The 123,777-nt window shown below is 38.1% G+C and overlaps 3 protein-coding genes across 8 annotated transcripts; 2 read left to right on the forward strand and 1 right to left on the reverse strand.

Moving 5' to 3' along the window:
• Positions 1–3,415: 3,415 nt before the first annotated feature.
• PRXL2C (peroxiredoxin like 2C) lies at positions 3,416–42,221 on the forward strand. The gene is given in 10 exon segments (XM_054003041.1): positions 3,416–3,474; positions 7,140–7,403; positions 37,295–37,505; positions 37,507–37,620; positions 37,622–37,876; positions 38,355–38,423; positions 39,963–40,016; positions 40,456–40,561; positions 40,804–40,935; positions 41,546–42,221. Coding segments are annotated over 10 exon segments (1,392 nt in total). The 3' UTR covers positions 41,674–42,221.
• A 2,639-nt stretch (positions 42,222–44,860) lies between these two features.
• CDC14B (cell division cycle 14B) lies at positions 44,861–89,054 on the forward strand. 4 transcript variants are annotated; one of them, XM_054004456.1, is made up of 14 exons: positions 44,861–45,149; positions 52,985–53,078; positions 53,948–54,023; positions 55,928–56,020; positions 66,400–66,476; positions 67,976–68,042; positions 69,419–69,481; positions 70,344–70,431; positions 70,753–70,983; positions 72,746–72,884; positions 73,019–73,172; positions 73,930–74,030; positions 76,498–76,641; positions 85,736–89,054. In XM_054004456.1, the coding sequence occupies exons 1-13, from the start codon at positions 44,990–44,992 to the stop codon at positions 76,607–76,609; spliced, it is 1,455 nt and encodes a 484-aa protein (XP_053860431.1). In that variant the 5' UTR covers positions 44,861–44,989; the 3' UTR covers positions 76,610–76,641; positions 85,736–89,054. The 4 variants fall into 4 exon arrangements, with proteins under 4 accessions (XP_053860431.1, XP_053860432.1, XP_053860433.1 ...); XM_054004457.1 differs by lacking the exon at positions 85,736–89,054 and adding an exon at positions 82,317–82,406; XM_054004455.1 differs by lacking the exon at positions 76,498–76,641 and adding an exon at positions 82,317–82,433 and having other exon boundaries at positions 44,865–45,149.
• An 80-nt stretch (positions 89,055–89,134) lies between these two features.
• Positions 89,135–117,364, reverse strand: HABP4 (hyaluronan binding protein 4). Of its 3 annotated transcripts, XM_054004461.1 has the most exons (9): positions 116,985–117,364; positions 106,653–106,800; positions 105,712–105,870; positions 105,445–105,513; positions 103,590–103,673; positions 96,676–96,844; positions 94,939–95,115; positions 93,833–93,902; positions 89,135–92,950 (listed from the first exon to the last, which is right to left on the reverse strand). In XM_054004461.1, exons 1-8 carry the CDS (start codon positions 117,274–117,276, stop codon positions 93,852–93,854), a joined length of 1,149 nt encoding a protein of 382 aa, XP_053860436.1. In that variant the 5' UTR covers positions 117,277–117,364; the 3' UTR covers positions 89,135–92,950; positions 93,833–93,851. The 3 variants fall into 3 exon arrangements, with proteins under 3 accessions (XP_053860436.1, XP_053860434.1, XP_053860437.1); XM_054004459.1 differs by lacking the exon at positions 89,135–92,950 and having other exon boundaries at positions 93,376–93,902; XM_054004462.1 differs by lacking the exons at positions 89,135–92,950; positions 105,712–105,870 and having other exon boundaries at positions 93,376–93,902.
• Positions 117,365–123,777: the final 6,413 nt, after the last annotated feature.

Consider the following 123,777-nt stretch of genomic DNA (forward strand, 5'->3'; position numbering starts at 1 on the left):
ATTTGGTTTAGCTATTTGGCCAGTTCTTTAAAAAACAGTCCCTTTGTGTTAGATTTCCAATATGACTGTGCCGCAGTGTCCACCAAGAGTCTTCTTGGTGCTTCCCTGCTAGCTCTGACACAGTGGCTGCAGGGGCCACTCTTCCATGCTCAGGAGTGCAGGTGGCTGAGGGCTGTGAGCCCTTTCCTCAGAAGGCACTGTCAGCGATGGTGAGGGAAGCAGGAGGAGACAATCCAGGCTGTATAAATCCAAGGTTTATTGGTAGCTCCTGGGAGCTCCCGGCCTCAGGGGATACAATGCTGGAAAGCCCCTGAAGAGGCCAGAACAGCCCCTTTTCTTAGGGGTTGGAAACAAGGGAGGGGTTTGGCTATCCACCAACGGGAGGATAGAGGGGAGTGGGACATGAAGTAATTGACAAGCAGGACAACATACCGGGGAGCTGAGGAGGGGGGACCCCTGGCCCTTGGCCAATCACTCAACGCCCTTTGTGGAAGCTTCTAGAGAGAGGAGGTGGAGAGTCGAGTAACAAACAAGGTGCCAGGGAGGGGATATGGGGATTGACAAGGAAATCTCTAGGGATTTGGAGGAGTGGGGATGGGATTGATATTTAGGGAAGGGGAGACAACTTGGGATGAAACCATAAACAAGGGAAAAACAGGGACAAACCAAATAACACAATACAACATGACTGTACACTACATGCCCAACATAAATATTAATGCCATTTAATCAGAACTGTGAGTTCACAATGTATGTTGATGATTCAGTCATAAGGAACAGTTCAAAAAATTGAATTAATACTGAAAAGTTCTTGATTCTATTAGATTTAGTACCTAAATCAAAGGAATCATATCTGCAAATTACTGATACAAAAAGCTTCATCTGTATTGTCTCTTCACAAATAGGCAGAAGAAAATTATGGTTTTGAATAGAGTTTGCTATAGCTAATGCTATTTTTCTCCCTCTGATGTGCTATTCCATTTAACAACTGCATCATTATTGTTAAGGGTTTGAGGTTGCAGTACAGGCTATGAATTTAATTAGGCAAGGAAAACACAACATTACTGGGGTGGTCAACAGTGTTATTTCTGAAAAACCTTTTGAAAAATTACCTATGTTTGTCCTGATGTCTTAACATTTTTTTTTTTCCAGCATGATGGTGATTCCACTGCAGCTTCTCTTAGGGAAAATTTTTCTGTAAGATTTTTATTGGTGCCTTTATGTATCCTAGTGAACAAATCTACACAATTGTTCATTTTTACATGTAAAAAGTTTCAAAAAACAATGTTGACTCATTAACTACTGGATATCATTGCAGCAGAGTTTCTATTACAGTTCGGTTAATGATAAAGTCCTAACTAATAAATCCATACTTTTCAGCTTTTGGATAGCACCTGGGTTTACTGATTTTGTTGATATTGTCTCAGTCATTAAATATATATCTGTAATAATAAGACTAACAGTCACTGAAAATAAACCCTACAAGCAATAAGGGCCATCTAATCTAAAATATCAGAAACAGCAGTTATTTTCCACCATCTCAAATGAACACTTAATAACCTGGAACTAAATCCCTTCAGGCTCCGTTTATGATATGTACACACTTCTGCTACAGTGATGAAAAATACTCAATTTTCTCAGAGCTAATGACCCCTCTATTACATGTACTAAAAACTGTAGAATAAGTCTATGAACAAACTAACAGAGTGCATGTTTGAAAATTTATTTGCCTAAATCACAGGCAAATTTCAGTGCTTCCAACCTATAAAAAGCCCCTTTGAAGCCATTTCAAACTTCTGTACCATATGTTTGGTGAAGACAATTTCTGTACATGCTTTGTTTATTTTAATTTTGGTTACCTTTGGCCACCATAGTTAATGGGGAGCAATACCTAGAAGTATGTAATACTTCATTATGTTCAGACAAAATACCATTGTCCCATGGGATGTTTTATTGCTTTAATTGGTGGATGCAGTTTAAAGTATCCCTTTATCTCAAAACCAAAATGGTTTTATTTTTATTACCTTTGAAGAACATCTCAAAGTAGGTTCAGACATATCTTACAGCTTTACTGCAGAGATTTTGACAGCACTCTGTTCATGTATCACTACAAAGATTAAGGATGCAGAAAATAAGTATACCTTGAACTACTTTAGCCGCTATATTTATAGTTTAACTTGAGCGCTGCTTTTACATACTCTGCAATCACCAGAGAACACAGCCAGTCCTGACAATAAGACTAACATTTCTTCCAGCAAGCTAGTTTAAAAAAATGCAATACTGACTAGCCCAAATACTGCTAGATTTGATCTATCATTTTCAACAAAAGCCAGTAAATTCGAGCAGCTACACTGCCTAGTTCCACCTGTGCTATCTTTTCTTTAAGGTATTTTCTTTTTTGGAATCACTAGCACTTCACTTTTAAAGGCTATAATCCAAGTGCAAATTCTTCTGGCTGACAGTCCTCAACTAGCCTTAAGAAAATCTGGTATTTCTGCTGGCAAGTAGGCAACAAGAGTGCACAGGTAGGCTGCAGGCCTTATGAACAGAGGACTTTGGGGTTTTTTACGTTGTCAAGAAACAAAATCAAAATTTGAATTGGGAAAAATATGGCCTTCTAGCATAAATTCTAGTCAACTCCATTGAATTCTAGACAGGCTTCAGGAGCTTTGTTCTGATCTGGCATATAATTTCTACCTGTCCCTGTTCTCCAAGCTGTATCTCCTAGGCTGCAGAGCAATTCCTGACTTGCACATGTATATATATATAGCCTAACAAGAAAATTCTACTTGGACAACTTGATTCAGAAAATTATTTTCTAATCACTGGAAACAAATAGAAATAAAAGTAATCAATAACGCTTTTTGATGCTCCAGATTACTCCAGAGTAACATGTTGATTAAAATGTAAACCAAATTAAACACATGTGAATTTTGCCTGCAGGAAACATACTTACTCCAGTGGCAGCCTTAAATCAGTTATAAATGAAACAATGAGAGCCTTCCACATAGGGGACTGGAATATCAGATACAAGGTTTTGCAGCTTTGCCTTGTTTTTCCCCGGTCCCAGGCAGCTCTGGAGAGCCCGGCACAGGCGCTGCTTCTCGGCGGGACCAGGGCGCTGCGAGTCCCGGGCACTGCTGCATTCAGCGCACCGGGGTGGGGCTGGTCGCTGCTGCTGCCGTGCGCGAGGGTCGAGGCAAAGAGGTGAAGGAATTATGCACTCGGTCCATGTGGTCGGCTGGAGAGCTTTTATTGTTGCATAGAGCTGCGACGGAGAAACGCGAATCGCTCCCAGTGCCATGTGGACAAAATGGTGCTGGGAGCGGGGGGGCGCAGGATTTTATAGGGGGCAGAAGCCCCCCTCGCCCAATGGGGACAGGCTACAGGGGAGTGACATGGACTGGGGTAACCAATGGGGATGAGACAGGGGCGGACACAGGGCTCCAGGGCGAATGGGGTTGCAGGAGCAGGGTAACAGACACCGAACTCTCCGGAGTTCACAGGGGGGTGGTTACAGGACTGGCATGGTGATGCTCCAATGGTAAGAGACCCGGAGCGGACCACCACGGGGCGGGGGGGGGGGGGGGGGGGGGGGAAACATGGGGGGTGCACAGGGGTACACAGAACCGGCTAACTAACATATATCAGAACCCCTAATCTGAACCCAAACCCAGGATGCAACAAGGTTTTTGTTTTCAAAGAGAAGTATGTGCAGACATACTATCTTAAATGCTTCAGCAATTCTAATCTCAGTTTTAGGAAAATGTCTGTTTCTAACACCCCATGTCAACACGGTGAGCATACTCTATCTCTTGGTCTCTTAATATTTGGTTCTGAAAAATTTCACCTGGCTGCTTCCCTACTATAGAAGGAATATGTCAGAGAGCAACACCATGCTAGGGAATGTAAAACACTGATTCAGCACATCCCCAGCAACCTCAGGCACACAGGTTCTAGGAAGATCTAAACACACAATAAAGCTGCTTATAGAGCAAAATATTTTAAAATATTCTTCTGGTTTGTTTTTCATTTATTTATGGGGAGTATTTGTGCAGGGTATAAGGGTCTGTCAGAGGAGTAAGGACAACGAAGGGACATTTAAGTTCCTGGCAGTGGCAGGCTGAGCTTCTGCTCCCTCAGTCTGGAAACTGGTTCTGCATTTTTCTACAGGACCTGTTTTACACCTCTATTCTGTATCACTGAGGACGGCTGGGGAGTAGGGCAGGGTGTGCTCCATCATCTTCTCCAAATGATAAGGAGGCTATGTGAGATGGAAGACCACCCAGACAGCTGCCCTCACAGACCATCCTCTGCTAGCAGGGCTGATACAAAGTGGCCTCCTGGCCCCACTTTTCATAGCCTCCCCAAGCTACTTGAAGCTGCCGTTCTGTTATTGAGAAGAGCAGCAGCAGCAGCCCACTAGTTCTGTGACTGGCAACATGGGAAAGTGCCCTGAGGACAGGAATTTAGAGGCTCTTCGATTTTCTCTTCTCTGTCACCCTGAAATGGCATTTGACTGAAGCTGCTTGAGAACTGCTGGCTGCTCTCATGTCAGTTCCAAATTCAACCATCTGCAGCAGCATGACAGTCACAGGACAAACCGTGGTCAGTGCACATGAGTCAATGTTTCTCTTCAGTGCTCCCTAGCAGCTCCATGACAAGAGAAGGAATATCTACGAAATAGAAGATGGAAGCTGAAGTTAAGGCAAGATCTTTCAGTACTAATTTTAAGTAAAATACTAAAAATTTTAACCACAAACATGACACTAATGCAATCCTCTGATACCAGAGAACTCCAGCCAAATGTTTCCTCTGTGAGACTTCTGCTGGATTAGGGAAACGTGGCCTACCCAGGACAAGCGCACTTGGCTGAACACAGTGAAACATCACATGAGTCAAACTGGGAGTGGAATTGCGGCAGAGGTATGTGCTGACCTTCACATTCCAATTGGCTAATGCCACTCCTCACCAGGGGCAATCCACTGCAACCACACAAAGCAATTTCCCCGCACTCGTAAATTCACACACAAAACATACAGCTCTCTAATTCCAGCTTTATGCTGCCAAGTGTGAACATGCAACCACGGCATGTTGCCTCCATGTTTCTTTCATTCAATGAGTCATGTGACCTGAGGATGAGCAGACACCTTGAAGCTAACCTTTTCTGCCTGTAATTCTGGCAAGGCTTTGAAGGTCGACTGGGAAGACCTTTATTTCCATGGATTCAAAACTGAGTCTTGCTCTGGCTACCTCTAGCAGCAAAGGAAATCCAGAAAATTCATAATGAATCTCCACTGATTAAGTTCTCCAACGAATCAGCAAGAAGCCTTGACTTTTAAAAATTCTCTGTTCTTTGTCAGATTCTCAGAGTCCAGCACCAATGACCTCCAAGTCATACTATAAGACATAAATATCTCTGTCAGCTAGAAGAGCAAAGATGCCACACAAGTGAGTAAAATAATAATTCATTGTCTGTGCAGTTACTGAGAATGTGTGAAAAGAGAAAGAGGAACAGTCATTCTCAGTAGCTTCATGTTTCCTCTAGATAAAATTTGGAAGGTAGTTTGCAATCCAATTTAAAAGGAACTGAGATTTCAATAAAATTTGCATCAAGGGAATAAGAAAAAGCAGAAAGCTATTCAGACAAAGCTAAAAGAGAAACTGTGAAGGAGGGTACTGACAACATTTAACATTTATTTGTCTCCAAAGAGAAGAAGCATCATTAAAAGGTTCAGCTCTGCAATTCTCACAGGGTAAAAGAGTTAAACACAAGATAGTTCAATTCCCAAAATTCAAGAACTTGTTGCCTTGTTAGTTAGTGATAGGCTAATAAGCACAGGTAATCAATCATGCTTTAATTGGCATCTTGCCCCAACTGCCAGCAAATAGAGTGACATTATTTTACCTACTCCCTGAAGAAAGAATTTGTTATATCATAATACAGAATTCCCAGAGCATGCATAGTATTGCTTTCTTGAGGAAATCTAAAAGAGATCCTAAAGTTTCATGTTAAATTGTATTTGTGAAAACTCAGTATCTGAAAAAACATCAAACTTTTCCTTCTATAGCACAATTATTTGTATACTTTGGATCTTCAATACAGCTAAATGCAAGATATGCTTTCTGTTAAAAATTAGCTTTGTTTAGATGTCATAAAAAATATAAATACATGTGAATAAAGTAAAATTCTGAGCAATAGTTAATGAAAATATTATCTGTATATTCAGTATATTAAAATAATATACCAAATATCAATATTAAAGTCAGCATATGATAAGCAAAAATATGTTAGCAATTATGCATATAGATTTAGTCCACTTAAGATTTCACACATTTCTTCATAGCCATATTAAAAGCTAAATATACATGGGTTTTGATACAAAAGGAAAGCAAAAGGAAAGCAAAGAGTCAGAATTCCTGCAAAAATATGATTTTTTTTTTCTAAGAAGTTAAAAATAAATGCTCTGTGGTTAAAAACTGGTTTATTGATGCAACATAAGGTAGACATTTCAATTTTTGTGTTTTCTAGGGTTCTAGCTGGATTTTTTAAACCTTCCTGATGCTGAAAGATGCTTGTTTGTTCATAAAAATTATCTGCTTTATACTACATTTTAACATGGTTGTTTTTTCTCCAGATGAAACAAGAACAAGTGAACTAAAACAGAGGGAAGAGTATCACAGCTCTCGAAATCCAATCTGTCCTACCTTATATTGCTAATTTGGGGTGGAGAAAATTATGTGGTTCAATTTACAATTAGGATTCCTCCTTAATGATGCCCTTCCTCCACAGCTCTTACATAGGACATACACTGTTGCATCCTGGGTTAGTTCAGTTAGGGGTTTTTATGAATGTTAGTTAGTTGGTTCTATGTGCCCCCATTTCCCTTCACAATGGTTCGCTCTGGGTCATTTACCATTGGAGCATCCCCATGTCAGTCTTGTAGCCATCCCCTGTTCGTTCCTGAAACTTCCGTGTCAGTTACCCCATCCCTGTATTCCTATTCATCCCAAAACCCTGTACCCACCCCTGTTATGTTCCCGTTGGCTGCCATGGTCCACGTCACTCCCCTGTTGTCTGTCCCCATTGGGCGAGGGGTATTCCGCCCCTGTCTGCCTGCCCCCTATTTAACCCCAAGCTTCCTTTGTCTTGTTGCCGTCTTGTCCACGCGGGTGCTGGGAGTGGACGCTGCTCTCCACCGTGGCGGACATGCGGGAATAAAGGTTCTCGAGCCACACAGGACAAGGTGTGCCTCCTTCGCCCCTTTGTCTCCTCTCAGCGTCGGTTACAGAACGCAGCAGCCCGCGGAGGCTCAACCCCAGAGCTCCACAAACACGCGGCAACCCCGGTATCCCGGACAAAACGCAGAACCTAGCCAGGCTCCCGAGCCATCCAGACTGGGGTGAGAAGAACGCAACACCGCAATACACCTTTTACAGAAACCTAAGAATAAAGAGTATTGCACAGTCCAGCTCTAGTATTGTTGCCACTTGTTTTAACAGATTGATCAGAACAAATACAGACAGCAGAAAAAGGCAGTGAGGTTTTCTGACCAAATATGATTTGAAGGGCATGGTAAAGGAGCAGCTGACAAAAAAGGGAAGTCTTTCTACACTGCAGTTAATGTTCAGAAAAGTTCTTTAGTATGTGCTTATAAACAGTTCTTCACAGTAAGACAATTCATAGTTATGTATTTGGTTTGCATACTTATGTTCCCACATCCCATCAAAACAAAAAATATTCATTGAATATAGAATAAAGCTTTCTGTGTTCCAGGTAAATTTTCAGTGAAGGCAAGTCCTGTGCCATTTACTGCAAACATGAAACTAACTCTACACAATGATGAAACTTTTAAATTAATACTACATCTTGTTTTGTCTTTCCAGATTTCAGCAAGTTTAGCTAAAAAAAACCCCACTTTTACTCATGAGGAATTTTGGTTGCGACCTCCATTAACCATGCCAAACTCCCTCAGGAAATTGAGTTAGATGTTTGTTACTACATTACAAGTTAACTAAAATTGTATTTTATCTTCAAATTGACAGATTTGGGGGAGAATGAAGCATGAGCTGTTGCCCAGAATGACTGGCAAAATGTCTAAAATAGTACCCATTAATTAAGAAATCACCAAGACATTATCTTTCCTTTACCAAAGTTTTGCTGTGCAAGATTGACTGTCCTAAATAAAAATAAAGATCCATGTGAAACACATATAGTACCAGCAGCACAACAAGCTTTCAGTCATAACACTATTGCTGCTTGGCAGATTAAGTTTTCTGGAATGAGATGCCCCAGTCTTTTGAACTCTAAGTAACTCTATTCGGCACACTGAGTCACCAAATTTACCTCATGTAAAGTGAAGAACATGCATTTGTTTTCTTGGCTAAACTAGATTTAGAGTGCATTCAGAACCAGTAATGGGTTTTCCCAAAGCTCTGATATTCCCTGTATCGCAAGAGATGACAATGGATGGAAGATAAGTGCTACAAAGTAAAATCTCAGCTTCTATCAATTTAATGGAGCTTTGCCTTTGTATTCAGTATTGCCAGGATTTCTCCCCAGCTTTATTTGGCAGCCAGAGAATGGCAGGGAATTGGAGTCAGCTCAGCTTTAGGGGCAACCACATCATTGTGCTCAGAATATTTGACCATTATTGTGCATTTAGGTAAATCCAGACTCATAATTACTTCTTGTACTTCCCTCTAAGCCAATCTCTTTCAATTCTATTCAATCATTACTTTGTGGAATCAAACTCCAGAGTATCACAGGCAGTAGAGCTGTCTCCATGCCAGGCATTCCAGACATCCTGGGCGAGCACCTGTAGTAGTTTTGGGAGATAACTGGAGAATACAAAATAAAATTGTCACATTTCACAGAATTTTGTAAACAAACAATTTCAGAAATTCCTCTCTCTTCTCCCTCTAGTATTTCCCTAGTTTACACCCTTAAATACATAATTTATAAACGGAGAAAATTTTTGTATGACATCTAAAAAAAAATAATTACAAATCGATTTTTCATTATTTTCACACACTCCTTGGCTTTTGCAAGAGTTCAGACTCAAACAGCATAATATTCACAGAAATTGTTGGCCTGCCACCTATTGGAAATAGATTACAAATGAAAAAGACCTTGGTTAACTGCATAAAATAATTATTTATTATCCAAATGTTGTTTTAACTAGATCAAGTTAAGAGGCTTTTAAATGCTTATAAATCATGTTCCTTTCATAATTATGGTTAAATTTAGATCAGCTTATAACGAAAAAAAAAAAAAAAATCCTCTCTAAGGAGCAAAACCCTAGAAAATGGCAAAGATTTATAGCCCTGGACCATAAAACAGCAAATATCAGAGCAGATTTGCATGAATAAAACCTGCCTAAAACCTGAGTCATTTTACTAAGCTGTATATCCATGGCTGCTGTAAATAGTTTCATGTCAGATTCTGGTTTTCACTCTGCAGAGATGTATGTAATCTTTAGGCTCACACAGTTCAGCTGTTTTTTAGACTCTGAATATAAATTATTAATTTTCCCTATGGAAAACTGTCACCTTGAAATAAAATAGCTCTGACCTCTCAAGGAAAATTTACAAATCAGTCTGGGACAGTACAAACAGTTTTAATAAAATTATCTTCAGCTGTCATTTCTGTTCAGAAGACATCCAGGCAATGGCATAAGTGACTTCTCTGTCTCCCATGAACAGATAAATTTATGGATTTATCCTCACTACTTTCTGTGTAATATCTTTAGCTTCTCTATTAAGTATGCTGATTTACACTTAAAATTAAAAGAAACTACTCAAATACAGAAAGCAACTGAAAAATTTAGCCCAGCTTTGAACCTTGAACTTGGTCCTTGAGCTGTCTGCCCTCACACCTCCCTTATCACCCACCAAGCAGCAGACTAGGAGGACCATTGCCTGAAGAGCTTCACTACTGAAATCCTAACACATCTGTTTCATTTCCTCATCTTTACCACTGCAGCTTCCTCCTCTGTGGGTTTATGAACTCTCACACTAAAAGAAGCAAAGTGTTGCCCAGCTCTTTTCTGTCCAAACATCCCAGCCTTAATCTCAGAGCCACACTATTCCCCTTACAAGTTCTTCTGTTAATTAGCACTGACCCCTGACCAGCTCATGACAGCTTCTGTAGCAGCTCTTTTCATGGTTATGATTAAGAGAGTTACATAAACACAGAGTGGTAGCTTTTGTAGATTGCTCCAGGAAAAAAAAAACACAGAAAAAACGGCAGTTAATTATACATGTTAGCATAGAGAAGAAAAAGAAATAAAAGAGTGACATGGCACAAAAACAAAGTAAAGCAAAAGGCACTGGGTATGGGCTATTTCATATACTCAATCCTCAGAATTATTCCAGCAGCCAGAATTTCAGTTTGCTTAGTTGTCCATGGTGGCATAAAATTTTCAACTCAAATTTTGGATTTAGTAGTATTTCATAATGTGTTTACAAAAACGGCATATGGAAATTAATTACTAAAACACAAGCGCTTTACTCCTAGTTGCAATGAAGGCTAAAGAGACCTTTTTCCATTTATGCTGCTTATAAATCAGTATGTATATATACTGACAGTATATAAATTGACAGGATCACTTTCAAAAATCAGTTCCTAATCTAGATCACCTTCATTTCTAGCAGATGTCTGATACATAATTTCATTCTTTACAACCACTTCTTCTTTTCCTGGTAGCTTACATCGTTCTATGAGTGAACATGTTTTTATTCCTTGGTTTTATCTCTTCCTTCAGATCCCACAGAGTATGCTCCAGGCTTCTCTGTGGTTTATAAAAGACTTTTTCTCCTATAGCTTTCTCTTGAAACTTCAATCATTCTCTGCTTTCTCTTGAGACATGCCCTCACATGTAGCTTCCCTCCTTTAACAATCTTATTTTATTCTTCTGGGGACATATTTACAACAAAAGTTTAGGGGCATCAGAAGTAACATTTCTTTGGTGCAACAGCTGTAGACCCACGTCTGATGATAATGACATGTCTCCTATGCCCACTGTAGGATCTGCACTTACATTGCTTATTAAGAAGAAGGAAATGTGAAGAGAATAAAAACACCACAAAACTCTCAGTGAATTCACCAGGCCGGCTTCAGGTTTTGTGTGATATTTCTGACTCAAATGACTATGCCATAAGTATTTTAGGTGAGAACTAGTAAGGGTAAGCACAGTAGCAATTGTCTGGTGCTAACAAAAGGCTTGGAAGTCTTCTCTGTGACCAGATTTTTGTGAGTACAGATCCTAGGCTCCTCCTAGTCTTCTATTTTTCTTCCAATGGAATTCTTTCCTTGCAAATCTAGCCATAGGTGTAGATGAACCTGGGTTTGTTCCCCACTTTGTGTCTTTCAGACTGGCAGTGAAGACCTAGCCACGAGGTCACATTATTCTAAATATGTATATACTTAAAGCCCAATTTCAGTAGATTTCTAAAATATTTGGTGAAGGAAGGGAAAAGAGTCTGCTGATTTTCTTTCTGCTGAACTGTGTGAAATGTAAGTTAAGTGAAGCTAATCTCTGTGTTGTTTAGATACTAGGACTGACACAAATGGGGAAAAAAAATGGAATATTTTAAATTTTATCCACAGTCTGGAAGAAATTGCAATGTCTACATGATCTTCAATTGCAGATAGCATATTCCAACTACCTTTGACAAATTGCTCAGAAGATTTTCTGAATATGTTTTGGAGTAGTATGAAAACAGGAGTTCAGCTGTGCCTACCAGCTAAAAGCAGCAAAGGTAGATTTAGGAGCTGTTGGCTAGGTTATACAAGCATTCTGTACAGGTGACATGGCAACTGTAGATAGAAATTAAAATAATAGATGTATTTTTCATAAGCAATTAACATAGCTGAATGAAAACCAAAAAAAAAAAAAAATGCAAACATCTTCACTCTCACCAGCCACAAAAAAAAAAAACAAAATCAAACAAACAAACAAAAAAGAAACAAAATGAAAACAAACCAAAGAGCCTCAAACCACAAAAAACAAACACACACATCCACACACAAAAAAAAAAAAAAAAAAAAAACCACACAAAAAAACTTAAGCTAAAAAACCTACTATAAGGCCTAAAGGCTTCATTTATTTGAGGATACCAATGTTCATTCAATTTAACCCGAACAGGCATACTAAATTAATGAAGGGATTTATAATTTCCACACTATGGATCTCTCCCTTGTGATATAAATATCTGTAAAAAGCTCCCATGAGGTACGGCAAAAGATGCCTTTAACCTTTGCATACATAATTTCAGATCAGCTCAGCATCATTTTTCTGAGAACGAAACCATATGTCACCTGATGGCTCAGGGGACACACTGGCATATGGAGCCCTTCATGCTTTAACTGCCGGCTTGAATCCAGCCCAGGTCCGTAACAACCAGTGCTGTATCTGGAGGCTGTTGGGTAATCTATTTGAAATGAGTTGACCATCTCAGAACAGACCCTACAGCAAAGTTGTCCATCAGAACGTGACCACTGCAGATGGCTCAAACTTGCCCTTCTGTCAGTGCTATCAGCAAGTCAGCCAAAGATTAAATGAGCGTTGTACATATATGAGCTTTCACTTGGCAGAAGTCAGTCTCCCAAGCTAGGAAATTGAGAGTGGACATGCAGGGCACTGCCTTGGAGAAGGACCTTTCCTCAGCCAGCCATCTTCAGCTCCTTTGAGTTAGTGTTGCAACACCCACTCCAAGCTCTTCCTCCATCCAGATTTAACCCATTAGGTAGATCAGCTTTTACCACCTGCATTAATGTCCCACACTTGATGGTAGGTCCTTGATTAATGATCACTCTGCTGTCTTAAGTGAGGATTCAGATCTGTGAGAAATCTTTAGAAAAAGGAGAATGCAGAATTAAATAGTGTCATGATGATGAGAGGTTAAAACATGGAATAATTTTATGAAATAAAATCATTTTTATGAGGAAAAATACCATATGGCAACAAACAGCTTTCTTTGAAATGCATCCAATACTATAAAATAATTAAATAATAATATAAACACATGCATTGCAGTAGAGAATACTGAAGGACTCAGAAACAGAAATTTTAAAGCCTTCTGGGAAAATATTACCAGGGAGCATGTTCATAATTTTTAACAGAAGGGATTTTTATCAATATGAAGTGTGCGTTTTCCCTTTGCAGTATTGAAAATATTGTACGTCTATATTATTGGTTCTTAGTTAGGCTTCCAAAACTATCATTTTAGTTTTATTTCCTACTGGAAAATCTATGAAGACAGACATTTTAATGCATAGCATGACAATGATGTACAGCTTGGAAATTAAGCCAGGCAAATTAACTGGTAATGCAGTTCTTTATACACTCTGTGGGAGCTGTATCACAAATGGGGCTGTAGGTGTTTACAAATAAAACAGAAACTGGGAGGTGATTTTAAGAACAGATCTGATCAGATTCTGATTATTACCAGCCAGATTCTATTCCACATATTGCCAGGCAACAAAAGAGTTTACATGAAAGCATTAGCGTTAACAAGTACTTAGTTCATTGATATAACAGCTCATGTATACCTATTTACATTGGGTTTTTTTCTTTTTCCTGGTACAAGATCTGTTGGTGTTTTTTACCATTGCAGCTTTGTTAAATAAATATGCATATGACAGAAAGCAGCATACACAATTTACACATTTGTCTTTTTTTTCTGCTTTTGCAAATTATATTATTATTTCAGAAAAGGCACCTATTATGTCAAAGCATTATCCAGCTAGCTGAGAATTCATACCCAGCTACAGAATAGAAGTTGATCTGACAAACACCAGCTGTTGATACAAATTCTAGGCATGTTTTCTTCCAAAGTATTTGATTTCAGATTACTTATACAACTATAGCATGTTTGTGTAATATGTATAACATTTACTTTTTCCTTTTCAAATGTTAACTTTCGTCTTGTATTTCCATTAAATATGGAGTTCAGATTTTTAAAGGCTTTTGCAAATGGAGTACAAACTATAGTTTCTTCTACTTCTATTTGCATTATTCTGATAACAAGGTGTTCTCCTCTCAGTTACAGAAAATGTAAAGGGCAGTTTAAAGCATATGTGCATGGATTAATCTAAGATTTACTAAAAGAAGGTTAATAACAGGATGTCCATTTATTATTATCCCACAAAATGGAATTTAAACAAAACAGAACTTTTTATTGGGTTGAGTACAATAAGAGTACACATTTTTCCACAGGTACAGTGGTGAAATGGTGATGAAACGTGAAAAACAGACATTTGTCTCAGTAGGCTAAAGAGCCTATATGAACATTAGAAACAGAAGATGTGTGATGTAATCAGTTTTGGCATGAAGGACTGGGATTTTCCAGCGACGTGAAGCAAAATGTAATCAATATAGAGGTTGACACTTGTGTTGGAGAGCTGGTTGTTTCTCTTTTGTACCTTCTGTTGTACCTCTTCTGTATTTGACTCTTTCTTCTTTCATACTTTAAAATTTTTAAAAATCTCAGCATTTAGGCAAATGGTAGATAAAATGCACATATCTATCTTTAATTAAATAATTCACAGATTAGAAAAAGAATAGCATATCATCCCTTCCTCAAAGATGGGATGGTTAAGTATTCAGGTTGAGTCTTCATTAATGTCCAGGCTCAAGCACAATTTGTGCTTGAGGTATCTTTTCTCTGACAGTAATCTTGCTATATCATGATATAACACACCTGTCCCTTTTCCTAAACCTTTAGCAGGAGCACTGTTTTTTTATTTCCCTTGGACTAGAAAAATTCAACCATTTAACTCACATTTTAAATCTTTCTCACATGAGACCCACACACAGGCAGTAAAGAGTGGTGGAAGAGAACCTGGGAAGATATCCTGGGTAAAGATCAGACAGATGAATGAGCCTGGTGACATACCTAACTGCTTGGCTGGGGACACTAAATACCTTGCTAGGAAGGTCCCTGTGGGACAGCAAGCTCGAGTGAGCAGAGTGCCCTGACAGTAATGGGGCCAGCAGAGTCCTGGACTGTGTCAGCCAGAGGTAACTCAACAGCTTGAGCGCTGCCATTATTCCTCCTGGCGCTTGTTAAGCCACAACTGGAATACTTCATCCTGTTTTTCAGCTTAAGAAGAGCACTGAAGAATTGGGGAGGGCCCAACAAAGATCCACTAAGATGATTAGAGGACTGATAAATATGATATACAAAAAAATGCTGAAGAAATGTTATGTGCTCAGCCTAAAAGAGGGAGAGCTCAGCAAAGACTTTATGACAGTATTCCAGTAGCTAAAAGGCAGGTGCAAAGATGAAATTACTCTCTGCACAGGAATGCACAGGTGCCAGAAGGCACAAGATACATAAGTTGCTTCAGGGGAAATTCCATCTGGATATAGCAAAAACAATACTTCATATAAGGACACAGTCCTGGGCAACCTGTTTGAGCAAGGGGGCTGGGCCAGATGACCTCCAGAAGTCCTATCTTGCCTCAACCATTCTTTCATTCTTTCATTCTTTCATTCACTTGCTGGAGGCACTGAAGACTCCTCTTTACACAGCCCTACATAATCTAATCCAGGGTCTCATTTTCAATAGAAAATCGGACAAGGTGATTTCCAAGGGTTCCTTTCAATGTAAACTTTTCTGTAATATGGAATACAACATATCAATTTTCTTATATTTTTAATTTCCTTGCAACCAGACTAGAACAAAACTATTATCAAAAAAAAAGTTATCTGAAGCAGAAATTTCAGAGACAAAAAGCATAATAAACCAGTGGGTTTGGGGATATTCAGGCTTATTACTCCTGCTCAGTTCAGCATAGACCTGTGTCTATACAGCTTCTACCGTGCCTCACTATAGTCCAGAGGCTTCTTTTTCTGCTACAGGCCAGACATCAAACCACATAGCAGATTGCTGCCATCACAGAGATTGTGGCCGAAGTCTGGTCAGAATAGAAATAAGAAAATCAGTTATGTTCAAACTGTAAGCTTGCATTGAAAAATTTAGCAATATCAGTATATTTCAAAATTACTTTAAGTGCTTCCAAAAGTAAAAAAAAATAGTATCTACCTATTTAGGCTTTCAGAGCTGTAAGAACTACATATTTTTTTAAATAGGCACCCATTTCATTTTTGAAATGCAGTTTTTATACTGATTGCTAGAAAGGGGAAAATCTATTGTGAGAGTGCCGAGTAAAGAGTAAAGAGTGAGCATACTCATTGCTTTCTGGGAGTTTGAAAAGGATGCTAGGATACATGCCTATTAATTTGTTTAGAATGCAATATCTGTTTAGATTGCAACCCTTGAGCAAAAACAATCACAAAGAAAATTGGCTACATTTTTGAAAATTATTACAGACTCTACCTTTTTAAAAAGCTTTAATCAGTGAACAGCATTTCTCCCCTTCAACTCAAGACTTTTTCCATTAAGAAACACCCTTTTCTAGTATAAAGTTACCTATTTCCAGTACTTCCATTACCTCACCTATTAGTGTGGTACTTGGTTCTCCTCTTTGACTGACCCTGAACTCAGTGTTTCATCCTTTTCCACATAGCTATATGATTTCCTCCTGTGAGTACTAATACCACATACGGTATTTCTCTTAGATTTCAAGTTTCCAGTCTGAACAATAATCAAAAGAAATCACAGTTCTGACATGATTTAGCATAAAGAGCTCAAAACTAGTTACGGTGCAACACAGACAGTTTATTTTCTCTCTCCTCTCTGCTATTACATCCAGATATCCAGTCTCATTTATTTTGTTGCTTCCATAATTTTGTTATTCATCACACTTTCTGGTAAGTTTTCCAGACTAAAGATAAACCCATATTAAACATTATTTGCTGTGAATACTAACAGCTTGAAATACACCATTGATGTATACAGCTTGTTCCATCATTCTAAGTATGCCATAGATCAAGCTATCTACCTGTGATGGTGAGTATATTAAATCACTTGAAGTTCCATTTGCATGATCATCTTTCCAAACACTCTTGCTGTGGTGCTGACTCAAGCACTTTGAAAGGCACACTCGAAATTACTGTTTAAAAAAAAAGCAAACATTGTTTCACTGAGTATGCAGGAAATTAAATGTGTTAGGACTTATCCATTTCAAATTAGATTCAGCATATAACTGTCTAACATGAGTGCACCTAGCTATAGTTTACATTTGTCTCTCCAAGTAAGCTTTTTAATCAGAAGTAATTTAGTGTTAAGTGTATTGAAAAGCCTTTCATTAGCCATCGATGGGACTTGATTTATTCATATGCTGTGCAACATATGTTGCTGATGCAGTCATCTACCACATCTCCAATTTTAAATAAGACTTTCATTTCTGGGTCTATATTTATGCAAAGGAGAGGTGATCAGTGCTTGGATCATCTTCATGGCCCTCCTCTGGACCCACACCAACAGGTCCATGTCCTCCCTGTGCTGGGACCCCAGAGCTGGATGCAGGGTTCCAGGTGGGCTCTCACCAGAGCAGAGCAGAGGGGCAGAATCCCCTCCCTCCCCTGCTGCCCACCCTGCTTTGGCTGCAGCCCAGGAAACAATTGGCTTTCTGGGCTGCAGGCTCACAATGATGGTTCATGCAGAGTTTCTCATCAACCAACAGCCCCAGCTCTTTCTCCCAGGGCTCTCACAACCCTTGTCCTTGTTGAACTTCATGAGATTTGCACAGACCCATCTTTCAAAGCCGTGAAGATCCCTCAGGATGGCATCCCTTCCCTCCAGCATCAGGAGACTGTACTGCACAGCTTAGTGTCTTCAGCAAAATTGCTCAAGCTGCACTCAATCCCACTGCCCACATCACTGATAAAGATGGTAAACAGGTGTTATACACAGACATTTCTTATAGTTCCAGGTTCTACTGCTTGTCAACTGTGCACTTTTTAAAAAAACCCCACTTAGATCCCTTGTATTTCAGTTACCCACCCACAGACTGAAAAAAACCCCAAACAAAATACTACAAACAAACAATCAACTACAAAGAAATTAACAAAAAAAAAAAATCAACCCAAGCTCATTTTACCTAGTTAGGTTTAAGTCCTTCAGAACTAGTTTCTCAGACAGTAGAGCTGAAACCATACTATTGGGTTTCAACTGAAGTATGTAAGAATATTTTTTTAACTTCACTGAAGTCAAAATTTCAATTTCTGTTTATAGAGCAAGAATCAAGAAGTGTCACTTTAGGTTAGCATGACCCAAAGAATGTCAGGAAATGAGAATCATATTGCCAGTCTCGTAGCAATATGCAAATCACTTGTGCCACCAGTCAGATAGAAGCATGGATAAATAGGCATTTTACTCTGGTGGCTCAGATAACTCCACAAGACCATGTGTTGCCTCACACATTTATGTTAACAAAAGATGTATTTTTGAAATGTTTTTAAGAAAGTGTTAAGTGTTTTCAGCAAATTGAAAATTAAGATGTTTCAATATACGACAAAATTCCTAGGTATTTTCTAAAGACAGACTATAATGAGGCAGGCCAGCAATGTTGTGTGAAGAGTTTCTTACTTAAGTAATTAAAAGAAATTCAACAACATGCCAGAATGAATTTTTTAAAGATACATGCTTAGAACTCACAGGCTAAGTTACACAGAAGCAAATATTTTGGCTTTCCTCAGTGTCCTGGTTTAGCAATATGCATTTCTACATAGCTGCCTTTATTACAGGAAAACTGCTGACCACATACAGTAAGATCTGTTCAAATACTCTAGTGGTGAAAATTAGTAGGCTTTTGTCAATTTAGGAGACTAGGAGGGTAAAAGGAGAGATAAGCAGCCCACCAGCATTTAAAGTGCATTTCCATATATCCTGAGGAACCTAATACAGGTAAACATCCATCTCCCAAAATAGCTGCACCATTGCTAAAATCATATTTCATGTGTGGCCTCATTTCTTTAGTACTGACCTTGTGTCTCCCTCAAAAGTTAAAACTGAGGAACAGAAATTGAATTTCTGTTTTTACCACCACCACTATGAAGGACGAAAACTTGCTTTTACATACCCTGCTATGTGCCCATATCTCTGTCTGTTTCTGCCAGTCTCTTTCCCTTTAGCAATATTTGAACTTTATGTTCAATTTCAGCCAAATAAGACAAAGGAGTCTCCAAGGAAGTTTCTTGGAAATAGGCAGGCAAGGAAAAGAGAGAGGCCACATTAGTGACCCAAAGATGGAGAGGCTAAGGCATGCATTCTGACATTATTAATCACCTGAGATACCCCCAGAAAAAGAAACTTGGTGTTCCCCAGCAGTCTCTGAATATTCCAACTGCCAGCCAAGATTAGATTGGAGCTCATACCTATTAGACCCCATAAGGCACAGTCATCCACTGGGAACCAGGTCTTAATAGCATTGTAGATTCTGGAGGAATGGTTTTTCTCTCCCTCTCTCTCTCACAGTCCTGCTCCCTCTTCTTTCATTGTCTCAAAAATGAGCTTCATTTTTTGTGTGTCTGTGATTAACTGTTAAAAGTCTGCTAAAACATCCTCCATGGTTATCACCCCAATTCCACTTTGCTTCTGTGATGAAATGCAGCCTCTGAGCCTTTCTGTTCCCCATGCATTACTGCACCCAGCCCCTGGGACCAACAGCCTCTGCTTATCCATTACTTCATGCAAAGAAGGAAGGTTCTAGAGCTCAGCAGTAATAAAGGAGCAAGGATTACCTTCTGTGCAGGCTGAAAGGGAGTTTTCCCTGTCTTTCACCAGTAGGAAAGTATTCTCTGCCCGCCTCGTTTGACAAGAGAACTTCCTCCCTGCTCACCTGTCTACCCCACAAAGACATTCCTAATCTGTAAGGGACTGACTGGCCATTTACAATTTATGTGTATGAGTGAGGATGCTCTCAAAAGCAATCTTCAACTAAGTTGAGCAGAAAAAGTGATACAAAGATGGGAATAATTAATTTGCAATGATTTCATCTCTAAAATTTGAATTATGGATGGACATAATTACTTGTATTTTCTATATAGAGTCATCTATCTCAATAAAATAATACTGTCTGATCAAAGATAAATGTTGTTATATGGAATGTCCCAGGGAAAGAAAACATATATTTTACAAAGCAATTCTACTTTTGCACATTAATCCAGCAACATTAAAACAATGCACAATGATTTTAATTTAAGCAAAATAATCAAAACTATTTCATTAAATCGAGGTTCTGTCATATGGAACTTTTAAATATTTTATTCCACCAGCAAAATCTGCTGATGCATGTGGAAGATCTCTGTATCTAAAGCAGATGGAAACAGATTCTGGATACACATTGCCATCTTGTGGAGCCCTCCCTGACAGGGCATGCTGCAGAAACCTGAAGGTTTGCTTTACTCGAGAACCACTCTGTTTGGAGCTGGTATGGATGTTTAACATAAAAGAGTTTTCTAAGATGCATAAGCAGCAGATATTCTTATATGCAGACTGTGTTGCCAGATAGAATGGTGCAGTTCAGGCCTGCTGAATCTCTGTTGGGAAGTAAGACAAAAAACCTTTCACTCCTAAAGCATTGCTTCAAATCAGAAGCACAACAAATAAATACACTTGTCTCTTCCATTTTACAAGAAGTATATAACTGCTAAAGTGATCTGTTTCACATTTAAGACCACACTCAACAAGAAAAGGGACCGAACATTTATTGTGTTCAGAGTGGTGTATCCTTTAGGGCAGGTTTGAAGAACAGTGGGACAATGGGGAAAAATCTAAAGCACTCCTACTTAAGAACTAGCAATTTGTAGACACAGACATACAATTTTGTCCGCTCAATGAGTTTCCAAACATAACATTTCTTTAAAAAAAAAATGAGATATTTAGCAACAAGCTCAGATGACTCAGGGAGTTCTTTGTGGAGTGATCAATCAATATCAAATAAAGCAATCCACAGAAATATGAGTCATATCGCCATAAAACAGAGGAAATAAAAAATCTAGCCCTTGTGGCTCTTACTCCTTTGGTGGCCTTTTATTTGCTTGGTCTCTGTTTGTTCTCATCATTAAGAGTAATTTACAGCTATTGCACTTCAATTTTAGTTTCTTTGGGTTTCTTTCTATAGAGTCAACTCAGAGATGAAGAAATTTTTTTGTCCTCCTGATACAGTATTAAACAACCTCCAAACTGCAAACTTCCAATTTCTTCTCTCCTGAGTCAACTAGTGTTAGCTCTAAAGCCTTTTAATTGTGAAGTAACAAAGCCCAGTATACCCTCTAGCAATATTACTATTAGATTTATCAATTGGGACAGCCAGTAGACTACAGCTGTGCCAAAGACAGGAACGTGCGAGAGATTGCATGTTCTTCTGCACTTTGTTTTTGATGAAGGCTATCCTCACAGAGGTTTCATAATACTTAAATCAACAATTTGTTGAAAAGCTGATGAAAGCTGAACCCCAAAAACACTGACAATGATGGACAACCACTCCATGGTCAACATGACTAAGACGTAAGATAGGATGAAAATCATCCCCACATGGAAATAAGACAAATGGATTTCTAGGCAGATAACATGGTTTGGCTGAGCCGAAAGATGTGGCTGCAGTATGAAAAGAAAGTAGCAAAGATAAATCCACTGCACCTCAAAAGATAGCTTTGGGGCGACTCAGTAATACTTTCAAGATTAGGCAAAGATGAAGACACCCACTTTTAATCAGTGCAACGCAGAGTATGCCCTGCTTAACCTAGATATTAAACAGATTAATTGGTGGTTGTTGTCTTTTTTGTAGACTACCACCAGTGAAAAGGATAAAAACAGTCATTCTTTGCTGCAAGGTGATATCATCAGAGGTGTCAGGAAGGGATGTTACAGGTGTGTACAGCAGTTTACTGGTAAAAACAACAATATCAGTATCACTGTTCACTAAGCAGAAGGAACACAGATTTGGACTGACATGAAGTTGTACTTGAGCAATGGCTGTGAAGAAGATTTTGCAGGCTACATTTAATACCACCTACAATCAATAAGTTCTTAGTGAGTGTTTATTCAGTTGTTTTCATATAAGTAGAAAGGAGAGGAACCATAGACATGCTGGAAGAACATGCTAGTTGTTACGTGTACTTGATATAACAAGCATATCTAAATTTCAGCAAACTTCTTGGCAAAACTACACCCACTGACTGCAGTTTTGTACAGATCAACTACGTCTTGCATTATATACTTCTATGAATTTAGTGCTTTACACTCCAATTTTTATTGCAGTGTTTTTCCTCAATTTTTCCCCCAAGGAGGAAATCATATAATTGTTTCTTCCTTATATACCTTTAAAATAATTGTTACTACCAAGCAGGATGGGCTCAATGAAGTTAGGAAAAAATGTTCAGAATTCCACTCACAGACTGACTTAGCAGATAGGATCAATCAACAACCTACATTGTGAACTGAGCAATTTTGTTACCAGCATCATTGAAAAAAGAAATATACTGTCACATAATGTCAGTGATTCAGAATGAAGTGTTATAAATGTCAATTCTTACAAACTGTGGTGGCAAATATTAGAAAAATATCTTAGGTTATTTTCCCAGTCACTGTATAAAGGTGATTCATTATATTCCCCTAATTCCAAAAGTTGTAACTAAAAAGAATACGTCTTTGGCACATTCACAGTGCACCTCTTGCAACCACCATACATTATACTCATAAATGAACTAGTTAACAATGACAGCTGGCATTAAAGATTTCTCCCTAATTACAGCTAGTTCAGAAATGCTCTGATTCTAAATACTATGGATCATGAAGTAGAGAATCTTACCTCATATATGCTTTACTAGCATAATTTCTGCTGACAGTAGACATACAGGAACAAACAAAAATCATTTATCCCAGTAATATTCTTGTGCATCTCAGTTTCCTTTGAATATAGCTCAGTATAAAGTTAACCCTGAAACATCCATAGCTACAAGAAACAATCATATTGTTGCTGTGCAACATAGACTAAGCAAATTAGAAAAAATCAAGCAGAACCACATAACTCAGGGTAAATAAAAACCAAAATCAGTTTATCAAACTACCTGTCACACATCTGTATGCAGTGGTATGTCCTGTCACCTGAGAACTCAGCAAGGATATACAGCAGAATATGCACAGTAAGAGGTGATCTTGTAGTTTCTAAGACAAAGTACATTGATACACAACCATACAAAACCTTTACCTAGAACCCAGCATTACAGTCAAAAAAATCTGAGTATCTAAGGCTTCGACCTGGAGGAAAAGAAAAGCTCCTGAATGGAGTAGGTGCTCGTAGAAGATAGAGACCAGGAGGCTCTGCCAAAAGATTCTTTTTGAAAGCAGAAGAGGCTGGCATCCTTTTTTTTTTTTTTCTGTTTTAATTTTTTTTTCCTCCTAAGAAGAATATCAGATAAGTCTTTAAAAACAGCAAATTGAATTGATACTGTAGGCCTGTAATAACATTAAGCAGAGACCATCAACTGATCACAGCAGCCAAAAACAAGCAGTGTGCCTCTTATCTGCCTGCCACAACAGTACTGTAAAAAGATTATCTCTGTTTTTAAAAAATTATAATTTATCCAGATTTTTAACATTATAACCAATGGCAGATTTGGCCCAGCTTGTTCAATGGCCACCACGGCTCACAATACACATGCAACAATGCTCAGATGTGCAGTGAAGTCGAAAAACATGTTCTGAATTTTTACGTGTGTACAATGAATATTAAACAATCCCCTGAAGTTCACACTGCCACTGCCCAGAATCACCATCACAATCCCTATTAAACACTGCACTTTGTGGAATGTTAATGACTATTTAAACTAATTCAGAGTGGATGTGTAAAGAATGAGGGCAGTGACAGGGATACAGCATATTATAAGTGCAAATTGTACTGTAGCATTATATATTCATTTTCCTTCTTCTTTACCTCATGAAGGCTCTTTCTTTCCAAATTTGAAAGAAAGGCTATTTTTGATAGCCTTGGGGGACAGAAAATGAGGTTTTCACATAAAATGATTAAGATATATCCATAGGCTAATTTTGATTTAGGAAAAAAGGAAAAGCTGCCATGAATACCATGTCAAAAGCTGGAGAGATCGATTGAATCATAAAGGAAAGGGACAGGAAGCTTCATTAAAAGTGTGTAATATGGAAATTCCATGTAAGCCACAATGTTTTGTAACCTCATATTTGCATTCTAAATATGTTTGCATCAGATTTCAACGAATTACAGCACCAAAGTATCAGGAAGCTTTAGCTAGGCAATAGGAAGCAAAGTGATGTAAATATCCAATTGTTTACATAACTAGAAAGACTGCATTCATTACATGCAGTCTGCATTAGCATATATCACTTTTTCCTTCCATATCTTGAAAAATACCCCAGCTAATACATCAATTAGAAGTAGAGTCTGAGGAATCTTTTTTTTCTGGAGTACACTACAGCTTTATTAACTCAAAAGTACATTATGGTCCTTTTTAGTTTTTTGAGGTTTTTTTTTTTCCTGAGAGGGTTTCTTGTGGTTTGAAAGAACCAGCATTCAGACAGTCTTCATTTTAGGCTGTGGCAAACTCGAGTTAATAGGATCTACTCCATACTGGCTTTGTGCCTCTATTCTCTCAGCGGGTGCCTTCCCCAAATCACCACTCCAGTAAACCCCAGTCTAAAATTCACTCATAATTGGGCAAATATATTTCTGATAAATGCTTCCTTGAAAAGGCAGTCACAACCTAAATTTCTTTTTTTGTTGCAGCAGGCACTTGCACAAAACTGAACTGTGAATTCTTTACCAAGTGTATTGGCACAAAAACATGCACACCTGGCAACTACTGAGTATACAGAAGAACCTACTTGGTATCAGAGTAAGTTCTGCTCTGTCTGAAGAAGAAGCAAGGGCTTCTAAGAAGGTGTTGTACTTTTCCAACGTAAACATGAACACAAAATATTAAATCTAGAGACACAGCTAGATTTTAGATACTCTAAAACAGTCACACTCTGGTATTAGATATGGGTCTATGTTTTAATTTGAGATACATTATATATAGCACACTGTATTTCTAGAGAGGAAGTTCTTGGCTAGAAATGTGTCCACATTTCTATATTACATTCTCATCTTGACTTATCAGACCCATTCATTACTTTCTTTTTCATCCTTACATGCTCAAAGCAGCACAGTGGCAGGTAAACTGGCTGCAACAAGAACTGTGCTTTTTCCAGCACAGAGATTCTAAAACTGTTGTTGCTTTGCTTTTACAAAATGTTCATGAAGTGGGAGGGATGGAGAGGACTGATCAGTACCTTGCTGAATGCATATGCAGAGGTTAGAAACAAAATATTGGGGAAGGGAGGGAAGGGAGAGCCAACTAATCTAAATCCTTTTTAAAAAGCAGGTAGCTCTCCTTGATGTTTACTCAGTTTATAACATCTCCTTCCCAATTAAAATAATGGGGATTTTCGTTAATTTTTGAGCAGATGCATAACCTGCTTTTTTTACTACCATGTACAAATAATTTTAAAGCCAGACAGCTTATTTTAAAGACTCATTCTTTCAAGCTGCAATTCTGGGAAAAATTTCTGAGCACAGAAAAAAAAAAAAAAAAAACAAAAACAGGAAAGGCTTGTGTTGCCTGCACACAGCTCCTGCCAAAGGTATTCCAGCAGGATTTTATTTTACCAGCAGGACTTCATTATACAAGCATTTTAGCAAAAAAACCTATGCAGCTAAAGGGCAAGATAAAGACTGTAGGAGCATGGGGGGGAGAGGCCAAGAAAACCTAAAGATTGAAAAACAAGAAAGAAAGAAAAGTAAGAATAAAGAAGCAGGAGGGCCAGTCTTTTACTGAAGGCACATAACAAAAATAAGATTACACAACGCCAGCCACATTCACTCTGACTGAAATTTCAACACCTGAGTTGTGCTGGGCTGCGCTTTCCTGACACCATGTGGCTCGTCTGTAGAGGTGCATTCTGTTGGTCACCTGAATAGCCCTCAAAAAGGCTGTTCAAAGGAAGGTTGTATTTAAAGGTGTTTTTAAACCCAATGGTCCTCAGCCCACTCTCAGCTGTATTACATGTCCTAGGATGGTCACAAGAGAGCCATATTATGCTACCTAAACTTTATTTTCATTTCACTCTAGCCCTTTATATTTCAAATTAATTTTCTTTCATTTATACTCAAAATTGTTTTCAATTCAGAAGTCAGATTAAGCATTTTAAAAGATCCTAAGAGGAACCATATGCACATTCTGTGAAATAAAACACCTACAATTTTAAAAACTAATTCACAGCAACAAAAATAGCCCCAACACAAGTTAAACTCAAGCCTGACATGTAACAGACTTGACCCCTCCCATACTGCTATTAGAGAAACAAACCAGAAAACAAAACATATCAGCCAAGAAGAACTGCAAAACAAATTGCCAGCATGATCATCATTTTGTTGAGACAATTTATGCCCCAAATTTAATGATTATTGAGACCCAGATGTCTTTAGACTCTCTCAACTGTAAAAAAATCTGCTTTTATTAACTGTGATCAGCATTCAGGAAAAAAAAAATCCATTTTCCTTTTAAATGTTTATGTCTAATTAACAATTAAAATGAGTACAATTATGTTTATTTCTGCTTCATGTAATGCAGCCATCACCACAGCTCCTATGCATTTTCAAATCTTTAGGTCATTCAATGAATGCTTCACAATGAACCCTGAACTCCTTGCATCTCTAGCAAACATTTAAACCAAGCATGTTCCAATTCTCATTTTCTTGCTGATTTCTTTAATTTTTAACCTTTCTATTACTATAATTCTGTCATCAGTAACATACATACAAAAAAGATTTTCCTAACAGGCAAGAATTGCAAGTTGCAGTTTAAATTTATTTTTATTTCATCCATTAGCTTACTTCACAGTCAGGTCACTTCATTGAAGAACCCTTCTCATCTGCCAGAGCTTTTTAACTACAGCATTTACATCTTTTGCATCAAGATGTTAAAAAAAAAAAAAAAAAAAAAAAAAAAAAAAAAAAAAAAAAAATCTCTTGAATGGACAGAAGTCAAATAAGAGACTATGTAGAATCATGGAAAACATAGCAACTTCTTGTAGTGTATTTGCCTATGAAAAGGAAATTAACTGCAGCATTTACACCAGATAAAGCCAGCACCTTTCACCAGTTTTAGATATAAATCATTACAGCAGCTTTACTCCACTAATGATCAGCATTTCCTCTGTCTTCATATTAACCCACTGCTTTGCAAGACTCATCTTTGGTAACTGAAGGCTCTTTCTTTCTTCAAAGAAAGTCAATGTCGTGAACATACCATTATCATATATAATTTCTGAATAAAATCACTTCCAATTCCATTTTTTTAAATATTTGTCCTCTGTTTTCAACTATTATGTCCAGTGGACACTCTTAACATCCTCAAGGAGGAACCATTTTCAATTAGACATTTCTACTAACAAACAAGAAAGGAAACTGATTTCTATTACAGTATTAAGTATCTCATAGATATCAAGTAACAAGATGCAACTACAGAATAAATAAAACAAAATGCAATTTACTATTTAGGTAGAACCTGAACCACCCTGGGATGTCTTTGGAATCCCCTCAGTAAAAGTTTGTCCTGCAGGGGCACAGCATGCTATGCCAAGAGACTGCACCCAGCTGGTTTTGGGCATAAAAGTGGGGGTTTCTGTACCCAGGGGCTGCAAGGGTGCCCTGCAGGAAGGAATTCAACAGTTGTGGTGTGTAGTCACAGTTGTTTCCAACTGCAACCACTGTGCACCCCATGTCATACACCAAAATTTCAACCAACCACATGGTGCCTCTGTACAGACATGTTTATAAAATGTGACAGCTGCCAGTAAAGGATGAACAGAGAAGACATATGATGGGGATGTTGCTGATGGCATGGATGGAGAGGTGCTCTTCAGAGGTTCTCCATATGCAGAGGAGCTGCTCTGAAGGGACTGCAACCCACAGTAAGGATGCCCTGAAGGGACTGTGGTCCACTAGTGACTCACACTACAGTAGGGACACCCCTGAAGAGCTACAGGCCACAGATGATCACTACCAGTAGCAAGACATTTCCAAAGGGACTATAACTCATGGAGAACATATACCAGGGCAGAAACTTCCCAAAGAGATGGCCACCCATGCATAACCCACACTGGGGCAGAGGAAAACAAGAAGAAAAGATGGGCAGAAAGAAAACACTAGGTGTAAAACCCCAGCTCCAGCTCCCCAGATCGTGACTGTTTGCTTATGAATGGTTCCTGAATAGAATCCCACCAGCTCAAGATAATCTTAGAAGAGATCATGTGAGAGGTACATGAAAGGTAGATCCCCCACCAGCTCTTTCTGCACACTCAGAACCGAGATAATAGGTTTGTTTCAGGCCTAGAATTAAGAGTTTCACAAATATTTGTTTCCTCCAAGTGCTACTGTATACTCCCATCTTCGGAAAGACTATTCAATCTGAAAGATTATAATGTGTAAGTCACATGAAATATATGTTGTATGATTTCTTCTTTTTAAGGTAACAGGTAACTGTCAAATAGCACCTGTTTCTAAGTTAGATAGCAGGCATTAACACTAATGACTTCATAGGTAGTATCCTTACCTCTATGATGTAGTATTAAATAATAAGCCAGCATGGTGTCAGCCTGAATTATTGGCTTCACTGTCTTTTAGAAGCAGTATTAAACCTATATCTGAAGTATTTATGGTTCTCAGAGAACTCCTCTGCACTGTGAACAAGGTTTTCCCTGGAGTTCTGACTAAATCACATTTTTGCAATTGCATTCTGTCAAACTAAATTTTCCACTGCATTTTTGTTTAAATATTCTACACTCCTTTGCCTCTTGTCTTCAATTGCTGTGATGCAGTTGTGCACACTTTTAGAACACCACATGTCAAGAAGTGCTTGACAAGGTCATGCCACAGCTTCAATGAGAAAAGAGCTTTTATTTCACTCAGAACCGAGACGAGTGGTACAACTACATTTCCCCCTAGAAGTATAAGTCATGCACTGTTAATTTGAAGTGAGACAGGCTAGACATTGCAGCATTTACAGAAAGCATTAAGAAGTTGTAGCCAGGGTTGCCAGTTTTAAGTAAAGGTTGCTTTTGATGCAGAATTTTTTCTTTCATTCTGCAAAGGTCACACTGATGATTCTTTCTAAGTAGAATTTGCATTTTTACCTTCATGGTCATTATTTTCAAGCTTCTGTTTGTTACAGAAGCAGAACCAGCCACTTTCTAGTGAAAGCTTGTGATTCCAGGTTGATATGTTGCTGAAATAGTCAAGAGAACTAGTAACAGAGAATTCTGCACCCACCCATGACACACTCTTTTCCCATCCTCTCCATCTTCTACAAGCCTTCCAGTGCAAGTACTGTGGCATGCTATGCTTAAAAGCAAACCACTGTTCTGAATCCCCAAGTGTCTCAAAAATGTGCAGAAGCAGAGAGTGCATCCAGGAAAAACGAATTTTCATACCTACCACAGATAGCTCTTCCACTTTATGTGTGACACTTCTAAGATCTTGAGGAAGGTGTAAAATCTTTCTTGGATTACATAAATTATGTAAATTTGTGTGGAAAACTGTAGACATACTGTATCATCCTCTTTGTGTAAACACTGGTCTATTCACCATTCAGCAAGCCACCTGTTGATTCCCTGCTCTTCATGCAAGAAAGCAGAATTCTTAGTTAAATTTCAAAGTAGATGAAAATTTTTTTATCTAAGTGACGTCAGAGATATCAACAAAGATACTTCAAGACATTTTATCACCTGGAATTCCCAAACAAAGATACAAGCATGTCTCACTGAACACTTCTCACAGCTTGTCCACAATATCAGTTACAGGTATTCTGAACACCCTCATGTTTTACATATCTTTTCCTAAAGAATCATTCCTTATTCTGATTTAGTCTCATTATTTGAAAGTTATTTCAGATAAACAGAGTTCAAATAAGCATAACCACAAGTGGAGTTATTCAGCAATAGCTACAGAAATTAAATTTACATCTACTTTAGTCAGAATTAACTTTCAAGTGTGAATAATCTCCTTATTACATTGTCAGAAGCAGAGGCTGAATTACAATGACCTGTTTAGAATACAGCTACACAGATATACAAGAAAAAATAAATAAAAAGTATGATTTTCAATAGTACTTTATCAAAGCTTTTATGCAAAAGTCATTGCCACAAGACACAGGCAGAGGACAGGCCACAGAAGCAGCATTCCAAAGCAGATACACACACATATGAAAAATGTACAAGGGAGAAAAAGAATACTTACACATATATTTTCAAGTGGACCATACCTCCTGAAGTCATTTTTAGAGTAAAATAAATATGTCCATAGACTAAGACAATCAAAATTTATTTTACAAATTTGTTTAAATAAATAAATACATATAAACAATCCCTGCCTAGACTCGCCTCCTTTAGCAATTAGCAATCCACTAAGCTGTAGAAAATAATAAAGTCTTCAATTCTGATTCATTCTTTGTTGTCGTACAGGCTTTTCATTTAAGAAAAGCAACACAGCAATTACTACTCAGAAAGGGACACACAAATTATATTAGCAAGAAGAGATTCCTGCTGGTACAGCAATTCCAGACGCAGTTGTGTTGATCCCATTTGGACTATAAGCCAGATATTTTCTCTCTTATGATATTTTCAAACAACAACTAGTACTTCTTTAAAGGATTTCCCTTTGTAGAATTAATGATACCAGCACCACAGAAACACATGTGTTTTGCAGATTGATTGTTATGACACCTAGATAATATATTTGTATGATCAAACTGATACTGAAATCACTAGGGTTCTATTTCAAGACATTGGAAACCATGGCAGGGCCACAGATTGAATGCTGCAGTGCCTAATGAGAATTTTTAAACAGGGGCTGTTGATCATTCTCTGGAGAGAACATGAGTCAATTCAGTTTGAAAAAAAAAACCTGACTCATGTTCTATGCAGAAATGGCAGTAGCTGCATTTAACAAATGATTGATGCATAAACATCAGCATCAAGAAAATGAAGTTAACATTGTTGCAAACATTTTATAGAGGAACAATGAGGAAAAATAAAAGAAGTAGAGCTTAGAGGGAATTTTCATTCCTTTCCCATTATTTTCTTCTTTTTTTTTTTAACAGATTTTGGTTTTGTGCGCTTTATTCTTCAGCTTTCACATGTGAAATCTTAGGCTGCAGACAGAAGGACATTGCACATTCTAACACATGAAAGATGATGGTGTAATGAAACAACAGTACATAAATTTGAATTCATTTGAATGGCCTTTAACCAATATGCAAAGAAAGGTAACACTTGTTTTACATTTACAGACATTTCAGTTAAAGAATTTGTGGTTTAGCTGGTATGTTAATATATGTTAATTTATGGTTATCTCCAACTAAAGTGTATTCCGTGTATCTATATTCACCTTTTTATTCTGATCTTCACTTTAACTGCCTGCTTTGTGCATAAACATATTACTACATTAGAAATACATTTAAAAGATAATTGAAAATAGCAAATGAAAAATAGGGAAAGAATAAATAGCTTCATTAAGAAAGAGAAGTCTGGAGCAGATTGACATCTTTGTTGAAGTAACATAACTACAGTGCAAACAACAGAAGGAAAACAGCTTTCTTGTTTAAACACTGAAGATACAGAAGGGGCCATATTTTTGAGCCTTAAGCCAATGATCATCTCTCAAAGCACCAAGTGCAGCATCCACGCCAGCATCCACATGAACTCCAGACCGAAAAGGCTTTCAGGGCTAGGCTATCCACCTCAGCTCCGGCATGAATTTTACTGGCTGCAGTAGAAGCTTTCATTGTTAACAAACCAAACACATTATTTCCACTGGAGAGGATTTTAAAAGCCCTCCTAGGAGAGCCAGCTGGAAAACTGTAATGTCTACAGCTTCTGATGAAGGGTTCACATGGGCATTAGACACTTTATCTTTGGACTCCTTTTCTTATTTAAATAATTTCTTAAGAAAGTACCCACTAAATGAAAACGTGTGGCTTACTTCATCAGAGTTTGGCACATACATCATCTCAGTTAGTCAATATTAAGAGAGGCAACACTTTTTAGACATTTTGAAAGGCAGAAGAGTGGACATGGATCATGGACTTGTAGTCCTTAGGATACAGTCAGGCAAGCTTGTGAAAAAATGTAACTCTTTATGAGAACTGGTCTGGGCTTCTAATTGATCTCTCTAGCAAAGAGGCTCAAGAGATATGTGTGATGCTAAAGTGATGCTACTCTTAATTATATACCAATAAATAAATGAGATCTGTTTCAAGTGTGTGCTATAATTAGCACAAGCTATTAGCCTCCAGCAAAAATATTATACCATCCACTGGTCTCAAGAAGGAAATTCCTAACTGTAGCTAAATATCAATGTTGTCATAAATAAAAGAGCCATTTGAACTGAATCTACTGCTAAGTATACATCCATCTCTCTGTGAACATAGAAAATAGAAATAGTAGCTGGGAACTACAACCTTCTCACACACTTTTCCATATGAGCAAAAAATGAAGCAGGGGGGGTGGGGGGGGGGAAAGGGGAGAAGTTAAAAAAGGAACAGTATCTGAAGTTTTCAATAAGTTTTTGTTTACCTTGCAAGATACCAGTCTTAAGTAAGGCTTCATTTTCCCTGAACACTCCATGAAATCACCTCTGCTTTTTTTCACATTCTTTAGTTTTTAATCCTCTCATCTGGCTTACACTAATGATAATTCACTTATTTTCTAGGACCCTTATTGCTAACAAGATACAAGACAATTCTGTTTGGCCTGTCTGGATTGTAGCATATCTTTTATTTGCTTTTTGACCATGTCTCATCTATTTAAGCAGTATTTTGCTATCTCTTAGTTATTTTAAAAAATATTCAAATCAGTGGCACTTAGAGTAAATAAACAACATCACACATAATTTACTGTGCTTGACACATAGATGGTCATCTCTGTTTCTCATTTGCAGCACAGAGAGTAGGTAGCTGCAAAGCAGAAATAGAACCAATTCAGAGAGTTCTTAGGAAATGCATTAAAAGTTCTCTTTGTACCTTGAGGCTATATTAAATAAAATGTGCATGTTTCACTTAATACTGTTATTTTATTGTGTAGTAAAGTTTGTACTACTGCTCTCTCTGTAGGGTCTGCTTTACAAAACTAAATATATCAGATTTAACAGGAAAAATATTTTCTCTATATATATCATTATAATCCCTGAACTATCTGAGTAGATTTTAAATTACATTTCTATTATCTGTGTTCTGAAATAACAGTTAGTCAATATGAAAAACACATTGATACTCTGATACTGCAGCAAGATTTACAAAGCCCTTTAGTCTGGTAAATAATCTGGAACTTTTAAAGGGAGCCAAAAAGCAAAACTTACGCAAGCTTTGAAACGGTAATAACTCCCCCTTCTGGGAAAAAAAACAAACAGCCAATCTCCCCTCAATATACAAAAACAGAGTAGCACAAACCAAACCAAACAAAAATCCACATACACAAAACCAACAAACATAAAAAACAACCACAGAACACAAAACAGGAAGCAAAAAACTAATGAGAATTAACACTGGGATGAGAACACACAGCAGGTAGTGAAAATGGAGATGAACCCACCTCTTGCAAAATTACTTTCAGTGTGCAAATTACTGTCCTTGCTGGACAGTAAATGGAATAAAAAAATTTTAAATGCCTCTCAATTGCCCCATCTCTGAGTCAGGAAAAGGGTATTGTCCTTGCTGATCAGAAGAATCACTCCATTATGCTATTCAAGCATACCCCCAGGATATTGTGATACATAGGGAACAATGAAAGGCAGACATAAAGGAAGAAGCCTCTTATCATAGAATCACAAAATAGTTTGAGTTGGAAGGGACTTTAAAGATCATCCAGTTTGGCCCTCTGCCGTGGGTAGGGAACCTTCCTCTGCACAAGGCTGTTCCAAGCTCCATTCAGCCTGACTTTGAACACTATCAGGGACAGGGAGTCTGCAACTTCTCTGGGATACTTCTCTCACGATCCTTATAGAGATGAATCGATCTTATCTACAAGACAGTACATATTTTTACTCCTTTGTAATTAAAACAACAGTTTAAAAACAACTGATTCTTAGCTGGTGTTTAGCATGATGTTTTTCCCTGGAATTGTAAACACTAATTTATTTTTACTGATAAGTAATAACCTTGTTATCTCTAGCTAAATATTAGATTAACAAGAACAAATATCTTTGTGTTAAATAAACAGTACATCGTGTAGTAAATTGATAATAACATGTTGCTTTACAAATAAACACTAAATGCGCTTTAGGCAGTGCATTTATGGTATTGATACAGGCCACATCTCTCTTGTCAAATATTTTGTGCAGCTGCAGTATACAAAAGAATTAAGGTTGAATAATTACAGCTGGTATTTTGTGTCACTCATCAATACAGAACAAACAAATTAACCACCATCTTCACGTAATTATTATTTTCCCTCTTGAAATGGTAGGAATTTGAATTTCTTATCCACAGTACAAAGTAACCCAACTCTTGATAAATTAAATATTAGCTAAGTTTCTCTCTACAATTGTAAATTGCACTTCAATGAAGAGAGAGACTTGCATCCTGAATCAAAATTAATAATGTAAATGCACTGATTGATTCTCCTTAGGACAATGAAAAATATATCACTGACAAATGTGTTTTTTTAAGTTATCCACATTTCTATATTTGTGAGAAAAGAGGGGAAGGGAAAGAAAAGGAAATTTCCCTATTCACAGCACACATTGAGGAATTATACGGTTTTAGCAGACTGCACACTTAGGCAGTTAGGACTGCCCAGCAGATATGGATTCTTTCTTCCCATCTGAGTAAAACTTTCCTTTGTTAAGCATGTACTAATGAAAGGTTTTAAGCTTCAGCTTTCAAAATGCAACTGCTAATTTTGAGTGTTTCCTCTTTCAGAGAACATGTTAGAGTACAACTGCCTTCGCTTCTGTTCTTTCTCTATAAAAGTGGGGTGATGACAGCAATTTGTATTTGTATTCTCACAACACTTAAGATTCTCTACCAAAAGTTAGAAACATGCTGCTTGAGGGGCTTTAGAGAATGCTTTGGCAAATACCCTCAGAAGAAAGTTGCTGTTCCTCACTTGTATGCTGTTGAAACCAGTTGTTAAGGATGTGCTTCTTCAGCTAGTTTAAGGAGGCCAAATTACATAAAGCAAAGTCTGCAGGCAGTTTTCATTGGCCTAGTAGGAATGATTACCACCTCTCCCAGACAGGCAGAGTGCCTCTCTTGGGCTCCTGTCACAATCCGCTTATTGCAGGGTGTTGTGATGGTTCTTTTCACCAATCCCAAAAGTGCAAAACAAAGGCAAACAACAAGGGACTATCAGTTAATCACAACAGATGCACCTTTATTAGGGGCCAAAACAGTAAATGCGATAGTGGGGATCAGAAAGGAGATAAAAGGATAGAGAGAGAGAGAGAGAGAGAGCAGGGGAATGGGAATAGCTACCAACACAGGCGAGATCCTCAGTGGTCCGGACGATGGGGATCCGTCTGTCGTGTCGGGGAAGTCTTTGAAGTTCTGGTCGACTTGGGGGTCCAGTTATAGTCCACAGAGGAAAGAGGGGGGAACAAGTGTAACAATGAAAGTCCATTGTAATCGCCATGAGGGAACAGGTGAGTCCATAGAAACCACCAAAGCAAGACGAATACAATCAAAAATAAGTCCAATAAAATTACTGAAGGGAAACAGGTCATGTCATTAGTGGTCAGACCACCAATTTCCCCTCCTCCCTATAGTAGGGGTCTCAGTCTCAGTCCTTGGGAGGAGGGTTCTCATTCTTTGTTTGTCACAGTGGTAATGAGGCAGATGAGGGGTCTTCAATGTAGGACCACGGGAGTCACCCCAAAAGTTCATTCTGCTTAAGAACGGAGATTAGAAGCAGGCCGCGCATCAGGCTGTCCCGTGCTGGGTCCATGTCAGGTCTTTGCCAACTCCTTGCCAAGTTCTTGCCAGGCCTTGCTCGTTACAGCTAGCATGACAGTTCAGTGGTTCCACCTGCACTGTGTCCTGTTCTAAGCCGGAGCTGCAGTGGGGGAAGGGATTCTTTCTCGTGGCAATCGGAAGGCAGAATGGAGAACGAGGGGCTTCAGACGGCCTCTTACAGCTCCTCAGGAGATTTAATTTCAAATCAGGAAAGAACAAGCTCTCTGAGTGCACAAGGTCAGCTATGTGCAGACTGACCTGGGGTAGTGTCCTCTGAGCTTGTCACACCACAATGCCCAATTTTCTTCATCAGCAGTCTCATCCCGATGTGTGCTCCCTCTCAGAGGCTGTGGCAGGAGATCCCCTACAGTGATATGACTGCCTCTTCTCATTTCCAGCTCCAGTGGCAAAGGCCCTGGTTTAAGCTCTATTGATGATCAAGTCCTGAGCTGTGCCCCGGAGTCCTGCCCACCGCATCCCAGTTTTACTGCAGGTATAACACAAGATTATGGCCTATCCACTTCAGCTTCAAGATGAAGACCAAAGCTTGTCAAAAATTGTCAGTTCTCTGCCTTGCTATGTCCTGCAGTAGTCAAGGGTAGGCAGCACATTCCCATCAGTACTGGTGAGGGAGCTGCAGGGCTGCTGCACACAGCACACAGTTTGGTTTAGGAACTGCCAGAGGAAGAAATGTGTTGGACAGCATACTGATAACTGAACAAGGAAACCTGACAAAAACAACTGCCCATATTCTATCAGAATCATAGAATCACTTAGGTTGGAAAATACCTTTAAAATCATTGGGTCCAACTGCACTGAGGAGAATTATAAATTTCACGATTTTCTGAAGTTCTTTACTAATTTTAATTCATCACCTTTTAAATCAAAGTCCTTGTGAGGACATATTGAAATGCAAGACTTAACCTGTTCTGTGTGCTCAGTCCTGGTAATATAAAAGCAGTGGCTTAACCCAAAGAACAGGGCATGTAAGTTTGAATCACATTAACATGTAGACCCTGGGAGTGTCTGCCAAGAGAAACTTTGGAAATAATATAATCAGAGAGTTTCACACAGCAGAATAAATTCTGGAGATCTCCTCAGTCCTGTTCTCTCTTGGTATTTCTTTTTCCTCTGTCCGCTAAGAAAATACCCTCACTCTCATCAGCTTTCAGCTGACACAACAATCTAAAAGACTACAATACTCTTCAACGACCTAGTGTTATTCTTATTATAAGAACTGTTCACTCATTTCTTCGTGCACGCGAGCATCTTCTGCTATTCAGCTGTCAAGACACTGTGAAGCTCTGCTTTTGCATGAACAGGGACACCGGGTTTGGTGTGGTTTTTGTCTGATACAGCAGCTCGACAGCTCCTCAAGAACAGTTTTCTATCTCGCTTACGGCCCTCTGCAGGGCTGCGGCCTCCCGCAAAAAGCACGCCGACCTCGAGGGCCGTACCACCCCGTCACTGCTCCTACTTGCACACCATTCCCGGGAAACTCCGGGTGACTCTGTGTTTCCCGGGCACAAACTGCACCCCGGCTCTGGCTGACGGACGCGCAGCGGTTTCGGCCGCAGGTTGCCCGCTCTCTCCATCCGAAACCCCCGGCTCCTCCCGGGCCACGGCGCGGCTTCCCGAGGTCGCTCCCACGGCAGGGAACGAACCGCTCCGCTCCATCCCGGCCCCGTCGCTTCCTCGCCGTCGCACAACGCCCCGCGCCTTTCCGCTCCAGCTCCGCCTTTCCTTTCCGCGCTCCCATGGCCGGGCCACCGGCGCCCCCGGTCACGCAGCAGGTCGGGCGGGCGCGGGGCTGCGGCCGGCGGCCGGAGCAGGAGCAGCTGCGGGAGGCTGCCCGCTGCCTGGTGCTGGACGCGGACGGGAGGAGCGTCCCCTTCCAGGCCCTGTACGCGGAGCAGAAAGCGATCGTGCTGTTCGTGCGGGTGAGGAGGGGCCGTCGCGAGGCCCAACCCGGCGCCCGGCGGGGCTGTGGGAAGGCGGGGGTGCGGGGGCTTAGCACGGGCTGGGCTGGAGCGGAGGGGAAGAAACACGGAGGAGAGCAGTGCTGCTCCTGAGACCCCCTGCTCTTTGGTAAAGTGAAACACGATTTACCGGAAAGGAAATACTTCTTCAGCCGGGTGTTTAGGCAAACAAGTATCGTGTTCCTTGATTTCACAGCTGTCGAGCCAGCTATCACATTCCTAAAATACGTAGAGATAAAAATATTTACAAGGCTTAAGGCCCAGTGTCCTTGTTCAGGCTTGAGTTAAAGCAGGATTTTGGCTAATCCAAATTTGGTGCCTGGAATTTTTACCATTCCTTGTTCCTGATCATCTCCAAAGTGGTGTGTGCCCAGAGTCTGCTGCTTCATATCTCTGCAGTTGTATTTGTTTCTGACACATTCAATTGGGTACATTGCAGAACTTTTTGTGTTACACCTGTAAGGAGTATGTAGAAGATCTGGCAAAAGTCCCTAAGGCATTTTTGCAAGTAAGTACTCTGCTCTTAATGTGTTTGTGGCTGCAATCAAGCAGATCTGTTATGTCCAGCTACACGCTTATGTAAGGCTTCGAGGAATTAAAAAAAAAAAAAAAAAAAAGGCTCAGAAGAAACGCTTTCATTGTTTGCTACAATAGCAACAATGAATCTGCCTAGGAGACACAGGAAAGGATTTATGGCACTCTGTTGCAACAGCATTATTTCTTGCTGCCCTATTAGCTTGGTGCTCTTTTTACTGCTGTGCTCAGAACAGTTAGACAACATCTGACAGGCATTTCTTTCAGTATTAGTAGTGCCCTGGACAGCTGTCTTCTGACTGGTAACTACTGCCCTTTCCATTATGCTAGTAGGGCTGACTTGAGTGCACGGAACAAGATCAGAAAATTGATCTGGATTAAAAATAGTATCTTTTTCTATGGTGATTTGTAAGCTGCATTAGTAGTGTGTCATGCTCTCCAGGGCAGCTGCACAAACAGGAATGACAGTGACAGAAAAGAGAAGTAGAGTGGGCAGGGGTTGCTATCAACATGGTGTTTTTTGGGTAGTAGGAGACGCCAGAGAAGACAATGATCTGATAAATATGGAAGGTCAATCTGTCTCTTCTAGACTGCTGATTGAAATTCTGCCATACTTTATTCCCAACAGCAGCATAGCCAATGACAGAGACTCAGGTCATTGCTGATGGCAAGTCCACCTAAGTCCATCTGAGATGGACTAGGAATTTGAGGACAAAAAGGGGCAATTTCTTTGTCAGCTTCCCTTTTCAGGACAGATATTTCTAAACTGTTTGATCAGTGTTACTCAAAGACATTTTCTTAATTTGGCTCCTCAAATAAATGTATCTAGAGAGTCAAAAATTTTCACACTTTTCTTAGTGTAAGTATTCTGGTTTTAGGAGGGCTTCTTTTCATAACAAGCAAAATTATTTTATGTGCGAAATTATTCTCTATGGGAAAGGTGAATACATAATAAAACAGCCTTATATTTTTGAACTGTTTTTAGTGATATCTAAATGAACTTCAGTTTTGGGCTTTGTTTTACAGACTCAGGCCTAAGGCTGCACCTGCCGAAAACACAAGTGCATATAAATGCAAATTATATCTATCAATGGCTCCATATATGTAAATCCCAAATGTTTGGGCACCATCATGTGCTTGGGCACCATCATGTGCTTCTTCTTTAGATGTAGGTGCAACTGAGTGGAAATTTTGACTTTCCAAAATCATAGCATGTTTCAGTTAATTGAAAAGACAATCCTACCAATGCTACAGGAAACTCAAAGTTTACACAACTGAAATTTAAAAGTTATTTTTAAAAATAATTTTTCACTTAAAGAATTAATGTAGCTGCTAACTGCAGGTGATACACAAAAGTACAGTCTCCAAACGTGGAAGTTATGTTAACGTCAAATAATTTTAAGTCAGTGCACAGTGATCACTAACTTGGGACACCAGAATCTGTTAATGTTTTGAAGTTATGTAGGAACACCCAGTTCCTCTTTACAGTTTCAATACCCATGTTCTGTTCTAGGAATCAAATGTGAGGCTTATAGTTATTGGACAGTCATCATATCATCACATCAAGGTAAATAAAGTAGCCATTAAATACAGTGTATCCTCTGTTACGTCTTAATGGTCTGTATTGAGGGATTTGGTTTGCATGAAAAGGTGGTCTTTTGCAACAGCAATAAAAAAGGATAGTATTCATGAAGCAATCTAATAGTAATACATGACTAAAGCAAATAATTAAAACTTGCAGTTTAAAAACCACCAGGGGTTGCTAAGGAAACATCTTTTCTTGATTTCGTTGGAAGCTTTGTTTTAATAGAACTTCGAGGATAAAAAATTTCCACTTTAACGTAATTAACAAATATACAATTTTCAAATAAGAGGGAGGAGCATGGAGCTGGCAGGTTGTCAGTATTTTTGCTGTTGTCAGTAGACCCTAACTAGTTACTGCCTTAACCTTACAAATACTACTTTATTCTTCTGTGTCTGTCTGTGTCTATGCCTATATTTTACAGCCCTTTTGCAGTTTAACTGGGTATACACATGAAATGTATGTAGATCCACTAAGGGAAATTTATAAAATACTTGGGATGAAAAGAGGTGAAGGTAATAAAGCATCAGGTAAGAAAAATTTTCTTACCTTATTTAGACTTTCACAAACAAAACAAAAATGCTCTGATAAAATAGTATGATCGCAATGTAAAGAGAAAGTGAGTTGCCCACCAGACTGTCTCTCATAGGCTATATTTTGTGAAAATACTGGTAATCAGGAATCTCTAAAGTATTCATAGTAGCTGTTAATTGTTGTTGTTCTTATATTCTTTCATATTTCTAGATAACAAGTGTTTTGTGGTTTTGTTTAGTTCGGAGCCCTCATGTGAAATCAAACACTCTTCTGGGAAGTATTAGGAGTATATGGAGAGCAATGACTGGCCCAGCTTTTGATTTTCAAGGAGACCCTGCTCAGCAGGGAGGAGCATTGATTCTAGGCCCAGGTGAGCTGCTTTGTTTTGTGTGAAAGTTACCACTGTCTCCTTCAGCTGTTTGCTGCCATTTCGCGTGCTGTCCCTGTGGGTCCCAAGGAGACAGTCTGGTGTTGAACTATGCGATTTCTGTCACATGAAGTAATCTGCAGAGTGTCATTGTGTAGTCCCATCTCCCACAGAGGTGGCATAAACCTGATCACAGTCCTGCAGAAATTGGTTGGATTGCCAATGGAACAACTGCCTCAAAGTTTGGAGGGTTTTCTTGATATCGTGGTATTTACCTACATTCTGCTTTTACATTTGATTTGAGGCATTTAATGTGGTTTTATTAGAGGAGTAGAGCATGAAGGGGGAATTGCAACATGACAGTATTCACATTATTAGGAAACATCATGCTGCAGCAGATTTAAACTAGTTAAATGCCTCAATGTTCCTTGCTTCTTTAATATAATTTAAAAATATTTTGTCATTGTTTAAAATACAGAATATTGTGCAGTCTACAGAACTAGTACACATTTGTACGATAACTGGTAGGTAGTCAGAATGCTGCTTCAATTCACTTACATCTTTGAATAAGTAAATATGGTATTCAATAATTTACATGTTATTTTCATTCCAGGCAACGAAGTTCATTTTTTGCATCTTGATAAAAACAGGCTGGATCATGTTCCCATTAATACAGTGTTGCAGCTGGCAGGAGTTAAAACAGTGAATTTCTCAAACAAACCTCAGATTATTGACATATGACACTGATGTAATATATACTTTTTTAAAAATTTGTGCTCTACAAGAACAGTTCTCCAGTGAATTACAACAAGCATTGGTTCTGTTGCTTCTTTGTAGGACATCTGAAACCTTATGTAGAAAATCAGAGCATAGAATAAACTACCTGAACACTAGAGATGGATACAGAATTGCTATTTCCATTGAGTACAAGATAATAAAAACTAAAACACAACTGAGACTGATTGCAAAAAATCCTGGAGCTTGTTATTGTCTCACCAGACAAACTTGCTAATGTTTTTTTAAACATCATTGTTAAAGGTGTACTAAAATAAGAAATCAGATTTTGCTCAGAAAGAACTTGGGATTCTTGCCTTCAGCAGATCAACACTGGCTTTCAATCCAAGACTTTTCAGCACTGTTTTAAAGCTTCCAGCACTGTATGACAATTTTATATTGAAATACACCTTGAAAAGTCACAATTTTGAACAGCTGGACTTCATTTGCATCTGGCAGTGGCAGAAGCTATGAAACACATTTCACAAATTCAAATAAATATTTTAAATACATCATCATGCATTGTCTGCAGTTCTTTTGTGCGATACAAAATCATGAGTCTGTAAGACCAGAGAGAGGTGTGTCTTAAATTTGTATCTGATCAGATTATTGGTTTTGGGGTAAGCCAAATTATTTTTGTTCCTATGAAGATTTGCAGCAGAATGTTCTTCCTTTGTGTGTATGTATTTTCTCTCAGAGCAGGAGGTCTCAGAATAAATTGTTCTTAGTTATTTCTGTCTTAGACAACTGAAGTAAGCATAACAGCATTCTTTCTGGATTGCAGTTCTGGCATATTTCATATTATTCATTTATCTACAGATGTTTATGTTCAACATCTATTGGTTTCATTAAAGTAGACATGCCCTCTTTGATGTAGGATACACCTCTTTTTTAGCAATTTGGAAAAAAAAAATTGTCCAAGATTTATGGAGGAGCGTATCCTTCTCTGTAGTATTTGACCTTCACTGTAAAACGCTACCATACATACATGTCTCAGCTGCAGATTTTCTCCCCTTTTAGGCTTTAACGCAATTGTGAAATGGCATTTTGTGAAGATGTTTGTTCCTGTATCCATTAAGGTCACTGGCAGGCCCAGAGCAAGGTCTGGAAAGCTTTACATCATTAAAAGCATGTGAAATTAAGTGCACTGTTCCTTGATGAAAAATAAAAGGCTTGCTTAAGAAACATAACAATACTGAATAATGTAATTCTATTAAAGATACTATGCCTTAGCAACTTACTCATTACACCCCCATTTTGATATTATATGTTTACAAGAAGGATTTTATTAATGGAAAAATACAGTTGTCAGTTCCCTGCTTTGACTAAACAGCACTCGGCACAGGGATAAAGGTAGTCACGTGCAGACTCTGAATCCCTGTGATTTCAGGGCTGGCCAGAGGCTTCCTCAAACTCGGCATAACAGACTGGGACAGGCAGCTCAGTCTCACAGCAGAGTGAAGTCTGCTTTTCATGAACCACTGTTCCTACAGTCTCAAATAAGGAGCTGCCTCCTCCCTCCAGCACTCCCCCAGCTCAACATTATTTTTCAGCATGCCAGGAACTCTGGAATGCATCTGCCTCTCTGCCTTATGTTACTTAAATAACAGCCAAAAGCAGGCTGGAAAACTGGTCATATGTTTGTAAAACAAAGACAATAAACAAAGAAAAATTCTTTTCAAAGACAATGAATGATGAATATTCAGTTTATTTGTGGTGCTTCCACTCTGCTTCATTCACCTGATAATCACAGCTAAGGACACTGATTCTCGTTTCACTTTTATTTTGCAATTGTTCTTGGTGCTTTTGATTTTTAAGGAAATGTTCTAGTTGCCTTCCTGATTCTTTTGCTTTTAGCAGAATTAAAACAATATACAATGGTTATAGTTCTCTTGGTCCTAATAAGCACATTAAAAAAATAACTACAGCTAAAAGAGCTATGGACTATTAAAAGATATTGGAATTAATTAAAGTATAGTTTTACAGCTCTTTAGGTTGAAGTCATCCACCTTCACTATTTTAATACTATTTTAATATGGAACCATACCACAACCTCTGTGTTATCTCAGCAAAATCACTTCTTCAGAAAGACTCACAAACTGCAGACAAACAAAAGGAGAGAGGAAGAGAGAGGAGGATTCAGCAGAAGAGCTCAGGTGTCCTAATCAGACCATTGGCCCTGCCTTTTGCATCTGGCCACAGCGAGACAATGACTCCCACATTCATAATGAATTGGAACAACTATGGCCACAGTCATGCTTGGGAGAATTTGTTTTTGAAGCGTCAGAAGAATTTTAGGTCTCTGGTGTTATTTAGAAAGGATATTTTTTAAAAAGGCATGCAGTGAAAAGTGGCAACGAGTATGTTTCCAACAGGTTTTCCTCCACAAATATGCACGTTCAGCAGATGGAAGAATACTTCCTCAAGGGCTTTCACCATGGCCATTAGACGAAGGTGGGAAGGGAGTGGTTCTTAGAAGCTGTTTTACCTACTAGCTTGGTTTAGTGCTAGGGCTATTTAAAATAACTGTGTGTTTTAAAGTATCACTGTGTCTAAGAGGCAGATTCACACACAGTTATTTAAACTTTTCGGGTAAGTCCATTTAACGTTCAGACCAGAAGCCTGCATGCACTGGCCTGTTTCAAGTTGGCCTTACGAAGTACCAAGGCCTTGGGCTCCTCTTTTGGTACGTGTCAGGAGGGGCACCTGGAGGGCTGCGAGGCCCCCGGAGAAGGCGGGGCGAGCGCGGGGTGCCCGGGGCGAGCGCGGAGTGCCCGGGGCGAGCGCGGAGTGCCCGGGGCGAGCGTGGAGTGCCCGGGGCGAGCGCGGAGTGCCCGGGGCGGCGGCGGCGCCCCCGCGGCCCGGGCCGCGCGCCCCATCCCGGGGGCAGCCGGCGCCACGTCAGCAGCGCGGGCCGGGCGCGCGCCCGAGCAGGCGGCGCCCCGGGGGCGGGGGGGGGGGGGGGGGGGAGGGGGGGTCGCGTGCCCCGGCCCACCTGTTACCGCGGCCGCCGTGACGTCACGCCCCCCCTCCCCCGCGCCCCCACCCCCCCGCCGCTCCGCGCCGGTGACGCCACACCGCGCGCCCCAATCAGGGGCGGCCGTTGGGGGCGCGGCGGGCGCTCCGCCGGGCGGCGGGGCGAAGGTGCGGCGGGACGGGGCGGTGTCCGCGGGGACGCGTCAGCCGCCGCCGCCGCCCTCGCCGCCGCGGGGTCCCTCCCCTCCCTCCGGCCGTCCGGTCCCCGCGGGATGAGGGGATCGTAGCGCCCGCGGCCGCCTCCGCCATGAAGCGGAAGAGCTGGGCCGAGGCGCGGCGCCGCACAGCCCCGCCGCCGCCCGCGCTGAAGAGGACGCGGGGCGCGGCGCCGCGGGCGGCGGGGGGCGAGGCGGAGCGGCGGCGGCAGCCGCCCCCCGCCGGTCTGGAGACCTGCCTGAGAATCGCGGGTGAGGGGGGTGTGCCGGGGGCGCGGGGGGCGGGGGTGTCCCGGTTTCCCGCCGTCCCGACGCGGTGTCCCGTCCCGCTGGCGGTGGGCGCCGCGCCGGCTCCGGGTGGGCAGGAAAACTTCTGTCGGCGCGATTCCCGGCGGGACCCCGGGGCGCTCGGCAGCCGCCGCTGTCCGGGCGGTGGGCCGGTCAGTCCCCGAGCCCGGAGCTCTGGCGTGTCGCTCAGCCAAGTATAGTAGAAAACCGCGCCGCTCGTCCAGCGGGATAACTCATCCTGCCGGTGTCCCGGTAGTCCGAGCCGTACCCAGCACCGATTGCCTCTTGCTGCCTCTTGCTGGCATTTTCTGCCTGCCAGAGAGAGTGAACGGAAAACAACGTTGAACTCGTTTCTATCCGTTCAACACGTTGTGGGGTGGAAGAAAAGTAGCATATTTCTCCATGTATTGGGGGCATGTGTATGTACACACACACACGCGCAAATATATCTATATCTAATCTATCTGTATCTGTATATCTAGATAGATGTACAGCTAGATATAGATATTTGACTCTCCTGATGCCATAATATCGTGCTTGCTGGCTAATGAGTAAAATAATGGGCAAACGTCGCACCTCCGCTTGACATGCAAGTGCCAACAGCTTAGGCATGGCAGGATTGCTTAGTGTCGTCCCTCCTTTTCGTGACTCCAGGCTCCGAGCCGCGCTTTGTTTTGGCACATGAGTCTGCCTCTTTTAAGAAGTCTGTGGGATCACAGCCAGAAAATTCTGTGTTTAGGTTTCAGCTCCCCAGCTAAAAGATGGCGTTGAGTTTAGTTTGCCTAAAGGCAAAAACAACAACAAAAATTACTTTTTAAGTCATACGTCATAATCTCAGAATTTTAGTGTATTTACAACTTTTCATAAAAAGCAAGAAATATACCTCCCAGCGCATCTCTGTGAAGAGCATGGAAAATATCTGTGGACAGAGCAACCAAAAATATAAAAAGCAAACATGCAGAAAAGGCACCAATGTACCTTTTATATCTGTATCAAAAGCATGGTTCCTTATATTAACTAGTGTGTCTCCTACATAACAGTATGTTTAGAAAACGGTAAGATTTTGTTTTGAAAATTTGGCATACAAACGTGGAAAGAATGTAAACTCCCAAAGCTTTCCAGATTCTTCTTTTTAAAAAGCTTTAATACTGTCAGGGAGTAAAATCCTAAATATTCCAGCCAAAAATTCAGCATTTTAGGCCTAATCTACACTGTGAAACATAATGGTGTACTTATCTACAGAACTCTAAGGCTCCAATTACTCCATATGTGTTTTGTTTCTATAGCAGCAACTGTTCATATAGGACATTATGATAATATGATTTTAAGGTCATTTGTGGAAACCCCTCATGTAACAGATAATGACTTTTACTATCAAAGTGATTTTACTACCAGTATTACCACGCAGCCCTGTCCAGCTCACATCGCCAGCAAACAGATCTGTCTAACCATTCTCACGAAGCAGTTGCTTTGACCTGGTAACATGTGCCATTTAAATTCAATAAAGCACCTAGTCTTTGACCTGTGTTTTTGCAGTGGGATTTCACCATGTGCAGCAGTACCTAGTGTAGTAAATTTTATTAAAGTGCACTTTAATTAACTTTACTTTGATTAAAGTAAATTTGATTATTATATTTAACAATATTTCATTTTGTCTTTATCTTGCTGTGCACGGTGACTGCTGTTTATCATCCAGTTTTTAGTTCTGATTCAAATCGAATTCTAATGTTTAGTTTGCTGCTACGTCATACTTGTTTTTTTAAAGAGAAATCTTAAAAGAATAAGCTAACAGGCTTACCTTTTTGTTCAGCTGTTTGAAAGTTATGTCAAGGTTTGAAATGTCAGCTCTGCCTTCTCATAATGCAGTTTTCAGAAATTAATTAATAGTTGGGTACTGGAGACAAAGCATAGGGTCTTATTCCAAAAAATGGATGTACTGGTAAATATGCGAACCACTGTAAAGACTGAGAGGTCTGTGTTAGCTTATCTGCTTACAGAAACAGTGCCAAACTTATTAAGAACATTGCAGGCTACTCTTATTTTCATCTTTGCAAAAGACAGAAGCAGAACATAAACCAAAATTGCCGTAAAGATTTTGTTGTGTAATGTTACATTCATAAAAAGCAAAGTTTCAAATCCATTCCAGGAATTTTATATCCACAATACTTATAGTAATCATTGTATTTCTTTATCTTGTAATTAATTGTATGCATCAGCCATATGTCAAAATAACTATTAATTAGAACTGTCTGAATATTCTTGGTTACTAATAAGACTAGTTCAGGAAAGCTGTCCATTTAAAAAGTTGTTCATTTTGGTCTGTTAAGCTGCATGGTAAGCTTTATCATTTTCTCTTTGTCAACTAGTGCATGAGGCTTGCTGGTATGAATCCAATTTGCTGGAATTGAATGCATTTCGTCTGTTTATTAGAAGCATATTCCCATATCCTTCTGATCTCTGAGAGAAGTAATTTATATGATCTAAATAAAATGTAGCAATGCTCTGTGAGATGCTTGGAAGCTGTTAATTTCCTTTCCTTGGCTGCTTTTCTTTCTCATTGCTCTTATTTTATAAAAAACATTTTAAAGGGGAGGTGGAATTATAATGCATAAACTTCAGGCAAAAGATGTGGGTTTCTCTCACACCTATTTTGTGTGGTTAATTAATTCTAAAATGAAATAACTACAATAACTATACATGGAATTAAATTTTAAGTGATATAATGTCATGGGTAATTTCTTGACATTTGTTCTTCCTGCTGAATGTATATCCAGTTTGTTTACAGAATTGAACTAACATCTTAAAGGATTCTCTAAGCTACAGTATACTTACCTATTTTCGTTTTCTTCATTGAGCATAATTTTGCTTATATTGTCTGTTGGAGTTGATAATTAAATATTTATTTTAATGTATTAATTGATATGTGGGTTGTTTTTTAGGTTTTGTATTGCAGTTTGTTGTTTTTTTCAAACCATTAAGTTGTCTTTTTGCAGGAATGCTGGTTTGTCATTATAAACTTTGTGTACCCAATAGAAAACTACTTTTCTAGAATGCTAAGGACACTTCTAATAAGTATCATTAAGCTTCCAATATTTTTACTCTCAACATTTTCAATTACTTTTTATTATGCAGCTGTCTCAGTTAAAAAACTGTGTTTACTCTTTTATCAATATGACCTCACTTACTTGTGAGTCTTCTCCAAAGTTAAGATTTTAAATACATGTTTCAGGCTTTTAGTATCTAATCCAGCACTGAAAGTGCATGAACATATGCAGTCTCATGTATCAGTCAAGAGCAGCAGAGTGGAAGCACTCTATGTAAGTGAAGTAACAATGTTGATCAGTCATGACATGGCACTGAAAAGAAGGCTTTCATAGTTTTTTGTTTAAAAACAAAGTTCCTGTATCTTTTTAGTGTACTTTTATTTTCCTTTTCAGAGTCCAGGCTGTTGTTCCAATTGGCAACTCTATAATTAGCTGAATTTGAAATATCATAGTGATGATGACTGAATGATTTTTTTATAAGGATAGGGAGATTAAAAAGAAAATCTTCAACAAATATGTTGAAGTTTTTAAGTTAAATACAACAAAAATCCATATACCAACTCTGAATTCAGAAATACACTCCTCTTAAAATAGTAAAAACTCTTTGGCTACATTCCTGGTGATTCAAAACAGACTAACACTGGGTTTTGTTGTACTGTCAATCACTGAGTTTCTCATCTAGGGCATCTATTTAACAATAGAACTGTAGAGTTTCTGTTTGTGTTAAATAATGTTTGCTGATTATATTCAAACTTGTCCTGCCACTAATGCCTATTTAATATTTAGTTGTCACTTAAAGTCATAGAATCACTTAGGTTGGAAGAAGCCTCTAAGATCATCAAGTCCAACTGTAATTCTTGAATTAATGAAATTTCTTTCCTGAAGGCCTGTACAGCACAACCTGAGAAGCATCAGGCTGGTTGAGAGTAAAGGAAGGAGATTATTTTTTCATCTCTAAATTCACATTAATGTGATTTTGAAGTGGTAGCTCTCAATTTTCTACGCATCTATTTCCACAGAACACTGTGGCTCTGATAAACAAGCAGAGTGCTTTTCCTTCTGTAACACTCTGCAATCAGCTTGGATAGTCATGCTTGTGCTAGCTTTAGTCTCACTAGCTGAGGTACCAGCAGTAACACAGCTGTGGTAAGCTATGCCTCAGTTAGGGGTACGTAGGCTAATTTTGGTTGTACATTGGGTACTTACTCAAATGCCTGCAGTGACATCCATGCTTATGTATTTTAACTGTTCTGTTATATAAGACTGACAAAATTAAGTGTATTTTAAGTGTCTCTAAAATGCTGCAGCCATATCTCCTAATTGCAGAGCAGACACAATGTGTAAGGCAGTGAGCCCTACTCTGTCGTTCTTCTGAGAGATGATTAGAAAGGTCTGCTCTAGTTTGATAGTTTTCGGATGATTTTTTTATCAGAAATTTGCAGGAATTAGGAAGTGCTCAAGTGCACTATATGTAAATGAAATACTAAAGAGCTAAAATTAGCAAAGGCAACATGAAGATAATTAAAGAGAAGCCTTGCTCCTGGCTGTCCAAACCTTTGTGGAATCCTGGTGAAATCAAATCATCAGTGCTTGAGTGTATTTTATGTATAAACTCTCAATCCTGCAATCAGATCCTTAATGAAGGAATTCTTCTTTCTCTTAATTTCTGTTTTAAAAAAACAACACACTAATCCTTGATTAAATAGAACTTGGAATGTGTTTGGGAAAAAAACAGGTACAAACAGACATGGTGAGTAATACAGCATTTGTCAGATGCTGGACTGGTAAATCAGTAGAAGGGTAAATACACTTACAGGAAATTTCTTCATTCTAAAATCTCCCCATAGGAAACATGTTAAAAAGATGGAGCCTGCTGTTTACATAATAGGGAGTAATTGTTAGCAGTGCACAGGAATGGACAGCTTGTCAGGATATTGGCATTTGACACACACTGCTCTTATTGTGAGGTACTTCTGTAAGCTCATTAAACTCAAGTTTCTTTCAGGTGTTTTAAGAATAGCAACAATGAACACAGTTCAGAGATACCAGAGCAGAACCATTGCCAATAGCAATTCTGAAGGCCATATACACACTGCTTGCTCAAGATAGGAATTTTTATTTTTGCTGGACATTTTTGCAAGTTGCAGAAGCATTTCAGTAACAGTATGAGCACTGAGGATGCAAGTGATTCTTTATTCCAAGTCATGTTTTGGAGCAAAATGCTAAATTATTTTAGGTCTTTGACCTATGCAAATTGTATTTATTTTCGTTTTTGCCCTCCTTTTGTATTTGAAGATTTTGGATTGCTCTTTGCAAAGTACTTTTATATTTTCAAAAGTGTTGTAAAGTTTCTCTGAAGAAGCTGAAGTGCAAAAAGGTAGCATTTGAGTACCCAAGGAACTCAGTTTGAGTACTACTGCCATTCTTTGCAGACTTTGATGTGGTTATTGTTTGTGTACAATGAAGAGGGAGAGCTCAGTCTAGTTAATAATTAGACTGGCACTTAAAGACAGATGCCATGGAGGGAAAAATTTTGACTGCATATTTCTGCTCTTAACCCTCAGCAGGCTGGTTCAGTGAGCTAACTCAGAAGATTTTTCCTTCTAAGGAACCTGGTGTCAGCTAGCCATTAAATCAGTTTAGAAGTGGTGTGAAATTGTAGCTTGGGGCTGCAACGACATGTGTTTAATGTAGTAATGCCAGTTTAAATACAATACCTAGATATCACGTCCTCTCAGTTCTCCTTCCTGCTTCCTCCCTTGCTCTCGGTTCTCCTGCACACATTAGTTCTCATTCTCAGAGCAGAGGGATGTAAGTCAGCAAAGCAGCTTTTGACCTTCTTTTTTGCTTTTCCTTTTTTCCTGTCCTTTTTCTTTTTTTTTTTCTTGCCTTCTTTTTCCTTTTTTTTTTTCTTTCTTCTCCCCTTTTTTTTCCCTTTTTTTTTCCTGTTTTCTTTTTTTTTCTTCGTTTTTTTAGTATTGCCCAGGGATACCTGTTACAGTTTCTAATTCATTCAAATCCACCTTGATAGAGCTCAGTGATTAACACGGTGGTGGGGAACTACCCCCAAAAGTCCACACGCAGGACTGCCTCTCTATGAAGCAGTTTTCGCCATAGCATATTTTGCACCCAGCTGAAGTATCAGTGCATCTGCTTCTGCACACTTTGTGGGCCAGTTTAGTCACTTCTTAAAAATGCACACATTACTTTAAATTTTATCCTTTGTCTTGTTTTCAGGGAATGATTTGGTAAGTGCTGGGAAGTACAGAAGCAGGTAAGGCACTTCACATTTAGTACTTGAAGGTGCTCTGGTTACAGAATGAGACTATTAGAAATTAAATAAGCAAGTTGAGTGCCTTGCTTCTGCTAAAGAGTAAGGAGGTAGATGCCTAACTTGCTTAGGAAGTACTGTACATCCCACTATTGCTCTTGGCCTGTACATGTTTAAGCCAAACCACTCACATCAGGCTGCTGTTCTACTGAAAAAAGCATTAAGAAAATGTACTCTTTTTGTTGGACTTTTCTGCTTTCACCCTTGAGATACTAGTGTATGTAGGTGAGCACTGAGCATGTGACTGTTGAAATATAGATATGGTAACTCCTTTCAGGGCATATCTGGATATGTATTTTCAAGATACAGACGATGATTTCTAAGTGGTGGTCATGGATGATGATGTTTTGAAGCTTGAAGTGATTTCCCACCCCCCCCCCCCCCCGCTGTCTAAAACCTGACATTCAGTTTTTCCTCACTGCAGATCATGTTTTGAAATAATACGTACACGTGATCTGTTTTGATACTTACTTAATGTCTGTTCTAGGGAATTATTTTGCAAAGAAAAAAAAAAGCTTTCCTTTTAGGTCTGAATTTTAATTCAAATATTTGATGATATTTTCTCAGCAGGAGGAAGACGAGTATTGCAGTGGTGCTGCAAGCCTCAATTTTTATTGACCAATTACCCCAAGCACAGCAATTTATAGCAGGAGCACAGTCAGTGTTTAAAGTTCACTGGGGCTTCAGCTTCCCTGACCATAAAAGTAATTTATATCTATGTGAATACCACTGGTATTTTTTTCCCCTCAGCTTAACGAAGGAAACCAGGACAAGTACAAGATACCTCCTGCCTGCAGGCACACAGGCTTTGAATGGGCAGCTGGGGTGGGGATGAGAATTCAGTTGGAGATGTCCAGGTGGGGCTTGGCTGGTGCTCCCATGGGCAGTATGGGCTGCCTGGTTGGATACCTCCCAAGTCTGTTACCTGCAGGCTTTAGTTGCATGGCACTGCTGTCAAAATCATGGCTTTACAGAAAGGAGTGCCTGTGTTTGGTGTGAGTGTGCTTCATAATTTAGTTTAATGTAGGGAGAGAGAGGTGCGGAGGGATTTGTGCTTTAGTTTGCAGGGATGGTGTGCGTGCATTAGTACTTGGAGTGCAACCGAACCTGCCAAAGGAGTTGTCTGCTGTGTGTGTGGGTGTAAGTCAGGCTCCTGCTATTTTGCAAAGTCATCAAACAAGGAACACTTTGGGAAAGAACACTAAAGAGCTGTGGATTATGGGAATGCTGCTGAGCAAAAAGCCTCAATCTTTGTGTGCCTTGTTTGTTTAACACTGGAGAAATAATAATACCTAATTTAATACTTAAAAGAAAATTTTCTTCATTCTAAACCATTTAATGTTGTCCCATTGACAAGTAATACTTCAGAGTTTCAGCAGAAAATCATGATTTTTATAAAAACTTCCAATTTTCTTGCATTTCAGATCGCCTTTATTTTGCAATTCTCTACCAAAAACCAAAGAGTGGAGCTGCAAATACCCATTATTTCTGCATAGATGATGAACTTGTGTATGAGAAGTAAGTACCAAGTTAGCTTTTTCTTTCCTTGTTTTGCAGAAATAAATTAATCAGAACAACAGCAGTGAGGAAGTAGTCTCATTGGAGAATTAATTACATGAGTTTGGTCTTCTAAGACTTACATGCCATGATGATTTATAGGCTTTTGAAGGATTTTCTGCTTTCCCATCAGGATTTCTTAAAAACATTTTCAAAGCAGAAGCTTTCATTGTACCAATTCTTGTTAGAAGACACAGAAACGTGATACAGCCATATGAATTTAGAAGTGCACATTGTACTGCCAGACTAAAAGGTTCCTCATGTATTAAGTGGAATGTCTGAACTTCCTAGAATCAGAGAAGAGAATGGCAAAGTCAATTCAAGCCTTTATGAGCTGACAATGGATATATTATTTCCCCTGTAGTGAGCAGTGTCTGTCTTTTACATGATGTGGAATGTTGCTAATTCTTCAAATAGTTTTGATCAAGAGCATGCTTGTTGTTTTTTAATACACTAATAAATCTTTATTCTCTGTGTTCCCTTTTCTCTAGCACGAGTTGCTTTCTTTTAAAGTAAAGCTTATGAATTCCTCTTAAAATAGAATTTAAAAACTTTAGTCACAGAGCAGTACAGTAGTGAGAAATAGTTCTTAAAGTCTGGGGTATTGGTTTAGAGTGATGCTGTGTGGAAAACAAAAGAATTTTAGTCATGTTTAAGATGACAAAACATTTCCTGCAACAAAACAGTATGTATTTATGTAAGAAAGCATGCTTGTTTTTAGAATGAGGTATGTATATCACATGTATATTATTACTCCTGGCTTTGCGCATCTTGTTAAAAAAAAAGGTATTTACAGGGTCATGTACAATTTTTCTCCTTTCTTCTAACAGTTTCTATGCAGACTTTGGACCTCTCAATCTGGCAATGGTCTACAGATACTGCAGCAAGCTAAATAGGAAATTAAAGGTAATGCTTGGGTTTTTGATTCAAAAGCCAATATTACTGGCCTTTTAAAAAACAAAAACAAGTGGGCCAACATTTCTTTTGTTGTTATTGTTCAGGTGCTTTCCTGTTTTCCTAATCCAGCTGAATTCTGAATATGAATGCTATATTGTAGTGAGGTGAATTTAGGGAGGAGGAGGATCAGGGTGGAAAACTCACTCACTCACAGGAGATGTACAACTGTGTCAATAACTAGCATTAAGCTTCTAGAAGATGAGTTGCTGAATGAATACAGCCTCTTATATAGGAAAAGTTTTTTTCCTGGAATTGTGTCGTATTGGCAATGTGCCAATATTGCGTGAGCTCAAAGATGTAGTGCTAGGTTTTATTTGAAATTATTTTTGTTTGATTTGGTCTTCTCTTCTGATGCTGACATTCTTCAGTAATGAGCAACATTGGATCTTTAGTAGCATTGATAGCATTGGCCTGAAGGAGGCTGCTCTGCTTGTACTGCAGATTTTTTCTCTTACAGGAGCTGAGTGATTTTTGGGATTGGACTCTTGATAAAGCATAGTGTGTTTAAAATTGATTTCTTAGATTAATTAACACAACTTACTACAAGTTAGTTGACATTTTGTAGATGTTGGAGTATAAAACCTGTTTGGCAGATAAAAAAAAGCTTATTTCTGTTAATGTCAGTCATGGTTTGCCTCTTAAAATCTACTTAGATTTTTAAACTGACACTGAACTGTGAAAAGTGGGAAATATACAGCACATTATAGAATAAGAGGGTTGTTTTTTTTTTGTTCCTTGATGTCTGTCACAGATAATAGTTCACAGAATTCAGACTTGCTTTATTATTCTTTAGGTTGTAGAAGCAATTGACACCTATGGGTGTGATGTTGCTGCTTGGTTCTTACTGGAGCACTTGCAGAATTGTCTCTGGCTAAGCCTGAGATAAACCTGTTTAGTGGTCCAGGCTGGGAGGTGGTAAACTCCCACTCGGGTAACTGTGTTGGTCAGTGTTGAGATTCTCTGATTTCTGTATATTGGATGCTCTGAAGCAACACAAGTCTGTGTTACAATTTCTTTCCATGTCTTGTGTCTGATATGTTAGGATTTCTGAGAACATATTTCTGCTACTAATCTGGGGTTTTTTTTGTCTTGAATGCATTGAATCTGTTATCTTGAACAAGTAACATTGCTATTTAAATGAATAAAATGACATCTTATGATAGCTTAGCAGTTGATCAAATTGCGCAGTTTCAAGCACATCAGAATTTATTTCAAAGGCCAATTAGGGGATAATTGCCACCACACGTGTGTGTCCTTTCTATTGAAAATGCCATTCCACTCACATTCTATGATAAATGGAGAAACTGTATGCCAAGCCAAGATGACACTTACAAAAATTAGTTATGATAAAGTTTAGAAATAATTTCAAAATATTTTAATCTAAGCATGGTTCTGATCCTTGGAAACAAATACTAGTGGATTTATCCACATTTGAGTTTGAAAAATGAATGAAAAGGTGTAAACTCTGTTTTTAAAATTTTTGCAACTTTAATATACCTGTGATGCTTTTGAGAATGCCACTTTCTAGTCTTATAAATGGCTGTTACATAAGGCTTGAAGTAAAAAATGCTAACTAAAAATACAAATGCATTTAAGAAGAAAAAGAAAGTATTTCAATAATTTCTATCTAAAACTATTTGGGCTGGATACTGGGAAAAATACTGGGAAAATCTAGGTAGGGATGCAATACATTTTTCCAAAGCTTCTGAGGGGCTACTCCACAGTATTTTTGGTTTTCCTACTACAGCTGGATGAAAGGAGGTAAACAAACTCTTGCATTCCTCTAGTTTTATAAAAGAAGGTATAAAAGGTCTAAAATGCAAAATCATAATCTCGTTCATTTCTTGATACAGTCATTTTCATTGATAAGGAAGAAAATAATTCATTATACTGGCTTTGATCAGAAAAAACAAGCAAATGCTGCATTCCTCATAGGCTCCTACGCAGTAAGTATTTAAATTTTTACATCAGCTGCTGACTGTGTTCATTTTTTATACTCAGTTTTTAGAACAGCAAGAGAAAAACAATTCTTTTCTTTTGAATAGTTATCCTACTAATGTAATTATAGTAATGAACCACATAATAAGGGAGTTTCTAAGGTCCAGAAGGTATGTGAGTGAAGTTGTATGATTTCAGGTTTTTTACTTCCTACTGCCATTTCTGTTCTTAAGAAATAAGAACATCACTGAAAAAATCAGTATTAATATTTTCATTTGGAAAAAAATCGTTGCTTCTTGAAGTTTTGTCTTTCCCCAACCACACAACCTCTTGTTTGTAATAGAAACATAGTATCTTGCATGAAGTATAATGTATCATTTGCCAGTGCGTGTTTGAATAAACCTTTCCTTCCCCAGCAGCTTCATCTCTATCACAACGTGATCTCTTCAATTAATATGGGAAAAGCAGTGAGAATGTGTGATGGGTTTAGAGCCTGTTTAAAACCTGGGAAGATACAGTGTGGCTGGAAAGGTACTAAGCCAAGTCTGTGGCTGCAGAGGGGAAAAGGACTGCAATCGCAACTGTATTTGGTACACAAAAATGTAGTCAAGAAATAAAATGCTGAATACTTCAGGATAAAAGCTCTGATGCATCATATTCAGGTTCTGTTTTGACTTGTAACACGCCTTGGTTGTAACCATTTCTCTTGTTTACTGAGTAATAAAATGAAATAAGAAGCTATGCACTTTTTGATGTTGGAGATTTGAGAGATTGAAGTTCATGTAGACTTAGGATATTCCTATTTATTGGCTGCAAAGGCTACACAGTACTGTCTATGATGCAGGCAGTCTCCTTGCTGCCTCTCTGTGTCATGCAGGATGTCCATTTTCTGTTCCTTGGGGTTTCTCTGTTGTCTATTTTCTATAGCACTTCTTACAAATTGAGAACTAAATTTCAAAACATGTCTCTCTTGGTATTTGAATGAGGAATATTGTTGTAGTCCTATGCAATCTTAAACCACATGGAGACTGGAAATATGAGTAACTAAGCTTGCTTGCCATTAAGGGATTATGTTGACAAAACAGCTGCAGCTTTTAGGAAAACTACTTCTTCCTAATTACTTGATCATAATTGAGGTCCAGAGAGTGAGAGGGGCCTAGCTTCAGTTATCAGCCGTTATTTGGAAAAAAGTGGGCTTTGTTTTTTCCTACACTCTTCTAAATATGTGTAGTAGTAGCATTGTGTGGCACAGCAGCTGACATTCTGAGCAGAAGATTAACTAATGGCAAAACAATCTAATAGGAAAATACTGTGGTTGACTGTGCAAAAGTATAGGGAAAACCTGAAATAAATCTTATTTTTGATCATGTGGTAGCCCTACCATGTTGCAATAATAACATGCAAGTGAAGATGAGTGCTTCAACAGTCTTGAATAAAGCTATAAGATTAATATGTATGGCTTATGACAATCCAAAGCACAGTAATTAGAAATGGAGGCTGTTGTACAGATGAGTAGACAGTTTTTGCTTTAGAGAGCTGCAGTGAAGGAAGTAGGAGTTGCAGAGTAAAGAAAGGATGCTTACAGGGATCCGTGACACGAGATCATCACTGCCTAGCCAAAGCATGTGGTAGGGTTAGTTGCAGACACATGGCATATGACAAAAAAAAATATGGCAAAACCACCATAGTTCTCAGAGTTTGGAGAAGTGCTTAATTACTGTATTGTACACACTGAATATTTTGGCAGTTTCCCTGAAAGGCCTAGGGGAAAGTGAAGCACAGTACGAGTATCAGTCATCTCCTTGCATGTAGGCATGTCTATCTTGGAAATTTGCAAGTGTAAGACAGTGAGCTAGCTCTAGCTAGATGCTGATATTCTTTCCAGTGCAATACATTTTGGCTTTGGTACTGCTTTTTCTTTACAGTTGGGTAGAGTTTCTTCCCAGTTTCATGTAGGAGGGATTCCACTGAAGAAAGATCACAGAAGAGAAACTATGCCCCTGAGGCATTTTTTTTTTCCTGTGGCATGCTTTGATGGTCTTTCATGAAGAGGCAAGCTTAATTACAGAGCGCATTGCTCAAGTGTTCACACATATTTGTCCCATATTTCTGTTTTCTGCAGGGAGAATTGGATTGTTTTCTGTGGAGCAAGCAATGATACAGGATCTGTTCAGAATACCTGATAAACATGTTTATAAGCATATTTCCTGACTGAAAGGAAATATTGATGACTTCTTTATTTAAAACATATGTAGTTACCTACCTTACCTTCTTTAGTTTCAGAATGCTTTGCCTTTTGTTGAAGAAAGATCCATCCAGATACTAGTCAAATATTTTAAGGAGTTTTTCTATAGTTTTAGTTAATCAGACTCTGTCAGGTTAGTAATACTCTTTGTTACTTGAGGCGATTGTCATAATTTATTTTCTGATCTTACAGTGTAAGTTGAAGTTTGATACTATATTTTGTTTTCTCTGGATTGAATGTGTTTTCTTACTTGATTCTATTTTTTTAGCTTCATGATAGGTTCCCATTTCAACAGTTTACCTTAGGGTTGAGGAGCTCTGTGGGTAAGCAATGCCTTACCTTGGGGGTGTTCTGGTATGTTCAAGGAAGAGCAAAGAATAGAAAGGGAATGTGGCTTTTGCAGATTTAGTCACAAAAACAGTGCTTGTCTACTTGGGTTGAAAGTTGTTTGATAACTTAAGCACAGTTTTGGGGTGCAAGTTGCTTTGTAGGTGCAGGTGCTACAAGTTACTTACTTGGAGTAACAAGGAGTAACAGCAAGGTGTTCAAGAATAGCAAGGTACATTGAGTCTGTGTAATTTCTGGTTTTGTTATCTTCTGATTTTTAAAAACACAGTTACATTTAAGCTACAAAACTGTAATGAACTTCATATGACTAGTTCTCCTCTGGGACTTCTATGTCCTCATAAATGTTCAACTTCTGAGTATGTCTTTTCAAAGGCTTGTTGACCTTAAATTTGTATTCTTAAACAGAATATTATAACTTCTGCTTAAAGGAATTGCGATATATTAGCATGATTTATCATTTGTCATCTTTTGTTTAAATGTATATGTGTGTGTATATATCATGTGGGTATATGCTCTGACTACTAAGGCAATTATGGAAGTCTTCATTAACTGTGGTGTGGTAAGGGAAGCTGTTAGTGTTCTTGTTTTCGAGCAAAGTCTGTTCTTAGTCTTTTCTTCACAGTTGATGTGTTTTAATGTTTCCCCCATTCCCGTTCATCTAACTTGTCTTTCTTTCCTCTTCAGTGGAGATAGTTTATGATCTCTCCAGACTACATACTTCTTTCTCCCCCCTCCTGCATCTCCTGCTTCCTTCCAGGTGTACTTTGATGTGACAGCACAGCCTTACTCAAGCTCTTCAGTATAACATGGCCTTAAGAGTGAAGAACTAAGTTTACAAATACATTGTTGTATATGTAGTTTTAGAATAAAATACTAATTTTTTAGAGTAAATCTCAATTTAGACCTTAATCCCTTTATTGTTCATCTTTCATCTATTTTAATTCTGTATTTATTTTTTTCTACATTTTTTGCAGACATAATGGGAATAATATTCTATGCACATTAACAAAAATTTGGCACATTCAGCCACACAAAGGGTAGCCAGAATTCAGTGTGTTTGGGTTGAACGTTTATACTTTATTTGGGTGAAGGGGGAAAAGGGAAAGAAGTGGGGCGGGGGGGAAGCTTTGTTCTTCACCTTTTAAAGAAAAATATTTTCCTTGAAAGCTATCTGCACTGTTCAGGCCTTACCACACTACCAAAGCAGCAGTGGTCTTCTGAGTTGATATCTACAGTGGCTTCTCTTGATTTTCACCAGGACTTGGCTGTGGGTGAGGAAAGTCTGCTTCTTCCATCATTGCTCCTTCTATGTTACGAAAGAAAATGTACCCTCTGTGCCCTGTCCACCCAATTCCCAAGCTCCCCCCTCTCCCCTTGGCTACATTAACTTAGTAACAGTGTTTTTTTTCTCAGGCCTGGCACTAATTATGTACTTGGAGGGTGACCCTTCCAGGGTACCGCCCCATGAACTGCTGTAATTCAGGTCACCTTCTCCAGGACTCATCTCTGTACTTTGTCTATTTTCTCATCTTCTTTCTTCAGGGTAAGCAGCGTTTCCTTCATCCATTCTAATCCATAGTATTGGTTTTTTGCCTTTTCAATTTGTTAGTATCCTTCCTAGTTGTGGGCCTAATGCTGGGTAGAAGCTGGAGGTTGAAGAATCAATTCGCACCCACTGGTGTGATGTTGAACTGCTCTGTTCTTATTGTGACACTTGCAGAATTATCTCTGGCTAAGCCTAAGATAAACCTATTGAGTGATCCAGGCTGGATGGTGGTGAATGGGTAACTGTGGCAGCGCTCAAATTTAGAGTGGGTAAACCATGTTTACCCTCAGCTGTGTTTTGGTGAGAGGTGCTTGATGAGCAAGTGGCAGAGACAAGATGGACAAAGTACTGACCTTTCATTTAAGAAGACGTTACCTGAAGTCTTGGCTGTCTCTGAGTTTGTGTCCTCTAAAATGCTACCTTCTCTGAGCTGTATTTGGGAAATCATTATTAATCTTCACAGCGGCAACTTTTCCTGCTGTTGCTACTAGGTTCTATTCCAGCATGTTCCTACAAAACTGCTTGTCTCTATGGGAGAAGAAGGGTTGTTCTTTTGGAGGTCCCTCACTCTATAGCCTTAGGTTGCTTTCTTACCTGGCATAAAATAGTGATGCTCCCAGTCCAGGGTTTTTTATACTTTCGTTCTGCTGTTTAAAAGGTAATTGGAGGTTTCTTGCTTTTGTTTATGATGGACAAAGAGAGTTGCCAGAGACAGGCAGTTATTCGCTCTCTGTCGCTTTTATCCACTTAATGACTGTGTTTCTGCCAGTGATGAAATGGTTGGCCACATGCATTTCTTCACTGCAACACAAATCCATACAGGAAGTTTTTTGTTCTAATAGACTTCTCTTAATTTTGCAACATCAAACATTTTCTCCTAAGGAAATTGCTAGAAATTTAATCTACTAACTGAGTATATAAAACCTCAATATCCAACTGAGGTTTTAATGAAATAAAATATTTAACACTTTAAAGTTATAACAACTGTATGAGCTTGTGTTTGAGTCTGGTCACACACAGCAATTACTTTCATTTGTTCAGAATGGGTGGGGTTAATTATTTGCTGGTTTTGAGCAGTTTACACGCTGTCTTGGATGAGTGACATTTTTGGAACATAGTTGTATCACATAGAATTTGCTTGTTAGTAGTTTAAAATTAATTATCTCATTATTTTCTGGCTTCTAAGTGAGCATAGTTGGTAAAATGTACCATTTAGTTAGCAGCCTTAAGCAGATTTTTCAGTTGAGGGTGAACAGGTGGATAAACATGATTGTATTGAGCAGATAAAAGATATGAATTTAAAGTGCTGTTTACAGACTTGAGTTGATATAGTTTCTAACAGTAAAGCTTATTTCAATAGCCTATTTAATTATCCTGAAAAAGCAACAAGTTATATCATAGATTATTATTACTAAACATGTTTTGTCTTATATGCAGCATTACTACTTTACTTGGCAGTGCCATGTATTGAAAGTTAAGATGCCTTTTTTAACCAGAGACTCATTTCCTTTTTCACCAGGGGTACTTTGCATCCTATTGTGAATATCATTGCAATGATTATAACTCCAATCTAGGAAATGGTTGCTTGAAAAATAAGGCTGGATTGAAAACACTAATAAATCAGATGAAAACATAGCTTGCTAAAAGCTTTCATTCTCTGGTTGATTTTAAATGCTCGTAAATAAAGACTGGGTCACCTAATCCTGCAAACTCTTGTATTTCGTTGAGTGAACTTGAAAACAGCTGTTTGACTGCACATCACTGTTGGCAGGAGGACTGCTTGAATGCACCTTTCCCAGTGTTCAGTGCTTGGATGGTTCTTGACCATTCACAGAGGTGCCTGTAGTTCCTTAATTAGAAACAGATGTCCTAAATGAAACGGATGATTAGAGCTTTGATTAGTGGTTCAACTGCTAATAGCATATTCATGGCTATATGTTGAAGTTCAGTAGGATATTTTTTGTGTGCATAAAAAAAGCAAATTTCTAAATTTTCTGTATACAAATGATTGCAGATTGTGATAAAATGATGTGCTTGAGTTGAAAGATACCAATTCCTTATAGTAACAATTTTCCTAAAAGGAACTTAGGTAGAAGATTTCTAAAATATCTTAAAAGTTTTTTTGTTTGTATTTGTATGTGTGTATAGATATGTATGTATACTCCTATCTGCACTTGAATATGACTGTAGGAAAATTCTAAAAGCTGAACTGGTAGATGCATGCTGCATTGACCAAGTTTTTTTGAAAGAAGGCCTTTTTTTAATAATTCCCTAACTGCAGGAAAGGATCCTCTTGGGAAATAATTTTAAAATTCTAATAGTCTTTTCTTCATTTGTGTATACACAGAAGGATAAAAATTATCCCAGAGAGTGAATGCTTCTGTTAACTAACAGCTAATATCACTGCTTTAAATTTATTTTAATATTTTTATCTTTTTATTAGTCATTTTTGTTGGTTGCTTTATTGGCACTAACCTAAGAAAACAACTTTATTTGTGAAAGTTTTCATCCTCTTAGAAAGCACAGCAGAAACATAAATTGTAATCAGCATCTGGACAAATGAGTTTCAGCTGTTGTATATTTTGATTTCTAGAGTTTGTCTTCTCTCATTTCCTCTCCTTCCCCCAGTACATAACTCATTAATTTGCAAATATATCTTTGTTTTGTTATTCATCAGATCAGCATTTCCATTCTCTTCTTTTCTAAAACTTCAGTTCTGCTTGAAAGTCCTTCTCTCTTTCAACACTTCTGTCTGCTACAGGTATTTGACCACTACTACTTTCTCTTTCCCGTTTATTTGCTTTCTTTAGTCCTTTGTTTACTCATCATTCCAATGAAATTGTTCATCTTTAAGGCTTCCCTAGCCTCCTCCAGGTCAGTAATAGTATTATATTTAGTTTTATGTAGATACAGATGTGTCAGAAATATTTTTTGAATTGAATCTTTCCTTAAACGCTAACTACTGCATTTTGGTTCACTTCATGGAGCCGTGTAGGAGCAATCCCAACTGACAATGGGCATTCAGTCCACAGGACCAGACTAAACCCAGCTGTTAAGCTTAAAAGCTGCTGGAAGTATATAGTAAAGATGTCAGATCTTCAATGCTGGCTCTCTGTCTACTGATGGAATTCTTTTGGTGCATTTCCTAATGTAGATTTTTGGCCTCTTCTGCCTTGACACCTGTTGCTTCTCTGAGCTTTGCTGCTTCAGTCTTACCTGTTACCATACAAGGAATTGGTTCACCCCAACCTAAAAGCAGGCCCCACCCATGATCAGCCTTCATCCAGCCTTGGTTGCATCCAGTATTTCTAGCTGTGTACTCCCTTAAGCTGTGAAAGAAATTGATCATGTCTCTACTTTGACTATCACAGCTTCTTGTGTTGTATTACTGACAAGATACTTTCCTTGTGAAGTAATTATCTGTTTATGGTCTTTCCCATTATGTGTGAGTGTCATTCTTCCCTTTCGAAGCAGTCTATACCATTGCACTCACCCAGCTATTCTCATACTAACCTAATTTTTTTTTCAAGCACTTCTCACTGAGTACACCATATGACCATTTCATCAGCTGCTGTCTCTGCAGCTGTTCACTTGTTGTGTCTTTTGTGTGTGGTAGTGTGACAGCTGAGTGTAGCAGGATTTCTCTTTGTTTCAGAATAAGTTTTCTTCTTCAGTAAATATGCTATATTTTGCTTCAGTTGGATAATACAAGTTGTATTTTTGCTTTGCAAAATCAGATTGCGTTTTTTAAATGTCCTTGTATGGAGGAAGTGTTCTTATGTAGCTGTGTTAAGAAAAGTCCATACACATATGTGTGTTTGTTAGAAAGGTGTTTCTAGCAGTTTCACTGGTTATGTAATTTCAGAAGCAGGATCTGTGCTTGAGAACTAACATAATGGAACTAACTAACTTATTTTAATACACCACATACTGAAATGGGAAAAAATTCTCTCTTGCAGCTATTAGACTTGTAAACGAATGCTTCTTCATTCAGTCTTGTTTCCTTTAATAAGCTGGTAGCTCAGAAAGGCTAAGGATTTCTCTCATACCTCAGCTGAGCTTTTATATGTGCTTACAAAATCACATAGTATTAGTTGCATTTCTATTTGCCTGTGGTACAATTAGTACTCTCTATATTACACAGTGTGATAGCACTTAAGTCCAGCTGGACATTAGGAGGAATTTCTTCACATGAAGGGTGAAGAATTGATTAAACATTGTAATGGGCTGCCCAGGTGGACAAGATGTTTAAGGAAAGACTGAACATAGCACACAGTGCCATGTCTAGTTGACATGGTCATGCTTGGGCAAAGGTTGGACTAGAATGATCTCAGAGATCTTTTCCAGCCTAATTGATTCTGTAATCCTGTTTTTTCCAGGTGACTCATTTCTGGCTACAAACTGTGTCTAATTACTATCTGTTTTTTAATTCCATTTCTTGTCTCAGGTTTGTAAGTTTTTCAGGGACAGGGCTCTCTTCCTGATAAACAAGAAGTGCTTGATGTGTATGGTTGCTAGCAATATGTGTTCACTGTCTTGCAAGATGCAAATCAGGACTGTAGCAAAACACACAATTCGAAATTTCTTGGAAGATAACCTTTATGTCCAAATCAGGCAATGAATGCCTGCAGAATATAAAGTGAATTTTGCCATCAGAGGCTAAGGTATTCAATGATATTTGGGGAGGCTTTTGAAGTATCTTTTCTATTTGGAGTGTATAGTTGCAAATATAAATGCAGAAGTCGCTTATCTCTCCCCAGTGAAAGCAAGCACACACACACAAAACATGCAGTTTTCATTACTTACTTATGTCTCAAGAAAGATTTATTTTTCTGTTTTCTTCTGCCAATTTCAAGGGAAGAATGCTCTGAAAATACTTAACACACTAATTGAATCAGGAAAATCAGAAGGGTCACCTGTTGGTCATGTCTGTTTTAGCTGTCTGTTCAGGTTGTGTTTCAAGCTGGGTTTGTTTGTTGGTTTTTTTTTTAGCAACATCTGTTCTAACTCTTGTTTTCTGTGTATGTGTGTGTGAAGAGAGGATGTTTAAGATATGTTAAGCCATTTGTTTAAACTGGCTTTGCGGCAGCATCAAAGAAATTTGAAAGGCAATGCCAACTTTTTAAAGAAAAAATGTCCAAAGCAACAGAAAGTAAATACACCATGCCTTGATTTTTGGAAGATGTTTAATTAATACTCATGAGGATTTTTATTTTCGAATATCTCTAAGGGAAAATGTCATTAGTATAAAAGAAATAAATAATTTTACTGAACATTAATGAAAAAAACCACAATTTTCTGTAGAGTGTTAAAACAATTTCAAAGAAAAAGTATTAACTTGAAATTACTGAATATTGACCTGTTAATGACATCTTGTTATTAACACTTGCTACCTCCTGGCCATGCTGGGGATAGTGTTTAATGGTATTTGAAGAAGAGATATGCAAAAAATAGCAGTTTTAGGTATTCTTTAAGGAGACCTTAGTGTTAAAGGCTATCCAAGAGGGATCAGACATATTGTGATGGAAGACCATATGGATATTTCTCGTAAGTTGGTCTTTTGTGAATTCTTTTCTGAATGTTTTTCACAGTAGAAAGTTCAATTCATTCTGTTCTTAGTATTTTGCTTCTGAAGCCACAGATTTCCTTTTTTTTTTTTCCTCTGTAATTTTTGTTTTCTCTTAGTTTATGGCATCTGGATTTAGTTACTGGATATTGCCCCAGCAGTGCAAAAGAGGAAATACAGAATTTGGATTAATGCAGATATTCTGATGTAGGAAGATCAAAACATACATGAATAACTGTTTTAGTCTTGTCTGCTGTGTGTACCAACAGTTTGTGTACCAGATGATTCATAGCTTTACTGATATCTCTGCAGATTTTAATGTTTTAATTTACATCTTAATAGCTTAATTAAAAAAATCTACAAACTGGTCAAGCAGAGTTGTAGAAGAAATATAAGAATCCAGATGAACAGGAGCCTTTTCACTGTAGCCTATAGCTGAACAACTCCTGCACAAATCTATAAATATTGTTTTAAAATATATATTTCTTTAGATTGACAAGATTTTTTTGTTATGTTAGTTTTATTGTTGCACACTTGCAAAAATTTATTCTTAATGCCACTCTTTTCCAGCACTTTTGCACTCTGTGATTAATTATGCTTTCTGTAGTAAACAAATTACTTGACATTATTGAAGTCTGTCTTAAAATAATCCTTCTCCTTTTCTGTCTTTTTCCAAAAATAGATAATATACCTGAAAGAATCCCCAGAAGATGTGTACAGGCTTATATTGTCAGGAAGTGTTTCATATCTTCCTTTCAGGTAAATAACAAGTTGATTGAACTTCCTGTAGCTTGATATTTTATAGAAGAATGTAACATTTTTCAGTACTAATTTCTGCTGTGTTGGTTTTCTGGGGTTTTATTCTAATTTGTTTTGTTTTGTGTTTTGGGGTGGGTTTTTGTTTGTTTGGGGTTTTTTATTTGGTTTTTGTGGATTGTTTTTGATTGGTTGTTTTGTTTTGTTTTGTTTTGTTTTGTTGGGGTTTTTTTTGGTGTTGAAGTTTTTACTTGGGACACACTCACTGTCCTAACTTTAGGTACTCAGTGAATCCGAGGTGTTACCAGCTGGTACTGAAGTGTCTCAGCAGAAGGTGAAGGAGCCCCACTGTATCCACTCATTGAGCTTTTTTATCTACATTGCTTCTCACTTGGCAGTCTGATTTTTTGCCAGTAGCTTATAGTTAAACATATCAAAATATCTGTCATTCACCACAGAGGGCTTGCAATACTTAATAGCATTCTTTATGCACAAGACAGTATTTGCAGATTGCTGCACATATTTGACAAGTGGGAAGTTGTCATCAGCACGTTCCAGGAAGCTTCTGCATTGCCTGTGCCCTGCTGTGCTATCCCTCTAACACATATCAGAGTGGTTGCAGTCCTGTGAGGACCATGGCCTAAGAAAGTGAGGCTGCTTCTATCTGACTGTAAAAGGCTTTATCCATTTGTTCCTTCTCATCAGGTGGTCTAAGAGATACGTGCTACTACAATGTCACCTTTATGTGTCCTTTCTTTTACTTGAGTAGCGTTCTATTATTTCTGTCTCCTCCTAATTCTGCCCCTTTTCACACTGATTCATAAGGAAGGAAAGGATAGAAAAAAATACTCGAGACAGCTATCCAGGCTCTTCAAAAGTTCTTCTTCCTCTCAGCTGAAATTTGCATATGAAGTATTTTCTTCTTATTAGAACCCTTATTAGCTGATAAGGGTTGTGTGGTCTCAAGGTGTTGTGCCAAGACATAATGTTCTCTGGTGTAGATTCAGTTTTATTTATTTCCTTCACTATAGTATTCCTGTAGAATTCTTAATCTGTGGTGCTTATGAAATTTGATGATGGTCATGTACTAAGAACATGCAATTACTGGATCAACAGAATTAAAAAACTTGTAGTTGAAAGAAGCTGTTTTGAACTAGTTTCTCCTCTTGTATAAGCATGAACTATCTATGCTTCTTAAGGAAAATATTTTATTATATTTACTAAAATGTTTATCCTAACAGTCCATGTCAGAAATGGAACATTTCAGCTTTACAAAAACTGTAGCTGGAATGATCTTACTGTTGCATCTGTTAATATAACTTATGTTGTTATTCTTGTAAGATTCAATATATGGGAAATGAAGTAATCATTTGACATAATTATTTCAACTTAATAATCATTACCTTGAAGTAATTTTTAAAAGGTGTTTTAGAGAAGTATCTTCAGTTGCATTCACTTGGATTAAAATGCAATAATTATGTTTTGGTCATCGTATCTTATAGGGATGCTTCCTTTGGTACTTGCAGTTTTCATTTGACATTACTGGACTGTTTTCATGCAATAAACAAGGTCAGTAAACTAATATTTTTCACATTTCAAAAAAGTAGCTAACAGTTGCCCATCAGAAGAAGAAGGCTTAGGAAACTAGGATCCAACTAGAGCTGTGAAGTAGCAGATCTGCTGATTGTTGCCTAGTTTACTATGCATTATGCATTGTCACAAAAGTAGATGCAGCATTCATAGAAGTCTACCCATACTTTATATAATCAACAACTGAAGATACTGTAGAGGGAATTCTGAGTTTTACTTGTGTAATCTATCAGGACAGTAACTCACCTCTAATCCTAAGAGCTATGTGTTAAGTTTATTATATGCCCCCTGGTCTTATGTATTAGGCTGAACAGAGCCTTTGAAAGGGTTTTGAATGGGTTTGCTATACACTTCTGGCATTTGCAGCACATGTTAATGATTTCAGATTTTGCTTTAGTAATAGGAATAGAACAAATGTTAGGAGGAAGGTGCTTCTTTTTTAAACTATAAAATTATAAAATCTGGGTTTTATAGCAATATAGCAGTGAATTAATGCAGCATTAAATGATAGGGGAATAAAACACATTCTTTTTAGTCTGTATGAGTAGTGAAATGGAATTCTGCAGCTCTCCACCTTACTATTTTCTTTTGTATTATGGGTATCTCTACCAAATAGTGATGTTTTTGCTGGTTAAGTCATCTTCTTGAAGACTGGTGATTTTTCAGTATTTTGGGTATTTTGAAATTGGTTATTTGTATGCAAAAACTGGTGCATTGCTGTTATTGCTGGTGAACAACAAGGAAAGTTACAAAAGATTAGGTAGTAAAAGAGAAAATTAGAATGTAGTATTTTTAATATCTGGAGATATGGGATTTATCTGTGTTTGTCTTCCTGTTTTAACAAGTGGATAAACTATTAGTTACCCAAATTATTACATTTTTATACAGTGTTAAGTATTATGGTTGTGGCTAATTGTGGGACATCATGGACTCACTCAAATGCAAACAATTTGAAATCAGTGAAGATACTAGCAAATAGAATTTATGCACAAAAAATATCTCCAGTCCTTGAATGCAGTCTTTAGAATTTACTCATAGATTCAATAGATATTTTTTGTTGGTTATTTTTCTTTTTTATTTTGTACAGCTAGCAATAATGAAAAGACTAAATGCTTCAGTAATATGGGCTTTTTATAGTGATTCGGTGAAAACAAAAACCATTGATTTCCTCATCTAACTTCACTTATATTGAAATTTACAAACCTGGTTTGAAGCAAGACTGAGTTTATCAGTATTCTTAAATTTTGTGAATAAAGAGGAGAGTGTGTATTAACGAACTTTGTGTAACCAAAAAGAGTAATAAACTGTCCTCACTGAAGAGGCGTCTTTGTTAAGAGCTGTGTTCTGAATTTTAGGCTTTGCAGTATGGTTTCCTGGATTTTAGTACATTTGATGTAGATGAATATGAGCATTATGAAGTAAGTGTTCAGTATCAATCTTTTGATTTGTTTGCTGTTACTAATGCTAAAGCAATTGCTTATAATTTCTGCTATTCTTTTGTAGTATTAAGTTCCATTTCTGTTTTGTCTTTTTAAGTTATCATAGTTAAATAAAGGTTCATGGTCAGAGAGAGAATATGAAAATTCAGATTTAAGCATAATTATGCTCAAACATGGGGAAAAGCAGAAACCAAAATGGAAATAAATGGGAGTCTCCATTATTAGTAAAACCCTGGATATTTTTGAGCAGTCTTGATGAAAAACTAAAGGGCGTACAAGCCCAAGTCTAACTGAATGCTAGAGAACAATCAAAGTATGTATTTGAGAACACACGACAAAAATGTAATAACACTTTTTGAGGTAAAGAAGGAAACAAGGCTGGGAAACTCCAAGTTTATAAAATTCACTTTGGGTCATAGGAAATTATTGTCACAATGAAGGACTACAACTCTTGACTATATGCAGTCTCAGAAATGCAAAGCTGCCAGATATCTGTAAAGAGAAAATTAAATGCTCCTAGAGCTTAAAAAATCATTATTTTATTTGTGAACAGAGGTAAGACCAATTTAGAATCCTATAAAAAATAAAAATTTGAAAGTTGCTGTTCATCTGAAGGGCATCGGTTGCATTGTTCTAAAACTGATTTAGAAAGAGGGACACAGGGGAGAAACATGAGGTTGAGAGCATCTGTCATCCTCATGATGAAAAAGAAAGCAGCCAACTAACATACCTTCCTTTGACAAAAATTACACATAAATTCTATCTAGCATGTATTTTGAAACATTAAGGAAAAGCCTGAAAATACAGGGACAATGATAAACCAAGCATTTTCTCTTGACAGAGAGCAGAAAATGGAGATTTTAACTGGATAATACCAAACAAATTCATTGCCTTCAGTGGACCTCATTCAAGAAGTAAAATTGAAAATGGTATGCTTAAAAAAGGAGGTGGGGAACACAAGCCCACTGCTTTCTTAGTTGATTGTTATCAGTAAGAACAAGCTTTAAGAATTGTTCCTCAAACAGTGTGTTTTTTCCTTGGCTCTTTTCCTTTTATAAGAACTCTGGCAGTAAAATTTTAATGCTTGGTTTAATTGTATCTGACCTAGGTGATTGTATTAAAATTCCGTTTTCAGTTAGTCTATTTTTATCTTGTCTCTATTTTGGAAGTGTTTTCATATCTTTTTTTTAGTCTTTTTTATTTCTTCAGTTTAAGCCTTACTCTTTTTTTAATCTTCTGTTCTCAAATAGGCTATCCCCACCATGCGCCAGAGGCTTATTTCCCATACTTCAAGCAAAACAAGGTCACCACTATAATACGCCTCAACAAAAAACTGTATGATGCCAAACGATTTACAGATGCTGGATTTGAGCATTTTGATCTCTTCTTTGCTGATGGAAGCACACCTAGTGATACTATAGTTAAAACATTTCTAAATATTTGTGAAAATGCGGAAGGTGTAATAGCTGTTCATTGCAAAGGTATGATGCAAAAACCAGTTTATAATACTAGTTATATTTATAATTACAGCTCCTGAGGTATTCTGCAGTATAATTTTACTATATCTAGTTATTAACATCACTGCCAAACTGCAACTGTTCCATTCAAATTATTTCTATGGTTCTGTTCAGCACTTTATCTTCGAATTTTTTTAAGTACCAGAAAAATCTTCCAGGCTATTCCCAAAATGAGACTGGGGAAAGTGAGATATCTGATATTAATAGCTCTTTCTGCTAGAAAGTGTTAGTACTTTCAAAGGATGCTTTGGGTAGGCATTTGAAGTCCTGTCAAGTTCTCTCTGAAAATGGATGTTTAAATATACCAAGTCAAAAACTTTTGGAAACAGTGCAGCATACTGGGGAGACTCCTCAAAATATATGAGTGTTCTTCTATAACCACCAAAATCTTCATCCCTCAGAAACTCTTTATAGTAGTTTGGGCATGCTCTGAATATCCATTCCTCCAGAGTCAGACTGTGAAGATTTTAAGAGCCTGGCCAATGCAGCTAGTATAGTTATTCAGTTTTCGGTGGTTCTAAAGGCAATATGTTTCCCTTCCCACACCATCTTTAGTAGTCTATCAGACATTTCTTCTCCACAACTTTGCATCACTAGTGTATCTGATAGTGCTGTGATTGAAGAAGGGTCTTTTCTTAACCTGTTTGCTTTGGACCTGCAAAGACTGCAGTTTTGTTCCTGTATCTGACATCCATTTGCTGCATTTAACAGAATTATACTGAAAAGTGAAAGAATTGTTGAAACCAGCATCTTGACTTTGGGAAAACAAGTCCATACTCTTATTCTTCACTGAGGTGATAAATTCAGGCATATCACTTAATTGGTTATGCCAAAATATTGAGTATCAGTGATACAAGTGCTTTGCTTTCATTCAAATTAAGGTGTTCTTTGACTGATGGTGTCTAGCCTGCGCTTACTCTTGAGGAAGTGCTGTAGCCTGTTCCTAAAGCTGTCATGGAAGTCATGGAAAGCTAAAGTTCCTAAAGCAAGTCATGGAAGCTGCTGTGTGGTTGTCTTGGGTGTTGTGTTATACAGAAGATTTTACAGTGGTGTTGATCAGTCAATTGTTAAATGAGAGAAGTTGGTATGTGATTTGCAAGTGCAGCAAGTGATTGGGGAGAGATGCCACTTAGCTGGAGCAGTCCTCTCTTGCTTCTCATGTTTCCCAAGGTAAATAGAACTGTTTTGAGGGCCATTTTAAATAAGGTTTCTCACTCTGGAGTACTTCTTGCCTGTGCTAGCTAGTGCCCAGACTTGCTTATTTGCAAAATTTGTCTTTTTCTTGGGAGTTAAAGAGATTAATTAGAGGAGGGGCTGGGAGAACATCTGATTTCAGTGCAATGTATGATTAGTTTGCAAGAAGGTGCTGGGAGAATTTGGAAAAGAAAAAAAAATGCCAACTGTTTTTCCCATGCTTAAAAACATTCTAATAACTTCATACATATTCATAGATCAGTAAATAAAGGTAGCTAAACTTACAGATACTGGTAAAGTTGCTGGCTTTTTTTGAGTTACCTCACTCAAAAAAATATGGACAGTGTGTTAGAAACCTTGTATATGATGAAAAAGATCCAAGAGTAAGTTTCTCTTACCACATTTGATAAGTAGAGGTTTGTTTTGATAAATTAGGCAGATAACTACTTTTCCAAGTAACAGTGTCTATAGTTACAACAGATTCCAGATGAAGATGGATATATAAAAGAAGCCATTATTTTATATTACACAGCTGGTCTTGGACGAACTGGCACACTTATTGCCTGTTACATCATGAAGCATTATCGGATGACAGCTGCTGAATCTATTGCCTGGATCAGAATAAATAGACCTGGTTCTGTGATTGGACCACAACAGCATTTCCTGATGGAGTAAGTAGATTGAGTGTAAATTATTGCCAAAAATAAATCTAGATGTCTTTTTCTTCTTCTTCTTCTATTGTACACTTAACAATCTTCAGTGTTAATTTGTTGTGTTTTGGGCCTTTTTTTCCATGTTATGATAGCAAACAGGCAGAACTTTGGACAGAAGGGGATATTTTCCGTGCAAAGTTGAAACGAAACCATAAAATTGCTGTAACAAGAATTCTGTCAGGAGTAGATGATATTTCAATTAATAACACAAGAAACAGGAGAACCATCCAAAAGGACATTGAACTGGTAACCATCCAAATATTGTGCTCTTGTAAAAGTTGGAACTGTTGAGAATCCCTCAGGTTTTGAAAAAACCTGTGGGTGCACTAAAGCATTGTTAATCAAATTTTTTTTCTGTTGACCCTTTTTGTATAAAAGGATATGGTGGGAGGAAACTAGAGATGGCAATTAAGAAAAATGGAGTTTAGAACACAGGTGAAGTAGGAGCATTATGCTTTAGTATTTTGTAATTAGGTCAATAGTAGACAAAACGTATTCACATTCTGCAATCAAAAACAGTGATTTCATTTTGGATTGTCTGTTACTTCACTGTGTGTATTTAAAGGAAGGGGATGAAAGGGTGGGTTTTTTTACTCATTTTAGTTTCTAAGTAATTGCAACATCTGTAATACCTTTTGATGGTGCTTTTTGAAAAAGACAGCACTGCTGTTTTAAAAAGGCAAGTGAAGGAGGGAAATGCTGTATTTAGTGAAGATCATACTGTACCTAAGCAAAGATGTTATAATATATTGCTTCCAATGCTTTAAAATGAGACAATATTCCGATGCATGTAAGTCATGACACCACTGAATTGTTTACAGCTTCTAAAGCAGCAAACAGGAAACTGGAAGGAACAAAACTATATTTATGCAAGTGAATTTCCTTTGACTTTATCCTGTTGAGATAATTCTAATTTTAAGCTTTAAGATAAAGTTAATTCTTAAAAATCAAAATGTCTATATTTAAACTTGATTTATCCCTTTCCCCCCCTCCACTTATCTAGTACAGTGATGATGATGAAACAAACTGTTTAACACAAGGGGATAAGCTTCGTGCTCTGAAAAGCAAAAGGCAAGCAAAAGCTCCAACTGCATCTCCACTAGCGTAAGTCAGTTTCTGAATATTTAAAATGCCAGAAGCACTTTTTATCCTCTTCTTTATGCATACTTCCCATTGCCCACAAATGTTTGTTATCAATGCTGCTTTTACTTCCTTAAAACAAACATGAGATTCACCATTTCTCTGAAGGCTTTGTGAATGCTTAGGAGGCAGGACAGTTTGGTTAACGAACTGCATGACTGAATTCCTAGGTTTCTGCATAGTTTTTTGATGTTAGATTGTGCACGATACAAGCTCCCATAGCACTTCTGAATGCTTTACTTTTAGTTTAATCACCAACATTCCCTTATCTGCCTTGTGGTAGTATAAAAAGGAAAGAATAAGACTCTGTGCAGTTTTGTTTGATTGGCTCAAATAAGATAGGCGCTGGTATTTTGAAGTAAAGTTAGTAAAGTCAGAGTTGAAAGAAGGGTTTTTAGTTTCCTTTCATTTTCTCTTCCTTGGAAGAGAACTTTCCCTAAATCCTGTGGGCTTTGTGATAAGGTCTGGTGGATCTGGAAGGCAGAGTAGCTACTGTTTCAGTAAACAAATTCAAAGTGCATTTCTGTCAGTGAAGCTGGTACCCTCTTTATTTTAGGAAAGTCCTGAAACACCACCTGTAACAGTAAGTTTGTATCTGCTGTAGCTTGTAGCAACTGTAGTTACAAAATCTATCTGCCTGCCTTTAAATAAACTGCGAGATAATGCAACACTTGGAAAACTTTGCAGGATCGTATTTGATTGCTAGGAAAGCAATGGTGACCCCTAGCTGTCAGACTTTTGCAAATCACACATGATCAAAGTCACAGGCCACAGTCAACATGACTTTTGTTGTGTTGTCCTTCTGTAGAGCATGAGGCTGCTACCTTGCTGGCATTTTTATCTTCTTTTTCTTCTTTTTCAAGATCACCGCTGTCATGAGACTTTTAGAAAAAGTGAGAAGTATGTAGTAAAAATGTGCTGAAGGTAAAGGAATACATCTCTGGAAAACCTTCACACATTGCTATGTCTGATTTCTGCTTTTGTTTTAAATTACTGTCTTCTGTTCATGCTTATCATTTATACAGGCAGCCAGCATACAAAAGAACAAAGACAGCATACTCAGAACAAAGACTGTGCCCAGCTTACTTTTAAAAAATGCCAAAACACATCACCTCAGTTACCTCAAATAACACAGTAAAAAACAACTACCTTGCAGATTAGTTTCCAAGGCACAGAAGTGCCTTAGTTGTCAGGTACTTAATTGCCACACACTTACTGTATGTTCCATATGATGAATGTAGACTGTGTGATAACGTATTCAGAGCCATTGTCCTATCTTAATACAAGATTTATCTACTATTAAAGTATTATTTGACTCATGAAACATTCTGCAATGTCTGCTATAATTAGCTTGTACTTGTGTAGAATTAAAATAATTGACCTGGAGCTTATAGCTCATTTTTTACATTGTGCATTGTCGCTCAAGGAGCTTCAAATTACCTCTTTCTGTTCCCCCGAGTTATTTTTATGGTTTGCAACTTGTATTGAAATAATTCAGTGAAAAATGAATGTGTAAACTCATGCATTCTTTTGTGTTACTATTGTTTTATTGCAAGGAATATTTATCTGCCTTACATGAGTCAGAAGTTTTTTCTATGCAAGAGGTGACTGTCTCTTTCCTTTTTAATTTAGTCTGTTAAAATAATTATTCTTGCTGTGAAATTGATTACTTTTATCTAAGCAAACAAACAGAAGCTTCTAAATCTTCCAAGTAGTTTTATTTCAGAGGAAAAAAGAAGGGGAGTGGGGGGGCAGAGTAAGAGCACCAGAAGCTTGGACAGTTAGTCTTTGAAAACTAGAGGCATTAATTACTTTTACTTTTCACAAGGGATTTATATAGAGTGTTTATTGAATTTGGCTGTATAAATTCTTTATGCATTTATGCATTGATGACTGGACATTTTATGTATGTTCTAATAAGCAAAATTCTGCACCTGTGGCAAAGGATTGTGAATTGGCTTTTGTTTCTTACACAGAAAGGTAATAGTAACACACCCCATCACCTGGTTGTTTATATAAGTTGTTTGTTTCTGCAAACTTACCTGTCTGTGATGTAATGTTATAGTATCAGAAAGTGTGATTGTGAAGTAGGATGTGTGAATACAGGCTGATCCATCTTCATAAGAGATGGCAGCAAGTGATCAGAGATGTATTGCTCCTGCACACACTTCTTTCCAAGAGTGATACAGACTGTTTGAAATAGATGACTTTGGTGATGATTTCAGAAGATTTGCTTTGATTCCAGCAGCACATGGGTACTACACTGGCAGTTTATGGCTGTATGGATTGTTAGTCATAGAAAGTAAGAAATGCTTGACAAAGTTTATAGAGCAGTATCCTTTTGAAGAACTTGAAACAAGCTAAAATGCACCAATAGCTTTTGCTTTTGATTTTTTTTTCATCTCTACCTCCCCCTCCAATCCCTTTTTAGATGGCTCCTAGCTATGCTGGTGTCTACACTGTGTAGCATTGTCATCTGGTGGATTGTATGTGGCTCCCTTCTGCCCAGCCTGCTTTTCTGTCTAGATGGTTTAAGAACATAGTAACCATCAGGACCCTGAGAGAGAGCCACTGTGTAAGTGTCCCATTCCATTTCTCTACAGCTCACACTTTCTGTCTAGTATGTCTCATAAATGCATGTTTTCATGTCATGTTTCTTACTGGCTTTGTTGCAAGAGTGAATTTCACTGCTCTAGCTTTGTTATATTCTTGTGTATATTATTTGGAATAATTGAGTGATTTTTATGGCTGGCTTACAATATACAAAGGCAAAGAGCTCTTATAATTAGAGTAATTTTTAGTTTTGAAGTGTTTCCTCTCTGCAGATAATCAAAACTACATAAGCAAAATTATCTGTAAGAAATAAAAAAGTACTGCTTTAAAATATGATCCTATCCTTTGCATATTGCAGATGCAGATGTTTGCTTCAGTTTTACTTCAAAGTTCATGAACTTGCAAAGTAGGCTAGTTTCCCGACACATGATTTTATTCCCATGAAATGCCAAGAATTAGAATTTGAAATTAATTAGAATTAGAATTAGAAATGTCAGTAGGTCTTTGTTTCTACAGAGAGATCGAGTCTTATATGCCATGTCATAAAACATTACTTTTTTTACCTTTTTGACATAAAAGAAGATGGGGCAGGTTGCAGTGTTAGGTCCAGGCTCACTTGTTTACCCAGACAGTCTGGTTTCATCATCTTTTGCTCACAATTATATTTTCTAGAGCTTTAGGAGACTACTTACATTCCTTTATTCTGTTACTTGGATTCAGCAGCTGAGAAAACATTAATAGCATATCAGTTCCTTGAGTATAGTTTTCACTCTTTCTTCACTCCACTTTCATCAGAGTAGCTGCAGTGATTTCTGTGCCTTGCTTCTACTTAAAAGGTGCAATGTTTTCATCAAATGACAACTTATATCTTTTGGTCAAATAAAATTCCAACAGTACACAGAACTGCCAGGAAATACAAATGCAAAAATGTTTCTGAGCCTCCCTGGAGCTCCTCTGTCATCATCACCCTCAAAGTAGAATGGTTACTTTGGGTGAATGCTTGAAATCTTGGTGCTCTCAGATTAAAAAAATGGTCAGAAAGTATTTCACTAATTAAGAATAGGCATTCTCTCCTGACAAGCATGAAGGTTGAGATTTTTCTGTCATCTGTACCTTTGGCCTTGCAACTTTTTGTCTGCACTTTTTAAAAAGCATGAAACTCTTTCTTTCATCTAAGTGACTGAATAACTATAGAATGAGAACTGGAAGACTTTGGACAAGTTAGTTATTCAGTTAGCCTTCACTGAGGTCATCTTAATCTGTTCTTTTTGAGAAAGAAATTATAAAGAAATAAAGATCACATGAGTTTAATTTTTTCCCTAACTTTGTCAAATTACTTACTTGAGAGGCATTATTCCAAATAACATGAGAGGCGTGTTTTCAAAGTATTACAGTGAATGGAGCACTCTTTCTTTTCTCAGTGGTCTCTGGAAGTCAGACCTCAGATTTCTGAACACATACTAAAAAGCTAAACTTAAAAGAGAGATTAAAGAGGTGAAACAATCTTGTGTTTTGTTTTGCTGTACTGTGCTATAAGATCAATTTCAGTCAACTATCATCCTTTCTTTCTCTTACTGTGTCTGTGTTCTGTCTAAAAACTAGAAACACTTTTTCCTTGCTAGATGAAAAAAAACTGATGTTGGTAGATGTGATGCAAGCAATTTCATTATTCCTATTTGCTGTGAATTTCCAATTACTGGTGCTGCTGCTTGATTTTCAAGATTAACAATGATACAATGTTGGTTTAAGTATAGGGAGAGAAAACACTTAGACTTTTCTTAAAAGCTTGCCTTTCTCTCCATTCTGCAGCTAATATCTCATGTTTTAAGTGATCAAATTGTCAGTAAAGATCATGGATCAATCTGGGCTAGCCTGGCAGTTGTGTTGGCTGGAGCTCTGTGTGCTGAAGAATTATCGGTCAGTTGTTGCCTGTCGATGACTTGGAAGAGTAGTAGAGGTCTCAGGTCTGTTTTCTTAAAAATCATGAGGTGATGAAGGAGAAAGCAGTATTGCACTTGACAGCTCTTGTAAGACAGGTTGCCCAGATTGGTTGGCAAGACTAAATTGCCTTTTGCAGACAGAGAAGGCATGCACCTGTGTAACCTCTCTTTTCTTCATCCCTGCTTAGGATACTGCAATCACGTATTTTAAAAAAGCTTGTTTTGTGGATTGATTTCTGTCCAGTGTGTATTACACTGCTTGCAATTCAAGTTTTTTGGATTTTGTCTTGGGTTGTGGAGCTTGGGTTTCTGTGTCCTGGTGTTTGTGCGTATGTTCCACCCTTGCACTGAGTGAGATGGTGAATAAAAGTTGTGAGTTATTTACCCAAGCACTGTTCCATTTAAACAGGTCTTTATTTGTTTAAAGACCAAGGTATTAGCTTGACTAAGAAAGCAGTGTATAAACTAGTCTGCTATTTGTGGTGTGTATTTATGATCAGAACTACCAAGTGATGTTTCTATTAAAGATGAATTGGAGATGAAAAATTTTTATGATGTAAATGTTTAATAGTGTGGCTATTACAATATCCTATAGCCTGCAGAGTTTGGGGGGTTTTTTGGTTGTTTTTCTTTTTTTGTTGTTGTTTTGGTTTTGTTTGTTTGTTTTTGTGGGGTTTTGGTGGTGGTTGGTTGGTTTTTTTCATTTTTTATCATATCCCATTGAGTTAGAAAACCTTTGTGTACATGAGATGGGTTTGCTGGTGTTTCTGGAAGTTGTATGACATACTATTTTATATGAACAGCTACAAAGCAGTAAGGTAGATGTGCTGAGATCTTACACTTCTCTAATGTAGTTTGGGGTATTTTTTCATGCTTACATTTTGGCATGATTTCCTCTACCATGGTTTCATCTCACATTATAAAACCTATCTATGGAACCTGCTATTAAGTGAAGCTGTTAGTCTAATTGTGCTAAACCAAAATTCCATACATTAGTTTCTTCTCTCACCTTTAACATATATGCAGTAGCATTCTAATAAAAGCTGTGATAGCACTGTTGCTGCTCCTGAGCTGACAGCTGTGAGGCTCAAAGACAGCTCTGGGTGTTTATTTGCAACCACATGTCAGACAGTGGTGTAAATGGAACCTTGTCTCTTTTCCTTGAGCTGCTATCAACCTTGGAAGTCTAGACTTCTAGTCTGATTTAAAAATGTCTGTGTGATAATTTAGCAAATGTTTTGTTCACAGCGATTTCAATTATTCTTTACTGTAGAGTAGCCCAGTGAAGTTGTATATATCTGAGATGTAAAAATGACATCAACTGAAGAGCAGTTGATGTTAAAGTTTCTATCCTGCTCACAGGTGGCTCTGAGCTGATCCCATAAGGCATCTTGTTCTCTCCCTTTGGCAAATGCAGCAAACTTACAAGGATGTTTTTGTGGTTGTTTTGGTTTTGTAGTGGCTATTTTTATTATAAGTCACATTTCCATTTAGAACTTCTTTTATTTACTTTCTTTGTTTTGAACAGATAAGATGAAATTCTCTGGGAAGTAAGGGCTACCTTACGATATGTTGAAAAGATGAATATTTAAATGATTGTGCAAAATGCTATCTTGAGAATTCATAGTGCTTCACAGAATCACAGAATGGATAAATGTTGAAATAGACCACAGTGGGTCATCTGGTCCAACCTCCCTGCTCATGCAGTCATCCCAGAGCACATGGCACAGGATTGTGTCCAAATGGTTCTTGAATCTCCAGTGAGGGAGACTTGACAACCTCTCTGGACAATCTGTTCCAGTGCTCAGTCACCTGCACAGTAAAGAAGTTTGGGTGTTAGGTTCAGAAGTTCTTGACATTCAGGTGGAACTTCCTGTACACCAGTTTGTGCACAATGTCTTGTATTGCTCAGCACCACCAAGCAGAGCCTGGCTCTTGACATCCTCCCTTCAGATACTGACAGACATTGATGAAGTCCCCTCTGTCATCTCTTCTGGAGGCTGAACAAACCTGGCTCCCTCAGCCTTTCCTCATAAGAGAGATATCCAGTCCCTTAATCATCTTCATATCCTTCCACTGGACTCGCTCCAGGACCTCAATGTCTGTCTTGTCCTGAGGAGCCCAGAACTGGACACAGCACTCCAGATGTGCCTCACCTGGGATGAGTAAAGGGGCAGGATCACCTCTTCTGATCTGCTGGCAGTGCTCTTCCTGTTGGCCCCCAGAACACTAGTGGCCTCCTTGGCCACAAGGGCACACTGCTGGCTCATATTTCAGTTCATGTTAGATACTTATATGGGTTTAAGCCATGTACATCGACCAGTTTTCTGAACTTCTGGTGTCTAGAAGAAATGGGTGTTTATGAGAGAAAGATTACAAAAATTATATTCCAGTAACTTTTGCTTTCTTTTATATGTACATTGCATGCATTTTATGCAGAGAGACACCAAATACATGTATTTAAGGAGAAAACATGATTTTTCCATATTTCTGACTGCATGAGCACTAGTAAACCAGTATGTGCCATTATTTGTTCATGTTTATATTTCAGTGACTGAATGTTATGAGGTTAAGCAGATATTGTGCTTTTCTGTTCATTCCTAGAAGTTTCTATCAGCACAGAAGAATGGTATAATGCAAGTCTCATTTCACCACTGCTGTAATTTTTAGTGCTTGGATGAAAGTGTGGCAGACTGAATTTGTTCATTTTGTATGACAACTGCAGCACTGAAAAAAGAATTTCAATATTAGAACTTGTTAAAACTGTTTTACAATCACAGTAGAAACTATAACATAAGCTTTCAGATTTCAGGGCATGCAAGGAAAACATTTTCATTAAAAGAATTTGTTCTGTCTAAAGAAGGATGATATGAGGTTGAAGGTATCTGGGGGTGGTTTTTTTCTGCCTCCTTCAGAAAAAAGCCTCTGAAGCAATTCCTTCAACTTTGAATGTCCTGTGTTTACAGTAGAATTTGCATTGAAACTTTGTATCTTACCTGAGCAACTGGCTGTTTTGTTTGAACATTTGCAAATCAAGTAATAATATTTTGCAAGGCTGAATATTAAGAGAGATTTTTTTTTCAAGCAGAAGTTTAAAATACTTGAAATTTGTGGTTATGTAGACATTTGTTTGCTAATCAAGAAGTAAAGTAGAGTAAAAATAATGTTGCTGATCAGTTTTACTGCATAAAGAATATATTTTAGATGAAATTGTGTTATCTCAAATACATGTTCTAATTCTGAAACCCATATAAAACAATGAAAACATTGGAGGTTTTTTCCATTTCTGTTTTTGGTGAGTATGTTACATGAATATAGAAATGTATATTTTCTCTCCTTAGATTCCTGTTCACTTTTGCTCCAAAAGTTAGCATTCAGTATTCATATATCGGAATCTGTGAAAGTAGTTTCTTCAGAGTATTAACCAACCAGGCAGTAACTTGCACTATTTAATGAAGGTTTTGATTTCCAGTCTAATGTAATCTGCTCATACAACTGGACTCAGTGAAGCCACTGAAAATTAGAGTCTTATAATAGCAGGAGAATAAAGAGTAATAGCTAAGTTACTCTTAGGTCAGAATCTCTAAAATGGTGCATACTGTCACAGCTAGAACCTTGCACATTGGAAGGTGGATGGAATAGAAAACAGCTGGAAAGCTGATACTTGTTAGCTCTATTGCAACTGTAACACCCTCTTTTCAGTGTTTTTAGGAACTTTCCAATTATATAATGTTTCTTTTTTTCCTACTCTTTACAGAGTAAATCTGCAGTCCAGTGTTCAGAAAAATAAAACCTCTGAACCTAGCATTTCTGACAGTACAGACATTACTAAAAGAACTACCAGGTCTGCTGCAAGAAAAAACAGATTTAAAAGGTGAGAGTTACCCTCTTTACAGATCCTGTAATCCATTTTCTGCACAAATACTTTGAGCTGTTGTATCCACTGCTGGTAGGAGCTTTGCCATAGTCCAGCTCCTTCTCCTAGCAATGGAAAGTGAGAAACAATTACATGGACTGTGTCATGTACTGAACATCTGGAACATCTTATATCTTAAGTAATTTATTTATGTTGCTCAGTCCTCTAAGTTCAAGAATTTTAAATAGTAATTCTTAATGTGAGTGAGAATTACTGAAGACAAGGGATTTAGGTAACATGAAAACCCCTTTGCCTGAAGTAAGAGATGAAAAAATTCCTCACAGCATTAAGTCAAATACTAGTCAGTGCATGAAGTCAAAACTAGGAAGAATTCAATAGACAACCGAAATGCAGTGGTTGTGGAAAGGTGAAGTGTATAAAATGCATGTGTATACTGGTATGAGTTTTTTTTTTTTACTGAGAACATGTCTGATAATCTGAACTAAACCTGTTTGGTAAAGCTTAATGAAATTCTAAATTCTAGTGGATTTATGGAAGACTGAAAGTGCCTTTTGGCACAGAAGCATATGGCCAGACTACGGCTATTTATCTTTGTATATGCCTGTAATCACACCCCTCTGTGGCAACTCTCCAGGTCATTATAAAAGATGAGCCTGCGAGCATAGTTTAAAACAATATCCAAACAATTTCCATTGCTTACAATCTACTGGAATTTTTCTTAAACTCTTAGTGAAAAATGGGTCTGTCAGGTGCTGAAGAGATTTTGACTGGAAAGAGTAAAAGATGGCACATAACTACCTCCTATGTTATGTGGCTTGATTCATAAATATCTCTGAAAATTTAAGTTGTTTTGTAGCTTTTTCCTCACAGAGTTTTTCTTTCTCTTTCTTCATCCTGTTACCTTCAAGGTAATGAAGTTATGAAAAATTTGCTCTGTTAGTCAGTGAAAATAGTAGAGTACAGTAAATTCTATTCAGAGACATTTTATTTGTGACTGTATTTTGATTTATTGAAAAACATATTAAAAAATAAGACCTTTTTCATGAAACAGGTATTTTACTAAAAATCAGGGGTATTTTTCCAGGTTTTCCTTTTGGTTGGTTGGGTTTTTTCTCCATTTTGCCTAATTTTTACCATGTCAGTTTTGGTCCAAATAGAATTGATGGGATTCTGCGTGCTGTTTTTATTCTTCATGCCTCTCCCAGTTTTAACCTAACCTGCTTGCAACATTTTGTATCTGCATTCGTGCATGGGTGTAATCTGAAGAGAGATTTTCAGTTCCTGAAAAGCACTCTCCAAGCTGACCTTTGTATTGTGTGAGATGTGAATACCTATCCTTAGGAGAAAACAGCATCCCTAAAATAGAGTTCACAGAAGATTTCACTGATTTCATAAGAAGTCCTTCAGGTGTATTGCCAGATGTATGACTCTGAAGACCAAGCGCCGGGTTGATCTCAAACTTCATAAATTACTTCTTTCATATTTTAATGGACTTTCTAAAAATTCTACCCCAAATACTTCACCATATGCTGTTTCTTTTCTTCTAACTTTGGAGGTCTGAGAAGTTCAGTTACTTTCATATTTCCATCCAATAATCAAATTTGTCCTTGTTCTGTCAAAGTTATGGAGTTCTTAATTATTTTATAATCTGAGAGGGCTAATTGGGTGCTGGTCCCTCTGAAGGGTGTTTTGGTATGACCATATTATTTAATGGATTTAGAATGCAATACCTTGTTGGTCTTGTAGGTATCCTTTTATTTTCCTGTAGCAATTGAAAAAGTATCAGTCTTTTTTTAAGCAGGCCTTTTCATTTAAGTTTTAATCTCTTGAAGTATAAGCAGTTTGCATTACTTCATAGTACTCAGATTCATTGAACTTAATCCAGATCAAGTGGATTGCAGGGTAGAGAATAATTATTTCTACAATATTGATATCCTGTCCTAACAAGCATCTGTTTTTCAAGACTTCGTTTATTTCACTGAACTTCACTGACATTACTGTATATCCTTATTCTTTCACTTTCTTTCTGATCCATTCCAGTGGAAATATCTTGCACCATTTTTACATCAATCTCATTTACTGCTTTATGTCACTAGTCAATTCTTTTTGTATGTGAATCACACTTGTGACCCATCCTAATGCAGTATAATCTGCAGAGCTAGGGAATTCATTTGTCATTTCATCCTTCAGACTGTTGGAGACACTACCATGGATTGTCTCCAGAATGATTTTTCAGCAAAAAAAAATTTCAGCCATTTACAGATAAAACATTATTCTGGCTTTTTAAAGAGAACGTAGGGAATTTCAATCCTATCTATAACACTCACTGCTTTTCCTTTGTGGAACATCTTTTTATGTCAGTTGCCTTCTATGAAAGAAAGTACTGATGGACATAACATATAGCTTGTGATTGAAATAATACTGGTTTTGAACTGCAGGAAATCACATTTCTAGCCCATAATCTAGTATTTCTCTGTGGATCTCCTTATTTCTCCAGTTAAGACATCTTCCTTGTAAATTTGCCAGTTACTGAGAAGTTCACGTCTGTATTTTAACAGGTGTATACCTCACACCCAAACCAAGTCATAAGACACAAGTTAAATGGTCTTTTCCATGTTACCACACAGAACAGAATTAAAATTAAATTTATAGTATGTAGTTGATTAGAAATTAAATCCTAAGTGGTAAAGGCATTTTGATGCATAAAGGTGCTTAAGTGAATGCAGGTAAAGTTATTACAAAAAATTATAATGGGGAGTGTCGGGAAAAAGGTATGAAAACTGTATAGAAGAATATCACAAAAGCTAACAAAGAGGAATACATTTTAAAAATCTCATATGCCTTTGTTTTGCCTGGTATTACAAAGCAGTCTTCTGTACCCTTGTTCAAATACTAAAAACTACCTGCAGCATTTCAGAACTTTTCTATATGTAATCTAAACCTAGCTTTAAAAAAATATAAATGTTTCTGTCCTGCTCTTCCTACTTTTCCTGCAGTTACTTCGGAGGGAGAAAAAGAAAAGGAATGCTTCATACAAATGCACTTAATTAAATTATGGTATTTTGAATCCTCTTTTACATTTCTGTATGGAACAGAATTTTCTTCGTATTGTCTGTGATCAGACCAGTCTGTGCATTCTTAACAATCAGTATTGCTGTATTACTAAATACAGTGACTTTTACTTTTTGTTTCTTTCTTTGAAATACCATTTGCTCATTTTACCTTGCCAGAAATGCTTGCTTGAAATACATACTGAGTAATCTTTAACTTTTTCCCTCAAATATGTTTTATTTTAACAGCGAACTCATCACAAAGACTAGAACAGTATTGCGTTGAATTTCGAATAAGCCACCAGTGTTGAAGAGGATATTCAGGAGTGAAGGGGATATAGAGGGGACTTGATGCAATTCAAGGAAGATCACTTCGGCTCTATTTTTCAGTGAAAAATGAAATAGAAGAATCACTTTTTTACTTGTAGAATAAAATGAACTGTCAACATGTTTGGTAGACTTTTTTCTACCATGGTAACACTTTCTCAAAACCTACAAAATCTACATACATTCAGACTCAGGTGTAAATATTTAAGCTCTCTATTATAAAGAGGGCTTGCTAGTATATATGATGCATGTGTACGAACTGTGATGGCAATCACTTAGCTGCTGACCACCAGATGGCGGGAGCTTTTAAGTATATAAATCTGTGTTGTGTATTCAGACTGGGCTGAAGTCTTCACTTGAGTCTGAGAATCAACCACAAAAGCTTTTTTTTTTCTAATAGTATTGGTACTCTCCTGTGTTGACTGGCTGTTCTTTCTTACTTTGTATGAAGTTTTTTATGAAGCTGCAGTATTGAGTACACATTGTAACTATTGTCCACCAAAGAGTGCTTTATTGTCAAAGGTCATGTTATTTAGGAAAAACTAATTGTGAGTGATTAACTTGTTTTTAGTAGTGACAGTTTTTTAGTTTTCCACAACCAATTGCTCTTTGAACTAGTTACAACTGTTTTAAATCTGGTATGATTTTAAAGGGGAGGAAAAACTCTACCATTTAAAGCAGTGCTGTCATATTGAAATGTCATTACTGTTTCATCACTGGAACATTACTGTTTCTTTTCCTATCAAGTCCTTTAGGTGAAACTTTAAATTACCATATATGAAAGGTAAGAATCTCCCCCCTAGATTTCATTGGTACACTTGATAACACGTGGACAGTGCCTTGGGCACACTTAATGAGTGCAGCATACAAAAAAAAAAGGGAAAATAAGGTTGCCATACGATTGAGGTAGTGGAATTCAGGGGCAGGTAAAAATTCTGACACCTAACACAGAAATTTACCTCTAGTAAAAAGCAGTGTAATTTTTAGAGGAATCTGCTTGAGACTGAAATTTTCATTCCCTACAGGACTACTGTGGTTTTTTTCCTACTACTTTTCACATTATGACCTGTCAACATTGATGTACCCTTGTCCACCAGCTAGCTGATGGTTATAGCTGCATATCCCTCAGATGAGGGTTGTTACCACATAGCCTTAAATATGAATCAGTTATCTGTTGATTTAATAACTCTTACAGTACGAAGTGGAAGAAATTGAGAAATCTGCAATGTTAGTAATGGAATAACTGAAGTTTTTAAAGATGCAGATTACCTCTGTGAGAGAGGGAAATTTCAATGAATGTAAATGTTCAGTGACTAGTTTCAATCTACATCCCTTTGAATGGAAACTAAGCCTTCTGTTAGGTTTGCGATTTTTGAATCCAGTATGAATAAAGTATGAAACTACACAATGGTTTGAAAACATTTTCTAGCAGAAGAATCATGAATTGGAGAGGAAACGGGATGTGAAATGTAAGTAAGCTTACAGATAACATCCATGTGCTTAGATAGTCAAAATCTGCAAATATGAATACAAATTAAAAAGAAAAGGTTTAATGCAAAATAAAGGACCACTGAAGTCTCAGACTGAAAATATTTTGTTTTCTTCTTAAACTTCCCTTTTTGCCCCCTTCTAGATAAAAAGCATCTGAAAGAGAGGGACTGATCTCATCCTGATGAGGCAATTAAAATTTCTTGGGCTTTGAATGGGGTTGCTTTGTTTGTTTTGGCAGAGGTTATTTGGTTTTTCTGGAGTTGTTTCAGTATAGGGGGTTTTGGGTTTGCTTTGTTTGGTTAGGGATTTTTAGTGGATGTTGTGTGGTTTGGGTTGGTTTTTTTGTTGGGTGGATTTTTTAGTAAGCCATTTGTGCAGAAGCTTATCTACAGGTAACCACAATAGTAGGTCTGTTGTGCAAATATGAATCCATGCTTATTTTTGAACAAAATTCTCATCTTGGAAGGCAAAAGGGATGCAAATAGTGAAGTGAGAATCAGAATAAAAATTTAATAATATTTACTGTGTTTGGCTTTGCCCTTCTCTCAGCTGAGCCACTTCTTTTAGGACAATTTTTTTAACCTAAAAGTAATTGGTCTCTTTCTCACCCCTTCCAAATTCCAAATCGGAATTTGCCTCATTTAAAGTAACCAGCAGAGTAATTAGCACTTCTAGCTTCATCAGAAGTAAATTTGCATAATACAAGTGCACAAAGAATAGCAGCTCTAGCTAAACCAAAACTACGTGTTTAGCATTAATGTGTTTCAGTATACCCCATCCACCACCCATTATCTTAGTGAAAAACACATAAATGTCAAAGGGATTTTACATCATAACTTTCCAAACAGCCTTATATGGAAAATTAACTCATTACCTCATTGTGCCACATCTAATTGTACTGCTTAGTTTGTTACAAATTTTTATTATTTTGTCTAACATTTTTAATATACCATACCAAAGGTGTCTTAAGTACAAGAATGAAAAGTGGGCATGGGTGAGGAAGTTCTTGGTTTCTATTTTTTTTCTGAATTGTGAAGTATTATGTGCCAAATGGAATGTGTTATGGCAGCTGCATCACCTTTGTGTATCTGTACAACAGAGCAGCTGAATGAGATTGCTTCTGCTGTCACCAGTTAGGAGAGTCTTCTTAGAAATTCTTTCCTCTTTCAAATATCTGACAGATGGATTCTTCCTCCATCTCTTAACTAAAAAGATACTACATGCCCAAAAGGTGTAAGATCTTGGGTAAAATTGCTGGTTTCTGTTACAGCATCAAAAAAACTCAGACACTAACCTAGACCTTGTCTTTTTGCCCCAGTATGACAATAGAGGAAGCACTGCTGATTTAAAACAGTAAGAGATTGTAGAAAAAAAAACAAAATATAAATGTGACATTTGCCAGCTTGTTGCACTGCATTTTTTATATTAATTGTTTGCAGACTGTCATACGTAAACTCACAGGCTATCAAGGTCTAAAATTTCTTGACTAATCACTACTGTTCATCCTGCTTATTTTTAAACTGTATATTTCTAATCATATTTTTTTAACTTAGATTGACAGAACGAAAGTTTATTTTGCTGAAGGTATTTTTAAGATAAAGCTTCATATTATCTTGTAATATTAATTAGTTCAATATGCATTTGTCTGTCATTTGAAAATACTGCAGATTGCATTTGATTTTATACAAAATACTGAATAGTGAGAAGTGTAAACATGAACTGTGTAAAATTAAAAATAATGAGAAGGTTTTTTTTTTTCTGTTTTATTTCCAGTATGATCACAAAGCCATCATATCTGTACCAGACTGACTCATATGTGCACTGAAAAAACACAACACACTCAGCTGCCTGAAAATCTTTAATTAAAGCATAGATTCTTAAAACAGACATTTTTTAAATTTCAAAAATAGAGACTTTCTGGCTCTACATTTCCAGGAACTCACATTGGAAAACCGTACCTGCACTTGAATTGCTGGGATACAGTTACACAGTGAAAAAAGCACAATTGGGATTTTAGTTATTTCTCCTTCCTCTATGATTATATAGTATTAATTTTTAGAAACAGGCATTATCGTAAATACTATATACTTTGATACTTACCATGACAGTGAAGACTTCCCAAAAGAATTAGATTTTTAGGAACACTGATTTTTGTACAAGCATGGGTGATGGCCTAGCTTAGTCTTTTTAAAAAAATATCCAACAGCAAAAAATGGTGACCAACTGAAATACTTCTACCTATCATACCTATTTTAAAGTGAACTACTATTTAATGTTGATTTTTTTGAGTTCTCTCTCTTCCTCCCTCTGATCAGACCTTTCTAGCCTCTGGTCTTCTTTCACTCTTGTGGCAGCTTCATTGGGTTTTACTTTTCCCACACTAGCTTCTAAAGTTCCAAGTCTTTGCTAGAGCTAGCAGAAACTCTGAAAAGAAGCACTCAATCCAAAATCAACAGAAATACAACCAAGCAACTAACAAGTATAGAATTCCTGGATCAGAGTATGTCAGCTTATTATTCTCTTCTGGCATGAGAAAGAAGTAACAGCAAGGTGCAAAATTTTTATGTTTTTGCAGAACTATCCCGCTTATTCAACTCCAGTACACAAAATTCAGTATTTTTAATTCAAAGAGTCACTACTGTACAAATCTCGAGGAACTACTATTGCTAAAAGTAAGCAACAGTTTACTGAGTCCTGCTAACTAGCTGGAAAACATTGTAGAGACAACAGAATACAGATTATGAGTAGTCACACTAGTAACTAGTTTAGTTACCTAAACAGGGAGAGCAGAAACTTTATTCAATTTATTTAGGACTGGTTAATCTCCAATGTAACAGTCATTAAATATACAGTATCTGAGGCTGTGCTGAAGATACAGCTATCTGCAACAATTGTATCACAAATTCAAAAAGGCATTTGTTGAGAAATTAAAAAAAAAAAGAAATAAAAATCTGCTGAAGATAGACTTTAACTTGAAATACATTTTAAGTAACACAGCCAAAGTGTAACAGTTGTTGCTTCCTCCAAAGACTGAAGGCTGTTCCCCTCCAAGCACAAACTGTTCAGTACTTGCTCAGCATATACTACTCAAAGAGAAAAAGCTCTGATTTCATGCCCAATATTCAGTGATTAAAATGTATTTTTTATGCAAAGAATCATTTTTCACATTCAATTACTGATCCACTGATAAAGAGTCAGCTGCATGTGTATGTATATATATATATATATATATGTATGTATGTGTGTGTATATATGCACATATATTCAGTTTTTCTTATGAACATAGGTACATGTGCCTGTGACAGCTCTGGAAAAAAAAGGAAAAATGATGTTAAAGATTAATAATCTTAATGGCATAAGTGTACTAGAGGTACAGATTTTGTGTTTAGGCCCAATGCACACTTTTACCCCAAGGCCTGTTTTCATACAAAAAAGTGTAACCAGATGAAAGCTCATTTCTTATGGGCTCAAATGCCCAATATTCTTATCCATCAACTCAGGGTTTTTACTTCTGAGTCTCTTAATTCATTCTTTGGTATTCTTACCTTAAGCACAGACATTTCTCTCCTCTTTCTTCTAAAGGCACTTTCATATTAATATATGCTTGCCAATCCTAAACTGTAGTACTGCATATGATTCAATTGAGCAACATCATATCAACGCTATCATATGTAAGTGACAGTCGTTAAGAGAGGTGAATTCCTTTCTTTGCAAACTTACTGCAACTTAACATGAATCTAAAACTTAACCTGAAATGCAGTAGTTCTTCCTAGGCCACTCACTACATTAATCCAAAGAGTAGCTGGTAGTAGTGCATTAAGGAATAACATGACTAAGACCTGCAACACATTTTAGTATCTTCTTAATATACATGCCATGTTCTACTAGTGTTTGTGTATATATTTACACCTGCTGCCAACTGCTTTACATGAAGGAGTAAAGCTACACCAGGAGTGACAGCAGCAAATCTGTGCTTAACAGATACAGCTACTTTGGTACCTTAAATATGACAGATGACTGAGATTTACAGTTCTGTTATCACACAGCTAGGCAAAGAAATTGCAACACTGTCATCACTTACAATTTATTTATTTTCTATACTTGGATATACCATCAACTGGAGAAACTCTTAAGCTATATTCAAGTCTGACAGACTGAAAAATAAAATTGTCACACATAGATGCTCTAAGAAACTTCTGGTTGAAGCAGTAATCAATTACACTAAATCTCATTCTCACAAAGTTTTGGATTGGATGGGTTGTATTTTTTAGTTTTGGTTGGTTGGTTTGTTCTGTTTTTAAACAGTCTTGTAACTATCCCTTTTAACTAGGAGTTTACAATCTGCTGACCAAAAGTGGACATTTTCACAAGTCCTTTAAAGCATTCCTCGAAGAACCTATTTGTCATTCTGTTTTGAAAGGCAGATCAAAGTTAGAGGAATAAACAGTAACTTTGCAACAGCAGGAAGGAGATTGAAAAATAAAATAATTCTCTCAGCCTTCTCAGAGAAGAGTCAGAACTAAACTGAATGCATCACAGCAGATTGAGCCCAGTAGCACAGCACAGCAAATATTTAAATTTTTAGTAGAAAAAGGGAGGTTTACTTTTAAGTATATGAACACTTTCCTTACCAAAAACAGGTCAGTAGAAGAGAAGGCTATGTTCAAAACATGACAGGAAATAGAAGGAAGCCCTGCAAAGAAGCTCTCCACATCTCAATGCATATACTCACCCCAGCAAGTAAAAATATAAATAAAAATTCAGACACATTCTTCCCTGTCCAATGGGAAAATAGGAACAAGAAGGGAAGAACAAGCAAAATATTCCAAGAAACCCACAGACCAGATCACTTGTATTCCACATTGATTAAATTGCCATTTTTGGCAGAAACAAACAACACCTGTAAAAAGGGCTGCATCAGGTAAATCTTAAACTGCAGTGATTTCAAGTAATAACTTGTTACTACAAAGTGAAGGAGCTGTGCATTATTTCATCCAGTTCAATTACTCAAATAGCAGCAGCATGGGTTCCTCTAACACCAACACTTTGGTTTTGCACATATTTCCTACTGCAAGTCAGAGCATCTCTATGCCACTACAATGAGCTTCTTGCAGAGTAAAAAATCTCATGTTATGGCACATTGTCATATAAGTAATTTAACAATGCAAAAAAAAAATCCTTTGGGCTGAACTACTCTGCAGACCATCTGTTTGGAGCACAGAGAAAAGAGTCTTTGTAGGATGACTACATCCTACTTAAGTAAAGCCTTATCAGTGAGAAAAGTCTTTTAAAATTGTGAGTATTCCTTAGAGCTTACTCCAAAGAAAATCTTTTTTTCTTCTAAGTTTCATCCACTATTTACTCTCAAAGGAGACTGCTTAGAAGTGAGGCACAGAACTGGAAAATGTGAAAGGTTTATAGTCATCTGCTTTCCCAGTAAATTTAAAGAACATGTTCAAGTTGAGCAGGCATTTGAAGACTCCTGTGAGGCTGACAGCTACTTCCAAAATGTCCAGTGTGCTTGTCATCTCATTTCTTTCTGTCATCCCCTCTGGCACCATTTTCTTGGTTTTCTCATATCCCCCAGAATGGCTCTCTGTGTCCCCTTGGACAGGGAACAGAAAATCTGGCTCAAGTATGTTAAAGCTGCAACGGAAGAACATTGCACCTCATCCCCACCATGACAAATTTTTAGTAAGGCATTTAATATTTTCATTTGTAGTTACTCCTGCTAAAATTAAAAACTTCCTTAAAAATTTAGTTCTGTCTTTAGGTTAAAATTCTTATTTTACTTAATCTTCAAAGTAATTGCAGTCTATATCTTGTTACTTAAGTAGGACTTAAGGTTAGGTGTCAATTCAAAGCACCTATGCTGCCTTGATTTTAAAGATCACTTCCATTTGGAGAGATGTTCACTTTTTTTGGTGGGTACAGATTACTGTTTAGGGTCTGGGTTTCCCCCCACACTTTTTTTCCCCAGACTACATTCAAATGACTTCTACCACTCTGACTTCTTAAAATAATACCTACCTACCACTCTGACTTCTTAAAATAATACCTCAAACCCAAACCAATGTGCACTTTCCTTTATTTGTGAAACTCTAAAGAACTGCAAATTGCAACTGTCTGAAATATACACTTCACCCAAAGGAATCTACTTTCAAATGTACAGTGAAATTGAGTTCCAATTGTGGATTGTGTTGTACAGTTTACATTTCACCATGGTGTCATGGAGAACTTGATATAATCTCCATATATACATTTTTAAACACTCTTCCCTTTAACTTCACTTGAAGCCTAGTAGGGAAGTAATGTAAGCTTTCCCGTAAGTTTCATAAATGAGGCAGACATTGGAGCCTGTGACAGGATCCCAGTCCACCCATATTTCCAGAACCCAACTCTATTAGCAGACAGCTGCAATAATTCCACACCAAATATCCAAACAACTTCCCAGAAAGAAACTGGCCTCCTTAACCCACACCAGTATAGAACTGGTCTCTTCATAGTTAGAAAGCAACTTTGAGATACCACTGTTCACGATGGGTCTTCAAGCTAAAGCCGGAAAATCCTCAGGATCATCAGGATTTGGAGCAACAAGCTGCACATAGAAAGGAAGAAGTCTTATAAAAAGAATGCCATTTCCAAAGTGTCTGACAGCTATGTATACATATTTTATCCTCAAAAGGGTTCACTCTTCTACTCAAATGCTACTACTACTAAATGCTACTTCTACTCAAGTTGTATCCATCATTATCACAAGGCTTTCATCTCAGACCTTGTGACTACTAAAATTTCTTTTCAGTGTGAATGTTTTTATAATGCTCCCTGGAGAGGACCAGAAGGTCACAAGTTCTGCAGCACCAAATGAAGAAAAAATAAAGCAGTCTCAAGCAGAATACGGCATATTTTAGAAGCAGCATTACTATATTTTTACATTCTACAGCTACTGAATATATTGGGTTGTCATTTTAATCTCTCTGATTTGTTACCATAAAGAACCTTTTTCTTCAAGATGAAATAAATGCATCAACACGTCCATATTATTCTGAAAGTTCCTGGTCTTAAAGCATTTTAGTCACAGTAAAGTTTCTGTTAGTATGAAGAATAATGATACCAAATTCCAGGTCACAAATGCTTTTTTCTTCCAAAGGAAAAGGTAAGTGGAAGTTTTTTATAATGGTTATATACTGAACACATGAATCATTCTGTAAGATCACAGATTTACTGATCTCACTGTTGGTAAACAAAGTATTACTGTAACACAGAATATCTTCAAAGAGATACAAGCCTTTAGTTATTTTAATTACTTTGCAATTTATATCAAAACTAATTGCATCCTTTCCTCTAGTTACCATTAGAGCATCTAGTAATCAGACCTTCTGAAATGTATGTGTTAAGAGTTGTGAGCCTGAATCAGTATTTAATTTCAAGTAACATAATATGGGCCAGGAACTCAATATGCAGGACAACATAGTATAAGACTTAAGGAATTAAAAACAAGTCTGTCAGTACCAAAATCAAAATTCCACACAGAAAGGGGCAGGACACACACAAACACCATCAACAACAGGAAAACCCCAAACAAACAAAAAACCCCAAATGAACAATAACACCACCACTATAAAATCCATTACCACTACTTCTGGTTGAGATGCTGTCTCTTCAGGTCTTCTGCCACGACCACCTCGTGCTCCTCTTGATCCACGGCCAGGGCGAGGAAGACTCCCAAAATTAATATCCAGCTGAGAAGTTATATCATTCACTGGTTTTCGAAAGACATGAGAATTATCTTCAAAGTCTTCTTTTTGCAACTAAAGAGAAGATCTGGTTAAAGCCTACAGTTTTTCATGTATGAGCTTCTCCCCTCCCAGATACACATTCACACTTTGTATTATAGACTAAGCAACAAATGAACCAAGATAGCATCTGGAGTAGAAGACAGGCCTTAACTTGCACAGGATTTTAACACAGATGAGGTAATTCCAGCTTCCAGGATGTCTGGGATAGTTCTTTGTTGGCTCAGAGATTCCTGATAACAAAAGCTACCAACTCCATAATACTGAAGAGGTTTGCCAGAAATATAAATCTAGGAAGTTTTCAAAGAGACTAGAGCATCAGACCTAAGCTACTTACTCCTAAGTTATGTCCAAGTAATGGATAAAAGGCCATACCAAAGCTACTTACCAAGGCTACTAGATGAATATGATGTATTCATCTACATGCCTGCAGGTATGAGATTACTGTGATTTTAACTGTGTGTTCCTAATAACGAGTGCATGTCAGACTATTGCCCAGCATAACTTTAAGGGGGACTGTAGCAGTGATAAAGTGTATGTTAACTCATCCCTTACAATGATTAATCATTTATTCAGTGTCTAATTCAGGGATTTCACTTGCCTATGTTACACAGTTCCTTCTGTTCTGTGTTCGCTTTAACAAGGTCTCTTGGTACCACCAGAACAGAAACTTTATAGGCAAAAGGAACAGAAATTTGTATGTACTTTTCACACACCTGTATGCTTTCTTCAGAGTTTATGGAAGGTACTCTTCCCACACCTACCACTACCTCTCAGAAAAGAAAGAGGGGATAATGACAACTCTGACCTAAAAAGTCTCACTAAAAAGAAGGCAGACTCAATGATCTAAAGTGATTAAGCAAGTTTTGATGTTAATATTATAACTACAAAAAGGTACATGTTCATAAATGCATGTAGACTTCAAGGATCAAAATTCCATCGTGCTAGACTGTATGCACATACTTCTGTGACCCCCAAAATCTGAAATCTAAGTAAGCTAGAATCTGAAAGAAGCTTACCCTCTCTCCTCAGAACTAGCAGTTCTCCATGGAATTTCAATCTAAATAATATTATGGAATAAAATTTAGAGGAAATTGAGAGGGGGTGCATACTACCGCACTACAAGCTCTGCAGGGTTCGTTCTAAGAAGCAAGACCCCCAAAAAAAAACCCCACACCCTAAAAATCCAAAATTCATATTTCCAAGTGCACAATGTATACTGGCAAGTAAGCTAAACAGGACTCGAACTGAGGAAAACAAGTGTATAGTAAACCAAGTTTCATAAACCAAGTTTTTCTAGCAGCATGACTAGACATCTATACAGGTAGCAGCAGCTGAGCCATAAGGTAGAACAATATTACATGTTTGCACAGAAAATAGGGGCAATGATGTGAGACAAAAAAATTGAATACAATTTAAAGCCTGTTTTGGGGCACATGTCATTGCAGTGATAAAGCTTAGATACTGTTTTTTTGCCTATTCAGATTATACTAAAGCTAGTAGAAAAAAAATAGAGACAGTTTCCTAACCCTGGCCATAAAGGAGGGTTTACAGAATTCCTGACGCAATGCTTACATCATCACTGTATTTTGACTTGTGAATCACCACTGCTTTGGAAGGAACAGTGGATTCTGGTTTTCGAATGTTGAATTCAGGCTTTGGTCGATTCCGTTGCTGAAGATTTTTCCACTCATCTAATGTCATTTCTTGAACCACTTCTTCCATTGGGTCTCCTTCAGCAGCTCTAGAAGTTTAGTTTTAGAGTAAAAAACACCAGCTTGCAACATTCCAGGATAAACAAGAACACTTATCTCCAAAGTAAGGATACTAAACAAAACATTTAGAATGTCTCTCACCAAATTATTTTCAATTCCACTTACTCCCCACAGTAATTTCATGAGATAGTTTTACATTAATGTAACTTAGAGTATATATTTATGTACTCTTTGAAATTAGTCATATGAACAAATGCTGTCTGCAGCTTCCTGTATTAGTACTCATCCAGTCTCATCCTGAATTCAAGCACTTAGATTCCAGACAAAATCATTCAGCCTTTTGATCTGGCATATTCTTAACCCTACAGTTTAACAGTGGATCTACCTCTAGCAAATATAGTCACAGTAAAAAAAAAAAAAAAAAAAAAAAAAAAAAAAAAAAAAAAAAAAAAAAAACCACCACACAGAGCAGTTTTAAAACACCCCAACTGCATGGTTTCATTGCTTTGTACTGTACAATGACAATATGAGATGAATTCATGCTTCAGTGTAGCTTTCAGTAATCAAAAATGATCACCATACGATGATCACACCGTGGGATCTTATAGGTAATTATTAACATTTCCTTTGTTAATTTCACAAGATGCTTCCTTTAATTTTTTTTTGTCACATGTAGTGACAAGTAGACAGTATTTATCACTTGGCAAAACCAGATCAATCCTAGTCAAATTATAACTTATCACTAAGTACAATAATGATATGTTCTAGAAAAACATATGGAATACATCAGAGGCTGCCTTGCATATTTTTGAACTGTAAAGACAGAAGGTTTTATGTCTGTAAGACACACAGAGATAAGACAAGATACATAAGCAAAAAAAACCTTCTCTTCCACTGATCATGCTTGAGTACTCTTCTGCCACTTTTCTGCTACTGATCACGAAAGGCTTCCCAGGACAGCAGCTTTTACAATACTACAGGTGTACATCTAATGATACCTACAGAAAGCTATTACCTACTAACCAGCATCACATCCAGGGAGCAAAACTTCCTACATCACCGTAACTGTCTGCTACATAAACAAGTCAAATACCATGACTTGTATAGGAAAGCCCTCACTGATTACTCCAAGACGTTTGAGAAACCGTTTCTCCTTACATAGAAAACTGTCATGTTTTACAATAGCAGTTGGACTTGATTAAGTATTTCCCTAACAATGACTTTTCTGGAAAGCCCCTTCATTAGAACCTGTCTCATGGGAGAAGATGGATTTGGTTTTCCTCATTCAATCACAGTTCCACAGTCCTACCAAATAATTATGATTTCCCCAGTGTAAATATACACTTTATTAGGTGCAAGTTGGAAAGACGCAGAGTCAAATGACAATCAGTGACTGTGTGTATTTTGTTTTTAAAGTTGTACAAGCAACCCATTGGAATACACACATTTTTTGGGACTGTACATTACAGAACTAGCCAATATGGGAACAGGCCTGGTCCTCCTTCTTACCTGATTCTGTAGCAAAGCATTCATTTCTTGCCAGTCAAAATTAGACAGCATTTTTCTAACCACCCAGCATATGAATGGGAGAAGCAGAACTGAACACTAAAACAGCCCTTAATTTTAGTTCTAGGATTAACACAGTTCTAAATTCACTTCACAGTAGAGTAACAAATACAGAAGTCCTGCACTACATGCCTGCCCCTCTGACATGCCTTTATGCCCTGTTGTTTTGAAATTTCCAGCTTTATCAACCAGAAATTCAAGGTTAAAAGACTGGTAAGCAGTCTGTAGTTCCCTGCTTATTATTATCTGAAACTGTATTAGAAGGACTATTAGGGAAAAAAATAGTTTACTGAGTTACATGAAAAGGATACTGGTGAAAGAAGCAGCTACTTCTGGAAAAACTCCAACAGATACTGTTGCATCTGTAAAAGCACTAAGAACATATAGCACCAAAAATATTTCAATTTGTTGTCCTCAAGAGTAAGAAGCCAAGTAAATTTTGATCAATTATCTGAACCTTCAGTTTTGGGAATAAGTTAGAAAAAAAAAAGATTAGTAGTAAACACTCAGAGGAATTAAAGAGAAACATAACTAATAGAAGTGTCTCTATTAAACTGATTTAATTTTTTCCTAAGCCACTATCTCAGTAAATTGCATATCTGAACTTTAGGAAGTCTTTTTTCCTCCTCTCCCATGAACTTATCACCACATTACAGAGATAATGTTTCAGTCCTTGGCAAGAGATGCAGAACTGATAGGAAGAAGTACTTGAGAACTAGCTAACAATATTTCAATTTGCAAAAGAAAACCAAGAATGTGAATGGGAGTTTAACAGTGTAAAATAATGCTTACTGCATTTTCTGTGGCACAAAGATTGCACAAAAGAAGGGCAATAGTGCAAGTATTCAAGAATACTGAATGGCTTCTAATTCAGTGGTAGGAGATCCTAAAGCAACCCAGTGACTTGTAAACAAGCAACCAAAACAACCGTCACCAGAAAGTCCCAAGAACAACTAGAAATATGTACACTCGGGCAAAAGTATCAGCCACCCAAACACAGAAAGAACCACTAACAAGACAGAAGCTCTGAAGGAGGAACCTCAACTCCCTGGATTGTGCAGGAGCACTGCACTCAAGTATCTGTTCCTTCTTCAACAACATAGTATGTATGATAAGGACCCACATGAACAGTTTTGTTTGGATCAGATATTACTGCTGGTAGGGTGGAACAAGATCTCTACTGAATAATGTCTCCTACATGGGAACAGGCGAGAAGTCCACAACAGCACTGTAAGACTAAAGTCTAGAACATGTACAATGGGAAGCCTTTAAATATGTGCAAAGGAAATATACATAATGCTAAAAGAATTTTGCATATCCATGACATTAAGACAAGACATCCAAGAGAAAAAAACCTAACATAGCAGCTTCTATTTTTTCTAAGTATTAGAAAGACCATCAGGGGACATTGAAATCTCCATTAGCAGAGTACATTAAAATCAGACAGGTATCAGAAGCAACAATTAAAATTGGTCATGCCTTGGGCCCAAAAGACCCCTTTCAGGTCTAAATTGCTATGATCATAAGATAACATGAGGACATTTGACCACACAGCAACTTGATCTCACAAAAAGCAAACAGAGCTATTGCTTTGAAAAGTACACATACATCAAAAACATCCACTTGCCAGTTCCAAAGGAAATACTTGCAGATTTACACTGTAAATATTTGGTTTTTTCAACTGCAAAGTACGGTTTTGGTTTTTACTCCAAGGGATGGTTTTAATTGCTAGGTTATTAGCAGTACAAATTTGTTTTAGGATGTCAAGAATCCCAAGGGGAAACACCTATGAGTGAAGCACAGCAACTAAAACCTGCATATCACATTTTTGGACAGAAACTTAATTGCAGCAAGGTATTTTGGGCACCAAGCCAGCATGGAAGTGCATTCTGTGCATTACTTTCTACCTTCTAACATTATACATTTTTAGTAATTGCTTGGTGTGCGTTTTCATTAATCAAATTAATAAGCTCCTTGGCACACAGCAGTCATGCTTACAAAACAATGCCAGACAACTAAGCACAACCTCTGGACATGAACAAACTGAATACACAATGCAAGTCCTACCAAATCACTAAATGAGAGCCTTCAGTAATGGTTCCTACTTCTTCAGTGTCTCCAGTGGATGACAATAACCCTTTAACTATGCCTTCATTACAGTGCATACAGTAAAACAAAATACCTTTTCTTTTTAGAAGAAGGAAGGCAAATGGAAAGGAATGGCATTTAGCTCAGCTATTCAGCTATTATTTTAATATTAAAAATAATGACACGTCTCAGATCAGTTTTTGTATTATTCAGCCGCACAAAGCAAATGTTTAGCCAGCTTTTATCAAGAAGTCAATGACAAGAAGCTTTCCCACAAGAGCATTATCACCATCTATAGAAAAATTTAAAGTTAAATAAGGTAAGACCAAACAACAATTGTACAAACTTACTATGGAAGAAAAACACTGAATCAAATACTTATGAAGCTCTGGCCTGATCTATGAATAGCTTTATGCCACCAGTAACAACAACAAAAAATAAACAACAACAAAATAAATAAACAAATGAGCTAAAACAACTTGAAGATAAATTGTTAAAGCTTCCTATTACATAACCAATATGATACATAGCTCCACCAAAAAGGAAAACTATCATGTGAGAAAAAATGTAAGAAAACCCCACAAGATTAAATACAAGATCTGAAAATACCTTTAGGAACAGGAATTTATTAGCCCATGTGTTGTACTGAATAAAACAAAAAAACCTAATTTGAATTAGTCAACACAAGTGTGTTACATTGTTTGAAATATGAAGAAAAGTTCAACCAAAAGCAGTTGTGTGGAAATATACTTCTCCACTACCTATGGAGGGTTGAGGTTAGGTTTTGCTTTTGCAGCAAAAAAAAGCCCTATATGAGCATGCAGTTTGGGATGATATAACAGGAGATAAACATTGTTGATACACTCAAGAAGATTTGAGGATATGGGAAAAAACACCTTGACTTATACAAGCATTAAAGAAACTCTTATCCTGCCATACTCTGCAAATAAAAGCTCAGGAATGGCAAAACAGAGTTCTAAAGACAAGACCACATAAGTCCCAGAAGCCCACAGAACCTCTTTTCCAGAGTTGCACAGAAATTAGCCAGTACCACATCAGAAAGCTACACACCATCTTCATGCAGACAGGTTATTCCCAACTTCCAAGGATACCTTTTTTTACTTGTAATTTTAAATGGAAACACTTAAGACTAGAAAGAGAATGAGAGATGAAACAAACCCAACTCTTCCATCTCTTTCTCAATGCAAGCACACAACTGCAATAAAGCAGTAAAAAAGAAATGGTTTCCTTGCAGGCACTGCATTGTAGTATCAAAATGAGAATGACCCTAGCAGCAGTCCAAGCAAACACACAATCCTGTATAATACTGAGGCTGTTGCAAAAGCAGAAAGTAACCTAATTTGTGTTATCTGGATAGCAGGGACAACCTAAGCATGTAAGACCTTTAAATACATCCTGAAGCCTGAACACCATATCCTACCAGCTTTTGCTTTTAAACATTAAAACAACAACAATTCCATCTTGTTAAGGTGTATGCCATACAACCATGCCTAATGACCTAGGCACTATTCACACAAGGTCTCCCGTTTTAAAATACATAGGGCCACCAAGCTGACATCCCTGCAAAAGGTAAGTGCAGGGACATTTATGTAACTTATGTTTTGTATACAGATTTGTAAGCCTTCAGGACAGTATTTATTGCCCTAAAAGGAGTACACAGTGCAGAATTTTGTACTTGTAGGTTACCTGCTTTTTTGAATAATTTGAGTTTCAGTGGACTATGCCTAAATTAATTTCTTTAAAAAAAAAAATACAAACGGGAGTAAAATCTCCAGGAAGGCTCCCAGTCTGGCTGAATACCTAGTCATCTCTAAGATGAAAGAGTTAAAGATAACTGGCAAATTCTGCCAGAGGCCTTTTCCACTGTATACACTTCTCATGCCTTAAGCTCTACAGTGAACATATATAGGGACATATCTACAAAGAGCTTAAATTGAAGTATAAACAAGTACAGGCATGAAACAAGCAAAGGTACCAGCAACTGACAAAACCAAAATTTTTAAAAAGCTGAGTCACTGTTTTCATATTTAGCTAATACAGTGCATTTTTGCCAGTGTACCTACACTACCCATCTAATTTAAGTTAGCCCAGAAACATTTTTTCAGTCATAAGTCATTCAAAGACAGATTTCCCCATGTGTATACACCTCTAGCTATATATTAAAACTTAAAACTTTAAAATTAAAAGAATTGAAGTTATATCAACTGAACTTCTTACATGGTTAAACAACCTGAACATATAAAACAGGTTTTGTAGTCTAGTTAGCTTTATAATTAATAAATGAACCCATATCACTAACATCTGGAGCTGCTCTATGAAGTAAACAAGGCTTCACAGCAACAGAAGAGGTTGACATACTGCACTGACCATCTTTCACTAATTAGGAGATATGCACAACATGCTATTTAAATATTCTTGAAATCTCTTACTTAGACAAGACTGTCCAGTTATTTTTCTTAAGCCAGTGTTCATTTATTTGTTGTGACACTGATTAGAATGAAAGCCAGAAGACAACAGGCACATTTCTCTCTCAGTTTCTCTACTCTAAGTCTCACTGCATTTTCAGAAAATTTTTCCAAGTTCTAACATGGCCTCTTCACAAATAGATGATATCTGCATGATATTACTGATTGGTGAATACAAACTTAGAATAGCTCAGAATAGCTCAGAACTTAAAATGCTTAGAATAGCATTTTAAATGTGTTTGTACAATTGCATGGGCACCTCGAATACCCAGAGAACATCAAAAAGCATGGTAGTTGTCAGAGAACATAAAAAAGCATGGTAGTTGCTACAAATTAGACAACTTAAAAAGGTAAAACGTAATATGTAGCTCCCCCTTAAATTATCACCAAATCCTACAAAGTTAAGCATCTGTGCAATTAAATGCAATCTCCAACTGTATAAATCAAGCTTTAGTCAGAATTAGGGACATATTTTCCATACTCACAAATACAAAACAAAGCTTTTCTATTTTTAAATACATACACTAGCAAAACTTCACCGTTCACATTTCAAGTGTGCCTCTCAATACAAGTACATCAGTAAGAGTTAATTGTTTCCTTTGCATTTAGAAAGAAAATATTTGTCTGACTGTACTTGCTCAGAGGTTCTCCTTCAGATGTCCCTGGCTGTTCAAGAGTTCCCATGGTCTCCTCCACAGATGCAGACTGTTCGTTCCCACTAAAATAGTAAGCAAACCAAACAAAACACAGACAAATACCAAAAGAAAACCACAGTCTTCATGAGTCACACTGGAAAAAAACCAAATCAATACATTACTTCTTTTACCAGAATTCCTTGGTAAGGAGGGAAAAAAAAAAAAAAAAGGAGAAAAAGGAGAAAAGTCTTTGATCATAAGCAGAATGATATACTAAGCAACTAGTTGAGCAACTAACATAATGAGCATATTTTGGGAATATTGGGAAAAAACCTATTTCATTTTTAAAAAATAAAAGCATGTATGAAGATGAAATAATTTAATCATGAATACTAACCATGATTAGTATTAGTTGTCAGTATACCACTGACATTTGGGGTTGCCTTTTTGCTTCTTTTAAAGAATTAAAGTTTGTATTTTCTGTAACAAGGACTTTAATTCACTGTCAAATGACAGCAGGAACTTATTTTCATTCCAGTGGTAGGCATACATATTTAAAATTAACACTTTTTAGATTCAATGTATTATTAGCACAATTAGGACACAGGTATGCTTTTAGAATGGTTCAGAGAGCTTTAATTTTATGTCACTTCTACCACATCACAGGAAAACATTGGTCTAAGTTCTGGTGCTATTGAACTGAAAAAAAAAACCAAAAAAAACCAAACCTTAACTAGGAAGAAAATCCGTAAGGGCCAATAAATACCTTGTAAGTTTATGAAGCCTTCCCCAATATCCTACAGAAGATAGTTTTCTGCTAGCTAGTTTTGTACTATCAGTTCAGAACAGTGTTAACCTAGCTTATCCTTTGAAAAGCCAGGGTACCTAACAAACCTACTCTTAATATGAAATTCTGTAGGAGGGAGAGAATTTAATACAATCTTTCAGAAAAATTTGGAATATCAAGACTCAAAAATTATTACACATCAAGGTTATATTTTTCAAACTTTTAGCATGATTGTCTGAATCCATTAAGTTTTAAAATTAGATTTTTAAATAAAATTTTATTTTTAAAACAATTTTGTCAATGGATGTGTATGTAGCCAAATTTATTTGCTGCAAATTCAAGGCACTGCTTTTTCTCCATCCGTTATCAGCCTTCAATTAAAGAGTTCTAGATGTATATGAGAACAAAAGCTACTGGAAAGAGCAATGTATTGCTAGATAGAAAGAATTGACAAATGCCAACATAATCAGTGAAGTTTTACAAATCTGAACAGAAATCAGTACCACTAAGAGATATACAGAACTGGAATGGAAAAGTCATGTTTTTTTTTCTACCTCAAAGTGGCCATTAATCACATTACGCTACTGATTTTTCTAGCACTTTAAAATGTACTTCCATAGTACAGCCAACACAATATTACCTTCAGAACCACACTGAAATATACTACAGTTTTGCAATTTAGAAATTATCCATAAAACTCCAGAAAAGAGTAAGCCCAGTAACAGAGTTTTAATCTTAGAATAGCATTTTGGAGCAATTCCATTAAATACCAAAGTCCCATTTACTTGACTATTGAGAAAAGTAATAACTTATTTCCACTAAAAGACAACTCAGCTCCAGTCAAAAGATTCTGACTGTCTTAAGTGAACGAACATCATCATGCCTTTGCTTCAATTTAATCTTACCATCATGAAGGAGTCAAGTTAAAAAATGTAAAATTACATTAATTACAATAATAGAAAGTGATGCTTATAAAGTTCAAAATGCACATGAAACTGATGAAAATTATGATCTAACATAGGCCACAGAAAATTATCATCTATGATGGGCACAAGTATATGACATACCTCAGATCAATCATTGTTCTGCAGTTGCGAGCTCCATGACCATCCTTTATGTCATCTGCTTTCACAACTCTAGAGAGGAAAACAATTCCATGAGTTTAAGAGGATTTTTCCTTTTTTTTTTTTTATGACCTCAAACTAAAACCAGTATTGATGTTTTGCCAGCCAACCTGAATATGGAAGGGAACAGAATACTAAAAGACAGTACTGAAGTGCTGACACAATTATTTACTTGTATACCAAGTAAGAAACAGCACACAGAACACTTACGTTTTATCATTCCCACTCTGTCTTTCAGGTTTTCGTCTTCTTTGGTCAAACCCATCAAAACTTCCATTTAATCCACCACCTCTTCCTCTACCTCTCATTCTGCCTCTTCCCCCACCACGGCCTCTTATTGGTCTTTCATAGTCTAATCTTTCCACTGGTCTAAGAAGAAGGTAATTAGTCAGACTTTTGTTTTTATAGAACAGTTAACAAGAAGAAAAAAATTCATATTGTCATGTTTGTGCAGCTATGGGACACACCAGTATATAACAGTTACAGCACACAATTTATAGAGTGTATCTTTATACAGCACACGCTACAGCTTGTTTTGGTTTTGTTATTGAAAATGGACATAAACTGAACTCTGGAGGAATTATTACAGCACACAGAAACAGAAAGAACAGCAGTCATTAACACTGAAAACATTACAGAAACTAAAGAAAACATAAAACTGTCAAACCTTCATAACTTCATCATGCAATATCTCCATCATCTAAACCCATATTTATATGCAACTGCTAAAAATTTCAGACAACTTGTTAAATATCAATTATTGTGGTATAAAATAAGAACAGCCATATTCTGAAGCATTAAGGGTTTAGGTGGAATCTTCTAGTATTCAGGAAGAAAGCAAAAATAATATGCATTCACTGTCCAAGCAGTAAGTTCCAGTTTGCAACCTCCTACATGTTCTGCAAAGCTTGATATGTGAGCTCAGAAAATAACATTATAAATACGCTGCTGACTAGGGGGTACAGATCTTTACATTTTTCAGTTTTGCCTTTTATTTCTAACATTCAACAAAAATGTACCAATTCAACCCCCAAGGAAGCTGAAACTACAACTCTGACAGGCATGAAGTAAGTAGTCCTGCAAAAAACCTGCACACTAACAATGCACAGATCATCCATGAGGAACCTTAGTTCTCTCTGCAGGGTACATACCGTTCCACTGAGAATTCCACTTGTCTTTGTGCTCCATAGGGACGGTATTCCCTGAAAGATGGTCTCCATTCAGTTTTGTCCTGTTTCCCCTCTGTGCCTCTGTTACTGAACCCTTGTTCTTCTCCCTGCCTGGGTACTCGCTTTGGGCCTACACAAACATACGCAGGGATTACTGACAGCTCAACAGTAACACAATTGCAGTTACCAAACTACTGACTGAGTTGGCTACATGTCCAAACCTGAGTCCACCAAAACATTAGAAGTCCTTACAGCTAATGTTGCCAGACACTGTTGCTCACAAGTCCCAGAAAAGAAGAACAAAAACTTTCTCTCATGTTTTCATGAGTGTAGTACAGGATCATGAAAGTGTAGTACAGGATGAGCTGGAGAAGCTTCAATGGAAAAGACTAATTGAAAGATAGCAGCAGAAGCAATGAAGGTGAGGGAAAGAGAAAGACCCCTAACAGATAGGTGTTGATTGTGAAACAACACACCTCCTGCCAGATGAGCTCAGTTTAGAAGTGTAAACCTCCAGGTCCTCTAAGCTCATGGTCACAGTGTCAAACAACCAGCACAGGGTCACTTCCTCACACTGCTGTTCTCTGGAGGAAAGCACCATTCAACAACACTAAAAGTCACTGAGTTCAGCTGGCAGAGACCCAAACAGTAAGTAGAAAGACTTCAACCCCACTAATTCTAGAACACAAACATATTCCAAGATAAAATATACTTAAGCTTTTTAGAGTTTTTTCAGCCATTGTTGGGGTTGAGGAGGATTGGGTTGGGCAGAATGAAAGAAATTATGAATTATAATAGAAAAAATTGCAGTTTTACACTCAACCTGTATACATCTAGCAGAAGTTTAAGGTTCTTTATGTCATTTTCCCAAATTCTGTTCTCTATCTGGGACCAAGTCCTCCAGAAGCAAGCAAGCAAGCCATTTAGTCTGCTAGCCTCTATATTTAAACCAACACCTTTTTCAGCCAACAGTGTAAGTCAATCAAACAAGGAACAGGAAAACTGGTCTCAAACAAAACTGAGCTACTGTTTCCACAAGAAGTACTGTGCTACTGTAGAATACCAAGCAGATTACTGAACTCAGGTTAGTGGACAAGTGACAGTCCTGGCTACCTCTGTTGCTAGAATATAGAGAGAAAAAAGGCTATTTTATGTCACAATATTAATATGCAAATTAATTCATAGCCCCAAAGAAATGCCCATATAAGATTATTTTTGATCAAAGCTTAGGTGGTGAGGATGAAGTCTAATACCACTTGTAAAGAGAAAGTTTCAAAGAACTGTCCACTTGGTGAATATGGTAAATAAAGCTTTTTGTTATGCAGTAAGAAGAGTCATATTTGTACAGAGAAGATAGTTTTATATGTGGTGCAGAAGGAACTCCAGCTTTGCTTTTCTTTACACTACAAACCACTTGACATAATACCTTCCACTAATTCTCTCTTCTCAGGTTTGGAGTTACTCGACCCTTAGAAGACTGAGTATTATCTGCATTACCCAAATTACGATGTAGTCTCTGGATAAACGACAACTTTTGATATCAGTTTCTGAGTAAGCTTTTCAAATCAGGACAGTTTAACACAAAGCAAAATTATAGAAGATACAGAACTGTACATGCTGTTGGGAAACATCTGCTCTACACACATCTCAACTACACTACCAACTATGTAAATGTTAATTCTAAATTGGAATCCTGCTGTGGAAAAAAATTACTACTAATTTCTGGCCTCATTTTAGTTATTTTGTTTGGATCTGAATGCAGAACAATGCATAGAAGACTATAGTGTTATTTATTTTTGATCCTTTCTCACTGGCTATCATAACCATCAGTTATTCTAAAAAGATTTCTTTGGCAAGAATGCAGTAGTCAGACACACCCATCCCTACATACTTAGTATTAACCTCAATTTCACCTTGAGATTCAAAGAGCTCCTTCAAACTAGCAAAATAATGGCAAAAAAGAAGACACAGAAGTCATTTTAAAAAGATAGTGTCTCATTTTATTACCCAGTACTGCTTAGAAGTACTTCAAAACAAGTCTTCTTGCCAGACATGTCAGCACATTACATGTCAGCAGAACCGAGAGTACTGGATGGAGCTGTCTGCTCTATTCGAGTACCAAGCTATTTCACTTTGATTCTAACAGGTGGCTTCATTTACTGCAGACGGATTTTAAACACTAGAAAGACTATTTTATACAGGTAGTAAGTGCCACAAAAACATCTTTAATTAGTTTGACAGACATGAAGCAGTGGATTAAGGCAGTATGCAACACCTGTATCTCTCTAGTAGGACAAGTCACCCTTAGGGCAGAAGTTCATGTGACCTGCTTGTGAATCAGTTCAAAAAGACAGCTCAACTTTCAGCTCTGCATGTAAATGCAAACCAAACTGGAGCTTGGCAGGAGTGACAGCATAAGCTCTACAATTTTAATCCTCTGCTACGTGTGTGTCCTAGCACAGATGTGTATGCCCTCAGTTTAATTCACAGAGTTCAAGGGCCACCTACTCTTTGGGGGACAATAAAACAAGGTAACAAAATCAAGAGAAAGCATAAGCCACCTTGTATATCACTTACATAATAACTTAAAGAACTGGGGTACACTTTGAATGCTTGCTTAATAACTACCTCTCCAAATACACCTCAGTTTTATCTGCTTGCTTGTCTACATAATCTGGTATGCAAGCTTTCTTCAAAACCGCACAATAAAAAAGCTCTGGAGTTCTGTGGATCATCTGCTTGAGGCCTTGCAAACACAATTCTGAAAACTGAAGATCACTCTTTCCTAGTTACCTAGTTTAGTCTCTCTTTAAAGCGGTTTTTCTGTGTCTTAAAATTACATCTGTAATCTGTATTCACCTGAATGTGTCCCACTATTCTCCACTTCACCACAGCTTTCCTGGATTGTTACTGCATCAGCCCAGTCTGTTGGTTAAGCTGCCTATCACTTTACTTTCCAAACTGAGGAATCAGAACAGAGATCTGTGTTTCAACAGACCTAGCTTTCTTTTTCCCTAGAAGAAGCAGCTGAGCTATTATTAGAGGGAAAATTACCAGGTACTAGAACTAGACAGTGCTAAAGAAAAAAAGCTCAGTTTTACAAGATATTGTTAAAACTCTAAATCATACTTAGAGCAAACATAGTTAAGTAGTTTTCACTTTCCCCACAATAATACTTCATTATTAGTATTAGTTTTGCTAACACTGCAGCACTTAGATAAGAAGACTTTCTAGAGAAGTGGTTTTAATAAGTACATACACAGAACTTGCTACTGGAAAAGCATAACTTATATTTTCATAACCGGCACTGCTTGGTTTTCCAGACACTGGATATCTATATATTAACATATGGATATAAAACAATGCAGCAAAATCTAGCTGCCTTTCCAGTGTTGCTATCTAGCTCTCAGCAACCTTTTCCATCCACATAATCCATCCTCAAACAAGTGAGACTTTTGCTTGGAAAGAGGTATCTCTCTAGGTTTTGTGGCTCTTCACTGGCTTGTAGTGAGAGAGTGTGCTCTCACCTTTTTTAAATTTTGCATTTTAAATGTTTTTTTGTAGAAAGCCTTGACTTCAGACAAACACCACAAGGAGCCCAGCTTGCAACTGCTATCAGTGACTATAAGCTAAAGTAGAAACCTTGCTGTTTCTCCCACTTCCTAATGTAAGGATGTGACAGTGGTAGCTGGCATGCAATTCACAAGCTGAGAGAGGTAACTGCTTACAAAGAGCAAATGGAAAAAGAGTGTTTGTGGAAGGGTCACACTGACAGAAGACTTCCCAGCATAAAAAGAGACCTCTAACAGACCTGAGATACAGAGATATATTTGTTTCCTGAATGGATTGATCTAATCATTATGGGAAGGAGTGAAATCACCAAAAACATACAAAAGGAGCTAAAAATACCAGAATTTTTGAAAGCCACAATCACAAAGCTATGGAGCTGTGGAGTAATCAGCATTAATGTAGAAATGATGCTTGGGCTTAAACCATAAATAAAACCAAAATAAACAAAGAAAAACCACAAAACAAAACTGACCAAACAAACAAGAAAAACCAACAACCACCACCCCCCACAAAAAAAAAAAAAAAAAAAAGGAGGAAACCCCTTCCAGCTTTGAAAGACTATCCTTCTTCCCAGTATACTTCAAAAGGACAAAGTAGACCCAAAATAGGTCCAAGGCTATGTTAGCGATACCTTGACCAAACAAAGCAACAAAGAAAACATTTGTGAGGAATTTTTTAGCCACAGTAGGGTATTGAAGACCCCAAGAACTAGGGCAGGACTAGGGCAGTTAAGTAAACCACTGAAAGAAGTTATCCAGGCAGAGAAAGTGGAATTGGAGTCTAGAGAAAGGATATTCCAAGCTGTAAAAGGAATATTAGTTATAGGTCACTTGTCTGTGTAACAAAGTAAAACTGATTCTTAAACAATATGATAGACAAACATTGTCCCAAATTTAAAATCATTAATTTAATTACTACTACATTAAAAGGATGCCATGTTTTGAATTCAGCAACTTTACTATTTGTTCCTTCCAACAGTGAGCTGCATCATGATTGCTATGAGGTGTTTCACTCCATACACCTATGGACAGATCTGTAAAATCAGCCTCTAGAGACCTTAGATCTTACACTGCTGACCAATGGATCTCCACCCACTATAAATGGAAAACAACACAGAGGCTATGCATTGGTGAGAAACTTTGAGGCGCTCGAAACTGAACCTCTACAACCCTTGCTGATGACCCAAGAGGCCAGATTAATTGCATTAGCAAAAGCAGCCTTGTGGTGACATGACCACCAAGTGCCACTATTTATACTGAGTCTAAATAAGCTTTTGGAGTGTCATGCAATGGGTATGCTATGGAAAAAATGAGAGTCCCTTGCTTCAGCAGAAAATAATATTTCTGCAAATAGTATTCCTGTAGTACGCTCTTGAGCTCATACAAAAGACTCCCAACAAAATGAAAAAAAAAAAAAACCAAAAACTCAAACTTGTAGTCAGATAGGTTTATTTTGGCCTGAAGCTTATGAGCCATATTCTTTGGGATATTATACAATGTTGGGAAATAGCCCTTGCAAACATCTAAGGTTGTCATCAACAGGATTAGTGTTTGGCAAACAATTACAGCTAGGATCAGCCTCTTGGAGATCAGTAGTTGACCCAGTATGTTAAATAAATGCAAAAAAGCTTTGAGAGAAAAAAGAAGTAAACTCAATGGTATTACTGAAGTATTAATTAAGGTATTTTCACAGAAATCCAAATTAGAACCTAAATTGAAATAGTCACTATTTCCACTCTACTATGTACTTTGCTGTTAAAGCTTTGGGATATTATGCCTGTTACTTGTAATAACACCATATGTGACATTATTGATAGCAGTTAAATGCTTTGAAAGACTTAATGAGTTCTGACAATAGTGGGAAAGCTTAATAAAAACAAAGGGAGGACTACTGTGTCCTTCCTTTATACTGAGTTTAGTTACCCGAATTCTTTTATCTAAATAGTTTTGCTTAGCACAAGCAAAATGCTGAAGTTTTAGGCCACAAGCTGCGAATTTTCACCTTGAAATGCTGAAGGAGTCTTGTACTACTGTTTAGCTACAATGAAAGGAGGCTCTGAGACTAGTGCAAACTAAAAGATTAGAAGTTATGGCTACCATCAGAAGCTGCAACCCATCCAGATAAAGATAGCTACAGAGAAAGAATGCAATATGAACAAGAAGACTCCAAAACAAAAATCACCATCAGAGTAAGACGTGCATGCAAGGTGCGTGAAGTGTGCAAGGAACAGGTGCATAGGTTTTAAGGGTAAAAAATCCCAGGTATTTCTTTGTTCTAAGTCCCTCTGGTGAGACACCTAGCTTGAGCTGTACCTGTTGCAGTACCACAAATTTATTAAGGTTTTTTTTTTCCCCAGAAACTGGATGTCAGCTGTGGGAAGCCTAGGGTGAATAAACTTCTTTAACAACTTATACACAGGCAACTAATCATCCTTTACAACAAAAACTTCATAACTGGAAATAGTAAAGGGCAATTTACCCTCACTCAAACACTTATTTTGCTGTATTTTAGAGAGTAGAAGAATTAAGACTCCAAAACCAATTTCACTTTCTCCCCTTTAAATGTGTGTGATCCTAATACCAAACTTCAAACAATAGCTTCAGCTATTGCAAGCAACACACCAAAGAGACACATGGAGTTAGACTCTATCCTGTGCCATTTTGTTCTCATTTGTACAGTACATGCTGAATTAAAGAATTGCCTACCACACCTTTCCTCTAGACAATCCTTATGGCACTGTAGTTGAAAGAATGCTATCAGGATAAAATATTAAAAAATAAGAAAATTACAGTCAGTCTAAGATAAAACTCCATAGAAACTTCCATGCTATTTTAAAACCACAGCTAAAAACACAAAAGCACACTATTTAGGAACTGTATATGAAGGTTATATCATCATACGTACATGAAAGAAAAAAAACCTTTTAGAAGTATTAGCAACAAAGGTTTAGAGATTTCAAAAGAACAGAGGGTATTACTGCATGATCAACAAATTTCATTTTCCTGGACTAGTAATGCAAGCACTGCAACTGGGCCTTTTTGAATAAAGAGCTGGCAAATGCAGTTTGGTCACTGTGGTAAGAATGAACTAAGTTAACATCAAGTGGTGTAATTACAAAAGCTGCAATACCAAAAATCAGCCTTTACCCAAATCCTTAGCTAATACAGTCTAAAAATCACAAAACAACAGTGAGCAGAAGAGAAAAAATACACCTTGAAGGTCAAAAGTTTACGTTCTGGTAATAGGAATAGGAGTCCCATGAAATAGGAGTCCATTTTCTCCATAACAAACAAAGCATAAAGAGCTGTCTCCTTACCGTTGTGCCATTTCATAATAAATAGTTTGGATTCTAAAGGTCAAAGTACTGCATTATCTGGCAAAGTCCTCTCAGGAGGTTTGCTTCAAATTGAAAATATGTCCAGAAATTTAGTAAAACTTGCTTTGAAAAACTCAGTGAAGATTAAAAAAAAAAAAAAACCTTTGGACTTTGTGACTGAACTTTCCACTCAAACATTAAAACACAATACTACAAAAAAAACCTGACTACTGTAAAACTTCTTATATAGAAAGATAGAAGACTAGATGTGCTTTGAATCTTTCTAAAGACCCTTTTTACAGATTAAATATGCTTAAGAAATAATACTAGAATAAAACAAAAATAATGAAACTTAAACCTTTTTGTAGTCCAAACAAGCAAGTACTCTAGCAATTAGATAAAACAGTCTGGAGGAGTCCAAAGTAGGGTTATGAAGATGATCAGGCTGCAGAATATCCAAAAGAAGGCTGTGAAGATTATTAAAAGGTTGGTGAGTCTGCCTTATGAGAAAAGACTGAAGGGGCTATGTCTCTTCTTCCCTGGACAAGGCGTCACATAAACCACATCACAGTACCCAGGTATTTGAAAGGTTGCAATGATGAAGGCTCTCGTCACAAGGAGCCACATGAAAGTGAGTGGCTACAGTAGGGACAAGTTGCACAAGAAGAGATTTCATCTTTGTTAAGAATTCCTTTCTGGTGCTACCTTACGTTGAAACAACCTTCTCAGGGTTAAGCCCCCATCAAAGAAGGCTTTCAAAATGCAATTGGACAAGGTAGCAGATGAGGTCTTGAAGGCTGCCTTTCCTAGAAAAGGTTGGACCAGACCAACCTTCTAACATAGCGTTTCAACCCTGTTCTGTGATGATTCCAAGAACACTAGTACAATACAATGAATTCCATCATTTCAACTGTAATACTACCAGAACCTGATTCTGCTGTTCAGATGGGTCTAGATGCTATTTTTTGGTGTTTAATTACTAATAAGTAGAATGAAGTTAGAGGTAGTTATGCCTAAAATCAGGGGGAAAAATCACTAAGAAAGTCTAGAAACAAAGTCTTAAGTTTGGTATATTGTTGTTTTGTTGTTTTTTTTTTTTTTAATTAAAGCAATTAGTTTAACAATTTAGTAATTTTAAACAATATTATTTATTTCCCCAAACAAAGGTGCAGTTTTCTAACAATGCATCTGTTATTAGAAGCTTTATGCCAAACAGTGAGAGTACAAGGACATTCCCTAGAGGGTGGTCATTCTCAACTGTCAAGCTGATAGCCCCCTGAATCTTACATAAAATACAGAACAAACTATGTTCAAACAAACTAACTTTGTATGGCCCCAATAGAGAGCTGACCCACTCCCTTCCAAAAAAACGCAGGATTTTTCTCTCAACATGCCACTTACTTAACATTTGTCAGCTACATCATCACTTGTGTATCTACCCTAACTCAGAGGGTTCTCTGCCATTCAGAGCAGACTTACTAAGACAGCACAGTCAAAGGAAGAACACACAGTCAAGACCAAGTCTTGACTATCCACACTGGTTTAACATCTTAGGCACTGTACTTTTGTAGTCCTTACTTCCTAACAAGCCCGAGACAAACACACAAAATCCCAAACAGATGCTATGTTTAAAGAAGAAAGTGTGTTTTTAAATACAGAAGAGAAATCACTCTTCTTAAAATAGATCTTAATGTCCTTTCACTAAGAGTACTATAGTCAGCAGTCTTTTCTCCATTTTAAATTATCAGGAAATTGAAACAAGGTGCACATGCCTGTTGTCTCTGTACGAGAAAAGAGATTTCTTAACACTGAGGTTGCAGAGAATAGTCAAAGACACAAAACCACAGGGCCACTGTGTATTGCCAAGAATGGAGATACTTATAGACAAGATGGAGATAAAGGATGGCTTTCACATATTACCATGCTCACATGACAGCCTGCTTCACATACTACCATGGTAGTATGTACCACCAGTTCTTGTTAAGAACTTTTTCATCAGAACTTGAGACTTTGCTGTTCACTGAACAGACTCCTTCAACTGCCATTGACAACCACAGTAAAGCAACCCCTAAATAAAATAAGCTGTTATAGTCTGAGTATTGGTTTTAGGAGACTAAGTCCCTCAACTGCAGAGAAATCTCAAAAATATTAGTTTCATATAACTGCCCATAAAGACAGTGATAACTTGTTGATATCTTCCTCTACAGAGGTGCTCAATGCCCAGCACATATTTAGCATTGAAAGATTCTCTGCTCCACAAACTGCTAAAAATGCTTTAACTAACTGTTGTTGGGAAAAGTGTAAGACTGTAAGCCTAAGCAATAGAATTGGTAGCACTGGCAACAACTTGGAGCAACAAACTCGATTCAAAGACCTTTTTCTAGGACATTAAAACACACAGTACAAGTACTGTGAGTTTAACGGGAGCTTTTACTAGAGGAAGAAAACAACTTAATAACAGATTTTGTGTTAGGCTTCATTGCTTCCTGCAGGAGAATGGGAATTTACAACTCAAGAGGGTTGAGTTACAAACCCTTTACACATCTTCTGTGCAAAGGTTCTCAATATTTGGAAACAATCCACCAGTTCTCAAATACTTTAGATACTCAATCCAGCAACCTGAAGCTCAATACCGGATAAGTAGTAACAATCAGATTAAGACTAGCAATCAGCTCCAAATGCAAGAAGCTACAGCCCACAAAGCCTCCAGCTGCGAGGAGGACTGTGACAGACATTTTAGTACAAAAGCCAACTGACTCCCTCTTTCCCCAAGCAGTATTACACATCAAAACCTAGCAGCTGACCATTCCTGAACACCTGCTAAAGAGTCACCCCAAGAAATAAGGTTTTATTCAAAGGCTGGTTCACCGATGCAAACTCAAGGCAAAATAAGTACAGATCCCTGGAGACGTTAGAACGCTGAAGACACTGAAAGGCCAGAAAACTCACAGGTACCAAGAAATCACGCCTGGGACCTTCACACACTGAAGGATACTGTCCAGGGTGACAAGCAATGAAAGGCAGCAACAGGGCTGCTAAACCAGCATGAAAGCTGTAGATGCCGCTGCGTAGGAGTTGACTTGTCTCTTGGGGATATTGCTGAAGTTTCCACTTACATATTCAAAGGCCTTCTCGGCTGAGAGTGCTCGACAACATCGCGTCGGGACCGTGCCCAAGCGTCACTGCTCTCTCTGAGGGGACTTTCAGCTGCGTTCACCACAATGACCCCGCCAAGAACCAGGATTTTTCAGCCCTGCTATGACAGCGCTACCCCCGCCACGCCACGGCTGCCGAGAGGTCGGTGAAGCGCGGAGCCGGCAGCCACCGACGCCGCGGGGCCCGCACTGGGCACCACAGCGCCGGGAACCGCCTTCCCTCCTTCCCAAAACCGGCCGCCGGTCCCGCCTCGCCGGGGCGCTGCCGCGTACCTGGCCGCGGCGGCACCGCAGGGGAGGGTGCAGGGGAGCTCTCCGTCTGCTTACGCTCCTTCTGGGTCTCCCTCTTGCCGCCGCCCGCCCGGCTGCCGGGCACGGCTCTCCTGGCGACGGCCGCCGCCTCGTCGCGCTTCTTCCTCTGCTGCTGGCGGCGCTCGGCCTCGCGCAGGACGTCGAACGGGTCCGAGTCGTCGTCCAGGAGCTGGCAGAAGCGATTGGCGACGGAGCACCCGAAGTTCTCCTGCATGACGGCACCCACCGGGCTGCCCACCAGCCCCGTCATCATCCTCGCGGCCGCCTCGCCTCGCCTCCCCCGACCGCCCCCTGCCCCCTGAGGCTGCTGCGCGGGGCCGAAACAACGCGCACGCCGGGCGAGAGCGGCGGCGGCCCGACCCACGCGCCGCCCCGGCACCCGCGGCCCGCCGCACCTTCCCGCAGCCCCGCCCCGGCCGGGCCGCAGCAGCCAATGGAGCCCCACAGCGCACCCGCCGCCGCCGCCGTCCCCGCCGCCTATAAGCGCGGCTGAGCCCGCCCACAGCCTGCACGCGCGACCGGCGAGCAACAGATCAGCCAATCCCGGCGCCAGGCTCCGCCCTGCCCCGCCCCTCGTGCCCTTGTGCCTGGCTGCCGCCAATTACCGTGCAGGGCCACAGCTGTCAATCACGCCCGCTGACCAATGCGGTGCGCCGCTCTGTTATTCATCTGGGGCGCGCCCCGCCGCCCCGGCAGCGCTGCGGCCGCGCCCCGCCTGGGGACGGTCTCTGGCAGCGGCGCTTCAAATGCGGTGCCGTCACAGCGGCGTCGCCACGGCTGCTTTGGTACAACCTACATCCCCAGCAAATGACACCAACGAAAGAGGCGCTCGCTACACTGGGAGTTCCCCAGGGTAGCTCTGCTGTAGGTGGCCGGGACGCTCGGATGAAGTAGTCTGGCGTTACCACAAAGTGTCTGAAACGCGCCCTTCTGCTGAGAAGAGCGGCGGTGTTCATCCGGCAGCGAGCTCCGCGGTCCCGCGCGGTGGCACTGCCACCAGCTCACACTGGCAGCGCTGCGCGGAGCGTGCGGGACTCACAGTTCAGCTCGGAGAGCTGCTCCGTCCAGCGGAACCCAGGATGGGGCTCCCCGGCCGTCACCAAGGGCCCATGGTGACGGATTCTAGTGCAGCACGCCTGTCGGGGTCTTGTCAGCTGCTCGCAGTTCTGCACCCAGCTGCGAGTCCTTCTGCTGTCTCAAAATGAAAATGTCTCAATGACATGCCGGGAGACTCATCAAGGCATTTTTTTCCGCAGAGGAGGGGCGCTGATATTTCGGGCGGGCGAAATATCAGTGCCTCTGTTTTACCAGCCACAGTAACAACAAAATCTTAGCCCTTCAGCCACAACTGCCCAAAGAATGGCGATTGCAGTCTTGATTTTTGTGATGAGGCTGTCCAATCGTTCATGCGAAACTAACACTTCCTCTATCATGATAAATTCACTGTATATGCCACCTTCTTTGGAAATTAATCTTATCCTTATTACAGTAACTTGAAACAATATCAGAATTCTTGCTATGTTTCAAAAGGCAGGATTAAAGACAGCCCTGTTCTCACTTTGTTTTGGGATGCTGATAAGTCTGTGGACACCACTGTAAAACAAACATAGTCATTGCATCTCTCCTGGCTCTCATGTAGGCCCCCTTTTGCAGGGCATGCTTACTGCAGAAGAAAACTAATTTAATTGGACTTAGTGCCCTTTCAAGTTTCAATTTCATTCAAGCGATCACAAACTGTTTTGCATGGTATTAATGACAGTAACTTCAGGCAATTATCTGTTTGCAAAGAGCTTTACAAAATCTTGGTAATGGAGTCAAATCTCTCAGGCTCTGCAACGTTTCAAATTAAAAGCAGAAAAATATAAGTCAACAAAGGAAAAGTATTATTATTTCTGCACAGTTCTTATGTTGCAAAACGTAGCTATCCATAATTAACAAAAATTCGTGAAGAAATTTTCAATAATGTGATAAAGGAATAAAATACTTTATAAGAAATGTTCACTTAGATCAACTGTCCTTTCCTCTGAATTGTTGGTTTATTTTGTAGAAAGATAAAACTTCATGTGTTTTTAGAGTGAAGAAGGAACTGGGAAGGTACATTGTCCTGTACTAATCTGGAGAAAGATATTAACAACATCACATCACTACAGCATATGAAAAATCTCACCAAATATTTGCAGATCTTTTTGGAGCATTTTGGTATCAATTGCAGCATCTAGACTAGATTTCCTCAGCATACACTGTATTCATAAATTTTTTTAGATATTTTAGAAATATTTTTATTTAGATATTCTACAAGTTTGAATCAAAGTTATGCTGTATATGAAAGATGACAGACAACCATCATTGGTCAGTGCCATCACTGACTATAATGTCCTTACAGCTTTAATAGGTACTTTGAAGGTCATAGTGTCTCTGGAGAGGGATGAATATGAGGAATTCAGATATATTTCAGCAGTAAGATTAGAGATTTGGTGTTCTGTGGGATTTGTCTTTTTGTTCGTGAAGTCTCAAAAGAGAAAAAAAAAGTCTAACTGCTCAGAGAGATTCCACAATGACAGCCAAAACCAGTGTTTGCTATAAATATATCTAGTCTTCATAATTCTGTTTCCTAAAATGAATGTAAAGATTTAGAAAAATCCTTGGTTTTCTGATGTTCTGAGCTGTCAATCAAAACAAAATTTCTGTAAGAGATTCCAACCTCCTATCTGATTAAAAGTCTTGTATGACAAATGAAAGTAATTTGCAATCTCTTTTTTGCTTGCAGCTGTCAGGAAAATTAATCCAAAATGCCAGAGGTTTTTACTCCGGCTATGGAGTCCCATAGCTTTTTCAAGAATAAAAGGAGAATTGCTAGGGGATGCATCCTCCTTTCTGTCCTAATATCTCAGCCCCATTTCCTTGTCTCTTTCCCCATTGTTTTAGGTACCTGAGAGGTACAGACTTCCCAAATCACCTAATATAGACCCTCTTCTAACGTGCATCCTCCCCCCTTCCCTTTTCTTTGTGTCTCTCTTCTTTTTCTCTAACTCCAGGAATTTAGCACGGCCTTGGGTGAGTAACAGTCTGTGTCAATTAGTGGAATTCCTCTGGAATTTATGTTTCTACTCTTGCTTCTTTCACCTATCAGTATCTGGCTCTATCTACCAGCAGGCCCACAGTTTGTTTGTAAAAACTCCCTCTCATTCCTTTCACAGCTTTTCACTATGTGCAATCAGTGTATGATTGTCAAGTTGCTTACTTACACAAAAAATGGAGACAGACCAAGGAAAACCTGAATTTTACTGTCAAAGTGTAACCAAATGCTCTGTCTGGAATTTTATACCAAAAAGTAATAGTGGTGGCTTCAGCATGATTACGTATTTGCAAGCAAAGCCTGAATCTCATAGCTGTAATACAAGGCATAGGTGCCTAACCTTTCTGACAACAGATGACTCATATTAAGTGAAGATGAGGGCTGCCCGCCTAAGTGGCTGCTCCACATTCTCTCCACAAGTGGATTTTTCACACAGAACAGCACCCTACCCAAGGTTGCCTAGCAGGTGTAGATATGGAATATGGCATCTTTACCGATGCTTCTTTTTTTTTTCTTTTTTTTTTTTTCAAGATGCAAAAGTGCCTAATTGCAAGAGACAGAATTGAGAATGATGATTGGTGTTTCTCTGACCTTTGCAGCTAAGTACCTAATCAGCAGCAAGGGTCATCCCATCCTTGACCTTTCGTACAGACACCTTCTCATCCCTGGACATTTCATTTTCTAGTGCCCACATCTCTCCTGCCTGAGGGAGACACATCCTGAACACATTACATGGCTCAAGGTGCTGTTCTGGGGCAAGGCACCAGAACAGGTAGAGAGAGTAACATTGGATCTAGCTATCACATACATTTTCCAGCAAAACAATTCTACTAAGCAAAATTGACTACATTAAGTCTTAAGCCAAAAAAGAGCTGCATCACCAAAGATGGACATGCATATAGAGGAGTACATCTAATGCTAAGAGCTTTGTGTGCGAGCTGGACATTTTGCCCTGGCTGGCAGCAAATGGTTGGAGCCCCAACAAATGAGTCAGGAACAGGCACTGACCTTCTGCTAACAAAGGGCACAGGGACCTGCGGTGCTAGCTGGTAGGGGTGGCCAGTCACCTAGAGACTCTGCAGGACCCAATGAGCAAGGAGAAAACCTCAGCCAAAATATCACCCTTGGACCAAGAGGCATGAAGGGTGGCCACATAGATTGTAAGGGTGTAAAAGTCCAGGGATTCCTTAGAAACAGCACATGCTGCTACTGAGTTGCTGCATCATGATCAAAATATTTCCAGGAACCCAGCATCTGGGACACTGCTATGGGAAACGTGGGGTCAAGATGGCAAAGGAAGCTTGTCTTACAGTGTGAGTATGGTGCGCGTAGAGATTCAAATGGGGCACCCATCAGGTCACTGGAGCCACCCACTGCAAAGGGATCTCAGTCCCAGCAGTGAAAGTCTCACAGGTTGTGAATGTGATTTCTAGAGTGGAATCTGAATGCTCAGACAGGAAATCCGGAAACTTGAAAAACGTAATAATAAAGATTTAGATAAAAGATATTATTACCATTGCTAAGGTTTTACATAAGCCCGTTTTATAACATAATAACAATAAAGTTACATGCAGTGTGATTGTTTGCTATTATCTACCTAAAGGCCATAATCTAAAGTGCATGCTTTAAAGACATAGAATACATCTTTTCATCTTCATTTGTCATGTTTTGTTCTGTTTCAGAGTTAGTTGTTTTTATCTCCAAAAGTTTACTATCCTCAAACTCCGTAATTGTAATTTCTGTCTTGAGTCTAACAAGCTAAATATAACACTGGTATTTTTCCTGCTTTCTCTTGAATCCTTGTTCCCTATCCTTTTACAATTCCAGTCTTACCTCATGTGTGATAAAAAGTATGCTTTGTTGTAACAAGCAGGATTTGATCTGACTGTAGGTTGTATCATGTTTCATTATTTTCATCCTTTAACTCTCATACAGAACTTTTTCTTGTTTCTACACTAAAATATTAATGCTTTAATGCATTGAATTGGGTTTGCAAGGGCAAGTTTTGGAGGGAGGAGGGCTACAGGGATGGCTTCTGTGAGAAGCTGCTGGAAGCTTCCTCCATCTCCAGCAGAGATAATCCCTGGTGGCTCCAATATGGACATGCTGCTGGCCAAGGCTGAGTCAGTCAGAAATGGTGGTAACACTGCTGTGATAACATGTGGTGGTGTGTTTTTGCATTAAATTTGTGTTTGTTCCCTGTTCCCTTCCCCAATCCCTTCTCTCCCCAGTTGTCAATCTTCCCAAGCCCATCCCTCACCTCCTCCCTTCCAAGTTGTCAATCCTCCCCATCCCAGAACTCTCCCTGCCAATCCTTGTCCCCCTCCTTCCAGAGTGTTCCCTGTCTATTTTATTGTACTTGACACTCTATTTGTTACTTTGTGTTATTCCACTCCCCTATTTCCCCTGATAGGTTTACAATAGTTTAGTTCCACCTTTGACCCCTCCCCAGCCTTACCCTCATTGGTTAATGTTCCTGCACCCCTCCTCCTGAGTTACTGTATAAAAGCTTCTGTTCACCCCTTTCCTCCCGCCCCCCCCCAGTTTGGTCTTTGGTTTTAGTTTCGTCCACCTAATAAACTCATCCAGCCTTTACCCCAAAGACCTGTGTCATCCTTATTTGTCCCTGCACCGGACCAGTGATTACTGGGAATTGCAGAGCTCACAGTGGGACGGTTGTGCCCCTGCTTTCGCCACCCAGCATGCCCCGACAGCGCGTTGCAACAATAGCAGATTAGAGATGAAAGGAAAAAAAAGATATTGTGATATTGTGCAGATGCAATTGTGGCCAGAGAAGAGTAGGGTGAGAACATGTGAGAGGAACAACTCTGCAGACACCAAGGTCAGTGGAGGAGGAGGAGGAGGCGTGTGGAAGTGTGTTTTTCTGTTGTAAGCTTGACTTTTTTCTTGTCATAAGTTTAAAATGGTTTGTTCCATTTTATCCCCTATGTATGTGTGGTTCCTCCCGAGTTGCACCCTCCCATCTCCTTGTCGGTCTCCCCACAAGACCAGCCCTTTATTCCAAACCCTTCCCTGCCAGTCCCGAAGGCACTGCCCTCCTCCCTTGTCTATCAATGTAACCCCACCTTTGCCTCCAGAAACTTCCATGTCCATCTTACTTTCCCCAAAGACCCATTGGTGTATTTTGTCCACACTCTTCCCCTGTTATCCCTCATTGGTTGTTTAAATGAAATCCCCACCTTGTACCCCTCCCCTGTTGTCCTACTATTGGTTAAAAATTGTATCCTTGTACCCTTCCCCCCTACTTAAACTGTAGTAAGCCTGTTTGAGCTGTTACTTGTTCTTGGATTGTCTCAGAGATTAAGATCTCTTGGGATCCCTCCCTTTCCTTTGTTCTGGATTCCTCGACTTGGGATAACACCAGTAGCTGCACATAGCAGCCTACTGCTTCTGGGAGCCAAGCAGCCCTGCTTACATCACTACTCAGACCCGCTCAAAGGGTGGATAGGGGGTGGCCTCTCCTAGCACAGGCAAGGAGGTGGGGCTAGCTGTGGTCATTTCCAGGTGGCTAACTGTGTCAGAGGAGAAGCTGCTTGAGGCATTAGAGCTGAGGTTCTCCTGCAGCCCGTGGTGCAAACCACAGTGAGGCAGCTGTGCCCCTGCAGCCCATGGAGGTCCATGGGGATGCAGAGATCCACCTGCAGCCCATGGAGGAGA

Source organism: Vidua macroura, chromosome Z (assembly GCF_024509145.1).
Source record: "Vidua macroura isolate BioBank_ID:100142 chromosome Z, ASM2450914v1, whole genome shotgun sequence".
In the NCBI taxonomy this organism is placed as follows: domain Eukaryota; kingdom Metazoa; phylum Chordata; class Aves; order Passeriformes; family Viduidae; genus Vidua; species Vidua macroura.

Excerpts from the sequence above, each read along its gene's own strand:
- CDC14B (XM_054004455.1), top strand. The coding sequence starts at position 44,990 with ATGAAGCGGAAGAGCTGGGCCGAGGCGCGGCGCCGCACAGCCCCGCCG. Across the intron at positions 69,482-70,343 it reads ATGAATATGAGCATTATGAA|AGAGCAGAAAATGGAGATTT; the intron begins GTAAGTGTTCAG and ends TTCTCTTGACAG. Across the intron at positions 82,434-85,735 it reads AGAAAAAACAGATTTAAAAG|CGAACTCATCACAAAGACTA; the intron begins GTGAGAGTTACC and ends TTATTTTAACAG.
- HABP4 (XM_054004461.1), bottom strand. The coding sequence starts at position 117,276 with ATGATGACGGGGCTGGTGGGCAGCCCGGTGGGTGCCGTCATGCAGGAG. Across the intron at positions 106,801-116,984 it reads TGCGGTGCCGCCGCGGCCAG|GCCCAAAGCGAGTACCCAGG; the intron begins GTACGCGGCAGC and ends ATGTTTGTGTAG. Across the intron at positions 103,674-105,444 it reads AGAACAATGATTGATCTGAG|TGGGAACGAACAGTCTGCAT; the intron begins GTATGTCATATA and ends TTACTATTTTAG.